This window comes from Muntiacus reevesi, chromosome 11 (genome assembly GCF_963930625.1).
Source record: "Muntiacus reevesi chromosome 11, mMunRee1.1, whole genome shotgun sequence".
Classification (NCBI taxonomy): domain Eukaryota; kingdom Metazoa; phylum Chordata; class Mammalia; order Artiodactyla; family Cervidae; genus Muntiacus; species Muntiacus reevesi.
In genome coordinates, this window is record NC_089259.1 from 14,995,373 (window position 1) to 15,139,551 (window position 144,179).

General features: G+C 41.5%; 2 protein-coding genes and 2 non-coding genes across 5 annotated transcripts; 2 read left to right on the top strand and 2 right to left on the bottom strand.

Moving 5' to 3' along the window:
* Positions 1–642: 642 nt before the first annotated feature.
* LCP1 (lymphocyte cytosolic protein 1) lies at positions 643–94,681 on the bottom strand. 2 transcript variants are annotated; one of them, XM_065902127.1, is made up of 16 exons: positions 94,560–94,681; positions 35,494–35,581; positions 34,227–34,390; positions 33,930–34,059; positions 31,678–31,810; positions 28,801–28,882; positions 26,477–26,642; positions 24,749–24,891; positions 21,747–21,842; positions 20,099–20,294; positions 17,926–18,004; positions 16,575–16,689; positions 15,392–15,525; positions 8,066–8,189; positions 4,833–4,957; positions 643–2,790 (listed from the first exon to the last, which is right to left on the bottom strand). In XM_065902127.1, exons 2-16 carry the CDS (start codon positions 35,555–35,557, stop codon positions 2,658–2,660), a joined length of 1,884 nt encoding a protein of 627 aa, XP_065758199.1. In that variant the 5' UTR covers positions 35,558–35,581; positions 94,560–94,681; the 3' UTR covers positions 643–2,657. The 2 variants fall into 2 exon arrangements, with proteins under 2 accessions (XP_065758199.1, XP_065758198.1); XM_065902126.1 differs by lacking the exon at positions 94,560–94,681 and adding an exon at positions 59,703–59,831.
* Positions 75,391–75,462, bottom strand: TRNAG-CCC (transfer RNA glycine (anticodon CCC)). Its single transcript has one exon. It is a non-coding gene; the product is annotated as a tRNA-Gly (tRNA).
* A 1,023-nt stretch (positions 94,682–95,704) lies between the features above and the next one.
* Positions 95,705–131,229, top strand: LRRC63 (leucine rich repeat containing 63). The gene is made up of 10 exons (XM_065902412.1): positions 95,705–95,919; positions 104,464–104,679; positions 110,856–111,533; positions 112,013–112,081; positions 115,948–116,108; positions 120,580–120,678; positions 123,304–123,440; positions 128,538–128,621; positions 129,546–129,785; positions 130,986–131,229. Exons 1-10 carry the CDS (start codon positions 95,835–95,837, stop codon positions 131,227–131,229), a joined length of 2,013 nt encoding a protein of 670 aa, XP_065758484.1. The 5' UTR covers positions 95,705–95,834.
* A 10,678-nt stretch (positions 131,230–141,907) lies between these two features.
* Positions 141,908–141,980, top strand: TRNAG-CCC (transfer RNA glycine (anticodon CCC)). Its single transcript has one exon. It is a non-coding gene; the product is annotated as a tRNA-Gly (tRNA).
* The last annotated feature ends 2,199 nt before the right edge of the window (positions 141,981–144,179 follow it).

The following is a 144,179-nucleotide window of genomic DNA, read 5'->3' on the forward strand; positions in this document are numbered from 1 at the left end:
AAGCCGGGACACACAGCTTAAGCACAAGAGCCCAATTTTCCAGCAGCTGTGTGGGTGAGGGACACCTCGGGAAGTCAGGATGTAACCAGGCCAAACAGCAGACTACCCGAGGGAGCCAGTTACAGCAGAATTCTTCAGCCCTCTGAGCATCCTCTGCATGTATCCTTCTTCAGCATCACCCCCGCCAGCCAGTGTGAGGCCCAGACTAGGGAGCAGAAGTCAGGGACCACCAGCCCCAAAGATTCCTCCTCAAATCTCTTAGAAGCCCATTCACACCAATCCCCAAGTCTGGCTTTTGGGCCCAAGTGGGTTCCACGTGTTCCTGAGAATTTGTTTCTTACCTTTCATTTCAGCCTCCTCTTGGTCCAACTCCCGCCAACTTACTCTTCAACTTTCAGCTAAAATATTTCTCCTTCGGCGGTTTCCTCCGGGTAAGCCCGTCTCACCCTGCCCTCATCAATAACTCATGGCACCTGTCCGTGGATTTGTTTTTCCTGATCAGTCTCTCTCGATCAGCTGAGCTTGAGGCCTGCCTCATTTATGGGCATATTTCCAAAACCTGGCACACACAGGCCCTCAGTGCATGTCGGCTGAATGAATAAGTTATAGTACACGCTCACGAAACCTTCAGAAGACGTCTGATAAGGGGAACATTTTATTTGGAGAGATCTTGATTGAGCATTATTTTATCTTCATTTTCCTTTAAGGCAGTAACATTCCTCCTGGAGGCAGATGGGGGGAGAATCATCTGGGGGCTACATTAAGTGCAGATTAAGACAAAGCCAACCACTTTGCAATCAGATGCAGCAGAAATACAGATTATGGGCTGGGAGAAGCCATATCTCGGCTTCCTGAGCCCACTGATAAGGAGCAGACCAGGGCAATGCATTTCAGTCACTTTGAAAAATGACCAAGTTCCACTACACACCACCCCTAAAGCAGATACCTCCTCCATGAGCCCTTCCACCATGACAGAAGGGGTCTGGCATTGGTGCCCAATGCTCTGTTGATACTTAGCCTTTGGTAAGTTTTCAAGGAAATTGCAGTCTATTAGAACTGCTCAAGAGCACTGAGTTCCTTGGGTTTTGTTTAGGAATTCTTTAAATATCCAGTAAATTAACTCTTCATAAAGTGACTGTGCCAGTTCCTAGCCAGCTTGATACCCAGCTAGGTATGTGTGTATGTGAGTGTGTTGGTGGGGGTCAGGTTTGGGGTTGAGGTGGGGGCACTGTTCATTGGCACATATGACCCCTGGGAATTTGGGGGTACCAAAAAAGGAAACATTGATCCTATGGCCCGGCAGACATCACATGCACTATGATCTAAGAGCAAATGAAATCAGAGCAAGGCAGTTCCCAGTCACCAGATATTTAGCCACAGTGTAATAACTAGATCTAATGAAAGCATTAGTCACTGAGTCATGTCCAACTCTTTGTGACCCCATGGACTGTAGCCCGCCAGGCTCCTCTGTCCACGGAATTCTCCAGGCAAGAATACTGGACTGGGCTGCCATTTCCTTCTCCAAGACCTAATGCTGCTAAGTCACTTCAGTTGGTTCCGACTCTATGCGACCCCAAAGATGGCAGCCCTCCAGGCTCCCCCGTCCCTGGGATTCTCCAGGCAAGAACACTGGAGTGGGTTGCCATTTCCTTCTCCAAGACCTAAAACACAGGGCTAAATACACAAGAGAGGCAGCACCTGAGATCAGAAACTTTGTTGTGACTCCACACTACCCTCTAGTGGTTTGCTGCTCAATGACACCCTCCTTGAACATAACCCTAAACCAACAGTAAGAATCTATTTGAAGGCACGCTATTTAAGATAGTAGATCTGGTCAGAGCCCAGATCCTAGAGTTAAAAACAGAGGGCTTCTCATTGACTGCAAAAATAAAATCTGATGACATCTGGGACCCTCGTTTTGAGAAAATGCTCTGATGATAAGTCTTAGTTCTGGAGGTTAGCAGACACAGTTCTGAGAAAATGCTCTGATGATTAATGGTCTTAGGTCTGGAGGTTACCAGACACTCTTGGGGACCCCAATACAGCCTGATTTGTCAGATGACCCAGAAGGCCCAGAGAGGAGGGTGGCCAGCAGAGGTGAGCCACAGAGAGGGCAGGTTCTGCAGGGGTGGAGAGCAAAGTCACAACAGGTAGACACAGGTGGAAGGGCGGCAGGAAGGAGGCTTGTAACAGAGCAAATGCTGGCCTCCAGAAGCCAGTTTTAGGGCTGGTTTCACGATTCTCCCCTCTGATGATTCTCCCCTCCTAGTTCTCACCCTGAACAAGAAGGCAGACAATGTAAGCTGGTTTGAAAGATTATGTTAAAATGAACTACATTTGAGGCTTCTATACCTGACTACATAGCAAAGGCAGGAAAGGTGCCTGGGAAGTAAGATCTCTTTTTCTCTACATTTTCAAAGAAGCAATCAATTCAATGATAAAAAAATACTTGTAAGAGACTGGGTCTTTTGCAAAGAATAAAGCACTTTTTGTTAAATATACGAAGGCTACTTGGCTGAACAGACATACATTTTTTTTTGGAACCGTGTATAATGTCATCAAGTTGAAACTTTGGAATGGCTGACTCCCCCCGTGTTTCCTGGAGCACCCGGCCCTGAGCGGCCAGAGACCCGCGCCCCCCGGCCCGCCCCTGGGCCTTACACCCTCTTCATCCCTTTCCCCATGAGGCACGCGAACACAGTCATGACCATCTTGGGGTTCACTTCCACCAAATCTTCTGGAAGCGCATACACTCTCGCTCCAATTTTTCGTGCCATAGAGATGGCATACCTAAAAGAGAAGAGAGGAGGGATGAGGGGACCCTGAGCACGTATGAAGGGGCGCCCACAGGGTCAGAGTTACTCTCATTCTATTTAATATATACTATACACTCTATGAAAGAAAGAGAGAGTGTTGGTCACTCAGTCACGTCTGACTCTTTGCAACCCTATGGACCGTAGCCCGCCAGGCTCCTCTGTCCCTGGAATTCTCCAGGCAAGAATTCTGGAATGGGTTGCCATTCCCTTCTCCAGGGGATCTTCCCGGACCCAGGGATCAAACCCAGGTTTTCCGCATTTCAGGCAGATTCCTTACCATCTGAGCCACCAGTGAAGCCTTCTATACTGTAAACTATCCACTATGCCGAGGTCACTCCTGGTACGGCTGGAGCCAATGAATCACTGGCTTCCTCTCGAGGTCTGTGGGCAGGTCTTAACTTGACAAAGCTCCCAACTCCACCAAACTTGCTGTCCAGCCTCGTGATAATTACCAAATGTCTTATTTGTCCTTAAAGAGCTTCCTGGCTCCCACCACTTTTGGTGCCTATTTGCTTGGGCTCTACTGTGGCAGAAAAAGTCACAGACCTGAACAAGAGTGTGTGCTAGGGAAAGACTCCAGACTCCACTTCGGCTACAGAACATTGTTTACAAGGCAGAAAAAAAAGAGGAAGGGCATCTGTAATACCATGATCCTACGCATCAATTCTTTCTTTATTTTTTAATCTTTTTTGGCTGCAAGGAATATGGGATCTTAGTTCCCTGACTAAGATCAAACCCATGAATCAAACCCATGCCCCCTGCTTTGGAAGCTCAGAGTCTTAACCACTGGACCTCCAGGGAATTTCACCCTACTCCCCCATCCATTCTTTTCTTCCTTCTTCCATTCCAATTCTCGCCCACATGCATGTGTATTTATTTATGCTACTATAATCGTAGAATAACCAGAGTTTTATATTACACATTTTTCACATACGATTACCATAGCTGCATCAGAATATTTTTGCTCTGTTTATAGTTACAGGAAGATAGTTTTATTAGTTATAGTCTACTTGCAAATGAGCCCACACTATTATTATCTGGCAGTTCTTTTATTCTGCTCGTTCGTTATCCAGCAACCTCTTACAATGGCTGCTCCAGAGATTCTTCATTCCACCTGAGGCCCCGTGACTCCCTCCACTCTTCTGAAATAACTTTACTTGTACTTTAGTGATCACATTAATTTAAGAGCTCCAGGCAAGAGTACCCCATTCTTTCTCCTTGTCCATCTCTCAGTCACTTCCTCTATATTAATGATTAATGAAGTACAATTAATTTTCCATTATAAAATATAGAGGAAAAGTTGTTCAAAAATAAGAAAACAGAACTTAAAAAAATGCATGATCTTGCCACCATAGCCATTTTTAGGATCCTATATTTTGGGCTTCCCTGGCTTCTCAGACATCTGCCTGCGATGCAGGAGAACCGGATTCCACCCCTGGGTGGGAAAGATCCCCTGGAGATGGGAATGGATACCCACTCCAGTAAGAATACTGGAGAATTCCACGGGCAGAGGAACCTGGGGGCTACAGTCCATGGTGTTGCAGAAGAGTTAGTGACTACACAACCACCACCCTCACACTGTGTGTAATAAGCAGCAGCTGCTCTCAAACCAGTGAAGACTCTGGCCTTGAACCCCACCGCTGCCCAGGCACATCCATGGATATGCACAAATAGGGTGTTTAACTCCGCATCCACCATGTACAAACTCTACTCAGGAAACCTCCTATAGATTATGATAAGGAAATTAGTCTTATGAAATTGTAGGCTTGCTTATCAGTTGGCAGTCAATTGTTTTCCATTTCAATTGTTATCAGTTGTTTTTTTGTCATATTCCCTCTTACACCTGGAGCCTTAATCTGTCATTGCACAGTAGCAAATATAAAGGTGATGGGACACAACAAGTCATGAGAAGAAAAAGCATCAGTAGTGAAACGAAATTGTCTGCATGGCGGCATGGGCACTAGACCTCGCAGCTACCCGCTCCTTCCCTCCCTGACCTCGGCCTTGTTTACGTACTTTGCGTTGTTGAGTTTCTCTTCTTCGTCCAGGTTCTCCGTCTTCAGAAGGTCATAGTTAATGGAACCTGGCTGAATGGCATCGATGAGGTCAAGGACTGGCAGGCTGGTGCTGATCTTCGGGTCCTGCACGGAGAGAAAGCGTGGGCTTCATCAGTATGCTCCCAAGTTACTCCTGTTTGGCCCAAGGAGAGTGGGTGGCTCTTTTCATTTCTTGGTTGCTCCATGTGGCATGTTCCCTCATAGCTCAGTGGGTAAAGAATCCGCCTGCAATGCAGGAGACTCCAGTTTGATTCCTGGGTCAGGAAGATCTGCTGGAGAAGGGATAGGCTACCCACTCAAGTATTCTGGCCTGCAGAATTCCATGGACTGTATAGTCATGGGGTCGCAGAGAGTCAGACAAGACTGAGCGACCTTCACTTTCACCTTCCATGTGCCATGTGGGAACTTAGTTCCCTGACCAGGGATTGAACTCCTCTTAAATACGAAATATATACGTCCTGGTCTGGGCAATGCCACAGTGTGGCACACGGCGTTTCAAACCAAGTGCTGTTTCTCTAGGGGGCGTCAGTATCCTGGTTGGTCACTATGCAGAGGAAACCCATTGTCTGCCAACAGGCAGGCAGTCGTTCACTCAGAGCTGTGAATGCACAAAACTCTGCTCTCTCTCGGGTACCTGCGAGTACAGACAGGGAGAGGCAACTGCATGTCCCATCTGAGCACAGTCAAGTCTAAACACCTCATACCTCGAGGGTCCAAATCAGAACCAATTCTAACCAAGAAACAAGATGCGGGACCCCTGCAAGAGGCCAAGTCTCCAGCACAGGCCCTCTGCAGAGGTACAAAAATATTTTAAAAAAAAAGACAGGAAGGGTAGGGACTTCCTTGGTCATGGTACAGTGGTTAAAACTCTTCCAATGCAGGGGGTATGGGTTTGATTGCTGGTCGGGGAACTAAGATCCCACAAGCTGTGCAGCATGGCCAAGAAATTAAAATGAATGAAATAATAATAATAAGATAACATAAAAAATAGGATGGGTCCCTTTTTACTTATTTCTGGATAATATAAGTGAAAGTCGCTCAGTCGTGTCCAACTCCTTGCAACCCGGTGGACTATAGCCCGCCAGGCTCCTCTGGCCATGAAATTCTCCAGGCAAGAATACTGGAGTGGGTTGCCATTTCCTTCTCCAGGGGATCTTCCCAACCCAGGGATCGAACCCAGGTCTCCTGCACTGCAGGCGGACTCGTCACTGTCTGAGCCACCAGGGAAGCCCAGGTAATAGGAGTCCTAATACAAAATTAAAATCAGTACATATAACCATACTCTAGTTTCCATTATTAGCCAGAGCTTCTATCTCCACAGAACTTTTTGGTGAAGAAGCACAAGGAAAGCAAAATGGAGGGACTGGAGTTTCAGCCTCTTCCCTACTTTCTTCCCACAGTCTTGGGGGGCTGATGGCAGCGAGATGGTGAGCAGTCAGCAGCATTCATAGGTGAGGGGGAACCAGGACTGTTTCCACAGTGGCTAATGAGGGGTGGGCTATGCTCATTTTTTGAAAGGTTTCACTTAAAATCCCAGTCTGGTGCTCTGTGATGACCTAGAGGGGTAGGACAGGGGGAGGGGAGGGAGGCTCAAGAGGGAGGTGATATATGTGTAAGTATGGCTCATTCACATTGTTGAACAGCAGAAACCAACATAACATTGTAAAAAATAAAAAACAACAAAAATAAATCAAGAAAAAAAAAAAGCGATGTGGGGCTAATTTGACATTTTCCTTTTGGGTATTTTCCCTCTTTTTTGACCTATTCTGTAATGACTTGATGAGAAGACAGGAGAAAATTCACCCTGGGCATCACAAGGAGAAAAGAATTGTCAAGCATTCCTAAGAGGAACACCCCAGAAACTGCCGGGTATTGCAGTGGGCTGTGTTCCTGTAAAGTGGCAGCTGTTCTACCAAGAGACCACTCCCAGGACTGTTTAACCATCGGGCACAGCCATGGTCACGTGACCCACAGACACCCCGCTCCAGAACCCCACCGTGCAGGGAAAGGCGCTTCCCCCCTAGTGGCCACCACCTGCAATTACTAGCTGTGACTTCAGGAGTTAAACGAGCCCCCGATTCCTCACTATACACTCAGGAAAATGGTGGGACTTCCCTCCTGGATCAGTGGTTAAGACTGCGCTTCCGTCACAGGGGGCACAGGTTCGATTCCTGGTCGGGAAACTAAGATCCCACATGCCACACAAAATGGTAAAAAAAAAAAAAAAAAAAAAAAAAAAATCAAGAAAATGGTAAAGCTATCTTCACGATATCTGTGAACAAGAAGGCCCTGGTCCTCAGAGTGCAGCCCATCCTGGGAGCGCCCTTCCTCACCGCCTTCCCTGGTCTCTTTCTGGAAAGATTTGCTCATGTCGATCACCAGTCTCCGCTCAGCTCTTCAGACCAGACGAACGGTAAGTGGAGGGCAGGCTCTTTCCTGTGCTGAGCTCAGAGTCCAGGCACCCCTGGTAGAGCCCAACCCAGATACACCCCCTGCCCTTTCTGGGGGGGAGAGACTTTCACTCTTCTCTTGATTTTGAAGCAGAGGATCGACATTATGACAAACGGCCTCACTCACCCTGTTAATATAACTCCGAAGGGGTCCCTCCCCCAATCTTGACCTTTAAATCAAGAAAATGTAGTTACGATGGGATGGGCCGACACTATACTGTGGATCAAGTGCTCAGGGCCCCTGAGGAAGAATCCAGCTAATGTTTAAAACATGAGATAAGAAATGTAATAAAATATAATGCTGTTATTAATAAAAACGGGATTTGGATACAAGCACACAACTGCTTTTTTTCCTCAAAAAAAAAAGAAAAAAGAAAATACCCCATGGGAGATCTTCTGGCATTTTACATTTCACCCTCATCATGTTAACAATCTGAACCATGGAGCTGTGCACACTTAAAAAAATACTATATTTTACATTACTTTGGAAGAACAATGCCTAAAAATCCCTTACAAAAAATGACTGGATTTTTAAAATTAATTTTAGGGAGGAAAATGACAAGAAATTTGTCAATGAAACGGCCTATGAACATCAAAACAATAATGGGTCATTCAAGCAAAATCAAAATGGGAGGGGTTCCTCAAAGACCTCATACTGAAGGTCACTCTTAAAGATAGAGTGAAAGCAATAAAGATAAGCATAACGCTCAGGTGGCCGCGAGCAGGAGACAAAGCACATTACCTTGAAACTAGAGATGGATGAATTCTTCTCTGCTTCCTTCAATGTTTCATTCACCCAGTTGACAATAGTGTCATCATTGACCTTCTGCCCACCTCCAATTTCTTCAAGAATATTCAATGTGTACCTAAACAAAACCAAGCATGATTTCTGGAGAAAATTCACTAAAGAATTCACAATTTTATAGCACAGGGAACTCTTCTCAATACTCTGCTGCTGCTGCTGCTAAGTCGCTTCAGTCGTGTCTGACTCTCTGCGACCCCACAGACGGCAGCCCACCAGGCTCCCCCATCCCTGGGATTCTCCAGGCAAGAACACTGGAGTGGGTTGCCATTTCCTTCTCCAATGCATGAAAGTGAAAAGTGAAAGTGAAGTTGCTCAGTCACGTCCGACTCTTCGCGACCCCATGGGCTGCAGCCTACCAGGCTCCTCCGTCCATGGGATTTTCCAGGCAAGAGTACTGGAGTGGGGTGCCATTGCCTTCTCCATCTCAATACTCTATAATGACCTAAATGGGAAAAGAATCTAAAAGAGCCTGGATATATATGTTTGTATAACTGAATCACTTTGTTGTTCAGCAGAAAGTAACACAACATTGTAAGTCAACTATACTCCAATAAAAATTTTAAAAAATAAGAAAAAGAATTCACTATTCACAGAGTTGCCAGTGTAGAAGTTTTTATTTTTTATTTTTCCCTGTCGCAAAAGATGGCCTGGATACCATCACATTTGAGGAAAAAAGGATATGTAATAACACTAGTTCCTTTTAGAATAACAAAATAGACCTTTATATGTAGAGTGTGATGCAGAGCAAATACCACCGTCATTGTGGGAAGGGAAAGCGGAAGGGAAGCAGGGAAAGAAAAATGAAGCAAAGGTTTTGAACCAGTGGTGCTTTTCTTTTCTTTCTTTTTTTTTTTTTTAGTTTTCTGAATGCTGGGCTTTATTTATTTATTTTTTATTATTATTATTTTTTTTCAGTGGGTTTTGTCATACATTGATATGAATCAGCCATAGCCAGTGGTGCTTTTCTTAAAGGCATCATGAAAATCAAGGAACAATTCAATGTTAGGCAAGCCCAAGCACATATATTCAGACATGACTATCATTCAAAAAGACATGTGCACCCCTATGTTCAGAGAAGCACCATTCACAATAGCCAAGACATGGAAACAATCTAAACGTCCACTGATAACGGACAAAGAAGACACACACACACACACTGGAATACTGCTTGACACAAAAAGCATGAAATCACACCATTTACAGCAACATGGATGAAACTAGAGGTGATCGAGCTAAGTGAAGTAAGCCAGAAAGAGAAAGACAAACACCATATGATATCACTTATATGTGGAATCTAAAATATGACGCGAATGGACCTATCTACAAGACAGAAACAGACTCACAGACACAGAGAATAGACTTCCGTCTGCCAAGGGGGCAAGGCGTGGGGAAGGGATGTATTGGAAGGATTTGGAGTTAGCAGATACAAACTGTTAATTATAGAATGGATAAACAACAAGGTCCTACTGTATAGCACAGAGAACTGTATTCAACATCCTGTGACAAACCATAACGGAAAAAATATGACAAAGAATGTATAAATATACATATATATGCATATGCATGTATACCTGAATCACTTTGCTGTACGGTAGAAATTAACACAACGTTGTAAATCAGCTATAGGTCAATAAAAAAAGCAAAGGCCAACCAGTTAACATAACAAAGAAAAAACATAAAAGTCTCCTTGGTATAATACAGAAGTAGAAATTAATCTCTAGTTAATCTCTAGTTTGAGAGTAAGAACTGCCTTTGAGACACATGATTATGAGAAGTGTGGTGGTGAGGAACGTTACAATGGTTCAAGCTCTTAAAATTCCAGGGAGCAGAGAAAACTCACCATTCCCCAAGCTGATCCCTCTCAAAAGGGAAAGAGAGAGGCAAGCAGTGAGTGGGCAGGTCGGCTGGCCTCATGGTTCATTCTTGTTAAGTGTGAGGGGGAGGTGGTCAAATTACCAACGAAAGACTAGGGTTTCAGCGTGCGTTGTCCAAACTTGAAATTCAAGTCTCCAGCCTGTCTGGAGGGCCTCCCTAAATGAGGTCACCCTCCGCCCGGGGTTTTGCTTGCATAACCCATCGGGTATCTCCCTCCAGTTACTGCTTCTGTGGAAAACACCATGCTTCATGATCTCCGCACGGTTTTCAAGTGCTATCTCTGAAAAAGGAGTAATGACCCACTTTCTTCAGATGAAAGCACTTCCCCATCATTGGCGATGGGGAGGAAAAGAGCTTCTGCAACTTTTCTTCACCAAAAAATATAATTGGGGGGGGGGTGCTTCCTTGGTGGCACAGTGGTAAAGAATCTGCCTGCCAATGCAGAAGACATAAGAGATGTGGGTTCAAATCTCTGGGTTGGGAAGATCCTTGGGAGGAGGAAATGGCAACCCACCCCAGTATTCTTGCCTGGAAAATCCCATGGACAGAGGAGCCTGGAAGGCTACAGTCCATGCGGTTGCAAAAAGTCAAACTCAACTTGAGAGATTGAGCACGTATGCATGTACACGTATTGTTGATTCACTTTGTTGTATAGTAGAAACTAATACAACTGTAAAGCAATTATACTCCAATAAAGATTAACAAAATGAAATGGCCCCATGAGCCCCACCTGGGCCTCATCCAACAGCAGGGGATTGATGGGATGTGGGCCTGAAGGGGCTGTGATTATGACTTTTGTGCTTTCCTGCCATCAAACTCGTGGTTTTATTTATATAACATGTGACCCTGAGGGGCCCTGAGTGACCCTAGCTGCTCTGCTTTTCACAGACCTATCCCCAGTTCACGGTCCACAGCCTATTTGATTTGGAGAGAATTCCCTCCTTTGCCTGCCGCAGACTCGCCTTCCTTTGCTGGAGTCTACTGTTGCTGTCTGCTGGCAGTCTTCTTGCCTCAGGCTTTTGTCTCCAAATTTATACACATGCAATCTGCCAGCTTTCCAATCTGAGACCAATTTCCAAGCTACCGAGGGGGAAAGGGAGGTTTAGGCTCTCATTTGTTTTTAGGGGGAAAAATGACATGCCATTTATTGTCCAGATAAATGACCAAATTAACACATCTGTGCAAACCAGTGAAATAAATTTCAGCTAGAACTGGCTCTAAATTTATTAGATCTGTTAATATGTGGCACACAGAGAAAGAAAAAAATTCCCTTCTGCTGGAATTTACATAATTATCAGTCATTTCATCACCTTCAACAGTAAGGAATTTCTCTATTTTCTTATAGGAAATTATTATTATTTTTTAATCTTTGGCCATGCCACACAGCATGTGGGATCTTAGTTTCCTGACAGGGATCAAATCGTGTCCCAAGCATTGGCAGCTTGGAGTCTTAACCACTGAACCACCAGGGAAGTCCCCTCAATTCTTGTACCGTAAAGAATGAGAAATAGGACTTATTAACCAAGAAGAGATTCAGCTCAAACTAGCCCTTGTTAAATATATACCAGCCTTAAACTGTGATGTTGGATCACATTTTTATAAAACTTTCAGAACAAAGATCATATTACAAGGTGATTTTCAAATATTATGAAATTCAAAATAGAATAGAGTTGGTCTGAGTATTTTTTAAAGTCACTAGAACAAAATATCAAAGATTCTTTCATCTTCAGACCCAACAGTCAATTTAACTGTGACAACTAGAAAGACTTTGGTTTTGGTTTTCAAAGCAATCAGTACCAAAAGCCATTCTGTTAAGAATTAAACACATGTGGGAAATAAAATAGTGGGGAGTTCAGAAGGCTTTTCTGAAAATACACTGGTAAGAACAGCTCTTAGGAATTTTCAGCAATGTTCTAGATACAGGCAGTGTAACAGGAACTAGAGTTAAAGCTGCTTTAGCTCTGGTGTTCTCTGTGCCAGAGAAGCCTATGACATCCGCCTTTGATCATTAAAGAGATCCCAGTTGAGAAGAGGGTAATGGAACATCATACTTGATAAAGCAAATGTAAATCGGGTAGTGATTATAATCACTTCTGATCACCCTCCATCACCTGGGAACACTGACATAAGTACTCTGAGGACCATTATAGATATTAGGACCTGCAGACAGTGACCTGGGAATAGAGCTTCTGTGCTTCAGGAAATGACAAACCTTGTCTCTGCCATTACCTTGTTAGATATAATGTAATGTGACATATGGTTTCTGGGGCTTCCTTCCAGGTAGAAAAATGAATTAAGTCACTCTAACATAGGTTCTAATTAAGGAATGGAAGACTTCTGCCTGCTCAGGGCTATCAGTATAGGAGGCAAAGAGCAAAGCATGTAAAAGTGAACTAGTTAATGCTTACAGCTTTGCTATCTAGAATTCTCCCCAGGCTCATGCTTTTGTACCAAAAATTGTTTACTTTTCTCATCATTTATCTTCCATTTGTGTATCTTATTATATTCTACTATTGATTAAATAATTTATCCAAAGAACTCTCACATTAATCAAATTTATATTTGGCTCTAAAAGGTATGCACACGAGTTTGAGTGAACTCCGGGAGAGAGTGAAGGACAGGGGAGCCGGCGTGCTGCAGTCCATGGGGTTGCAAAGACATGACTGAGCAACTGAACAACAAACTAAAAGGTATCTAAAGCTCTCTGTTATAGAAATAGCAGGAAATTCTGCTTCTGGTCATGATGGAATAACAGGAACCAGACTGACCCTTCTGCCTTAAACACATAAAACAGAATGAAAAAATATAAAATGGTGTTGTCTAGACTTTGGACAATGGGAAGCACAAAACAGGGGTCCCTGAGAGAAGGAAAACGAATGTGGTGAGCCCTAAGATTGTCCCAGCTTATTGCACAGAGAATTCCCAGGCTGCAGTGCAGGGCAAGGGAGCTCAAACAGAGCATGGCAGTTTCGATGAGCTGACGGGACAGGGTTGAGAACTCAAGGAAGCCATGGTGCTAGAATATTTGTGGTGGAACAGCAGAGAGAAGAGAGCTGCCTAGAGAGCAGAGTCATCGAGAACAAAAGCTCCAGAGATCTTCAGAAGGTCTACCTCGAGTGCTTAGCAGAGTGCTACTTGGTGCATGCATTTGAGCAAATTACACTGAGGCTGGGAAAAGAACTTGCAGAAATGAATGCGCAGAGCAATCCTTGGAGTTCACACAAGCGTGGGATACATCTGGCTACCACCAGTCAGAGTAGACAAATCTCACGATATATGGAGCATCAAGTAAAGTACTCAGATGAGATTATCTCAGTATTGAGAGGCAAAATTAGTTCGAGATTAATTAAGATTTTAAGTAAGCCCCCAAAGGATCAAATTGTGTATAAGTAATGTAGCTGCATCCCACCAGTCCATCCTAAAGGAGATCAGTCCTGGGTGTTCATTGGAAGGACTGGTGTTGAAGCTGAAACTCCAATACTTTGGCCACCTGATGTGAAGAGCTGACTCATTTGAAAAGACCCTGATGCTGGGAAAGATTGAGGGCAGGAGGAGAAGAAGACGACAGAGGATGAGATGGTTGGATGGCATCACTGACTCAATGGGCATGGGTTTGGGTAAACTCTAGTTGTTGGTGATGGACAGGGAGGCCTGGCATGCTGCAGTTCACGGGGTCGCAAAGAGTTGAACACGACTGAGCAACTGAACTGAACTGAACTGAACTGAACTGCAACCCAGGACAAAATTCCAAGAATATTTAAAGGAATACAGAAATATCTAGCAAACAGCAAGGTAAAATTCACAATGCCTTACATACTGTGAAAAATCAGTAGGCATTCCAGGAAGCAAGGAAGTATGACCCATAGTGAGGTTAAAAATCAATTAATAGAAACAGAAATAGCAGTTATTGTACTTATATTCTATATGCTCAAGAAGGTCAGGGAAAGAGATATATGAGATGTCAAAAAGACCTAAATCAAATTTCTATACATGAACACTATAAAGTCTGAGATGAAAAATATATACACCAAATGGAATTAATGGTAGACATTGTAGAAGAGAGTAGTGAATTTAAGACAAGGCAATAGAAATTATCCCAAGTGAAAGAGAGAAGAAAAATGAAACATAAAGGAAAAAGATGATCTGAGCATCAATGAATTCTGGAACAACTTCAATGATCAAATACTTAAAGGTCCTGAAAAAGGAGGGTGGGTGGGTACAGGAGTCAAATTTGAATAAATAAAGGCCAACGTTTTTCCAAATTTGATGAAAATTGTAAACCCACAGATGCAAGAAGCTCAACAGACCTCAAGTGCAAGAAACACCAAAGGACATCGTAATCAAACTACTTAAAACCAGTGATTAAGAGAAAATCTTGAAAGAAGCCAGAAAAGAAAAGACATGACCTACAGAGGAACAATGGAGAAGTTAATGGCAACCCATTCCAGTGTTCTTGCCTGGAGACTCCCATGGCCAGAGGAGCCTGGCAGGCCATGGTCCCCAGGGCTGAAAGCAGGCAGACACACCTGAAGCGACAAAGGACTGAGGAACAAAGGTGAGAAATACAATAGATTTACCACTGGAAACAATGCAAGCTAGAAGACAGTGAACACTACCTTCAAAATAATGAAAGGAAAAACTATCAACCTAGAATTCTACACTCAGATAAAATGCCTTGCAAAAATGAAATAAAGACTTTATCAGACATATAGAAGCTGAAATAATTCCTTGCCAACAGATCTGCACCACTAGAAATATTTCAAGTAGAAATCAAATGGTATCAGATAGAAATCAGGATTTATACCAGGAAAAGAAAAGCACCCAAAATGACAGATATATAGGTAAATATAGCATATTTCCCCCTCTTATTTTGAAAGTCCCTTTAAAGGATAAGGGACTGTATTTACATCACTCAGTTAAAAGAGGATGGGGGAAAAATGTATCATGTTAAAACTAATCAAGAAGCTGTACTACTATCTGGAAAAATAGCTTTTAGAGAAAAAGAGTATCATCAAGCATAGAGGGTCACTCCACATGAAAAAGGGTGATTCATTAAGAAAACGTAGCAACCTAAAATACTGATGAACTTGACAACAGAATTTCAAAGTACCTGAAACAAAACTGATAGAAATGAAAGAGAAAACAAACAAAAAAATAGGACACGCCCAGCCCCCCCACAACATTCCTTTGGGTTTAAGCTTATCTTAAAATATAGTTTTACTGGATTAAATCACATTCCTGAAATTTGCTGGTACTTTTCCATATTAAAAAATACATTCAATCAAACCAATACTGTAAAGCAATCATCAATTAATAAAAAATAAATAAATATAATTTTAAAAATAAAGAATATGTTCAATAAAATGCCATTACCCTGAGCTGTATTACCTTCTCATTAACTGCCAGACCAAGGCCAAAGTTAGGGTGCGGTTTCCTTCATTGAGATCTTGTCCACCAATGCCAACCAGGGAGAACTTTGCTTGATTCTTCCCCAGTTCCACTGCATAGTTACAATTCTCAAGCTGTTAATGAGCAGGAAAGGAAACAATCTAATGTCATCATCTCTTTGATGATAAATACCAGAGGCAGTAAGATGATAAAAATAGACACAAAATGAAATAATAAGGTCAGATTGAATAATCTCTCAAGTCTCTAGTTCTGCAATTCTAGGATTCTAAATTAGTCAAATAATTTTCCATCTTTTAGAAAAAATTTATTTGGCTGCACCGGGTCTCAGTTGCAGCATGCAGGATCTGGTTTCCCAACCAGGATTGAAACCCCAGACTCCCTGCAATGGGAGCTTGGGGTCTTAACCACTGGACCAGCAGGGAAGTCTTATTTATTTATTTCCACCTTTTCTTAAACAGAACCCCTCACTTTCATCAAAAGAAAAAAAAATACTCATAGTGTACCAGGTGTAAAGCCAAAATGAGTTATTAATGATGACCATTTTCATGGCTCTATCCCATGACATAACTAGAAAGCCATAGTAAATAACCTGTCTATAATATCCCTAGGATAGTTGAATTTGTAGAGATTGACCTAGAAAATCCAGATCCTGTAAGCACACAGTGGACAGACATATGGGATGGGTGTTCCCGTGGTTACAATTCACGGATTACTGGGTCACAGGGAAGATAAATGGTGGGAAGTGTTCGTGCCACTCCCGTGGTTGTGGCTGCTTTTACAAAACAATGTGTTCTCACTAGACATACTATTTGTACATGTCAAACTGTTAGCACAGGTTTCGATCCTTTAGAAAATTAGAATGAGGATCTTGCTGGAGGGAAAGGCACCCTGCAGCTCTGCTTGCTCTAATTATCTTAATTAGAATTTTTACATCATGACGCTTAAAGACATCCAACACAGAATTATAAATAAGCAATCAACTGAAATAATGAACTCCCTTTAATAAAAACCACTCAGGTTTCTGATTGCCGTACTCTTAAGTTAATCCCCGGATAAGCATTTCTGATCTGAGCTTGCCTTCCTGATAAAAGCATTCACACGGTGCTCTTGTGGGCCTAGGACTTCACCTGACGTCCAGAACCTCACAAGAGTCATCATTTACCTTCTTCATGTTACCCCCCAGTTTGGGGTATGGTGGTTTGTTTACTCTGTTCCAATCAACAGGGACTTTAATCTTTTCATAGAGCTGGAAGATGACCAGGGCATCTGATAAGTCACTGAATGAAGACAAACACAAAAGAATTCTCAGATACCCAACATTCATGAAGGGCCTGGAGCGGGCCAGGCAGTTCTTCATACGTGAGTTCCAGGAACATTCCCGGCAACTTGGCCACATTGGTATCAGTCACTTCGTCTTTAGAGGGGAAGAAATTTCTGACTCAGAGAAAGGGAGGGAGCTTCCTAGAAGTGTCCTCCAGATGTGACCACGAATGCCTCTTCAGCAGAAACATACATTCTCCAGAAAAATAAACAGCTCCAACAAAGGGCATTGGAGACACGCCCACAGACTGAACATTTACTGTTTGGCCTGCTTGTGAGCAGATCTTGGGTACACCATAAAGTCGATTTGTTCTTTTGCTGCTGGATTATGAGTTTTGTACAGTAAGTCCCCAACATATAAGCCTTCAAGTTGCAAACTTTCAAAGACGCGAATGTATGTTTGCACGTCCAATCACATAAGTCCGGGCACACATCTGGCATACAATGCATGTGCCTGCACCCTCTTTCCTTCACAGGTTTCCCTGGTGGCTCAGTGGTAAAGAATCCACCCGCCAACGCAGGAGATGTGGGTTCAATCCCTGGGCTGGGAAGATCCTCTGGAGAAGGAAATGGCAACCCACTCCAGTATTCTTGCCTGCGAAATGCCATGGACAGAGGAGCCTGGTGGGCTACAGTCCATGGGGTAACAAAGAGTCAGACACGACTGAGCGACTGAACATGCAGGCAGGATGAGCATATAGAGTACAGTATCTTTATTTTTTGCCTGTCCACTTGATGCCAGCCCCTGTGTGCCAGCTTTTGCACTGTACCACAATACTTTCCAAGGTACTGTAAGATTTAAAATGTTTTTCTTTATTTTTGTGTTTGTTTTTAATGTACTATTTGTGTGGAAAGTATTATAAACCTATTACAATACCGTACCATATAGCTATTGCGTTAGTTGGTCACCTAGGCTAACTTTGTTGGACTTTTGAACAAAATGGACTTACGAACACCCTCTCTGAACGGAACTCATTTGTATGTAGGGGACTTACTGTACTAAATACATAGCAAGGTTGGTGTATGGAAGTGAGTTTTTCAATACCTGCTGCTCAATTTGGCGTCTCCCCCCTTCTCACTGAGGTGCCCACATTTTTTGAAGAGAACTGCACACGAGAGTGATACTTGAAACCTTGGGCTTCTTCAAAGGTCTTGGTACCTCATATTCAGGAAGAGACCCTCAGCATTCTTACCTGTACAAGTGATTGACTCGCGGGTTTACGCCCAAGGAGTTCATCCAGTTCCTAAATGTCCGCTCTTCTCTCGTCTCACCTAAATGAATGAAGACTAGTTATCTTTCAGGCACCAAGAAAATATGCTTTTTTATGATCAAAGTTTAACTAAAGCAGTGGTCACAAACACTGAAAGTAGAATTAAAAAAAAAACCCTAAAGGATTTGAATGAGGGTTGTTGTTCTGCATTAATTGTCTTTCCATTTCAATTCAATGAGAACAGCATCTATGAGTATTAACAGCGTCCAAGAGCCCATGCGGGGAAACTGTTCAGGGTTGTCCCTCAAAGACTTACATTCTTTCTGGAAGAATATGTGTTTTGAGAATCAAAGAGGGATCATGCAAGCTAGAGGGCTACCATATGAGGTGGATATTTATATTTGAGTTGAGATAAAGGAGAGAATTGTACAGGCTACATTTGGAGGCAGTGCAATTTGATCTTTACCTTAGAGCTAGGCTAGTAAAATCTGGATGGTAAAGAGGAAATAGGAGAGGATTTGGGGGGACAAGTAAGGAGGGCGGGGTAGGAGATTATGTAAATATGAACACAAAGGGAATGACAGTCAAGGTCTGTATTAAGACCGCTAGAAACTGACTTTTCAGATATCTGTGCAGTACAGTCCACGCCGATAAGGCTGTCTAGTGGCTGGAACCAGAATCGGGGATCTTTGGATGCCAGGTAGCAGATTTTGGTTGACATCTTAGACAATGACAGTCATTATGGGTTCTTTTTTAATTACTATAATAAATTCTTGAGCAAGGCAGAGTCATAATGAAAGCAGTACTATGTTGTGTTTGGCACAGTGCACAGAATTACCGAAAGGCAATATGCATTTAAATTAAACACGGAGGGGAGAGTGTTTGACACCAGCACATGGGCGCATTCAAGTGCTTGATGGATGGAGGGCTAGGCCCCTAAGACCTATTGAAACAGTTGGTGTATGATTTAGTAAGAGTCTGGAAGAGCAGAAAGGAAAAATAACAATCTAAAAGTCATTCTGTGGGAAGAATTATTAGTATTTGCTGATTCAAGAAGATTTAGGGGTGAAGGAGAGGAAGATATCAAAGTGGAACCCAGGGTTTTGGTGACTGAAGAGAGAAAAATGTGGTATGATTCATGGAAATGGAGAATTTCTAAAGGAGAGTGGATGGGATGGGAGTTTGGTGGTGGGTAGAGAGGCAATACAGGAGGGGGGAAATGATCGATCCTGCTTTTCATATTGATCAATTCTGATCAATATGCTGAATTTCAAGCGACAGTGACAGACCCAAATGTAGATGAACTAGAAGCAGCTGGAAATGGGTGATGAGAGGGCTTGACATACAGACTTGGTAGTCAACAGAATGCACGGACCCTTGACCACCATACATCAAAATCATACAAATGCAGTGTTGGAACATGGATTGACTCAGCACTTCCAGCTAGGGTAAAGCATTGTAGAAAAGGATTAGCCAATTCTTTAAAATGTAGATTTCCTTTCTCTGAGGATATTCACTTATTATTATTCTTGTATTGATTTTTCTATCTCAATATTAGGACTCATTCACAATGGGAAAAAAAGAAAAAAACATCTCTGGCAACTTCACCTCTTAGAACCTGACTAAAAGCTATGTGACTTTTGCCTAGGTTTAGGGCATTAACCCCCTAAATATAACTGTCATGGATTTTGCCTCAAAATATTATTCCATGACCTCCAAATCAGAGACAAAACAAAAGCCTCAGTAAGTACCTCTTAGCATAAGTTAAATATCATTTTTAGATGATAAGTGGCTGCAATTTCTTGCCTCTAGGAATTAACACTCAGGCCATTAAGTACATAAATTAGGCTTTTGGAACTCAGGATTTATTTCATCCGATAATTAAATGCACTGTCTTCCCTAAAACATTTAATTCTGATAATGGATGAAGCCTATGTATAATGGATGCGATAGAATGGTAGTTGATTATTCCTCCTTGGCTGTAATTGATTTGATTAATCTATTTATTCTCTTTGTTAGGTACCAGAGAATTGATGACCTGTTTGCAAATCTCCCACATGAGGGGCTTATGTTTGCTTAGGAGGTGAATCTGAATTACTCTTGAATTAGAACTGTGACTGCTTCTCAGAACATTTACGCAACTGGTTCCAGTTACCTTCAAGAGCCCCCCAGTCGATGTCCTGGTTCTCAGGCTTGTGCAGGGCAGGGTACTTGTTAAAGAGGTTGGCAATAAAGGCCAAGTTCAGCTTGGGGTTCCCTCGGACAACATCTGTGGCCGTGACAAACTGGCGGCAGCCCAGCCTCTCCGCCTGCTGCAACATGCATTCGGCCCTCTGGATGTCGTCCTTCTCCTGCGATGGGAAAGGACAACCATCTCAAGGCTGGGTCAGAGCTCCTCCGGACAGCAAAGACAGAGACTGTTTGCCTGGACCCAAATCAGAAGAGGGCTTCGCTGGTGGCTCAGACAGTAAATAATCTGCCTGCAATGTGGGAGACCCAGGCTTTATCCTGGGTCAGGAAGATCCCCTGGAGAAGGGACTGGCTACACACTCCAGTATCCTCCCGTGGACAGAGGAGCCTGCTGGGCTACAGTTCATGGGGTCACAAAGATTCAGACATGACTGAGTGACTAAGACACACACACACACACAAATCAGAGTTTCAAGTAAGAGGCATATCGACTTAATTAATCGAGTCCTCCTATCTTTATACAGAGCAGGACAATTTCAGATGAATGGTTGATTGTCTCGTTTTTAAAGAGATGCAGTAGATTCTACAATTTTATCATTTAAGTTGATCTTAATTATTTTCAACCACTAGGCTCTCTTTTTATTATCTTCTGGCATAGCAGCAGCAGCAGTAGTACTAGTCACTCAGTCGTGTCTGACTCTTTGAGACCCCATGCACTGTAGCCCATCAGGCTCCTCTGTCCATGGGATTCTCCAGGCAAGAATACTGGAGTGGGTAGCCACTCCCTTCTCCAGGCAATCTTCTTGCACAGACTTCACAAAAAGTTCATTTATTAAATAATAAATCACACTTATTTTTAGTTCATTAAAAATATTTACATCTGCAAACAAGAGCTTCTGATTAGTTTAACTTCTTTACCCACATTCAGCTGGTGTACCTGCAACTCTGACAAGATAAAATTTAACCTACATAGTGTCACTGATAAATATATAATACCAATTTGGCTTTGCAGACTTCAAATTGAACATCACTCCTTAACCTTTTAAAAGTCTATTCAAATAGGACTAGAGAATTTCTAGTCACTTATAAGCAGACTCTTAATAGAAGACTTAAGTTTTGTGGAAATACAGTTCACTGCCATTTAACGCTCTTAAAAAATCTATGAAAGTACTAATTTTCAGACAACTAGAACTTAGTAAGACTGGGATTATCTCTTACTATGATGCTTTACTAGTTAATACTATAGATTATATATTTCAGATGCTTTACTTCTCATTCAGGAATGAGTTTTTTTTCTTTCAAATTTCTTTTTTAAAAATGCTTATTTTTTGGCCTAGTTGGGTCCTGGTTGCGGTGTGTAAGAACCACACTGTGGGATTCAGGACCTTTTGTTGCAATTCATGGACTCCACTCCTCTCTGTGCTTAATGTTTATTTCCAGATTCAATTTTCCACAATTACTACCCCAAACTGTTAACAGTTTTTAAAAATTTAACAGGGCTCTAAGCAGAGATGTCCACTCATGGACCTCTGGAGCCAGCATCATGCAGGGTAATGGAACCGCCAATGCAGAGGAATAATGGCATCGAAACACGACTTGGGGTGTGGACTTACCCTCAGTCCTGACATGTCAATAACAACAGCAGGAATACCTTCTTCATCTCCTTTTGGAGCCACCTGTTCAAGCAGGTGGTAATAAGCTTTCGAGTCCTGTGAGAAATGAGGAAATCACAATTTCAAGATGGCATAGCTAATTACACACTTAGCACAACAATAATTTCCCCAAAGCAAATATATTTCATTTCTTACCCAACTATCATTCAAGAATGCAACTTAATTAACAAAACAGGGAACATCCACCAATTTTAATTTTCCACTTGTCCTTTACATATTATATTTAATTGCCTTTCTTTTTAAAAGAAGTATAACAGTTGAAAATACAGGACACACATAAAAGGCAACCCAAGGAAGCAAATACTATTCTGCTGCCCTCAGGGGAGAAAATAATCTATTTACATGTATTAAATTGTATACAGGAAAATATATATACCTTTATATTGCTGTAGAAGTCAGTCAGCTAAGGTTTAATTTAAAAAAAAAAGTGACAGAAAAAGGAAGCAGAAGTTTAAAGCAGAGTTTAAAAATACATTTAAATGGACAATCAGCAAAAGAAAAAGATTTCAAAGACAAAAAATTGAAGCATTCACAAGCAGTCTTTATGCCAAAGGAGAAATATTAAGTGCATTTAATATTGATCAAGAAGCTAGAAAAAGTGATTAAATTTAGTTATCTCAGAGAGGATATAGATATTGAATTCTCATGTTTTCTTAGATTCTGGAAATAGGTTTATTGACAAGAAATTTTCTGAATCACAGTCAAAGTTTGTCATTCAATGAAAGCATGCAAATTTTCAGGTAATTTATTATTTAAATCGCTGAAAGACACCTCAATTTCTCCTAACGGTCAAACACTCAGCTGTTTCTCTGTTTGCTTTTTAGACCTGGGTAGAGCCAGTTTTAGACCAGCGGTACGCTCACCCTTGTGGCCTTAGAAAGATGAGAAGAGACAGTGGTAGGCACAGATGCTGCATCCAGGAACCAGACTTGCATCTCTCCTTTCTACCCTCCCCTTCTCTCACTTTCTGCTATAGCTATTTCAAAGTCAGTGAAAGTTCCATGCATCTGTTTTGTTGTTTAGTCCTTAAGTCGTGTTCTACCCTTGCAACGCCATGGACTGTAGCCCACCAGGCTCCTCTGTCCTTGGGATTTTCCAGGCAAGAATATTGGAGTGGGTTGCCATTTCCTTCTCCAGGGGAATCTTCCCGACCCAGGGATCAAACCCAGGTCTCCTGCATTGGCAGGCGGGTTCTTTACCATCTGAGCCACCAGGGACGCTCTCCATGCAGATGTTAGGCATGAATAAAATCTGCATGTCACATGTCACATATGTTGAGCTTTCCTACGAGTCATCTCATTGCACGGGACCCTAAGAAACCTGTTTCACTCTGTAGTGGGTGTTTTCCCCTCCTTTGCTGACTTGGTGTGATTTAAAGGCATCCCCTCAAGTTGCCAGATGCTGACTTATATGTCTCAGCACTGACTTCAGTGGTGATGCAGCTGCTCCCGGGGAACAGGCACAACCCCGTATCTGTGCTCAGCCTGCCAGCTCCTATCTCATGTTCTAAAGAACACAGCCTTTCAGTCACAGGGAATCAGGTACATTTATGGCTCAGACTAAGCATCCTAATTTTGTCTGAAAAGTGTGGCTGAAATAATGGCCAAGTCTAACTGTTGAGTGTGGAGGGAGATGAGGCCGTCCAACTCCTGTTAAATTCTAGGCTGGCTGCTCGTGCCAGAAGAATGTGAATAACCAATGAAAAAACAACTGGCATCACTAGCCGATGTCCTAAGGAATGGGGGACTTTCCATCTAGAAGCTTTGCTCTAACTGGTACTGTGCCTGGCAGACCTTGAATTCTAAAAGCCAGAGAAAGAGGGAAGCTGTCACTCAAGAATTAAAAGCTGGAGTTGACTCTCAGTGGGTCATGTGACCTTTCCTCTGACTCTTCCTCTTTGGAGAAAATGTCTTTTTTTAACTTTTGAGAAAGTGGAAGACTGAATTATTTTCCTCACGTTGCACACCAGCATCTCATACCATTTCCTACTGGGGAATGACATTCCTTCCTGCTCCTTAAGCTCTTTCTATTTGGATATATCTGTCATCAGTGCCAACAACCCTGACATGGAACTTTTCACAAACTTGCAAACCACGAGGTGTGTCTCCTTAGCTTTTCAACTTTTGGGTCCCTGTTGTAGGACTACTTGTGTCTTCTACATTTTCTGGGGTTAATTCTCATTGCAGATGGTTTCCAGAATCATTATCTTTACAGTATCACTCTGGTTTCTACAAATGCAAAGCTTTCCAGAAGTTTACAAATCGTTTTTAGAGGAGCCCTGTGTATGGTGGTCAAGGACCATGGAGATCAACTGCTCAACTGGAGCCCGGGCCCCATTCTCCAGCTCTGTGAACTTGAACAAGTTCCTTATATTCTCTTTACCTTGGTTTCCTTACCTGCAAAATGAGCAAAGAATAACCCTTATCTCAAAGATGTGTCATGAGGATTAGAGGAGTCGATACATGCATAAGGCAGTTAGAACGGTACCTGGCATGCAGTCTTTGCTATGATTAAATGTAATTAGAAAAGTAATCCTGGTTTGATTTTCTTTGGAAAGGAATCCCCATCTGATGCTCCCGTTGACAAAATCAGAAAGACATTAGAACCCTATGGAGACTCTCTTCACCTGAAAATCAGTCTTTTCTCTTGCCCTTTGTCTGTTTCACCCTCATCCCTCTGTATCGGGATGTTGAAACTCTAGGGAACACCCATCACGTTTGGTGCCATGCAGCTACTAGGGCCTTGGACAGATCTGTACGTGGCCCAGAGCTGGGGCTGCGCACAGCCCTGAGGACAGCACAGGCTCCAAAGCAGCGCCGGCCACTCCCGCGAGCCCTAGGACTCCTGAAGAGATGAAGCCCGTGACTTCATCTGTCTCCATGAACGCCCACACCCCCTCCACTGCTGTGGCTTTAGTCACGTTCCAACTCCAGTCCTCCTACCTTGATGTCGCTGCTGAAGTTGTTGATTTTGTTGCAGCCTGCATTTTCCAGGTGGTAGTTAGCCCATCTCAGCAGGAGCTCCTCAGGAGAGAGTTTCATCAGGTCCTCCAGGCTCTCCCCTTCTCTCAGAAGAGCAGCCAGCGCTGAAGAAAGACAAAGAGCGAAGAAACATGAATGCAGGGGATACTTGGGGGGGATCAGTGACAAATAAATGCAGGGGATTGGGGGTGGGGGATTAGTGACAACTTAAACAGAGCCCTGCTGGGAAGGCAAAGGTATCAAGCTATCTCCCTGGGATCAAGGGCTGTATGGCCTTGCCCATGGAATAAACATCTTAGTATTATTCCCAAAAAGAGGTATAAGGTATTATGAGCCTATTTATTACCCCCATTTTGGGGGTGGAGAAGAAAGTGAAACTGTCAATTGCTCAGTCATGTCTGACTCTTTGCGATATCATGGACTGTCCATGGAATACTCCAGGCAAGACTACTGGAATGGGTAGTCATTCCCTTCTCCAGAGGATCTTCCCGACCCATGGCTCGAACCTGGGTCTCCTGCAGAATTGCAGACAGATTCTTTACCATCTGAGCCACCAGGGAAGCCTCTATGGGTGGAGAAGGCATGACACCAGTGAATGTCAGCACTATGCCTAAGAAAACGGGCAGAACTGCGGAAATAATCAAGCCTATCGACTCGGAATACTCTGCTGGGTCTGTTAGAACACATTTCATGATAGGACAACATTTTTACTTTTAAGAGATCAATTTTGTGATAACGACAATGTCCTCTTGTTTATTTTCATAGGTGTTTTATATTTCCAATGCTTACCTGCATAATGACAGCAAGTCAAAAAGTGCAATTAACTGTTTCCTCTGTGTTTCCCGGAAGAATTAAACCACTTTTGTTCAGCGAGAAGGTCTAAATTTAGCTGAGGTCATTATTTGCGAATCAATATTATTTCTAATGTGTTCTAAGTTTCCCTATTTGCTTTTTTATTCTTTATATTCTGTTTACTATAATACACTGGTTTTCAAATGGTACCCCAGAAGTCTTCCCTGGGTATTTTGATTTGGACATGTTAATAAAATGTATGTATAACTAAAGGGCAGAATCTGGCTACAGATTTCATATAAGTAGGGTCTACCCAGGAAAAATGAAAGGTAACAGTGTGCTGAGTATTGATATTTGTCAAGGTCTACTACTACTGTCCAAGGGACAGGCTGAATTGTTGAAACACTTAGGATGCTGACAGCAGATGGAGTAAGACTGACAGCTACAATATTTGGTTGAGAACTCTAAAACCCTAAATGTAATTTCCTATAATCTTGGTAAAAAAAAAGATATGGCATTTCCCCTAATCTGGTACTATCACTGCAGTATATGAATGCAAATATCTTTGTAAAATCCAAGTTTAAAATAGCCTAATTTGTTACAAAGTATCTAAAGGCAAAGTGAACTCAGAAAAGCTCTTGAGGTTGGAGTCCCAGACAGCTAGACAGAGCTACAGGTTCTAAACAAGCCTCCTTATTAGTCTGTGGTCTTTAAAAGGCATTTGCTCTGGGCAGTGTGGACAGAATGTGTCATAGTAAAATGGACTGGATTATAACTATAGTTTCAAAAACTGAAGATTCCGCGCTTGACAACTCATGACATCTTCCTCGTACAGCCTTCAACATCGGCATTAACAAAAAGTCAGGCCATTATTCACATTGGAGGCTTTGCTCGTACCTTCGTTTCTGCTGAGCTCAATGTCGGCAAATAACCCAATCTTGATGACCTGCCACAACAGTCCCAGGACCAGGTAAGGCTTCCCCTCCTTTAAGTCCTCAGCGCCGATATTAACCACGTGGCACCCGATGGCTGAGGCAGAGTTCAGAGCCAGGTTCAAATTTTCCTGAAGGAGAAAAAATAATGCAAGTTTTGTTTTTGACTTTGCAGATGCCAAATGATCATTACTGATTGGCAAAGCAAGAGTGTTTCGCTTCTGGAAAGTTCACAGGTCTAGGGGCATTGTCTTCACTAGGCTTAAATATTGGAAAAAAGCAGGAATATCTGAAAGAGAAAATCTAGCAACCTAGATACTAAGATCAGGCAGCTCACCCTGGTCAGGATGAAACTAACGAGTCTTATTTTTCACACTGCTCTGTGATGGAGCCTCCACACTCAGCATCTCCATCAGCCAGCAGTAAAGCGGCACCTTTGAGGACAGCCACTGTCTTGTCACCAGTTATTATCAATAACCCAGCTGCTGATGTAAATTGAGGTCATAAAAGAGAACACCAAAATAGCTTTTGACCTGCAGACTGGATATTGAAGGAATGAAAAAGATACAAATCAACTTCCTGGAAAAGACATGGTGGTTTTTCCAAGGATAATTTACTGAGTATCCATAATATCTAGGGTCCTTGAGTACACACAACATATATACAAATACACATATGCCTATCCACATACATACAGATTATATGTTCTTATAAACTAATAACAATCTATGTAAGGTGACACATATACAGTTGGAATAGGATCAATGGAGTTTTCAATCCAGGGTTTTCATATAGCTGACCTTGAAAGCCATGGGTCTGAGCTGCTCAGACCCACATAAGTGTATGGACCCACTGTGTATAAATATTGTGTTCATCACTCAGTCATGTCCGACTCTTTGCAACCCCGTGGACTAGGGCCCACCAGGCTCCTCAGCCCGTGGATTTCTCCAGGCAAGAATGCTGGAATGGGTTGCCATTTCCTTCTCCAATGTATAAATATAGTGAATACTATAGTACTACATGACCCATGGCTGGTCGAATCCACAGATGAAGAACCATGGTCATGGAAGAACCAAGTACAGGAAACACAGACTGTAAATAACATTCAGATTTCAGATGGAGCAGAGGGTGGACACCCCAACCCTTATGCTGTTCATGGGTCAACCGTACTATTATTCTGGGTCTGCAAAGCAGGATTTAGCAGAGGCAAGGACCTATAGAACTTGTTTTCATGAGAAATTAAAAACAAAACACAACACAGACCACCAGGGAATTTGGAAGAGCACTATCAGAAGAAAGGGCTTCCCAGGTGGCTCTGTGGTAAAGAATCTGCCTGCCAATGCAGGAGACGCAGGAGATGTGGGTTCGATCCCTGGGTGGAGAAGATCTCCTACAGTAGGCAACGGCAACCCATTCCAGTATTCTTGCCTGGGAAATCCCATGGACAGAGGAGCCTGGTGGGCTATGGTCCATGGGGTCACAAAGATTCGGGCACAACAGAATGACTAAGCACACACACACAGAACTCAAATGATAAGTAAAAAAATATGGGGTCCAGTTACGGCAAAGACTAAAATGTAACAGCAAGATTAAATATGACGTTAAGTGCCTTCATATACATTTAATCATAGTTCTTGCTTTGATCACGGCTTCCATTTTTTAAAAACACAGGGTTGCTTAAATCCAAACAGGACATAATTTATTGTTCATGATTTAAGAAGTGAGACGTGGCTTCCGAGCGAGAAGATTACAATAATGTTAAAATGCTGGAACACAGCACAGAAATGCAGCTTACTTACTCCCAGTCACTGTTCCAGTTAATCAACAAATCGAAGGCATAAAAACAAGTTATATTTATCACACTGGTGGCTGTGGCCGACACGACTGTGGAGGCTGCCGGAGCACTTCCCGTGTTCACCCCCTCACTTCTTAGAAAGGCTAATCTTTTCAGATAAAATGCTGTGTATCTGGCATCAGCTCAAAGATAAATTGCCAGGGGAAGTCTGAGTTAAAACTTCAGCCAGTGTGAATTTTATTCATAAGTGGCCAAAAAAAGTCTACCCCCAACGACTAACACTCACCAACTCCACCTACCCCCACTATATTAATAGAAGATGAAGTAAAAATGTTTTCCCCTGTGCCCACTGGTCATGACAGATGACCGACCCAAGAGCCTGGGTTGGAGGAATAATGTTTGAACATCTGAAAAGGCCCAGCTTGGCAGTGATGATGACTCATTCCTTCTAAGCACAACACTATATTAATTAAGGTAACACAGGGAAGATGTACCTGAATGGTGAAAGGGGTGAGTTTCTTTTTGTTGATTGTCCTCTCATCAATTGTGTCCGGCACTGACAGATTGATCATTTTACTGAAAGAGAAACAATGAAAGAAAGCAGGCTTCTAAATAAAAGAGCCTAATGACATGGAATTTAAATTCTAGTGATGCCGTAAGCAGATAAGACAGCACCATAATCTGCGCTACTCAATGTTCAAATATAAAATCAGTTATGCAATTTTAACTAGATTCAAACTATCTGTGGAAAAGGTTCATCCTCCTTGAAGTCCTACTAACACAGTGAAGCAAGAAATAAGGATCCTATTTCATCCATTCACCAAAAAGCTGAAAAAATATTCTGGTTCCTTTAATTAGGAAATTCTGGAGAATAGTCAAAGCAAATTCTCCATGAGTTCTTCTCTTTCTCAGTCATGAGACTTGCCCCCACCATATAAAAGATTATCCATACACAATCTGAGTGTATATAATGTCTAAATTTCTATTTGAGATCTGGTCAAACTCTATACCTTCAACATCCCAGGGACGGCAGAGCCTGGTGGGCTGCCATCTATGGGGTCGCACAGAGTTGGACACGACTGAAGTGACTTAGCAGCAGCAGCATACCTTCAACTAACCACATGATGAAATGTTTTATTATCTCCTATAATCATTAGAGTATCCCAACGTTAGAAATGTCTGCCACTTAAGTATCTAGTATATTGACCAGACATTCAAAATAAGCAATTATTAATTATGAAAAACTGATTTTATCCACTTTGCATTGGTTTAATCTACATGAGGTTATTAAAAATAAAAATTCTTTGGCCACTTCCATCTTATTTAGAGAAGTTGGGGGAAAAAAATCCAAAGGAACAACAACAAAATCAAAGAATAATAGACTTGAATGTGACTATTCCTTTTTTTTTAATAAAAGAAATCAGCATTGACATCTTTCCTAACAATTTTTAAGCAACTACCTTTTCTTGTGGTTGTTCTTTAAATATGTATTTCTACAACTTTGCCGTGTGTGTGTGTGTGTATTTTATTTATATAAAAAGCACTTTAATGAAATTTAGGCAAAACAAACCCCTAAATCATTATTTGAAAAATATGAAACTAATAGTGAACTAGAAGCTATGGGAGATGGTAGCAGAGCAGTGTGGCTTAGAAAAGAAAAAGATATCCCTGCCTTTGAAAAGCTTATAGTTGAGGCACTCTCCTGATGGTCCAGGGGCTAAGACTCCACACTCCCAATGGAGAGGGCCAGGGCTTGATCCCTGGTCAGGGAACTAGATACTGCATGCCTCAAATAAAAAGACCCTGCGTGCCCCAACTAAGATTGAAGATCCTGTGTTCTTCAACTAAGACCCAGTGTAGCCAAGTAAATAAATTTATTCTATTATAGATAAAAGTTATTGTATTTATTATTTTATTATTTAAAAATAAATAAAATTTATTTATTAAAAAGAAAAGCTTATAGTCAAATTTCAGACAAAAGATATGGGTATCAAAAGTTACGTTAACTGTCCAAAGCAGAACACTATAATGGCTCCCAGAGGACTACAAACTATATGTGCTTTAAGAATTCAGTGAAGGGAGAAATCACTAGGAGTTGGAACAGACTAGAAACCTTGGATTCATGTAGGAATCACGTAGTAAATGGATTCATGTAGGAGGAGAGGGTGGGGAAGGGCATTCTTAAAAAAGAAAATAAAAGGCAAAGCCGGAGTTGCAAGATATAAGCAGGCTGTGTATGCAGAAGAGTGTGCATGGCTGCTGGTGCAGCCAGTCACTCGTGGAACCCTTCACTGGTACCCTGGACGGGGGGCCTGAGCCATGCAGGCCTTGGGAGGTAGGACTAGGAGACTGAGGGAAGACCAGGCGATGCCTGCGGCACCCATGGAAAGAGTCAGGACCTGATCCTGTGCACTAGGTTTTTGATGTCTTTTTAACAGTTGAACTTTATAAAAATGAAATCTCACAGTGCACTCTAATAATTAAAATGCAATTGCTCTGGTCAGAGCAGAGGAAGGATGGGGGGTGGGCGGTTAAAGTCCTGCCCACTCATCCTTTCCTTCAACTCCTGAGCCCACCTGAGATGAGGCATTTCAAGCCTCCTCAATTACACCACGCCTCACGAAGACAGAGAGGCTGCCAAAGCAACAGCCACAGCGGCTCTTTCAAAGTCACCATCCTGAACTGACCGGCGGCGCTGAGAGCCTCCCGTGGAGAGAACACAGCTCTCCTCTTCCAGGCGCCCTCAGCATGTGTGCACCAAGCAGTAGCCCCTCTGCCTGAGGACTGGCGTTGGACGCTCCGATCATCATGCTGCTCTTTCCTATTCAGTTCTATGCACTCTTACGACGGGCCGTGCTCAGATGAAGAAAAATAGCATAGAACCCAAAAGTAATTGCCATTGACCTTGTGTTCCTATGGCCCTACGTTCACGTTTCTCTCTGATCTATGCCTCCCTCTCCTCCACCCGAGTGAGAGTAGTTTTATATTTCTCATTATTAGTTGCTTTTAAGAAAGAATGTGGACCATTTTTAAGTTTTTATTGAATTTGCTACAGTATTGCCTCTACTTTACATTTTGGTTTTTTGACTGAGAGGCATGTAGGATTTTAGCTCCCTGACCAGGGATTGAACCTGCACCCCCTGCACTGGAAGGGGAAGTTCTAATTGCTGGACCACCAGGGAAGTCCCATAAATTGCTTCTGAAATCAGTTTGCTCTCCTGGACCTTCCACATGAAAATCCAGAAAAGCATCAGGTCCAGCTAAGCATCAAAAGAAGTGAGCCTAAAAGGATCAACACAGCGAGTGGTGGGTATTCCAGAAAATTCTAGGGAAACTTTAGGAAGCCAAGACCAGGAGGGAGTGTTTTTTACCAAAGCACAATGCCATCTCCAACAGCACTGAAGAGATCATTGGTGTTAGGATCCATTGGGATGACGTGCCGACAATCGGGGTCATTTTCCAGGGCTTTGTTTATCCAGTTGACAAAGGCATACTTCTCTTCCTCTGCAAGTAAATGATTAAAGTGACTTATTTACAAAGTGAAAATCTGGTACAAGCAAAATCGTATACACACATGGCTGTTAGATTCTCATGCCCAGAAGAGACATTGTGAGGTTCATCTGGTCCATTATCCTATCATCTCACATTTATTGACAATAAAAAATCTCAGATGATTTGGGAAATAGGCACAGAATCTGTTTTATGTCCAGGTCATAAAACATACATATAGTAAGCAAATTTAGAAGCTATAGATATGCAAATATATGTATAAGTAAATGCAAAAATGAAGTGAAGTGAAAGTCACCCAGTCATATTCGATTCTTTGCAACTCCATGGACTGTAGCCCGCCAGGCTCCTCTGTCCATGGAATTTCCCAGGCAAGAACACTGAGGTGGGTTGCCATTTCCTATGCCCCTGTGCAGGGAATCTTCCCAACCCAGGGTTCAAACCCAGGTCTCCTGCATTGCAGGCAGATTCTTTGCTGTCTGAGCCACTATCTATTTATATATATATATGTAAATATATAAATAATTAAATGTTTATTTATATTTCTATACAATCCAAATATGAATATGGTCCAATGCTTACATGATAAAACTCAGGGTTCCGCCTCTCGCCCTGCTGCTTTCAGTGTGGGGTGATCACAGGCAATCTTTGCAATGTCTCTGAGATTCTTTATACAATTACAGGCATCTCTGCTTTCCAAAAGTTCACTTTATGCCACCTTGTTTTTGCAAAAGAGCTACATCAGTACCTGTTTTTGCTCACCACAAGAAATCCGCAGGGGATTTTTGCTTTTATGAAAAAAGGTGAAAAGTAAAAATAGTGCTCAGTATTTGTTTTGCAGAGGCAGCGGGTATCCCAGCAAGCAGAGTACCACCGCCCAGCTCCTTTCCTGGGACTATACACAGCATCCCAGCATCAAGCTGCCATCGTTCTGAACTGAGTCTGTGAGCCTCTGCCTCATCTCTGTATTCCGTGCATCCATCAGCAAGATACGACCTAAGGTAACTGCTTCTTCACTTTGCACCACTTTGGTTTACAGAAAGTTTCATAGAAACGCTGTCCTTTCAGATAGTGGGGGGAAACTGTATAATGAAAATGCTATGAAATGAAATCACTTGTGATATGATATTTCTTTCCTATCAGTAAAGCTGCCAGAAGTTACTTTAGAAATTTTAATAAAGCCTCAAGTTATGCCTTATAACCCAGCAACGTGTTTCCCAAATTGTGTGTTACTGAAAGCAGGAATGTCCCTCAGAAGAACTCTGAGTCACAGCAGTTTGGGAAACATCACACAGCATATTATTGTCTTGAAGATTCCTAATGCACATTTACAAAGCAAAAGCCTGTAAAATTTGCTGTATTTAAAAATAAAAGTCTGAACTTGGTCTTTGCCATTAAGAATGATACTTAAGTATGAGCTGATCTTTAAGATCAAACAGTGTTTTGAAGACCACAGGAATTACTGGAATTATCAGATTACTGTACTGTTTGGGCTAAAGTTTCCATGAAGGCTGATGGATGGCAGCCTTCAGAATAAATATACAATTTTCCTCCAAATCAATGAAAACACAATTATTTTTTTGGACTGCTCATCAAGAATTAAGAACCATCATGAATTCTGGAGGTAGAAGCCTTTTTGTTCCAAAGATTTACAAAGGAGTTTTGGCAGTCTTTAATATGCTTTTTAAAGTTTTTTTTTTTTTTAATTCATTTATTTATTCGGCTGCACTGAGTCTCAGTTGTGGTAGGTGGGATCTAGTTCCCTGACCAGGGATTGAACCCAGGCCCCCTGTATTAGGAATGCAGAGTCATAGCCACTGGACCACCAGGGAAGTCCTTATAATACACTTTTTAAATGCTGATGAGATTATTTGGCATTGGACCCTATCTAGAGCCAGAACTGTGGGCCCACCTATACACAGGAAGATACGCAGTAGTTAATAAACACAGGTTAACTTCTGTCTTTCTTTGCACCCTTTAGGTTTGAATGCTGAGTTTGGAATCTGTAATCACAAAAGACGTGGATCCTTTCCACATGGTTCCCTCTCCCTTTGCCCTCAGTTCATCCCAACCGTCTCTCCACCTTGCTTCCCAGCTCCCGGGCTGGGACACCTACCTGAGTACGAGTGTTGAGTGCCAACACTAGACTGCTCGGAAGTACCCCCGATCGCACAAATCCCTTCCTTCTTGTTGATAGCTTTTCTAAAGGTCTTGGCAACCTCTGTGCTTTTCAGGCCATGAAAAACCTGCAAACACATAACGTATCTTTAGAAACCTAATCTGTGATGTAGAAAACCATAAAGGAAAGAGTAAACAATACTGAAGTACGAAAGATGGGAATGTATTGCTGGTATTTCTCAAATTGAACTTCCATGTTTCAAACGCATCTCCTTGGCTTCTGCATCACACTCACCTTGATAAACTCATCAAAGCTGATCTTCCCATCCTGGTCCAGGTCACCCGTGGCCATCAGGTTTTCTGTAATTTCTCTCACCCTGTACCCAGGCAGAGGCAAGCAGGCAGCCTTGAACAAGTCATTCAGTTCACTGCAGCTGATGTACCCGTTGCCATCGGTGTCTGTAAGGCAAACGAGGAGCTGACGGCTCAGGGCAATCTGGGCTACAACACGAAGAGAGGTGAGAGAGGGCCGGATGGGAGGACGGCGGGTGGCAGAGGCAGTCGTTCAGGGGCTGTGAGCTGATCCCATGCAAAGTCAGAATCTCACAAGAGACCTGCTGCTATTATAAACGGGTATTAGCATCATTTCCAGCATCCAAGAGTCAAAATTTCATCAAAGAGGTTCTGACAACAAGCTGAAGAGACACTTACAGAAACAGATGGGAAAATAAATCACAGACTTGGAGCTACAGATTAAGAAAAAATATTCGTTGTTGTTTAGTCACTAAGTTGGAGAAGGCAATGGCTCCCCACTCCAGTACTCTTGCCTGGAAAATCCCATGGACGGAGGAGCCTGGTGGGGTGCAGTCCATGGGGTCGCTAAGAGTTGGACACGACTGGGTGACTTCACTTTCACTTTTCACTTTCACACATTGGAGAAGGAAATGGCAACCCACTCCAGTGTTCTTGCCTGGAGAATCCCAGGGACAGGGGAGCCTGGTGGGCTGCCGTCTATGGGGTCGCACAGAATCGGACACGACTGAAGCGACTTGGCAGCAGCAGCAGTCACTAAGTTATATCTGACTCTACAGAGATCCCATGAACTACAGCCTGCCAGGCTCCTCTGTCCATGGGATTCTCCAGGCAAGAATACTGGAGCGGGTTGCCATTTCCTTCTCCAGGGGATCTTCTTGACCCAGGGATCAAATCCGAATCTCTTGCATTGGTAGATGGATTCTTTACCACGGAGTCATCTGGGAAGTAAGGAATACTATAAAAACAAAGGAAATCAAAAAAAGCAGACAAGCCATAAAAGCTGAGACTTAGTGGCCACTTCCAGGAAAAGCTACAGGTGTAAAAGGACTCGTATGCCATGCTTTGATAGAGAAAGAAGTAATTTTCTTGAAGAATAGCTTTCAAAAATATTTCCCTAGCTCCTATAATCAATACCACTATATTCTTGCCCTTTCTACTATTTTGCTCATGTTACCAGTCATTGATTCTGTCCTGAAGCTACTAAAAAAGTAGAGAATTGTGTGACTTGAGGTATCAGGTTCACTTACCAACTTTGGCAAAAGCTTCTCTGAGCTCCATCATTTCTTCATCAGATACTGATCCTCTGGCCATTTTTTACTGCTTTAGGTAACAGTTCTGCAGAGAGGGGACAACACAGGGAGTGAATGATGTGCATCTTCTTAAAATATCACATCGAGAAGCAATTCTTATTTATTAAGTAAAGAAATATTTCTTTGTACCCCTTATGACTTATAATTATCTTCCCAAAAGGTAAGAAATGGACTTTTTCTTATTTTATCTTCTTCAAATTTTTAAATTTTTTATTTTATATTAGAGTTTAGTCAATTAACAACATTGTAATAGCTTCAGGTGGACAGCAAAGGAACTCAACCACACACACATATGAGTGAGTGAGGGAAAGTCGCTCAGTCACGTCCGACTCTTTGCGACCCCATGGACTGAAGCCCACCAGGCTCCTCTGTCCACGGGATTCTTCAGGCAAGGATCCTGGAGTGGGTTACCGTTCCCTTCTCCAGGGGATCTTCCCGACCCATTCTCCCCTGAAATCCCCTCCCATCCAGGCTGCCACATAGCACTGAGCAGGGCTTCCTGTGCGCCACAGGAGGTCCTTGTTGATTATCAAAGAAACAGCCTTCTTCTTAACTGGACTCCACTTTTTGGTCTCCAGAGATGGTCCTCAACATTCAGAAAACTAAGATCATGGCATCCGGTCTCATCACTTCATGGCAAATAGACGGGAAAACAATGGAAACACTAACAGACTTTATTACTTTGGGCTCCAAAATCACTGTGAATGGTGACTGCAGTCATGAAATTAAAAGACGCTTGCTCCCTGGAAGAAAAGCTATGACCAACCTAGAAAGCATATTAAAAAGCAGAGACATTACTTTGCCAACAAAGATCCATCTAGTCAAAGCTATGGTTTTTCTAGTAATCATGTATGGATGTGAGAGTTGGACTATAAAGAAGGCTGAGTGCTGAAGAATTGATGCTTTTGAACTGTGGTGTTGGAGAAGACTCTTGAGAGTCCCTTGGACTGCAAGGAGATCAAAACAGTAAAACCTGAAGGAAATCAGTCCTGAATATTCATTGGAAGGACTGATACTGAAGCTGAAACTCCAATACTTTGGCCACCTGATGCGAAGAACTGAACTCCTTGGAAAAGACCCTGATGCTGGGAAAGATTGAAGGCAGGAGGAGAAGGGGGCAACAGAGGATGAGATGGTTGGATGGCATCACCGACTCATTGGACATGAGTTTGAGTAAACTCCGGAAGTTGGTGATGGACAGGGAGGCCTGCAGTTCATGGGGTCGCAAAGAGTCGGACACGACTGAGCGACTGAACTGAACCGAACTGAAAGATGGTCCACACTATTTCTCTCCTCCCTGTGATCAGGCTGCTCCTCACGTCAGGAGATGGAGCTTATTTCCTTTCCTTGAGTCTAGGCTGACTCTGTGACTGCTGTTAGTATTTAGAGGGCTAGAGAAGCCATGTCTGGGCTGGAAACTTCTGCTTCCTGCCTTTGGGAATGCTCCCTCCTTCTGGGATGCTCATCCTTGGGATGGTCCCTCTTGGAAACCAGCTGCCATGCTCTGAGATGTCTAAGCCACAGGAAGAATGATAATTGGATGCTCTGGTTAGTGGTCCCTGCTGAGTTCCCAGGCAGCAACCAGCATCAACTGCCAACCAGCAGAGCAGGCCAGTTTGGACATTCCAGCCCATTTGAGCCCCTGGATGAACACAGTCCCAGACAACATCACAGGAAGCAGAATTGCCCAGAATTCTGATACCAAGAGAACTGAGAGATGGGTTTTAAATCCCAACATTTTGGAGTAGTTTGAACCACAGAAATATATGACAAAAACACATTTTTCACATAAATGTCATTTTTAGAGATATGTTCATTTTCATATTTCAAATGAGTATGTTTGGCCAAGTCAACAGATAACTTCAAAGTCAGTTATCAAATTTCTCTGATTATTTTAGAAAAGAGGAAGGGAATCTGATCGTCTAATAAGTCTAAAGGGAATTTGGGGGACTTTTTAGGTGTTCTCAGAAAGACTAGCGTTGGCTAAGAAACTATCCTAGTGCTGGAGTAATTTCCCTTTCCCTGGGCATGATTGCTGCCCTCTAGTGGGTAGAAAGAGAATGCAACAGAAAAAGGATTACACGCTTGTCTAGCTAACCCACTGCAGTATTCTTGCCTGGAGAATTCCACGGACAGAGGAGCCTGGCAGGCTCCATGGGGTAGCAAAGAGTCGAAACGACTAAGGGACTAACACACTAGCTAATTCACAGGCCCATGTTTCAAACAGGAGTTCCGTTAAAGCTTATGGAATTTCCCAATGGGGAGGCAATAAGCGGGGTGAGAGTGTGGAAGAAGAAGAGTTTCTATTTACATTTGGGGCATTTTAGTGAAGTTACTGATTTTAAAAAAGATTTAAAATTTGTGACAGAATGTTGCTTTAAATGGATTTCCTTTTTTATATTTGCACTTCATTTCCGCTGTACTTTTTTCTCAGTGACAACGAGCCACACAAGACAGTGAACGGTTTTAACACAAACCTGTTGGCCAAAAAAAATGCACTAGGCTAAACTTTGCAAATACACATCCCTTATTCACCAACTCTCTATACTGCCACATACATTTATCACATGCATTAGTAGTTTCGAACTTTCATTTTCCTAAGCAAACCTCTGTCAATAGAATCCTTACATGTAAACAACAATAACAAAAATAACTCTGGGGAGGGATAAATTAAGAGTATGGGATTAACAGATACACAGTACTATATATAAAATACGTACACAACAAGGATTTACTGAATAGCATGGGGAACTGTATTTAATACCTTGTAACAACCTAAAATGCAAAAGAATCTGAAAAAGAACAGACATTTATACATGTATAAAGGAATCACTGTGCCGTATGCCTGAAACTAATATAATATTGTAAATTATTATATAAAATAAATATCACCAAAATATAAATATAAAATTAAACATAAAATAATTATTATATTAAAATATAATATTGTAAATCCAAAAAAAAAAAAAAAACTCTGAAAGACTTCAGTTGAAAAAAACCCAAATGCCCCCCCCCCCTCCACTGTCCCATCTTCTTGTCACCTTACACACTGGTGGGAACTCCAAAGAGCATGATTTTAAAACTGTGGAATTATATATATTGTTATTATTTCGATTCCTTTAAATTGTGGGATTCTATATATGGTTATTATTATTATTTCCATTTTCAATATATATATATAATTGTGGAATTATATATATTGCTATTATTTCAATCTTTTATTATCAAAAGCACCTATGGTATTATTATTTACCTTATATCTACAAAGGTATTGGCCCGTTAGGTTCTCGGACAGAAGACAGAAACTGCTGAGAGCTTAACTGTGTAAGGAAATGCAATCTCAGCCACCAAAATAACTTCAGAGCCCGGCGGCACCGGTTACCTGACTTTCTTGCCTTCACTTCTCTTTCTTCCTTTTGGGCTTGTCTGTTTCTCTGTCTCCCTCCCTCCCTTCCTCCCTCCCTCCCTCCCTCCCTTCTTTTCTTTCTTCCCTTGAGGTTTGTTGTTATTGTTAGTTTCCTTTTAAAAAATCAAGCCAGGAAATCTAAGAGACATGGCTTCGATCCCTGGGTCAGGAATATTCCCCCAGAGAAGGAAGTGGCAACCCACTCCAGCACTCTTGCCTGTGGAATCCCAGGGACAGAGCAGTCTGGCGGGCTACAGTCCACGGGGTTGCAAAGAGTCGGTCATGACTGAGCGCACATGCGTATACCATGCACTTGTTCCAAACCAATCTGAGCCCAGTTATAAGGATAGACCCAAACCTAAGACCTAAACCCAATAAAATGTGATCAAGCAGAAGGAGTAATAAGCACGGGTGAAATAAGACAACGGCGAGGGAGAGCCTTAATACTTCAAACCCTGCACATTGTGAAAATCTAGTTCCAAGTTCTCTAGAGGTTAAATGCTAAAAAGGAGCTATCACTTCCATAATTCATTCTATCTACGTGAGAAAAGTCAGTTTTCTTAGGGCAGCAGAACGAAGCCCAAGAGCAGTAGCTTCACGCAAACTGAGTGAGAGGACGTTCCTGGGGTGTAGTAAACGCAAGTTCTGTGTTTCTTATAATGTCCCACAGTGAAGACTGACAGCTCAGCTACATGCATTCACACTTCGTAGAGCAGGAACCAGGAGCTCAGAGAAGTTAAGATTCATGTCTCAGACCACACAGCCAGGGAGAGGAGCATCAGGATTCCAGTGCTCCAGTCTCCTCTCCTCTCCCATGCTGTCTGTCCAGGCTGCTGTGCATTTCTCTTAGACGCTCACTTCATCCACCCATTCACTCATCCAGCAATTACTCATTAAGTATTGGCTTGGCCAAAAAGTTCGTTTGAGTTTTTCCATCTTAAAAAAAAACAGAATATGAAGTGGGTATCCAGGTGTTCTAGCTTAGGAAGCTTTTGCTTTCCTGTGTTAAGAAATCAAGGCTTCTGCTGGAAGATACCAGTGTGTAATTTTGCATACTTCACTAAATTCTTATGACTAATTTGGTTTGATTCTTCTTTATACTCTCTACCAAGAAGAGAAGGCTCTCCTCCATTATATTTTAGCAAAGTCTTTGGTAAAGGCTGGCCCTTCTTGTTTTGGGGGTGTCTTATTTCTTGGTTCACAGATGTTCACAGGGTTACTAGATAAACCGATTCACTTACAAATATTTGCGAAAGCCTACTACAAGGCAGACACTGCTCTTCATTTCAGGTGAGGGTGCTGCCCTAGCTACTCTGAAAACATGAACCAATGTTAAAGGTCAAGAGAATGAATGGGGTCTCTGAGTCTAAACTTGGCCTATCCTTTGACAGAGACTTTTAGATTTTAGAGCACGTGAGTGATTGGTGAGAAAGACGTGTAAAGAGGCAGGGAATGAGATTGCCTTTTAAGGATCAAGGGCAGGGTTGAGGAAAAACGAAAGAATTACAGCGTTGGGTGACAAAGAACATCTAAAGATCATGGTTCAGAGGACTTCCTTGGTGGTCCAGGGGTTAAGAATCCACCTTCCAACGGAGGGGATGTGGATTCCACCCCTGGTTGGAGCTCAGTTCCCATGTGCCTCACGGCCAAAAAACCAAAACACAACATAGAAACAATATTATAGCAAATTCAATAAAGACTTTAAAAATGATTCACATCAAAAAATAAAAAATAAAGATCATGGTATAGTGAAAAAAGAAAAAATACTTTAGCATAAAAATTGCAGGGCCCATTCAAATAAAAGATATAGGGAAGGAAACAGGGTTATTTTAAAACCTTCTAAAAGATTTATATAAATGGGGAGGATTAACTCAGAGAGAGGATCTCAGGGGAGGATCTCTCAGAGAGAAATCAGTCCTGAATATTCATTGGAAGGACTGATGCTGAACTGCAACTCCAATACTTTGGCCATCTGATGTGAAGAACTGACCCATTTGAAAAGACCCTGATGCTGGGAAAGATTGAAGGCAGGAGGAGAAGGGGATGACAGAGAACGAGATGGTTGGATGGCATCACCGACTCAGTGGACATGGGTCTGGGTGGACTTTGGGAGTTGTTGATAGACTGGGAGGCCTGGCGTGCTGCAGTCCATGGGGTTGCAAAGAGTCGGACATGACTGAGCGACTGAACTGAAATGAACTCAGAGACACCAAATGGTGAGACAGCCTTCCAATGAAAAAAATTCAAAACCCTCCCTGGTGGCTTAGACGGTAAAGAATCTGCCAGCAATGCAGGAGACCGGGGTTCCATCCCTGGGTCAGGAAGATCTCCTAGAGAATAAATGGTAACCCACTCTGGTATTCTTGCCTGGAGAATTCCATGGACAGAAGAGCCTGGTGGGCTACAGTTCATGTTATGGGTCTCAAAGAGTTGGACACGACTGAGCGACTAACACTTCCACTTTTCAGTGATTTAAAAGCTAACGGGAAAGAGAATAGATTGAATTCATTTGAGAGGAAACGTGGAGAAGAAGTAGTCACCAACCTAAATTACTACGATACTGTTTGTGGTTTGTTGAGCCCAAACACGAATAGATGTTGAGGGAGGATCTCTTTTACCATCAGAGTGAGCTGTAAATCCTGGAAACACAATCCAACTTGTAGAGACAGAGGAATCTAAGAAATCATTTAGCACAACTCCCTCATTTTATAGATAGAGAGATTGAAGTTCCAATGAGATGAAGTGCTTTGCTTACAAGTCTTCAAAGCACTCCCAGGCTAGGGTCTGTAACAGAAGGAGCAGAGCAGCAAAAGGCCGGAGTGACCATTAATCAGGCCATTAAGGCCCACAACTGCAAACAGATCCTTTAATTTAACAGCATTTCACAAGGCAGAACAGGAAGAAGAGGTAATTAATGGAAAAACATGCAGAGCGGACCATTTCTAAGAAGGATATGGCTGGGGTTAGAATCAAGGATTAGGTACTTCACACAGTCTATTAATATGAAAAAAATATTTGCCCATGTTAATTCATGTGTGTTTGATGGCTTGTATTATAATTGTGTGAGTTAGTTTCCAAAGATAATTGATGGGGGTCTGTTTGTAAATTACTGGCACCATATTGGCAGCTGACTCTAGAGAGGTCACTGCAGCAATGAGACTGGCTGTGGTCATTTGGAAGCTCCCATTTGGAGCTTAGCAGAAGTGGTTGAGGAAGGCGTGTCCCTTCCAGGGCGTGAACGAGCTCTTTCTCGGGCTCTGCTCTGCTGCTTCTGCACTAAGTGGGCTCCTTTTAAATGACTACATCATCTAACTATGACTTTGCCAAGAACCACTTTAAGGTCTTTTGCAAATCAGTGGTGAGTTCTGGAACCCCATTTCTGAACCACTGCCCAAATCATAAATCTAAGAAGAGAAATCTCACATCATTTATCTAAGTCACGTCTGGCCGCTCATTTTTCTGCAAGCACTTAAATTTATTAAATCAATGATTACAGAATCCCAGGACATTTGGCCAAAGAAGGAACCAGTCGTTCTTCTCAGAAGGTTAATTTTAAAGCCTCAAGAAAATCAAATTACTGCCCCTACCCCGCCCCCTCCAAACTTCAAAAGCCACAAAACCTGTTCCTTCTTTTAGGTCATCGAGTTCTAAGTCTCTGTTTAAAGGAGGCTGGTATTTTCCAGATGGGTAGTGAAAGATAATTTCTCAGAATGACTTCTTACACTAAAAGCATTTCACTCAAGTTCCCTGAAATCTGAATGTAGGAACTAATTGTAGGAGTTCACTACAGAACACAGTGCTGGAGAATTTAGAGAAGGAAATGCATGCTGTAAAATGAACGTTAAAATGGAAGCTAAATTTTCTCTGAGGAGTTTCCTAACTGACAATGAAAAGAAGCAGAAAGGCTGGTAACACGTGATCTGTGCCGAGTGGAACGGCTCCTGGGCTGGCATCATTGTTGAAAGCAGGTAATGCTGTGTGGGTCAGTACTTTGATTCGATAGATTGATACCCAGTTACATAACTGCTGGGATCAGAGCCCTATCTGTAACCTGGCATCACATTGCCAAGGACTGTTTTGAATGTGCCCTACTTTTTCTGCAACTTGACACAGTGGGGAGAGCACAACAGGAAACTCGGGACCCAGGTTCCCAGCTTTCCCTCTGATTCAGTATGCATCCAGGAGGAAACTGTACAACTTCCGAACCCCTCACTGAGCAATAAGTAAACCCCAAACAACGCGACGTCCAGAACATCATCAATCTGCCCTCTTTAGCCTTACACTCTGATGATGAAAGAAGGGAAACATACAATACTCAGGATTCCAAAGCCAAATAAAATCCCCGTAAATTTTTGAAAAAGCAATCATGCTACAGCTATATCAGATAAGGACCGAATTTTGCTTTCCCTTAATCCTGTTTCCTTTCCTTTCCAAAGTAGAACACTGTGTGTGGTTGGCGGGGGCGCACGGGAGATAATTTTCTATGTAAGCTATGTAAGATATTTTCTCTGTGGATACAGATATTCCAAACTTTCACAGAAAGGATGATTCTCAACATATATATGTCAAATGCCTTTGTTTTTAAGAACCCCATAACTATGCGTGTGTGCCAAGCTGCTTGGTCGTGCCTGACTCTTAGGGACCCCCAGGACTGTAGCCCGCCAGGCTCCTCTCTCCGTGGGATTCTCCAGGCAGGAATGCTGGAGTGGGTTGCCACGCCCTCCTCCAGGGGATCTTCCCAACCCAGGAATCGAACCCGGGTCTCTTATGTCTCCTGCACTGGCAGGTAGGCCCTTTACCACGAGTGCCACCTGGGAAGCCCCCAAATAACTATAACTGTCCTCAAATACAGACGACCACTTAAAGGGGCCCTTGTGAATTCTGTGGTCAAGTCAGAATCTCTTTTAGATTGACCTTTCTCTCCCTGCAGACACACGGGTTCTCCCAAGGCTCTGCAGGGGGCAGGACTCTTCTCTGCAAGTGTCGGAGGGAAACACGGCAGTGGTCAGTGAGGCACGGGAAGCTACTCCCAGCACAGGCTCAGTGGTTCTCTATCTCAGGTGATGAAAACACCCCCAGGGAGCCAGCAGCCCCAATTACTCCAAAGCTGATGGACCTGACCTTGCTCTGGGGGTCTCTGTGATCTGATCAACCTCAGAAGCTGAGGGGCTTCTGAAGCTGCATTAGCAGTGGGACATGGAGCCCCGCTCTGGCCCCAACTCAGGAGTGCCCAGCTGCCCACCTCCCCCCCCAGCACACCCTGATGCCTGTTTTCTACCAAGCTGCCCCCTCCACTAAGGATGCGACGCGGGGTAGGCCTCTGGCAAGCAAAAGGGATGCTCCAAGCTGGGGTTGCCAGGCCCTCCTTGCCTTGGCTTCTGTCTCCTTCCCGGGGCTGCAGACAGTGATAGTCTTGGTATTCACGTCTAGAAAGACCACAGCTACCCTTCATTCTACATCCAACCACAAGGACTTAAGATCCAGACTTTCACCTATTGGAAGCTCAGCGAACCCCAAACACGTCTTTTCAAAAAGCTGAATATTATTATGGGCTAGTTGACAAGCCACTATGACAGCCTTGTCTCAATATCAGACGTCATTCATTTCCTTCAGTCATTCACTCCACCTATGAGTCTGCGTGCAAAGCACTGCCCTGGTTACTAGGTACAAGCAAGGGACTCCCTGGGACGTCATGGAGCCCACAGTTAAAGGTCAAGTTTCAGATCCAACACAGAGATGACAGCTCATTACTGCCAAATGGTTAACAGAATGAAAAGAGTTCTGAAGATCAAAAATGAACAAGTGAAAAGCCTAAACACAGGGCTGCAAGGGTGGAGGGGGGTCAGATGAGATAAGAGTAAGAAATTAGCACAGAAGCTTGTCAAAAAATAAAAACATCAAACATCTCAATCAGCCCATGCAATACATCTACAGGTAAGCAGATAATTTCGACATGTGGCCATCTCCAAGGAAACCACAATAACCAGCGGGGAGTGGAAAAGAGAGCTTGGGGATCAGAAGACCCAGGCTGCTACCAGTCTATGCAACATCAGCCTCTCTGGGTCTCAGTTTCCTCATCTGTAAATTGGGAGAGGAAGTCCCTTCCATGTTAAAAGTTCCAAAAGTCTGTTCACTAGCTGACAAGTGTAAGGTACAAGTTAGAGCCAGGGTGAGGTGCGTTTCAAGTGAGCCTAGGAAAAGGGCCAGGGGCCATGAGGAGCTGTGGCCGTGGCCCTGCAGCATCTCTGGGGAGAAGAACCTTCTCTAAAGTGGACCCAGCCTCTCCCAGCCCCACCTGGTTCCTGCTCTTACCTCAGCATCGGGAAAAGCTCTGTCCTCATGCATTCTCTTCACTGACCCAGGCAGATGCCCACAGCTCAGCGGCTCCCCTGCTCAGTCCAGAGCAGGGAAGCTTCCAGAACGGCACGTGAGCTCCGCTTTCTGGGAGGTCGGTGCGTACAGCTTAAGTCCGGCTGCTCCAGTTCATTTCTGGTTTCTAGGCAAGACTGCACAAGCACTGTCCCAGAAAGAGAGCCATCTACTATTTTCTCAAAAATACCAAATAAGGCAACCCGACAAACTCTCCGGTGTCTCACATGCCTACCCTGTAACCTAAATCTTGGCTGATATGATGAAAGCGCCCTCTCTTGGGCTATTCTCAGAGGGAATTACAGAAGCGGCTCGATTCATAAAAATTCCGTCACATGCCTTGGTGAGAGCCACTGGACCTTCAAAAAAAAAATTCTTTAGACCTGTTTTTGGAGGCTCTCTTTCTCTAAATAGTTTTCTTTGCTATCTTCTGGATCTATGCCAAGTTCCTTAAATGAGAATACAAGAATAACAACAGTCATAGGATGTAGAGATAAAAGAACCAGATTTCCTATCTGGTCAGTCCCCTAACACAGAGGAATGAAATGACACCCACATTAAAAGATGTGCCCAATGTCACAGAGCTCACTGGGACTGTCGTCCAGGGCTCCTTACTTCTCTGTTTCCTTGATAGTAAGTTTTCAAACCTAGGAGGGAATGTTATTCTTTAAGTAAGACCAGCTCAACGTAATGGTCAAGTACAAATGCCCCATGATTTCAAATATCTTATGAATATAATTTCACGTATGTTTCTTGCACCTGAAGGAGAACCTAATCTAGGTAACGAGAAGGCAGTGTCCAGGTCCCGAGTACAAACAACATATGCCCATGCCAACATGTAACATTTGTTACAATGTACAAATCCTACTGGCATCTTCAGGGTTACAAAGACTGAGGCAGGATGAACGCCCTGTGTATTCATCTGTACCTTCATTTTTGACTTCACAGGAAGGACCTCTGATAGTTTTTAGCAACCCCAAAGCAAACCACAGTAAGATTAACTCACACTGAGGCATAAAGTTCTAAAAACAAAACGCCAAATTCATAGGGGAACATGAAAATGACACCCTCAGACATCTGAGATTAGCAAGACATCCTGTCCTTCCGGCTGCTGGGTGGGGCTCTGTGGTCCTTCCTTCTCTGAGCTCTGGTTCAGACCTCTATGGCTCAGCCCGCATGTCCACACCTCCATTTCTCCTGGCAGATTCTGAGATCACAAAATGTAAGTCATCTCACAGCACTGCCTCGTGGCTGGGCGTAGTAGGTACGCAGGAAATCAGTTGTAAGCGTGAAGAAGCAAACCCATAAACTAATGGTACCCAGGGCTTGAGCAGGCTTCTTCTCACCTTCTTTGAGGAGCTAAATACTAACATTCTCATGTGAAATTTAAAGTGTTAGTTGCTCAGTCATGTCTGACTCTTTATGACCCCATGGACGGTAACCTCTGTCCATGGGATTCTCCAGGCAAGAATCTGGAGTGGGTTACCATTTCCTCCTCCAGGGGACCTTTCTGACCCAGGGAGTGAACCTGGGTCTCCTGCATTGCAGGCAGATTCTTTACCATCTGAGCCACTGAGGAGGCCATTCTTGTGTTCACACTTATCATATCCCTCCCACTGAAAGACACAAATGTCAGAAAAGGCAAGCGGATGCGTCAAGTTTATATGAGGCCACTTGGCGGGAAAAGCGACTCTGCAAGTGTCTCTCGGCCGTCTTTGAACCAGGCTGCGGGTGCTCCCGGGCCCCAGCCTCCAGCCGCGGGAGAGAGCAGGGCCTGGGGCTGGGCCGTTTCTGTAAACCCTGCTGGCCGCCGCTGACGCTGTGGCCTCTACCTCGGGGTACAGTGTCTCACCTGGAGCCGAGTCCTGCTGCGGGGAAAGGGACTGTGGTGTGGCAACAGATCAGGACAAAAAGGAGGGGAAAATCAGCCTGGATGCACAAACTCAATGTATCAGGAACACACGCAGGAAAGAACTTGGAATGGGTGCCAGAGTTCACCTGAGTATAATTTGCACATCACTATCTGGACTATGAAATTGCTCCTCTGGCAATCCTACATGTCCATGACTAAGTTGTTTTAGTTGGGACCCCATGGACTCTAGCCCGCCAGGCTCTTCTGTTCATGGGATTTTCCAGGCCAGAACATTGGAGTGGGTTGCCATTTCCTTCTCCAGGAGATCTTCCTGACCCAGGGGTCGAACCCACGTCGCCTGCATTGGCAAGCGGGTTCTTTACCACTGAGCCACCTGGGAAGCCTCCTCGAAGGGTGAATAAATTGGCTTATTACATGCAGTAGAACAGGCAACAAACCAAACCAACTGAAGAACAAATTCTTGAATAGGGCCCTCTGAATTGTCATCCCTGCTAAGTCAGTAAATAGTAGCTATATGATATATGGCATTTTGCAGTTTTTACGAACTTGTTTTTAGAGTAATACATGTTTATCTTAGAGTAATGTATGTTTATCTTAGAAAATGTACATGAGTAAAAAGAATAAAATATAAACCACCTGTAACTCCAACACCTAGTGACAACTGATCTATTTTGGTGTATATGCTTTTACATGTTTTATAAATATACATACCATCTATTTATTTGTACATTTCTTCTTTCAATCAACATCTGCCAAGTACCTATTCTATTCTAGGTCATGGTTGGATGCTGGTGATGCAAATATAAGATGCGACCCTGGCCTGTTAGGTAAGAGAGAAAGACACCAGTCACTAGAAAACAGGACTTTTTAGATTCTTGGGAAGGGGGAACACAGCTCCCCCCAGGGGAGACATGCATGGTGCGCCGGAAGTACTAAGATGTGACCTGAGTTTCCACAGATGGGAGGAACCTGTTTAACGATCAGTCAGTCTTTTCCTTATTCATATAGAGTGACGAAGCCATATGCTCTCCTTAGAAAGGTTATCTATGTTGGGCCAGAGAAAACAACAGCTAAAGGACAAATGGAAGACGAGCTAATGTTCCCTTAGTGGTTACTCAACACTAAATATTTTCTAAGCATTATCAAGCTGAATTCCACCACAACTCTATGTGGCATTACGATTATTTCCTCTTTATAGATGAGGGAACTGAGATTTAAGTAACTGGCCCAGGGTTACATTGCTCTGAACCAGGGAAATCTCAGGCAGTATGGCCCTGCAGCGTGAGAAAATGGGAAAATGGGGGCCCTGAAAAGGGAGGTTGCTCCCCGAAGTCTCAAAGTGAGTCACTGACTCATCAGAGAAGAGGAGAAGAGCCTCCAAGAATCCTACTTTGGTCTAGAAAGTATCAGAAAAACAAGCCAACAACGGGCTTCCCTGGTGGCTCAGAGGGTAAAGTATCTACCTGCAACATGGGAGACCCAAGTTCGATCGCTAAGTCAGGAAGATCCCCTGGAGCAGAAAATGGCAACCCACTCCAGTATTCTTGGCTGGAGAATCTCATGGACAGAGGATCCTGGTGACTACAGTTCATGGGGTCCTGAAGTTGGATACGACTGAGCAACTATCAAAGTCAAAGAGGTTGTAAAAAAAAATACCCTGAGATGCACAGTCCATGAAATGTAAGATGGACTTACATCTTCTGTACTCCATATATGGATGGAGAGGAGGATAATGGGAGGAGTTTCTTCCACTTGTTTCAAGAACAGCACACATTTAGTTTACAGCTTCACTGAGGCTATAACAAGACCATTTCTCCCAATCTAAGCGAGTGTGGGGGCATGACGGGTTTCTTACAAACTTAATCCAACCACTGATGATCTTATCTTTCTTTATGAAATTAAGCTTGCTACATACATAAAAAAGAGTGAACTAGGAAATTACATCATAAAGCAAAAAGATGGTGGATTTTCTGATGCAGCGGCTTCTTTCTGCATACTTGCATACACATTACTTAAATTCTATGAGTCTCAGTTTCTTTATATATAAAATGGGGATATTGATAACAGTACAGAGGTTCCTTCAAAAACCAAAACCAGAACTACCATATGAACAACTTACTAGAGGAAGAAATGGAAAACCGCTCCAGCATTCTTGCTGGGAAAATCCCATGAACAGAGGGGCCTGGTAGGCTACACTCTGTGGGGTTGCAAAGAGTCTGATATGACTGAGCACTCACGCACACACATATACACACACATGAACAACCTAAGTGTCCATCGGCAGGTGAATGGATAAAGATGATGTGGTACATATATACAACGGAACATTACTCAACCAGGTAGAGGAACAAACCTGGGTCACTTGTAGAGATGTGAATGGACCTACAGTCTGTCATACAGAGTGAAGTGAGTCAGAAAGAAAAAAGCAATTATCATATATTGATGCACATATATGGAAACTAGAAAAATGATACAAATGAACCTAGTTTCAGGGCAGGAACAGAGATGCAGATGTAGAGAACAGACGTGTGGACATAGGGCAGGGGTGGAGGGTGGGATGAGCTGGGAGATGAGGGTTCACAGACTATCGTGTGTTAAATAGACAGCTAGTGGGAACCTGTGGTATAGCACAGGAAGCTCAGGGTAGTACTCTGTGACGACCAAGATGGGCAGGCTGAGGTGGTGGTAGAATGGAGGTTCAGGAGGGAGAGGATGTGTATATACATGTAGCTGATTCTTTAGCTTATATGCAGAGGACATCATGACAAACGCTGGGCTGGAGGAAGCACAAGCTGGAATCAAGATTGCCGGGAGAAATATCAATGACCTCAGATATGCAGGTGAACACCACACTTATGGCAAAAAGCGAAGAAGAACTAAAGAGCCTCTTGATGAAAGTGAAAGAGGAGAATGGAAAAGTTGGCTTAAAGCTCAACATTCAGAAAACTAAGATCACGGCATCTGGTCCCATCACTTCATGGCAAACAGATGGGGAAACAATGCAAACAGGGACAGACTTTCTTTTCTTGGGCTCCAAAATCACTGCAGATGGTGACCGCAGCCATTAAATTAAAAGACGCTTGCTTCTTGGAAGATAAACTATGAGCAACATAGACAGCATATTAAAAAGCAGAGACACAATAAGTCTGTCTAGTCAAAGCTATGGTTTTTCCAGTAGTCATGTATGGATGTGAGAGTTGGACTATAAAGAAAGCTGAGTGCTGAAGAATTGATGCCTTTGAACTGTGGTGTTGGAGAAGACTCTTGAGAGTCCCTTGGAGTGCAAGGAGATCCTACCAGTCCATCCCAAAGGAAATAAGTCCTAAATATTCGTTTAAGGACTGATGCTGAAGCTGAAACTCCAATACTTTGGCCACCTGACGCAAAGAACTGACTCATCTGAAAAGACCCTGATGCTGGGAAAGATTGAAGGCGGGAGGAGAAGGGGATGAGAGAGGATGAGATGGTTGGATGGCATCACCAACTCAATGGACATGAGTCTGAGTAAACTCTGGGAGTTGGTGATGGACAGGGAGGCCTGGGCATGCTGCAGTCTATGGATTGCAAAGAGTTGGATACAACTGAGCGACTGAACTAACTAAATAACTATAGCTGATTCACTCTATTGTACAGAACAGGCTAACACAACATTTGTAAAGCAATTACATTACCATAAAAATAATAATGTAGTCACAGTGTTCATCCACAGAGCTGTGTTAGAATAAAAGAAGAAAAAGTGTTTCAACTGTATACAACTGTGTTTGGTGAAGGAGGAAGAAAGGAAGGGAGGAAAGGGAGGGAGAGAAGATGGAGAAAAATAAAAAAGGACCAGAACTTCTGTTACAAAATTATCTTGGGGAACAAACCCAATTTCCATTATAAATTGTATGAAATATTATGTGGAGTCACTGTCTAAAATTCACACTTAATTGTTATGTGTGTGTGTGGGTGTAAATCTAGATTTCACACATGCATTATCTTCAAATGATCTTAGCTTGGCTTCTGGCTCCTGTACCACTTCTCTCCTCCCAAGTCCTTGAAGTCAGTTTCAAAAGCAACCGTGGAATTAGTAGCTGATACCAGCCAGAAGCCAACAGCAATAGTATTGGCTGATCTCATGTTGAGTGGTCAAGGGGCTCTGGGCTCAGTCTTGCCCAAGATACTTACTGTGGAAAGTACCTTCTAACAGTTGAGGAAGTGTGGCCAGAGTGGGAAAATGTACAGCAATATTAAGAAAAGCCTGACCACAACCATTGTGAGTCACAAAACGAGAAGAGATCTGAGTATCTGTGATGAAGCCCACTGGCCTACGACTCCTCACTCTCAGGCATATCGATGCTTGGGTGCTGATTCTGCTGGCCTTTTTTCTGCCTCTATCTCTTATCTACTCCTGAATTCTCCAGGCACTTTTTGGAAAAACACTGAAACAACATGCAGTTGACAATCATGTACTAGAGCCAACAACCGAAGCTTCTATTTATTCTCAATAAGGCAACCCCATTTTCTATGGGCTCCTTGGAGTAGTTCTTTCGGAATCTCTAATGACAAGCTCATTCTCATAAAAAAACAAAATGAGGAGTTACAGGTAAATTGAGACAGAAATTTGTATTTCTTTTGATGGACTATACTTATCTTCACTTTGTTGGAAGCCACAGTTCAGGGGGCAAATATTTACCAATTCCAGTTTACTCATGGGATATACTGTAACATTTCTTTTGTCAAAATTTTAAATAACTACATAGCCTAGTTGAATCCCTTCCCAACTCTTATTTTAAGGACTTTGTACCATCGAATCCGCAAGCATTTATTTATTTGTTTGTCAATTATGTTTGGTATACCAGGAGACCCATCAAAAGCAGAGTTGGGATCTCTGTCTGATAGAAAATTAGGAATAATCATTGAATATTCAATCACAGAAAGGAAAACCTAGACTTATTAGAAAGCAGCCAGTGGATCATGTTAGAAAATACAATGCAAAGAAAACAGACGAGGTTTACACATTTAAGAAGCTATGCATATTAAAATGGGAAAGAGGCAAGGTGTCAATCTGGGCTCTGACTAGCTCTGTGACCTTGAACGTAACTCTCCCCAAACCTCAGTTGGTCATCTATCATAAGATGATGATAACATCGATCTTAGGCAGTTTTTGTTTAGAAATACAAAAGCAAATACTTGTCAAGTGCTTAGCATGATGCCCCACAAATAATAAGGGCTCAACAAGTCAGTGGGGCTTCCCAGGGGCCTCAGTGGTAAGGAATCTGCCTGCCAATGCAAGAGATGCAGGTGTGATCCCCGGGTGAAGATCCCCTGGCACTTTTTGGAGTGCCCTGGAGGAGGAAATGGCAACTACTCCAGTATTCTTGCCTGGAAAATCCCATAGACGAAGGAGCCTGACGGACTACAGTCCTTGGAGTTGCAAAGGGTCAGCCATGACAGAGCACGCACACACACAAGCTGGCATCGACGGTGAGTATGGCAGAGTGAGATGTGAGCACAGACTGACCAACGGGGGAAATGGAAGAGGAAGTGGACCCAAGAGCAGAGCCAGGGAATAGACAGTACTTGCCTCTAGTTTGTAGATGAGGAAACCAAGCTGGAGACCTGCTGGGGTTCCATATTTAGTGAAAAACTAGAAAAGGGAATCCAAATTTGCCTGCAAATTTGCTTGCTTTTTATACCATGCTTATTTGTCTCAGGCACAGAAACTGTACATCCTGAGACTCACAAGCTTTAAAAAAACCCTGACATTATATATGATATTTAATCCATTTCTATTACATACATCATATGCAATCACTAGCCAGATTAAGTGTCCCAGCTGTCTACCTCCATGGTCACAGGAAAGAAACAGGGACTCAGGGATATTTCGGTGAAAAATCTCAAAAGACAATGAAGGAAGGGAAAAATCTGAAAAAAGTCCTCAAAGGTGCCCATTATAGTCCATCTTGTCAAAGGGAAATTTTCTTAAATGTTATAAAGCATGGGAAATGAGGGGAAAGTTCATTCATGTCTTTGAAATGAAGAAAAGGGGGCCCAATATGCAAAACTGCATACATGTTCCTCATTTTCTTCTCACTTTCTCTTTGCTTCCATGATGCAGCTTTCTCTATAAGGAGTGTATATTTCACTCTTCTTTCTGATCAGGCCCTCCTGGTGAAGGTAATGTGAGCAGATGATATCGAGGACATGCAAAGGATCCACATTTTAAAATGTGACACCTGAAGTTAACAAAGATGCAATTCTAGTCCAAAATTTTGCCTGAGGAATGGCAAAAGTGAAGAGGATGCAGATATTATACAAATGCATTTGTGCACCTCTTCTCTTCATTCATTTGGATCTTCAGTTTGGATAAATACTGGTGACAACTACCAGACTGAGGGATCCAACTGCAGGCTATTATTGAATTGTAAAGTAATTAGTTCAATCATTTACTTCCCTCTCGAAAGTACAACCAGAAAAGAAAAAAAAGGAACATAAATTATTTGGGAGGTTGCAATTCACACGCAGTGTTAATTTGTCTGTCAAATTTGATGTCTTGGCTTGGCTGCCTGTGGAGAACGTAATCCATAATCTCTTTTCCATTTTAGCTCAGCCAGTCAAGAGGGAGGGAGGGTGTGTGTGTGTGTGTGTGTGTGTGTGTGTGAGAGAGAGAGAGAGAGAGAGAGACAGGTATTGGGGGTGGGGGAAAGGGAGAGGGAGATAATACAGACAGACAGAGAGAGAGCATGAGAGTGTGTCCATCTGTCCATGGAACTGGTGCTAGACTAAAACAAGAACCAATGGTGCAGCCACAAAACTGTGGCTTTCTTTGCAGGTTCCTCAATTTAACATCTTAGCTTTTCCTTCCGCCAGAAAAAACAACCGACCGTACTGGAGAAACAAGCCTCCTTACGACTTAAAGTGGGGCTGAGGCAGGCGTGGCTCTGAAGTTGAGCAAAACTCATTTTAACTCAGTAAGTGGGTCACTTTTTACCTCTATTCTACAGCTCACAATTAAAACAATCTTTCATTCTTTTGCAGTTTTAGGACACCTATATTTGGCCATTACTACATAATTATAGATATGTGTGCTTGGTATATCTATAATTATATAGTTATGGCCAAATATAGGTGTCCTAAAACTGTGAAAGATTGTGCTTGGGTATAAATACAAACTTGTTTAATTTATTCATGTCTATCAATCACAATAGTTAGAAAATGGGAATGCCACTTGGCTAAAGTATTCTAACCTTCTCTGACTGAGAACTTTTCAAAGCTTTAGGGGTAGAGATATTTTGTGACCTAGGCTCTGGTCTATAAGTTGGTAAAAAAAAAAAAAAAAAAAAAAAGTCAAGAGCAAAGAGGGACTGAGTAAATACTGATGAAGTTGACAAAGTCTTTAAAAAAAACAATTAATAACACAGACACATTTATCTGGGATACATTATTATTACTTGAGTGCAACTCAAGGGTCTAGGCACAAATAACCATCATGGTCTGCTACCTGTTTATTCTAGGAGGTTTTCCCTGGAATTTAGCAGTTAATACATAATTGATTCAATTGTAGAAAAGTAAAGTAATACCAAATATTTGAGGCATTAACCTGCTTTCATACATGAAGCTAACACCAGTACCTACCTCACAGGATTGCTGGGATGACTAAATGCATTAATATGTTCAAAACAATTCAAAATAGTGCTACGGAAGACTTAGCAGTTACTATGAGGGTAATGAACTGATATTCTTTGTTCCCTATCTGCTGTTGGCAGTATCTTATAAGACAGAGCGATTATGAAATTACTGGGAAGACTGATGTAATGACTGAAATTGACAAACAAAACAAGAGGAACAGTCAATAGCATAAGGAAGTTGAATCAGGAGGGAACTGAGGGATGCAAGGGGGAATGGCCATCCGGGGAACTCAGGGTTCGTAGCAACTGGAGGGAGATGCCCTAGAAGATGAATATCTGATCAAGTGGTAACTTCTTAGAACTTCAAAATGAGAACAAGGAGAAACATGAAATCTTTTGATTTAAGAAGTGCGTTGCCATCTGGCAAAATAGGGAAACTTGAAACTCTTGGAACCTGCAGACACTGCTTAGTTTTATATTTTGGTGGACTCATTCTAATTTTTATTTTTTCAGGATTCAACAGGCAGATGGAATAGAATCATTGGATGGTATCTGTGAGTTGGAAAGCTAGCAAACAAACAAACAAATCCTAAGAAGGCAATTAGATGAATCTAAATGTCACTTTGGCAGCCTGGGTGGGAGGGGACTTTGGGGGAGAATGGATACATGTGTGTGTGTGGCTGAGTCCCTTTGCTGTCCATTGTTAACTGGCTGTACCCCAATATAAAATAAAAAGGTTTTTTTGAAAGTAGCCAAATTTAAAACCAAGGAAGGATAAAACATATGATTTTTCTCAAATATTAATATTTATTGAAAAGTACACTAAATAAATAATGTCATTTTGCTATAAAATCTATTAATCATAAAGTCATTAGGCTTTATAATCTTCAGACTTTTGACTCTTCATACATATAATCTTATGAGAAAATTTCTTAGTTTTATCTTACCAAACTTGATTTTTTTTAAATATTCATTTGCCATCTCTCCTATATACACAGAGAGGCCTTTGCGCTTTTGGTAACAAGGAGAAGTTGACAAGAGAATTTTCTGAGAAGAGTGCAAAGTGAATAAGGAAAAGTCAATGATGTCTGTTCCTGTGTTCTTGGTCATCAAATATGCTTACGATCAGGTACTTAATTTTGGTATGGGTAGCTAAGTTTTAGCTCGGTTAATGTATTTAAACTAAAATAATGAGATTGATTTTGCCTGTTGGCTACAGTCATCAGACAGTTTCTTCAATTCCTTGAAGTCAATGTTCATTTAATGCTCTAAAATGAAGAATAGTGCTTTGACAAAAAGGAAGCATGTTAGAATGTAAAATACTATACTGTTGTTATATCTTCTTGCATAGTAGTCACTAGGGGAACTCAGAAAATATTAAATTAACAAGTGAAATGTAAAAAAAGACTTCCATGCATTTCTAAGGAACTGAGAAAAACTGAATAAAGATCATGAGCACCTACTATGTGCCAGGAAGCACAGAGCAGGAAGGAGCTCAGACTGTCAGCAAATTAAGGACTTGAAAACAATATGATTACTGCCTTGCTTTGAGTAGGCAAAGCATTACGCACACACACACAGAAGAAACAATGGAGGCAAGGAAGGTGGGGGCAGGAACCAGGAGGAAAGACCTGCAAAAGGACACGTTTCTTGAAATAAGCCTTAAAAAACGAACAGAAGTTTTTACATAAAGAAGAAAGCACCTGGAAAAACAGCTGGAGTGAAAAGAAGTGAAAAGAGCATGGAATTTTTTGGTGGTTTGTGGTCTTGGGCACTTAGAAAGTGGGTGAGTGTCGGGGGAGTAAGAAGATGGTGGGCGGCAGCTAGAGCAGAAGGAAGTGACAAAGAAATGAGGCTGGGGAAGTGGTTGAGGCAGGTCGGTGGAGGCACACAACTCTTGAGTAAAATTATGCATTCATTAAAAGAGAACACTTCTTCATTCTATTATTATATGAAAGCCACAGTGCTATCTCTTACTTATGAAAATGCTTCTGGGTTTACGGCAATTTTTTTCTTTTCTTCTTTCTCTCTCTCTTCAAATCATGAATGCCAAGATCTCTTCAGTCAGCTTCAGAACTAAAAACCCATCGCAATCTACATCTGGGGAAAAGATGCTGGTGTGGAAGAGAGGACCTGGAATACACAGATGCTTCCAGGGAGGCAGGATGAAGCCTGAAATCCTGGCTTCTCATAGCCCCTCCCCACCTCCAACTGCCCAGTGACCTTGGGCCACTTCCTTTAACAACTAAGCCCACTCCTCAGCTCTAAAGGTAGTTGGGTGTGGGGGTGGGGGAGAAGGGGGGGAATTAAATGAGATCAGGCATAAAGAGTGGCTTACACAGTAAGTACTTATCAATAGTAAGTGTCATTACTACTTTCTTTGTCCTCTCTAATTTAAACAAATATATTTAAATGAGAACATTGCTTTTTGGTCTCCCATCCCCCAAAGGGTTCAGCAAAAGAATTAGCTTGTTATTTAGTCACTGAATCATGTCTGACTCTTTTGTGACCCTGTGGACTACAGCCCACCAGACTCCTCTGTCCATGGGATTCTGGACAGAACACTGGAGTGGGTTACCATTCCCTCCTCCAGGGGTTCTTCCCCACCCAAAGATTGAACCTGCGTCTCCTGCATTGGCAGGCGGGTTCTTTCCCACTGAGCCACCTGGGAAACAGAAATGGTGTTAAAATACTGAAATTGTTTCCCAAATTACAGATTGTTTCAAGGCATAATCTATGAAGGAGACAAACTTTAAAATGTGACAAGAGAAAGAATCTTTGGGATAGCTAATAAAATGTCCCGCCTCAGCAGTGTTGTTCAAAGGGCAAGATCTAGAACATTCTTCCGTGATATTACTGGGGGTGAATGAGAATGAAGAGAAATGGTATTTTATAACATATCAGATTGATGCTTTAACAATCTAAACTTGATTCCATTTTCATTTCCTCCCAATGTAAAGAAAATACTGACATAATTTTGCATCCTAATTCATTTTTTTCTCATCAATATTTTTACTTAAAACATAACACAGTATATTTTTAATCTGTTCTTTTTGGGGGTTCAATCCTTCTCCCTCAACTCCACATTTCTGCTAGTTTAAAACTATTCAAGTGAGATGTGTCAAACAATATTGATGATCACATTTCACAACTTCAGAAATTTACATTAAGTCGTTAATTCCATTCAAATTTGTCTGTGCAAAGATGTTCTTTAAACCATTTTATTTACTAGAAACCAATTATGATAAATTTATGCAAATTCAAAATCAAGATGTGTGTGGATAAACCACCTTTGTTTTAATGACAGTTTTTTAAGTTGTTCTGAGGAGATAAGTTTAGAAAACAAGTTGCTGTGCTTAATTGGGCTTCCCAAGTGGCTCTAGTGGTAAAGACCCCGCCTGCCAATGCAGGAGACGTAATAGACATGGGTGTGATCCCTGGGTCGGGAAGATCCCCTGGAGGAGGGCATGGCAACCCACTCCAGTATCCTTGCCTGGAGAATCCCACGGACAGAGGAGCCTGGTGGGCTACAGTCCACGGAGTCGCGAAGAGTCGGACACGACTGAAGCAACTTAGCACATACTTAATTAAGAAAAACTAGGTTTTGGTAAGTATGCTGATAAATGAATCCATTTGCAATCTGAATGGCTTTTATGTTTATCATTTGTCAGTGGTTCTTAATATTGTTGAATAATGATAATTAATCAAGGCTGATGTTACAAGTTTCAAAGACTGAGTTTCAACAAAGTTTCTGGAATAAATATCCCACAGCAACTTTATAAGAATTGCTATTGCAGACAGAAGCCCTTCCTCCATAATTTAACGGTCATTTGTATGGTTATAAGGACATCAAGTAGTTCAGACGATTCTACAAAGCAGTATAATTAAGCAACACAAATTGCTTTTATTTTTAGAGAATAAATGGAGAAGAGACAGCCTCTAGTTCCATGAGGCTAGTAAGCACACCCATTAAAAACCACTGGCGCCAAAAATCAGTCAAATCACCAGTGACACACTCGGTAACATAGGACTCAAGATGTTAATATATCCACTAAAGTACCATAAAGAAGTTTTTTCGTTTTTAGAAAAACAGAACCACAGGAGCTAAAATTAAACTATCCCCATCAGGCCAATGAGCAGTACCATCTAAATGATCAATATCCACTTTCCTGAGAACATTTGAAAGTAGGTAAAATCACAGTAAACAGCCTCCCTAAAATAAAGCAACAGAAGTAAATCAGAACATGGTTTGGTTTTAAAATGGAAAAAAAAAAAAAATCATATGCTATACAATATAGCATTGGGAATTCTGCTCCGTGTTAGGCGGCAGCCTCAATGGGGGGAGGCCGGGGGGAGGATGGGTCCATGTATATGTAAGCCTGAGTCCCTCCCTTGGTCACCGGAAACCACCACAAGTGTTAAATGGCTACACCTCAACACAGTATGAGCAAGCACCGGGACGTGAGTCTGCAGAGCTCGGGGAGATGGTGAGGGGCAGCGAGGCCGGGCGCGCCGCAGTCCACGGGGTCGCAGACGGAGCCAGGACTGCGCAACTGAACGACAACACACAAAACAAAAAGTTTTTAAAAAGGAGAAGAAAAAAAAACAAACAAACATGGCTTTCGGGGCGGAGTGATAACTGCGGATAGCTGGAGAAGTCACCCCGAGCGCAGAGGCAGAGGGGTGCCCCTCCGGGCGGCCACACGGGGCGGCCGCAGCTTCGCTGAGCACTTCAGCCGGGGCGGGGGCAGAGCGCACGCGGACAAGGGTGACAGGTGCTCGGATCTCCAGTCCCCTGAAAGCAGAGTCCACGATCCACGGAGCCAGAACCGCCCGACAAGCAGACCATCGTAAGCACTCAGAAAAGGCACGAAAAGAGAAAATTTACCTGGTAGCCAAACTGCTCTCAGTGGCGCTGGCGTGTGACCAGAAAACCCCTTCTTTCTGATCTGGAGAACAACTTTGTTAACCCCGGGTGTGTGGTCACAAGGCAGGAAGTGACTAGAATGACAAATCATCAGCCAGGAAAGAAATAGATTTTGTCTTTATAAGGACATTTTACTTAACGTGTTTTTTTTTTTTTTTTTTCCCTCATGTCCCCTCCCCCGCAAAAATCACCTGACAGGTCACACTGAAATTCAGAAGCCTCTTACCACTTCCTCTTTATAAGCATTTTTCTCTCTCCTTCCCTTTCTTTCTCCTCTAGCTGGCTTGTAGACGCTGGGCTACTGAAACCTGTCTGATTTCAGATAACTACCTTGACTTTTCGCTCTGACCCTAATTGAGAATGCAATGCTCTGGTGCTGAGCTTCTGACAGCAGAGGTAAACAAATTATTCATTTTTAATGAAGGAGCCAAAGGAAGAGGTGGCGGTGTCCCCAAAACCAGCTGAAAGGGATTTCCTTAGGAAAGCCCCGCCCCAGGCGAAACTGAACCCCTCTTAAGAGTCCTGAACAATGATCTCATTGGTGCAAACAAAACAAAAAGATCTCTTTAAGGGGAAGGGCTCGAAAAGAAAGATATATTATTTACTCATTCTTTTATTTATAGAACACCTATGTACTAGGGATCTCTTTAACCCAGTTAAAGATTTCAATTATTTAGACGTTTCCTACCAAGAACACCTGCAGCAGTGACTAGGTTCAGTGGGTTGGCTAAATTCCTTCCTAGGTTTCCCAAGTAGCTCAGCAGTAGAGAATCCACCTGTCAATGCAGGATGATGCAAGAGATGCAGATTTGATCCCTGAGTCAGGGAAGAAGCCCTGGAGGAAGAAATGACAACCTGATCCAGTATTCTTGCCTGGAAAATTCCATGGACGGAGGAGCCTGGTGAGGCTACAGTCCATGGGGTCACAAAAATTCCAACATGACTGAGCCCACAAATTCATCCAACAGACCAGGTTTATTTTCCGAATACACATTTTATAAGATTAGCAAAAGAATAAAAAAACTCAACTCTTATGCCAAAACCCTGACCGCCTGTCCTGAGGGCTAATTCTTATCTTCAAAGGGAAGTGCTCAATGCTCAAGAAGCCTAAAGACTGCTTGTGAAGGTTGTGTAGCATCTTGAGTCATGTATGACGGAACATTACTCATAGCCTGTCTCCATGCTGCCTGGAGTCTGTGTAGCTCCAGCGACCAGCCTGCCTTGGAGGAATGAGAATCTGAGGCTCTGCTCCAGCTGATAGTGAGTTGAAGATGTTTTGATCTTTCAATAAGTTTCTGTATTTGCAAGGGGTCTGGGACTCCCACCAGTGGGTACTCTGGTTGGTGGGCAGGGTAGGGGGGGAGGCTGCCCTTATACTTCTTTTGCTTCTTTGGTTTCTCCTCTAGAAAGTTCTTGCTTCTGACCTCAAATGTCAGATCAAGCCCTTCTGGTATCTCCATCTACTTCATTCACCAGAGCGGTGTGACAATGTCTTGGTCAGAACCCTACAGGGGCCATCTCTGGGGAGAGGGTGGGCAGAAGAACAGGAAGAGATGGTGGAAATTCAGCCCGTTCTAGAATGGTTCACCTCACAGAGAACTGTCAACCCTCTTGTGACTCCCGAGGGAAGACTGAGGGGGTGAACTGGACCTCATTCTCTCCATTGCATCCTTACTTCCAAGTAATACAGTGCGGGGATTGGGGAATTCAAGAGGCACCTAAATTCTTTGAGGACACCAGAGACACATCCATGCATCACTGTGACAGGACCGATCACCCTACGAAGCAGTCAAATGCTGGTGGTTTCCACTCTGGTGGGTCAATCATCAGCACAGATAATGTCTGGATGGTCCTCAAGGGTGAAAGTATGTGAGATCGCTGTGGATCTCCCTAGTCTGCGTCCCTTGAGGTTTCAGGATGGAATGGAGGGGTGACAGTAACATTTCACAAAGAAGAACAGAGACTCATCTAATTCCCCAGGGAGGCAAGCAGCCCTCTGCTCTCCTGTGTCTCCTGGAGCCTGGCCATCAGACCTCAGAGGGAGCTAAAGGAAGAGACACATACACTGGGGCATGGCTTGGTGGGTGTGTGAGTGCCTGGCTGGCAGCACCGGTGATTCAGCAATGAGTAAGACACAACCGCAGCTCTCAAGGAGCACATAGTCTGGAGGAGAAAAACATGTAAGTCAGTAAATGCCATGAGTGAAAGAGGAGAAAAGGGAATGGAACACTGAGGCAGAGGCAAATGTCAGCAGAGATGATGCTGGAAGAGGGTGAAACGTATGGTTATGCCTAGCAGCTGATTCAGGTCAAAAAAAAAAAAAAAAAAACCCACATCGGATTCCAGGCGACATCTAGATTCTAGGAGATGAAAGCCACTGAATTGTGCTGCTTGCAACCACCCACCTGCAGGAACCCTCCACACGAGCACTGACTCGGCCCTGGGCCCACCTCAGCCAACCGCCACCGCTTCACCCACATCCTGGGCCACCCCTTCAGTCGTAATCCCGCCATCTGCCTCCCAGCAGCACCAGGCTACCCAGTGGAGGCAGGCAACTGTTTAGGTGTTAGACCAAAGCTTTTTCAGAGACGTATTTTACCTCTGTCAGTGTTTAGAATTGCTTGTGCAGCATGCTAATGAGCAGTAGACCCATCTGGGTTTCATTATTCTTAGGGGCTTCCCTGATAGTTCAGTTGGTAAAGAATCCACCTGCAATGCAGGAGACCCTAGTTCAATTCCTGAGTCGGGAAGATCCCCTGGAGAAGGAATAGGCTACCCACTCCAGTATTCTTGGGCTTCCCTTGTGGCTTAGCTGGTAAAGAATCCACCCGTAATGCGGGAGACCTAGGTTCGATCCCGGGGTTGGGAAGATCTCCTGGAGAAGGGAAAGGCTACCTACTCCAGTATTTTGGCAAGGAGAATTCCATGGACTATATAGTCCATGGGGTCGAAAAGAGTTGGACACGACTGAGTGACTTTCACTTTCTATAGATCATGCCCCACTGATGGTTTGCGCTGGAATAGGACTCCTCCCACCTCCTACCCACCATCCACACGCCTGTCCTGCCACCTCCGCCACTCCCCTGCCTGCGCTTTGCCTTCCATCTACTCCTGCTGCCCTCCCTCCTATATCCCACCCCCGGATGCTCACAGCCTCAGTCCCTAAAACATCAGGGGCTCTGCTCCGGCCACTGAGTGCTGCTGTAGAAAGTTCCAGAAACACAGAGTTGAAATGCTATAAATTCAAGCTGCTTGCTTCGGATTACTTCTTAGATATACTTTTGTTCAATATTATTCCTTCTGGACAGCAAGCATCCTCAACCTGGGGCTCACAGACTCCAAGCATTTTATGTGTGATTTTGTGTACATGGGTTTTTTTCTGGCTTCACCATACTGCTTACCATAGTATCAAAGAGATCACAGAACCCCAAAGTTAGATCAAAGAGATTCTCATCTCTTGCCTCAATCTCTCATTCTACCCTCTTGCATCCTTTCCTGACCCAAGATTCCTGCCCCATGTTGACTGAGATGATACCCAAGTCATCAGCGGTGAACTTCTTTCTTCAGACTCCTCGACTCTCACAAGACCCACCTTCTCCTTCTCTTTCATTCTTAGAGGGGGAGGTGTCATCTCTCTTTTCAAGGTAGTTTTGCATTTTGCAGAGTTCCAAAGAATAACCAGGAGAGATAAGAAAGCCTTCCTCAGCGATCAATGCAAAGAAATAGAGGAAAACAACAGAATGGGGAAGACTAGAGATCTCTTCAAGAAAATTAGAGATACCAAGGGAAACTTTCATGCAAAAATGGGTTCAATAAAGGACAGAAATGGTATGCACCTAACAGAAGCAGAAGATATTAAGAAGAGGTGGCAAGAATACATAGAAGAATTGTACAAAAAAAGATCTTCACGACCCAGATAATCACAATGGTGTGATCACTCACCTAGAGCCAGACATCCTGGAATGTGAAGTCAAGTGGGCCTTAGAAAGCATCACTACGAACAAAGCTAGTGGATGTGATGGAATTCTAGTTGAGCTATTTCAAATCCTGAAAGAGGATGCTGTGAAAGTGCTGCACTCAATATGCCAGGAAATTTGGAAGACTCAGCAGTGGCAACAGTACTGGAAAATGTCAGTTTTCATTCCAATCCCTAAGAAAGGCAATCCCAAAGAATGCTCAAACTACCGCACAATTGCACTCAGCTCACACACTAGTAAAGTAATGCTCAAAATTCTCCAAGCCAGGCTTCAGCAATATGTGAACCGAGAACTTCCAGATGTACAAGCTGGTTTTAGAAAAGGCAGAGGAACCAGAGATCAAATTGCCAATATCCATTGGATCATCAAAAAAGCAAGGAGTTCCAGAAAAACATCTATTTCTGCTTTATTGACTACACCAAAGCCTTCGACTGTGTGGATCACAAAAAACTGTGGAAAATTCTGAAGGAGATGGGAATACCAGACCACCTGACCTGCCTCTTGAGAAACCTGTATGTAGGTCAGGAAGCAACAGTTTGAACTGGACATGGAAAAACAGACTGCTTCCAAATAGGAAAAGGAGTACGTCAAGGCTGTATATTGTCACCCTGCTTTTTTAACTTATATGCAGAGTACATCATGAGAAACGCTGGTCTGGAAGAAGCACAAGCTGGAATCAGGACTGCTGGGAGAAATATCAATAACCTCAGATATGCAGATGACAGCACCCTTATGGCAGAAAGTGAAGAGGAACTAAAAAGCCTCCTGATGAAAGTGAAAGAGGAGAGTGAAAAAGCTGGCTTAAAGCTTAACATTCAGAAAACTAAGATCATGGCATCTGGTCTCATCACCTCATGGGAAATAGATGCGCAGACAGTGGAAACAGTGTCAGACGTTATTTTTTTGGGGGATCACTGGAGATGGTGACTGCAGTCATGAAATTAAAAGACACTTACTCCTTGGAAGGAAAGTTATGACCAACCTAGACAGCATATTTTAAAGCAGAGACATTGCTTTGTCAACAAAGTCCATCTGGTCAAGGCTATGGTTTTTCCAGTGGTCATGTATGGATGTGAGAGTTGGACTGTGAAGAAAGCTGAATGCCGAAAAATTGATGTTTTTGAACTGTGGTGTTGGAGAAGACTCCTGAGAGTCCCTTGGACTGCAAGGAGATCCAACCAGTCCATCCTGAAGGAGATCAGTCCTGGGTGTTCATTGGAAGGACTGATGCTGAAGCTGAAACTCCAATACTTTGGCCACCTCATGCGAAGAGTTGAGTCACTGGAAAAGACCCTGATGCTGGGAGGGACTGGGGGCAGGAGGAGAAGGGGACAACAGAGGATGAGATGGCTGGATGGCATCACCAACTCGATGGGCATGAGTTTGAGTAAACTCTGTGAGTTTGTGGTGGACAGGGAGGCCTGGTGTGCTGCGATTCATGGGGTCCCAAAGAGTCAGACATGGCTGAGCGACTGAACTGTACTGAACTGAACTGTTGCATTTTAATCTTAATCTTGTATCTTCTGTTTAGATACATTGCTCCATCAATTATCTCATGCTTTTCCAGCATCTTTAACTGCTTTTGATCTCCCCACTTGCCCTTCACCCACTGTGGGAATTGATCAAAGGACAAAACACCTCTACCTCACCCTACTGCCCCTCCCCTGCACCTGATATTTGATGCACAGGTCATAAGAGCAACTAAGATGAACATGATCCCCATCTCTACAGAATGTCCACTGCAAGGATGCTGGGACAATGGATGCTGGGTGCCTGTGGGAATACAGAGCACTAACCCAGACTCAGGGTCTGGGAGGCATGCAGAATAAAGACTAAGAGTAAAGATGCTGGGCCACTTCTCTGGTTGTCAAACCTCAGCTCTACTGCTGTCCTGGAGAAGGAAGTGGCAACCCACTCCAGTATTCTTGTCTTGAAAAATCCCAAGGACACAGGAACCTGGCGAGTTACAGCTCTTGGGGTCACAAAGAGTCGGACATGACATAGCAACTGAGCAGGCACTGCTGTATTAGTTGTGTGACCTTGGGCAAATTATTTACTGTTTTTCATCTAGAAGGTGGGGATGAGAATAGTGTCTGTTTGGTACGTTGCTGTGAGGGTGAGGTCAACTGATGCTATGTAAGTGTTAACTAGCCTTTTACTGTTTAGACCAGGCTCTGGACTTGGATTCCCTGGTGGCTCAGATGGTAAAAAAAAAAAAAAAATCTGCCTGCAAAGTGGGAGACCTGGGTTAATTCCCTGGGTCAGGAAGATTCCCTGGAGAAGAGAATGGCTACCCACTCCACTATTCTTTCCTGGGGAATTCCATGGACAGGGAAGCCTGGTGGGCTACAGTCCATGGATGGAGATGCAAAGAGTCGGAGATGACTCAACGACTAACGCTTTCACTTTCTGGACTAGATAGTTCACATACATTATTTTATTTATTCCTCACAAAAATCCTATGAATTAGGTATTATTTTAAATTTTCCTTCAATCTTTTAAAATTACAGTTTCCAAATCTATACTACCTCTCCACTGTAGAATTATACACTGACATCTTTGCTCTGAGATGACTCAGGACCTCCCACCCAGGCTGGTACAGCATGCTCTCCTCCTACCTAGGCTTGTTGCATGCAACGTGTTTGAGCTTTTGATTGTTAGCAGAAAAAAACACAGAGGTCTTGAATATGCTTCCATGGTTTGACTTGGTCTCCTGTACTTCTGAGTCCACTGACCATGAGAAAACCACGAGCCTGCATGCGTGCTCAGTCATTTCAGCCATGTCCGACTTTTTGCATCCCCACGGACTGTAGCCCACCAGGCTCCTCTGTCCATGGGATTCCCCAGGCAAGAATACTGGAGTGGGTTGCCATGCCCTTCTCCAGGGGATCTTCCTGATCCAGGATTCGAACCCCACGTCTCCTGCATTGCAGGCAGGTTCTTTATGACCGAGCCACCAGGGAAGTCTCGAGAAAACCACATCTTTGTTCAAAAGGAAGGAAGAGATGCTTGAAGTGAACCTGAACCCAATGCAGAGCCCAAGCCAATTCCAGCTGACACGTGTTCTGAAACAGAGTCATCCCAGCTGACCCAGGAACCTAGGTTCCTTGCTGTAAACAATTGAGATTTGGAGGTTGTTTACTAGGCAGCCTTAACACAGAAATGGATAATGTGGGAGCTTCCCTGTAAGTCCAGTGTCTGAGACTCCACGCACCCAATGCAGGGGGCCTGAGTTCGATCCCTGGTCTGGAAACTAGAACCCACATGTTGCAACTAAAGATCCCGCAGGCGGCAATGAAGATCCCATCTGAGGCTACTAAGACCTGGTATAGCCAAATAAATATTTAAATTAACAAATATTTTAAAAAACAGATGACTTGGACTTCTTCCCCAACTATTTAAATTTGTAGTCCTACTCTTGTCATTTTCAATCACCCACACTCTTCTCTATAGCTTCTACAGATTTAATACCTTCTAAAATATAATTTTTTAAATTAAGCTTATTGTCTCCTTCCAAACATAAGCTCAGTGGCACTAGAAGTAAAGAACCCACCTGTCAGTGCAGGAGATGCAAGAGACGCGGGTTTGATCCTCGGGTTGGGAAGATTCCCTGGAGACGGGAATGGCAACCCACTCCAGTCTTCTTGCCTGGAGAATCCCATGGACAGAGAAGCCTGGAGAGCTACAGTCCACAGGGTTAGAGAGTTGGACATGACTGAAGCGATGAAGCGACTTAGTGTGCATGCAAACATAAGCTTAATTACAGGCAGGTCTTTACTGGCTTAGTTATGGAGTGACATGAAGAAGTGAACGAATGCTTATTGCACTTTTGCTTGACAGCAAAAATATGAAAGTAACAGGAGAGTGAATAAATTGTGGTTCAGTATAATGTCTAGCATGGAAAATGGGTAAAGTAGAACTAGATTGCCAAAGCAAGAGAAAATATTGAAAATAAAAAGTGGGTGGAAAGCAAAACTGTAGAATAATGCCAACATATTTCTATACATTTTAAAGAACTATTACAGTATGGTTTTTGGATGTCTCTCTATATGTGGGTGTTCATAATAAAAATATGTCTAAGGAATGACAGATACCAGTTCAAGAACACAGCTACCTCTGGCAACTTAGAAAGACAGTGGGAAGGTAGGCAGAAGAATCCAACTATGTCCACAGTAAAATGTTGTGACTTGGCAAAAGTAAGTGTTGAATACACGAGTGATTAGGATACTGTCTTTCATCATGTTTTAAATACTATTCACTTAAATTTAAAAATTACTTTCTTGATTAATAAGATCTTCACAGGGCTCAAAATAAAAAAGATGCAATAAACTATTTAGTAAAAATATTATCTTTCAACTCTATCCTCATGCAACCCAATTCTTCTTTATTAATAATGGATCTTTTGAGATATGATTCACATACCATAAAACTCATCTTTTAAAAGAGAAATTCAGGACTTTTTAGTATACTGACAGAGTTGGGCAACATCACACTATGTGCTTCCAGAACATTTTCATCACCCCCAAAAGACACCTTGTACCATCAGCAGTTACTCTGAATTTAACCCCACCTCCCAAATTGCCACCTACTACTGTTATTTGCACCAACAGATTTCTCTGTTATGGACATATCATATGAATGGAATCATACATGTGGTCTTTAGCGACTTGCTTCTTTTACTTAGTAGAATGTTTTTAAGGTTCATCCATGTTTATATGGATACTTCATTCCTTCCTACGGGATAATAATACCCACTGTATGGATATGTTGTGTCAGTCATTCAGTCTTGTCTGACTCTTCGAAACCCTATGGGCTGTATGTAGCCCACCAGGCTCCTCTGTCCATGGAATTCTCCAGGCAAGGATACTGTAGAGGGTAGCCATTCCTTCTCCAGGGGGCTCTTCCTGACCCAGAGATTGAACCTGGGTCTCCTGCATTGCAGGTGGATTCGTTACTTTCTGAGCCACCAGGGAAGCCCATAAGGAGATACCACATTTTATTTATTCATTCATTAACTGATAGACATTTGAATTGCTTCCATGTTTTGGATATTATGAATAATGTTGCTATGGACATTTGTGTACATGTCTTTTGTGTGGACATAAGTTTCCATTTTTTAATACAATAATACATGTACGTAGTTTTAGAAGTCAAATATTAACTCCCGGTTTATAATGAAACATTGGTCTCCTGACACACTTCTCTACCTCTGACTCCCATTCCACTGAAACAATTATTTTCAACAGTTTGGCTATCTCTCTGCCACTTCATACTTCTTGATGCTTTGCTTATACTATGCCTTGCTTGTTCAGGTTCGATATATTATTTTAACTTCTTACTAGGGAGGTGAAGATTTAACCCTCACACTGTGTGTACACATCAGCCCTCTCATCATTCTCTACAACAAGATCTTAAAGGTTATGACACCTTCAAACCAACATGCAGTTTTCACAACACCTATGTAAATATTCATAGCTGAGTTCTGTAGAGCAAAATCTTTACACTTCCTTTCTTACATCTTTTCTTTTCCATCTGTTTGGCTTCCGTATGCCTATTATTAATTCTGTGCCAAACTTTCTCCAACAGAGCTAAAACACAATATGAAAAACCAAAAAATGGATCCAGTCCTCTTTTTCTTCCTCCTGGAGAGGCCCTTCCGGGAGTCTTCTGTTTTGCTGTCTGGTCCTGCTGTCCAGCTACCGTCTAGAAGCTTCCATTCGCCATCATCTTGGGAATCCCCTTCTTCCTCTGCATTGGATCTTCTGCTTCTGGAGCGCAGACCTTCCACTTTCTCAGTCTACTTCCTTCTCTTCGTTAGCACATCCTTCAGTTAGATTCCCGAGGGAGACCGCATGGGACAGAAACTTCTTGAGATGTTTTATAGCTGAAAACACACACAATCTACCTTCATTCTTGGAAGTCCACACAATCATTTTCTTTCAAAATTCTGAAGAAACTGTTCCATTGCTGGCTGTTGAGAGGTCTGCCAACCTATGGTCCTGGCTTAGGACCATACCCACAAGGACATGACCCTTGTATATGATTTTTTTTTCTTTCTTTCTGGAAATATTTAAGGGTTTTACTATATGTCTGACATTGCAACACTTTATGATATGTCTTAAAGTGGGTCCATTTCCATCCACTGTGCTAGGGACTCAGTGGTCTCTTGATGTGGAAATTCAAGTATTTCACTTCTGGGAAGTTTTTCTATCCCTCTTTCTCTCTTATTTCCTTTCCTTACTTTTTTGATGTTCTTTTTCTTTGGGATGAGTTTTACTTGGGTGTTGGGCTTCCTGAATTGATCCTCTAATTTTCTGCCCCTTGGTCTTTCTGTTCTACAATCAGGGAAGTTTTTAACCTTTTCTTCAAAACTTCTATTGAACATTTTACTTCTTTTATCATTTTTAAAAATAACCCAAAGCTCTTTCTTTGCATCTCCCTTTTTTAATAGCAAGGTAGGGGTCAGGATGGGGTGAGGAGTGTCTTGCTGATCCTTATATAAGCTTTCTACCAGCCCTCCTGTCTGACAGCTCTTTCCTGCACCCCTGCCTTCAAAGACACATGGCACCTCAGAGGCCTGAGCTTTGCTGAGAGCCTACAGCAGGCTTTGGATTCCTTCGTGTTCTCTCTCAATACAAACTTGGGGTCCAACTGTGTCACATGTGCTCAGGCACTTTCCACAATCCATCTGTTTAATGCCTTCAACATTCTGCTGATGTTGCCCGTCCACTGTTGCCTCATTTGATATTGGTCTCTCCCACTAGACTGGGAATCCCATGAGGCCAAGGACTGGGTTTGTCTTATTGACTTCTAAACACTACCCCTGGATTTTCAAAAGTATTTGTTGAATACATAAAGTGAAGAGGGCTAAGCTGAGCTTTACAGGATGAGATGGAAAGGAGAGGCAGAAATGTACTCTGATCACAAGGGGCTGGCATGTGCAGGAGATCGTAGGTGGCAGAAGGCAAGGAACATCTAGAGCCTGACACAGCTGAGCATTCCCGCAGTGACGAGTGCAAGGTAGGGACTTCCCTGGGGGTCTAGTGGCTAAGACTCTGCTCTCCCAGAGCAGGGGGCCCAGATTTGATCCCTGATTGGGGAACTAGATTCCATAGGCAGCAACTAAGAGTTCGTTCACATGGCGCAACTAAATATCTTGCAACTAAGATCTTGGTGCAGCCAAAAATATATATATATATATATATATATATATATATAAATTTTTAAGTCATTTATATTAAAAAAAAATGCAAGGCAGCTAGGGGTGGGGTGGGGGAGGGTGCAAAGAAAGAGGAAAGGCTGGACAGTGTAGCAGAGACCAGATGGTGGTATGTCAAGATAGCAGCAAGGCTGGTTCCTCCTGAGGGCTGTGAGGGACCATCCATTCCATGTCCCTCTCCCAGCCTCTGGTGACTGCTGGCAGTCTTTGGTTTCCTTGGTTTGCAGAGGCATCACCCACATGCCAGCCATGTCTGAACTTCCCCTTTTTATGAGGAGACAGTCACACTGGATCAGGGCCCGCTCCAGTGACCTCATATCAACGTGATCATCTGCAAACAGCCTGTTGCTAAATAAAGTGACATTCATGGGCACTGGGGATTAGGACTTCAACATCTTCTGTGTGTGTGTTGGGCAGTGGCGGTGGGGGGGACACACTTCATAAGGGTCTTAGAAAGTGTCACAATCAGACCTGTATTTCAAACAAATAACGGTACCTCCAATGAGAAGAAGGAGATATTGAGGGCTAGAGTTGGGGAAAGGAGGATAAAGATCAGACCATTGCATGTGGCTTGCTTCTACACAGTATAAGGAGATGACAAGTGGTGGGTAGATTCAAGGGACATGTGTTCAGCAGAAACGACAAGAAAGGGCTGAGTGGACATATAGGATGAGAGAGTAAATAAGGGGTAGGAGGGATCAAGGATGCCCCCATTTCTGGATAGGATCCTGGGTGTGGAGAATGGTACCATTCGATGAGACAGGAGGTGGCTCAGTGATAAAAAATTTGCAGACGAGGGTTCACTCTCTGAGTCAGGAAGATCCCCTGGAGAAGGAAATGGCAATCCACTCCAGTATTCTTACCTGGAGAATCCCATGGACAGAGCAGCCTGGAGGGCTATAGTCCATGGGGTCACAGAGAGACACAACTGAGCGACTAGGCAGGCACACACACACACACACACACACACACACACACACACACACACACACACACACACACACACAAAATGAGACAGGAATTCAGGAGGAGTGCATTTGGAAAAGAGGATTCTGAATTTAGGAAATGCTACCTTATTTCCTCAATTTTCTCACAGGTGTTATAGGTATAGCTCTTCTAAAACTGATCTGAAGGACTTTACTCAGTCTTAATGTCCTTGCAATATTCGACCCTGTTACTCATTTTTTCTTTTTGCAAACTCTCTTCTCCATGAAAGATTATTTACATGTAATTGCAAAATGAATAATTCCATTTTGAAATCCTGCTGTCACCTCAAATACCTAAAACTGAACTCATCATTCTTCTGACAAAAAAGCTCACCCACACCCCATCCCTCACCTCAGTCCAGCCAGTGGTCTACCGTTAGCCCCGGACAGACCCGAGTATTCTCAACCCATATTTTTTTTCTCATTCTCACACGTGGTCAAAGTTGCATCTATTTTTCCAACAAGCATGCATGTATGCTCAGTCACTTCAGTCATGTCCAACTCCCTCAGTCCATGGGATTCTTCAGGCAAGAATACTGGAGTAGGTTGCCATGCCTGCCTCCAGGGGATCTTCCCAACCTAGGGATCGAACCTGCATTTCCTGCATTGCAGGCAGATTCCTTAACTGCTGAGCCACCAGGGAAGTCCCTTTTTCCCTCATAGTCTTTCCCAATCTTGTGCTCTCTGTGCCTCTTCTACTTTATTTACGCCCTTGCTACCATAACCCTTGGGCCTTGCATCAGCTTCCTAATTCACAATTTCCTGCCTGGCTGCTCCTTAACCCACCCTGCCTCTCACCACTGCATTACTCTTCATACAGCTACACTGTCCTGCTCATGAATCAGCTGACAGCACTCATCACTCCCAGGACAGTGTCCAAACTCAGCCTCCATCCATCTTTCAAGCCTCATACTGACACCATAAACCCTCTGGTGCGCTTCAACTGGTCTGTCAATCCTCCGACATGCCTGGCACACCTCTCACTGCATCTATCAGACTCCTGTGCCCTCTTTCTGCCTGGTCTCCCCACTTCCTGTATCTATAAATCTCAGTTGTTTTCCTAGAATCAACAATAAGACTAGCTACATAATTTATGAACCCCAGTGCAAAGTGAAAACATGGTCTTTCTGTTCAAAAATGATTAAGAATTTTCAGACCCTGACAGCAGAGCATGGAGCCCTTCTGAGCACAGGGCCATGTGACATGGGCCACACACTCATGAAGCAACCCCGATCCAAGAATCCTTCCTTGACCATCGAACTATTCTTTCTTCCCTTCCTAAAATCTATATTGTTTGCTTATAACCCTCTCTTTATATTGACAGCATACCACTTTTGTCAATTAATCCCTGTGACTCTCTATGTGTTTGCAGCATCTTTGTTGGCTCATCAAGCTCTTCTTGTTGTTGTTGCTGTGTGTTATGCTGTGCTCAGATGCACAGTTGTGTCTGACTCTTTGTGATCCCATGCTGCTGTGGCCTGTCAGGCTCCTCTGTCCCTGAGATTCTTCTGGCAAGAATACTAGAGTGGGTTGCAGTTTCCTACTCCAGGGGATCTTCCTGACTCAGGGATTGAACCCACGTCTCTTGCTTGGCAAGCAGATTCTTTTACCACTGCGCCACCTGGGAAGCCTCCCAGCTGTTATTAGGAAATTACTATGTGCCAAGCCCTCAGAAAACAAGATCGAAAGACTCAGTCTCACAAACTGGAGGAGTTTACAATCTGGAAGGTTACCAAACACAATGACAATTATCATCCCCCGAGACAAACACCGTGCCATGGGCGTGGAGAAGCAGGCGGGAAGGCATCTTAGAAGATGTGAAGCTGAACTTCCAAAAGTGCATAGGAGCTGGTCAGGCAAAGGAGGGAAAAGAGAGTGACGAAGGGCATTTCAGAAAGAGGGACCAGCATAGACAGATAGTGCAGAGAATGTTACGTGCCTCTCCCAACTGAAACATCAGCTTCCAGAGGACAGGAATTGCACCTTCTCCTAGCACCCAACATGATTCATTGCTCATAGTACAAATACAATAAATATTTGGTTCGGTGAGAAGGTAAGTCGATTCTATAAACAATATGGCATTTCAAAGTTAAATCAAAGATCAAAAATAATTAGATGTTTCAAATATACCTCTAAAATCTACACTCTCTAAGCATGAGAGTACTTCCAGAGAATTTATATATGTAGCTGCCATATAAAGACTGATTCTTACACCTGTTTAATGCTAATTTTACTATCCCTTTTTGATAACAGTTCACTGAAAGCTGATGAGAGCTCTTATCGCCAGGTAGATTATAAAAGGAAGAGGGTGCTCATAGCTGCAAATTTTATTTTCACAAAATGTTAAGTACATAAAAATGTTATCTCTGCAATATTTCTAAGTGTTAAAAAGCTGAATCTAGCACACTACATGGGCTATGACCATTTCAAAAGCAGACGGTTTGTGCATCTTTAGTTTATAACAACGCCCTAGATACTCACTGACATTTAATAACCCATTGGCACCAACAGAGTCATTAAAACGGATGCAGGCTGAAATGTATGCCACCTAAGTTCAACTTCTCATGCAGGAAATACATGATATTTTCTCAACTTTTGTAAACGGGTATGCTGCTACTGCAGCTGAGACCATGTTTGACATGTTCCCAACCACCAAGAATAGAAGTACAAGGACAAGAATGTTTAAATAAGCACATACAAAACAATCTGGAGTAGGGAATGGCAACCCACTCCAGTATTCTTGCCTGGAAAATCCCATGGACAGAGGAGCCTGGCAGGCTACAGTTCACGGGGCCACAAAGAGTCAGACATAACTGAGTGCCTGAGCACGCACATAGAAAACAATAAAAGAAAAAGTGTGAAGTAAGTATTCAGATAGAACGCCAAGAGCCTTTAACAATGCAAACCAAAAAATAATCAAAATTTTAAAACAAACAAGAAAAATATTTGAGGATGGTAGACAGGAAAAGCAAAAGGACTGAAATTTAAAATTTTAGAGAAAAATTCTGACTCCATTGTACACTAGCAGATCTTGAGTCAGGCATTTCCTCTTTCCTTAGCTGAACTTACATGTACATTGGAGAAAAATAGGGTAACTTCAAAAATTAAATCAGTTGACACACACTAACTGTGGTCTTTGTTAGTGCCAAATTTTACTTGAATCTGAATTCATCAATTGTTATTTATATGAAAATAACTAAATATTTCACTATATTGATTCAAATTCATTCAATTAATCAATCTTTAAAATTAAAATTCAACTGGAATTGATTTTGTATCTACTCTTGCTCCGTGCTGGGTACCATAACACATCTTATTGAATACTTTCAACAAACTCAAGTGGCATTTTCTTTATTTTACCTATTTATTTACTATTTTTTATTTGCCTGTGCCAGGTCTTAGCTGTGGCAAGCAGGATCACTGTTGCCACTTGCCAGGATCTCTAGTTGTAGGCATGTGGGATCTAGTGCCCTGACCAGGGATTGAACCTGGGCCCCTGCATTGGGAACGCAAAGTCTTAACCACTGGACCACCAGGGAAGTCCTTACTCTATGCTAAAGTAAAGAAACTGAGGCCCAGATGAAAAGTTCTTGTGCTTTCACTTATCTGCACTGTAACATGAAAATATTTCTAATCAAGTTCTCCATTCTTTAAATAGTATGAAACAGCCGCTGATTCTCTGCATCCCAGGCCAAAGGAAAGTCAGCACAGCTTCAGTGAATTCATACGACACAGTTTCCGGATTTCAATGACTCACTCATTAAGCAAGTGTTTACAACGATATGCCAAGGAAGAAAGCAAAACAAATCACCTAGGTAAAGAGAATCTTAGGAAACTTGTGCGGTAGAAAGTTAAAACCATGAAACAGATGATTTTAGGTTAGTCTGGTGGCAGACAAAAGGAATAGATGGGAAGTGACTGGAAACAGAAGAATTAGAAAAACAGGGCTATGGATAAGGTATGAGGCAGCAACTGCCAGGCCTGGATGGTAGCGGTGGGCACGGAAGCAAGAGAGATTTCTGAGGCTGACTACAGAAGACAAATGAGAAGATGACTCAAGGACGACTGAGGTCAGTCAGCTAAAGAATTCAGGAAAGAGGGATCTCTTGGATAGAAATGTGGCATTCAGGGAGGGCAAGGATGAAATCCACTGGGCCACGAGGCGATTAGGGCCACACTGAAAACGGTCAAGGGAGCTCACCCGTGCAAAATGCAAGCTGCGTAACTGGAGAGTGAGGCTGGGTGAAGGCAGAACATACAGACTGCAGCCTCACCACCATAGAGCTAACTAAAACCGTGAGATGGCATCAACCTTCCAGCAGGAAGAAGCACTTAGAAGTACATGAGCAGAAGTCCCAGGCCTGACATCTAACATTAAGAGGGAGAATCTAGAAAGATGGTACTGTTGAACCTATTGGCAGGCAGCAAGGGAGACGCAGACATAGAGAACAGATGTGTGGACACAGCTGGGGAAGGACAGGGTGGGGCAAATGGACAGAGTAGTGTGGAAACAGATACACTGCTATATGTGAAATAGATAGCCAGCAGGAATTTGCTCTGTGACTCAGGGAACTCAAACCCAGGCTCTGTGACAACCTAGAGGTAGGGGATGGGCTGGGAGGTGGGAGGGAGGCTAAAGAGGGAGGGGACATATGTATGCCTACGACTGATTCATGTTGGTGTGTGGCAGAAACCAACACAATCTCGTAAAGCAATTAAAAATAAATCAAGCAATTAAAAATAAATTAAATAAAAAATAAAGCAATTAAAAATAAATAAAATTTTTTAAAAGGGAGAAAAGAGCCAATTCGATCAATTTTTTAGCATGTATGGGACTATATTTAAATAAGACTATTTATTATTTCTATTACTTTATAGATTAGATAATAAAGGACTATATTTTATTTTTCTGTACCCAGTAAAGGTTAAATATCAATGAGAGAGAAAGCATGTACACTTTAAGTTCTGCCCATTTTGAGAAGAACTGTACTCAGGGAAAGGAAATCACAGCTGAACATGAAGTCTCTTGAACCAAAAAGGAATATTAAGAATCCATTTCCATTTACACCAATGTGTAAGATCTGTTTCCATCAGCACGTCCCTGGAAGTACTCAGCAAGTCTGAAAACGTGCTTCTGCCTGCACTGATCCCAACAAATTCATCCATTATTTTCCTCATTCACCCTCCTTACTGCAAGGCGCTCAGCTGGACACTGAGAGGTCAGTGGTGGATAAGATGGACACACTGCTCTTGTGGAGTTCACAGTCTAGTCCATGACGGCTCATAGCCTCCCTCTTTGCTTCCAATCCAAGGCAATCAGGACTGACCCTCAGTGACATTTCTACTGTCCCTTGGTCACGTACTTCCTTTTATTTCTGACTATGCTAGGTCCTCACTGTGGCACGTGGGCTTTCCCTGAGCGCACCAGGCAGGCTCTCCAGTCCAGGGCACAGCCTTAGTTGCCCCGCGGTATGCAGCATCTTAGTTCCCCAACCAGGGATCGAGCTCATATCCCCTGCATTGGAAAGTGGATTCTTAACCACTGGACCAGCAGGGAAGTCCCTTGTACTTGTGAAGGCTGAATGCGTGTTAACCAGTAAGTGGAAGTCTTCTTTTAGATGAAGTAGTCAGAAAATGGGACAAACATATGCCCCAGTGGTTATACATTTAAACCTGAGTAGTTCTGTGGTTCCTGCTACCACTCCAGAGGGCTGTGCTGGTTGCTTACACAGTGAGGTTCTGGGCCTTCCTTGTTCACTCGCTCAGTCGTGTTCGACTCTTTGAGAGTCCACAGACAGAAGCATGCCAGGCTTCCCTGTCCTTCACCATCTCCTGGAGTTTGCTCAAACTCATGTCCACTGAGTCGGTGATGTCAACCAACCATCTCATCTCTGTCGCCCCCTTCTCCTCCTTGCTCAATCTTTCCCAGCATCAGGGTCTTTTCCAGTGAGTCAGCTCTTTGCATCAGGTGGTCAAAGTATTAGAGCTTCAGCTTCAGCATTAGTGCTTCCAGTGAATATTAGGGTTGATTTCCTTTAGAAAGGACTAGGAAGCCTCTGTTCTTGCTCTCCAAGGGACTCTCAAAGAGAACAGAGGCTTCCTAGTCCTTTATAACCAGTAAGAGGAATAAGAACATGAGAGGGAGAAGAATCCTTTGTCACCTCATCTCCTTTCTCATCACATTGCTCCTTCCCAAGTAAATCAAGAGAAATGAAGGATAAATGAAAGATAAACAGGAACTTCCCTGGCAGTCCAGTGGTTAAGACCTTGCCCTCCAGTGCAGGGGTTACAGGTTCGATCCCTGGTCAAGAAGTTAAGACCCCACATGCCTCTCAGCCAAAAAACCAAAACATGAAACAGAAGCAATATTGAAACAAATTCAATATAGACTTTAAAAATGGTTCACACACACACAAAAATCTTTAAAAAGATAAACAAAAATACATATTTTAAAAATTAAGAATAAAAACAGAAACAGGCCCCGGAAGAATTAACTTCTCCAAAACTATTTCCAGGGGTGGGGTAGATTCACTGAAGCTACTGAATTTATAAAATTTCATTTCATAAGTATTCAGAAGGAAGAAGCAAACTTCAGAGGAAGTGTGTACCAACTCCGCTTACTCTAGCAAGGTGGCAGCAGCAGGCATCAGTGAGCACACAGGATTGTTCTCATCTCTAAGCCATTTCCCTGTGTATGGTTTGAGTCATTCTCAAATACCTCCCCGGACCCGGGAGGTAACTAAACAGAGTTAAATGTGCCAAGTATAAGTGACAGGGACCAACACACTCTGGAAAATGTATGTCTTACCCAAAATAGTAGAAGGAGGAATGAAAATTGTTCAAGAGAAACCAATAATCTGGATTCTTCCAGGAAATCATCTGATGTTTTTTAAATATCAGCAATGGATTTTAAAAAACTTAAATGTCATCTTGGTTAATCTGTGATTCATCCAGAGGTCATTAATTTACAACTGCTGGTCTGTGGCAACTTTGCTGTGTTTGCACGGAAACATGGAACTCATCACAGGTTTAGAAACATGATTCACCTTATTGCTGGAAATCAGTGCAAGATACATAAGAACACTAAAATGACCCAAAGGAAGCAGCATACAGTTATAATTGAAATGAAAAAAGAGAAAAATTTAAAACTTCAGAAAGATGAAAAAATAATGACCATTACTGGTGTACATACTGGATGAAGACTGACAGTAAAAATGATACTAAAAGGTTGATAACAAATCATGCAAAATGTTGAAACAGGCTTGACCTATGTATTAATTATCACCACCACCATCATCATCATCATCTGCTAGAATCTAGGAGAAAGTCTTTAGTGTGATACATATTGTATATCTAATGTTAATTCAGAGGAGGAAAGCTAAGTATTTTGAGTAATAACATTCCATGGCAAATGACTGCTGAAAGTTGTGGCAAAGTATGGGTAAGTCCATTGGTTCAAAGCCTGTTTCACAAAAGCTTGTGTTGAGGTTCTAGTACAGATTCATGCATCCATCCATTCATTTCACAAATATTTATTGAGCAAGTACTATGTGCCAAATATCATCAGAGGCACTGGAGATACTATACTGCATGAATTAGACAAAAAGTTCCTGACCTTTTCAAGTTGGTATTCCAGTTGAGGCAGATAATATATTAATACAAGACACACTGGTTTATTCTATATTAGATGATATGTGATACATCTTAGGGAGAAAAAAAAATCAGTCAGGGAAGGAGAATAGAAATTTGTGTGTAGAATGTGTGCATCCTTTTGCAGGGAGAAGCATGAAGTGGATTTGAGAATGGATTTGAGGTGGATTTGGTCCCCCTTCCAAACAAGGGGAGCAGGAAAGGCCTCACTGAGAAAGTGCCATCTGCATAGACACATGAGGGAGGTGAGGGCTGACGGTGAGGGAGCAGAAGTGGACCAAGGCTTGAGGTAGGGTCAGAAAAGTCCAGGCAGAAGGCACAAGTGCAAACGCCCCGAGGGAAAGGCATGTGTCACTTTCAATAGCAACACGACGAAGCCAAGAACTAGGAAGGGGCAGAGCAGCAGCTGAGGTCAGAGAGGCCTGATCACACAGAGGGTTGGCTTTTTACCAGAATTGGCTTTTCCCTGCAGGAAGTCACTACAGGGAAGGCAGTCTAATAAAAGGAGTTACGGGATTTGACATATGTTTTATTTTTACTTATTTTTTTGGCCATGTCAAACAGCTTGCAGGATCTTAGTTCCCCAATCATGGATCAAACCCAGGTCCCCTGCAGTAGAAGCATGGAGTCCTAACCACTGGACTGCCAGGGAAATCCCTGACATGTTTTCAAAGAATCCTTTTGACTGCTGTCTTGACTGAACTAAAATAGAGCAAAAGCAGGGGCAGTGAGACCCGCCGGGAGCTGCTGCAGTAATCTAGGCGAGAGACAACAGTGGTCTGGACTAAGGTCTTGGCAGCGGAGATGGCAAGAAGGAATCAGAGTCTGCGTAGATTTTGACATCAGCGCTGGAAAGATTTGCTGACATGCTCTGTAGCACATGAGAAAATGAAGTCAAGGATGACTCCAAGGGCTCAGGCCTGAGTCATCGGAAAGATGGAGCTGGCATTAACAGACATGGGGAAGACCAGATGAAGAGCAGGTTTGAGGGGGTGGGGGAGAACAGCAAGAATTCAGTTTGAGACCCGTTAAGCCTACTGGGGATCCAATCAAGAGATGCTGAGTAGGCACTTGGATACAGTGTCTGGAGGTCCACACTAGTTTTAAATTTGAAGTCATCAGCATATATTTGGTACTTAAGGCTGTGAGGTATGAGATCACCTACAGGGTAAATACAGATAAAGAAGAAAACAGATCAAGCTCTGAGCTTTGGGGCACTCCAACATAAAAGGTTAGGAAAATGAAGAGGACTGGTAAAGCATACTAAGGAACTCGAAGAGAGGTAGGAGATAAATCAGGTGGCTGTGATGACTTAAGGCCTAGGGAAGATAGATCTCAAGTTGAGAAGATTCAACCTTTGGAAAGTTGCTGATGGTCATATGAGGACAGACAACAGCTGACCACTGGATATAGAAACATGGAGGCCGTTAGTAACCATGTGAGAGCAGTCTGATGGAAGAGAGGGACTAAAGTCCCATGGGAGAACGTCTCCGAAAGAATGGAGGGAAGAATTTGGAGACAGCAACTATCAACAGATTTCAAAAGGTTTATTGTAACGGGAAGAAGAGAAATGTTGCGGAAGCTGATTCAAGGGGGAAGTGGGCTAAAGAGATTTTTTTTTTAAAAAAAAGACAGGAGTAATAACAGTTTGTTCCTGTGATTCCAGGAATTACCCAGCAGTGAGAAAGATAAAAATAATGCAAGAGACAGAGGGGAGATCTGTTGGAGCAATTTTCTTGAATAGATAAGAGAAGATGAGCTCCAGTGGACAAATGGTGGGGTTGGCCTTGGTTAGGAGTGGGGACAACTCATCCACAAAGACAGAGTGAATGGTCACAGGGACTGAGAGCTGTGGAAATTCTGATTGCCTTTTTTTTTTTTAAGGATCAATTATGGTGCTTTTTTTTTTTAAGGATTTTTTTTTTCTAGGATCATTTTTAAAAGTCTTCCCAATATTGTTTCTGCTTTATGTTTTGATGTTCAGGCTGAGAGGCACATGGGATCTTAGCTCCCAGACCAGAGATTGAACCCTTGCCCTCTGCATTGGAAGGCGAAGTCTTAACCACTGGACGGCGAAGTCTTAACCACTGGACTACCAGGGAAGTTCCGATTGCCTCTATTTTCACAGTGAAGGATTTGGGGAAAGGAGCTGTAGAAGGGTTGTAGAAAACTATTTAATACAAATAATTGTCTAGGAGTTTGGAAGAGTGAATGCTTTACGAGCAGAGGGTATGATGGCTGAGCAATATCCAAGGCTAGGGATTACATTTTTAAAAATATTTTTCTTTTAATTTCTTAAACTTTCATCTTTGAAGTCATTTCAGAATTACAAAAAAGCCACAAAAATAGTTCAAAAGAATTTCCATATGCACCTCATTCAACTCCCCTAAATGTTAACATCTTGTTTAATCACAGTATAAGTGACCATATCAGAAAGTTATCACAGATCCCCCGTCACTAAACTACAGACTGAAACTACTGAAATGTTAAAAAAACTTTCAAATTTAGCAAACTGTCATATGAATGTTCTTTTTCTAGACTAGGATTCAATCCACAATCCCATATTCTATTTAGTTGTTTTTTCAGTCTCCTCTAATCTGGGGCAATTCTTCAATCTGTCTTTCATCACCTTGACACCGTTAAAAAAGCTAGTCACAGAAGATCCCTCCGTTTGGGCTTGTCTGTTTCCTCACAATTTAAATCAGATCTGTATTTTGACAAAACTGAGGTGTCCTTTTCACTTCATTGCATCATGGGGCACATGACCTCTGCCAGGGTCCTCCACTGTAAAGGTACTGTTTTCTTTGTAATTAATAGTGACAATTAGGTGATCATGGATTTTAAAATATAAAGCAGTCTGCATGGTTTTTCCCCCACCCTACACATCTCCACTGGAATAGGCACTGAGCAGGTGGAGGGCTGATTTTAAAACGTAGTTTATTAAGTGAGGACCTCAATCAAGTTATAACCTAGAACAGTTGCAGATGCCATCAAAGAGAAGAGTTAACACCCTCAATAGATTTTCAATGTAAATCAAGACAATCAATTACAGAAAAGGATGTTTGAACGATTGATTATCATAGCAGACAAACTGTCCTGATTTTAAAGTTTCCCAGGACTGGTTGATTTATACCCATCTTTACAGGAAATACTTCTGGGAAATACTTCTGAAATCCATTTTTGTCATAACAGACTTAAATAAGCATACTTGCTGATGTGTGGCAGGGGCCACCACAGTCTTGTGAAGTGATTGTCCTACAATTAAAATAAATTAATTAATTAAGAAAAAATAATATTTTTTTAAAATAAGCATATCTGAAAACAGCCTTCTGAAATCTAACCTGTTCATAAGTAGAAAAGATGTTCTAGACTTTCATTCATCCATCTAACATATTTATTGGACCAATTTGTAGTTCAGTCGCTAAGCTGTGTCCGACTCTTTGCAACTGCAGCACGCCAGGCTTCCCTGACCAATATTAGGCCCCAAACTTGAATACCTGATTTGTACTTCAGGTCATAGAAAAAATAGATGTGCCAAATACCTAATTAAAACATTCCAGGGGCTCCATGAAAAGTCAAGTGAAAGTGACAGTGAAAGTCAATTCAGTCATGTCCCGCTCTTTGCGACCCCAGGTCCATGGAATTCTCCAGGCCAGAATACTGGAGTGGGTAGCCTTTCCCTTCTCCAGGGGATCTTCCCAACCCAGGGATTGAACCTAGGTCTCCCACATTGCAGGTGGATTCTTTACCAGCTGAGCCCCCAGGGAAGCCCCCATGAATAGTCAAGTTTTCCCAAATGAAACTGAAAATATGATGAAATATTCTGAACTTCTGATAAAGAAGATGTACCTAATTACACATTTTTCTTGCAATAGGATCTGGAGCTACTCTATGGCATCAGCTGTATACTTTCAAAGAAATGGAGGCCAGGGGCAAGATGAAAAACATACCAGACCACAAGTCAAGAGATCCTGGATCTGACTTTGACTGAGTTTCAACCTGTGAGGCCGATGAAGTCTGCAGAGCAAGGAGATTAAGAGCGCATGTTCTGGAGTTAAAAAAGTTTGGGTTCCTAACCTAATTACTAGAGTTATCGTCTTTGTGCCTTTGGACAAACTTCTTAATCCCTCTAAGTCCTTCATCACAACAGGAAAAGTAAACAACACTCACAACCTAGCATAGTTACAAGGTACACAGAAGAGATGCACAGAGCGCATTTAGTAAAATGAACAATACACAGCATACACACCAAACAGAAGTCATATCTAACCATCTTTATTATAGTTACTATTATTATTAGTCACCATTCTGCACTTCATTCTACACAACTGTAAAATGAGTGGCATCAACTAGACCAGAATTTCTCTAACGTGAATAAAAACCTGGGAAAATGAGCCCAAACTTCGAGAGTTGTCTTTATTTTTATGAAAAAGCACACATAAAACTTGGCATAAACTGCTCATGCCATTAGATTCCTAAAATACAAATCCAAAATCAGGTTAAAATTAAACTCAAAACAATAAGAACCAAATCAAATTAAGTATTTTAATGAGGCTAGCGGTGATTTTCTGGAATCACATCGCCTCATGAACATGGTGCTGATCCCCTGTGGTGCGGCTCCTTTTGTGTTCACCACCCACATTGTCTTCTGTGTTCTCCTCATTTTTCCCGCTTCACTTTCTTTGAACTACTGCAGCCTTCAATGGCATCGCTTGGCCTTCACTTTACATAAACTCATTGGAGCTGGTTCTTTCTCATTAGCTCTTGAAAATTATGGGAGGAAGCTGGCCTCAATTCCAGATGCATCTCTTAATGCAGATCCCATGCGTTCCCAGCTCCAAGTCTTTTAGTCACTCTCTACTGCCTGTCAGGATCCTAATATTTAAGTCTCTCCCAGACTTACATTTTCAGCCTTACCTACCCAACTTCTCTCCAGCCAAACTAGGAGAACTGAGTCATAAATTGAATTTCTTTGTGCCTTCAAAACTTATGTGCTGAAACCTAACCCCCGGGGTGATGGTTCTGGAGGTGAGGTCTCTGAGTGGTACCCTCATGAATGGGATTAGTGCCCTTACAGAAGAAACCCGGAGGGCTCCCTGGCCTCTTCCATCATGTAAGGGCACAGCAAGAAGACAGTTACTTATGGAACAGAAAATGGGCTTCACCAGACGCCGAATCTGCTGGTACCTAGATCTTAGACTTTCCCACTTCCAGAACTATGAAAAATAGATGTTTACTAAGCACCCAGTCTGTGGTATTTTTGCTATAGCAGCCAGAACTGACTAAGACACTTGCAAAATATTCTTTTAGAACTTGCTGAAATCTTCTTTATGGCCAAGTAGGCATCAATCTTGGTCAATATTTCTTGTGTACTGGAGACCCTGTGTGTTTTCTGATTACTGGATACAGCTATCTTATAAATGCCTGTCAGATCAAACACCAGTTGGGTTATTCAATTCGTTTGCTCAATCTCTTAGTTACTGAGAAACGTGTTTTTTAAAAATCCCCATTTTAGAAGTGAAATTTTTTTTTTTAGAAGTGAATTTATCAATAACCTCTCCTTGTAATTTTGTCGATATTTAGAAGTTGTGTTGTTAGGTACAGACAGTCTGATGTTGACATATCATCTTGATGAATCATTTCCTTGCATCCTTAAAAAATAAGTCCATGAGAGCCTACTTTGTGCAATATTTGTATATTTCTTGCCCAGCATAATAGTCAACTTTCTTGATGCTTCATTGATTAAGGTGTAGATTTTCTAGGTCTGGAGAATGGGTATCAGTTTTGAGGACATTCTCATTTAATTTTCACAATAACCCCACGTAGGGAAGGGACGGTTACGGTCTCAGTTTTACAGATGTGGACATTAACAGTCAGATGGTTGAGAAACTTGATCAAACTTATACAACTAGTAAATGGTGGAGATGGTACTCAAACCATGCTTGTTTGGCTTTGGGGCTCAAATATATTATGTCTCAGTTTAAATAGCTGAGGTAGGTAAACTGGGTATACTAGGTTTACCCACACACACACACATACACACAAAGATCCCTTCAAAATCACCAGGAGGAACAATAAATACTAAAATATAAAAGTAGGCAAGACACTAGAAAAAGTATTTTATAATAGAAAACATTCAGTAATAAACAGAGAAAAAGATGTTTAAGCTCATTAATGATCATATGCTAATTAAAATAAGATGTTACTTCCCACCTATTAGAGTAGCAAATTGAGATTATTAAAATCTATTAGAGATTAACATTGATGAATTTCCAGGGTCAGTTAGACTGAAGGAAAATAAGTATTCTTACACACAGTTGGTGGGTGCTTAAATCAAGACTTCTAGAAGACAAATAGGGAATATGCAACGTGGAAAAAAATTCTCACATTTTTGAGAGAACAGTAAGGTTATAAAATAGCAATGGGGCAGAATATTTTAAAATTTAACCCATGGCTGATTCATGTCAATGTATGGCAAAAACCACTACAATATTGTAAAGTAATTAGCCTCCAATTAAAAAAAAAAGATAAAATTAAAAATATATGCATGTACATGTATATAAAATACTTTTAATTATATATGTCATATTAAACTGTTAACAGTAGTTACCTCTATTTGAAAGAATTACAAGAAATTTTTCTTTTCTCATTTTTTAAGCTGTATAATTGATTTTTCAACAATAAGCATACATTAATTTCATAACTCATAAGCCTGCAAAATCAAAGGCTGGGATTAGAAAGAGTAAAGTAGGTCTGTACTGTCCCATAAGATGGCTGAGATAAAATATCAGGTGAAAAAAATTAAGTTACCAAATGCCATAGATAATATAACCTCCTTACATAAAAGTTATATATTATATACATCATACACATATATAAATTCTAGACTATTACACACCAAACATTAAGGATTGGGGAGAAGACAGAGAAGACATTTATTTTCTATCCTTCTGTATTATTTTTTCCCAATAAGCATTAATCAGTTTGTAATTAAAACATTCAATTAAAAATATGAAAGTTGGAGGAGCCACTGCTCAAAATCCATAAAGCAGGCACATACTTTTGTTCATTAAATCACAGAAATATCAAACTCAAGTGCTTCCACCCACCAAAGCTTAACAGATGTTATTTAATAGCAAATAAAATTACCCAGTCTAATACTTGAAAATCAAATAGATTATAGACATTCTTACTCTAGTATATGGAAATATACCAATATTGGTATAACTGAATTGAATTTGGAAAATACTGGTCAATGCTGTAAAGCATTAACATATTCAATAATTATTTAGCTACACATGCTAACTGGGGATTCCCCGGAGGCTCAGAGGTAAATAATTCGCCTGTGATGCAGAAGACACAGGACACTCAGGTTCAATCCCTGGGTCGGGAAGATTCCCTGGAGGAGGGCATGGCAACCAACTCCAGTGTTCTTGCCTGGAGAATCCTATGGACAGAGGAGCCTGGTGGGGTACAGTCCATGGGGTTGCAAACAGTCGGACACAACTCAAGTGGCTAAGCATGCACGCACACACTGATTGATTAATTGATCAATAACAGCTCATGAATGTAAATTAGTCATAGAACCTCAGAGCACGAATATGGAAGGAGGCTTATAGGTGAGGAAACAGGGTCTCAGAAGAAGACCATGGGAGGCAGTAATAGTCTTAGAAACTTTCTAGATGGATAATAACACAGATGACAACCATCCCAACAGGTCTTATGGCTCCTCCTTTGGAGACTGAGGATGGAGCTCTCCTAGAGTGACCCATAAAGGTATTTCTTATGTAAATTTCACCATCGATCGTGCATTCAGCAAACATACCCATTCTTTAAAAAACAATGTATAAAAAACCCTATAAAGGGCAATTTACTGTTTTAGGAGACAGGATCTTGATCTTTTCTCTGATTGGGGCTGCAGTACCTCCAGCTTCCTGTACTTCACCCAGACCCCATCAAAAGCCTGCCCTTTCTAAGACAGGTACTATGAGGCACCAGGCAGAGAGGTGCCTGTTCATCTTTGTGTGGATGTTCCTGAAGGGCAGAGGTCACCTGGAGGAGGCCAAGAGGTCAAGCAGGAGACACAGTCCTCACTTGCATTTCAACCAAAGTCCTTCCCCTCTGGGGCTGCTTCATCCTCCAGCCACAAACGGTTAACTCAAAAATTCTGACCTCTTCATAGACATACCTTTCACCATGAGAGCAAGTTCTTGAAGCATTCAGTGTTCTAATACTTCCACATGTTATAGAGAACACTTCTCTTTGAAAATGACTTTTTCCTCTTGAAAATAATAAGTAAGTAAAGTACATATTTTTTTTTTTTTTTTGCCAGACTACATGTCTTGTGGAATCTTAGTTCCCTGACCAGGGATTGAACTTCTATCCCCTGCAGTGAAAGCGTAGAGTTTTAACCACTGGATCACTATGGAATTCCCAAAATACATGTATTAAAAACACTTTGGACCAAGTCTAGTCCTCAGCTGTGGGTCTAAAAAATCACAGCTGCCCTAATTCATTACAGCTCCTCTTACAGCTCACAGGACAAGATTAGCAAAACCGGTCCTTCTTGTTCCTAACTAAATAATTCCTACTATGCAATTGGTGGCAAGCCGGATTTGTTACACACGTGGTTCCACTTTCAATCACTGTGGTCTATCACCTTAGCTCCTCACCAACCCCATCTCCCTTCACTGGGACATCAAGTGCCTCACAACTATGTGCTAAGAAAAAGCAGAGACTGAAAGTGCGATGTTTTTTCCTCTTCCTCAAAGGGATCACTTGAGCAAAGTGAGACGCAAACGTACAAATCCCCAGGAAGCAGTCCTTTTCAGTGTAGGGAGTCTGGGTTTGGTAAGTGGGGCTTGGGGCAGAAGGGGATGGTCTGGTTTCCTTAGATGTTGCTGGAAGAAGTGGTGACTAAAAGTATCTCCAGATGCGTCTGATGCAGGTGGTCTGGGGAGTGATGGGGGGGTGCCGGGTTCCTGGGTGCAAGCAAAGTACCCCACCAGCAATGGCATGCAAGGTCTCCATGACTCAGGACAAGGTTCCCTCTAAGGAGAAGCAGGCGCACAGACCTCCTCTCATGCTATTTGGTGGTTTGCTGAAAATCTCTTGTAGTTACTGAACCTCTTCTCTAAAGCAAGTCTTAAGCAGAGCCGTATGTCAAACAGATTAAAAGGGTGGTTTCTTTGCTTGGAATAGAAGTGGAGGGAAGAATAAAGCCCCATAATCTGTCTTCCCTAAAGCCCCTGAACAGAGCTGGACACCATCTCTCTCCCATTAGAGGGTGTTGGTTCACCTGGAATATCTGGCAGAGGAAATGAAGAACGGGGTGAGGAAAGCAGCAGCGTCCTGGGACTCAAGGATTTCAATCCTGATATAACGTTTGACATCAAAACACCTGGAAGCTAAGATCCCATGTGCCTTACTGCCGACAAACCAAAGCATAGAAGCAATATTATAACAAATTCAACAGAGATTTTGAAAACAGTCAACATTAAAAAAAAAAAAAAATCTTTAAAAGAAAGCCTAAGGCTGGGGTGATTGAGACTGTTGTAAATCTTGAACTGTCAAAAGCAAACTAAACTTGCTGTGTGGTCCTGAAACAAAACGGATGGTGCTGTGAGTCCAGTTGTGGTGTAACAAGTGAAAAGCTCTTCACCAACACGGAGCAGATCAAGCACCGAGACAGGTCCAGGCAACCAGCGCTCTTCCCTACCACGGTCCCCACACACAGTTTAAGCCACACGACACTTAGGACAGACGGCATAATGTGTCTTCGCTTGTGGCTCAGTGGTAAAGAATCCTCCTGCCAATGCAAGAGACATGAGTATGATCCCTGGGTCAGGAAGATCCCTTGGAGAAGGAAATGGCAACCCACTCCAGTATTCTTGCCTGGAGAATTCCACAGGCGGAGGAACCTGGCGGGCTGCAATCCATGGGATTGCAAAAGAGTCTGATACAACTTAGCGACTAAACACCACCACCACTTAGGAACAAGGGCATAAGACAGAACGAAAGGTTTGAAAAACCAATCCACCATATTTACTGTTTAAGATCATAAATTGCTACTTGGCTTAGAATGAAGAATAAGTTCATTACAAAGCATTTTTGCTCACCTATGGCTCTAAATGCTAGAGGTCTATTTTGAGGACTGAACCAGGAGCAAGGAACTTCTACACCTCATGGGAACTGCATGTGCCTTTTGAAATTTGGTACTAAACCCTAGAAGGTCCCAAGGATTCAGTAGATTATTCTACCAAAGTCCAGAGTGCAGATTAGAAAAAAAAAAAAAAAACAGAAAAATAATGCTTTCAGAACATCTTTCCCTCTAGTAATTCCAAAGAGGGTCACTCTGCAGCTCTTTGGGCTTTTCCACTTTTGTTTGGCTCACCAGCTGGCCTGGAGGACACCGAGAACAAGGCAGCTTTCATCTCTGGGTCACTGGTTGACACTCATCACGGACTAGGAGCAGTTCCATCAACACTGATGGCGACTCACGGACTCAACTCACCTGAACGACACGGGTCAAGGCAGACCACTGCACTAGGACGTTGTCAGGCACGAGCTGTCCCATGGTTGCTCCGCAGCCCAGAGGTGTATACAGACCAATGGCAGAACAGAGGGCCGTGCCTGCAGCATTTGTTAACAATCTGAGAACTGCATACCTCTTTCACCAACATATCAGAGATGTTAGCACACCAAGTGTGATATTTTATGGATAAATGCCCAGGAGTCACCCTTGAACCCTCCAAATTTAACTTCAGTTAACATCAACTATAATCACATAAAGCAGGGACAACACAGACGGGAAACCTGAGCCATTTGTTTTTAACCACTAGCATCTAATGAGAACTCAACTCTACCCTGCAAGAACTTAAGTCCTTGACCCAGTTCTCTCTTTAAATCCTCACAATATGCTAAGTCAGGCACCATTTTATTCCAGTATTACAGGTGAAGAAACCACAGGAGCTTAGAAGGGTTGAGTAGCTGAATCAAGGGCACAGAATTATCAAGCGGCAGCCAGGGATCTGAACCCAGCAGAGCTGAGCTATGCTGCTTTTGGTTGACACTTGATGCCGATAACAGAATTTTCAATTAACATGAGAACTCTGGGGTAAGATACAACATAAAATCAACACTCAGACGAGTCCCTTCCACGTGGTAAGAAACCACCATCGACATTTCATCACTCACAGAATAACAGACAATGCTTGGTCAACTTAACATTAAGGAAACAAATATTATTTATCTTTTTCTGGTGAAGGACACAATAATACAACATACGGATACCTAGTTATCATCTGAAGGGCTTCCCAGGTGGCTCAGCGGTAAAGAATCTGCATGCCAATACCGGAACCGTAGGAGACACGGGTTCACTCCCTGGGTCAGGAAGATCCCCTGGAGAAGGAAATGGCAACCCACTCCAGTATTCTTGCCTGGGGAATCCCATGGACAGAGGAGCCTCACAGGCTACAGTCCCTGGGGTTGCCAAAAGTCAGGCACGACCGAGCATGCGTGCAACACATGCACGCACGCACAGTATCAGCAGGTCACAGATAGTCTAAAACAATCACTGAAACTAAGGAAATACAGAACCATTTCTGAGTATTCCAGGTAGTGTCAATAAATAACATTATTCTACCTGAGCACTGTAATAAAAAATGTTTAAAAACTTAAAACCTTCAAGTTGTCATAACTATATATAAATAAAGCCTTTGAAAAGATTTAAAATATCATTTTAATGTCTAAAATTATAAAGCTTCCCAATGAATCACCTGTTGTTTTCATAAAGTTTAAAGTTGAGCACCTAGCAAAGAGCTTTACACATAACTTCCAATAAATCATTCTGGAATGAATGGCTGAATTCATGACTGTGCTTTTAAAACAGATAGACATTGTTCTTTCATTATGTTTGGGATTTTTTTTTTTAATTCTGTAACGCAGATTGTATGACCTTCCCTTATTAATAATTTTTTTGAAAAAAAAAATCCCAGGACTATCATCCTAAAAGACAACAAGGAAAAACTAAATAACTGGTTTAAAATTAAGAACAGAAATGAAGTTTTTGCTTGTGCAATGAGATGTGTTTGTGTTAGTGTGTGTTAGTCGTTCAGTCACGTCCAACTCTTTGCAACCCCATGGACTGACTGCAGCCCACCAGTCTCCTCCGTCCATGGGATTTTCTGGAAAAAAATATTGGAGTGGATTGCCATTTCCTTCTTCAAGGGTTCTTCCCCATTCAGGAATTGAACCCAGGTCTCCCACATTGCAAGCAGACTCTTTACCATGAGATAGGAGAGATTTTAAAAAAAGAAGCTACTTTAAAATATCTTTATTAACATTTAAGAAAACACAAAATTGTTCTGTATGAAGCAGAATGAAAGAACATGAAACAAAAGTATATGTTTAAGCCACTGTGACTGATAAAAGAGTAAAGACATTGTTTAGTATATATATAAAACTCAGGTCAAGAAAATACCTCTTTCTCAAAAGCATTTTTGAGCCTTGGCGACTTAATTTTTGAGCCTTGGAGACTTAATGGTTTACCCAATGTGCCCTCAAAATTAACTATTCATTTTTCAAAAGAACTTCTAAGAATTAACATGAGCATGAACATAAAAAAAATCACTGCAGTTATTTCCATAAAGTAAAATACTAAATTAAATTTATGCTGACCAAACTATTTCATAAACCTCCATTCCTTTTTAAAAGGAAAACAAATTAACAGAGCCTTATACAGAAAACAGTGAAAATTTCTACCAACAGTTTCTACACCATTCCAACAAAGCTGAGTCTTTTCACCAATAGCAAATCTGAGATCCCCCGAATATCCCCCACTCATTAGAAAAATCAATAGTACTACCTGCAGGGTGCACAGGGTTGCTTGTGCATAAGGCTTTTATCTCATTTTTAGCAACATTTTTAAAAAATGCAGGATATACACAGCCTTGGCACTCACCATTACCTTGGCCTCCTGAATACAATGTTAAAAGTGTTGTGGTTCGCTTTGACAAGCTTCATTGCACAGTTCTGCCAAATTGCAAAGCTAATGGGACAATCAAAAGGCTGCCTGTACTCTACATCAGGTAAACGAAGCCTTTAAAATCAAAGAGGGAGTTGTATTATTTAAAGAGACATGATTATTTAAACAAAAACAAGGAGAAACGGAGATTGAGGTAGCAATACTCTCCAAAAAATTTTTTTAATTAGTAAATTAAGTAAAAATAATAAAAGAACCCAAATTGAATGTAATGTGTGCTTTCTAAATCTGGCCTGCACTTGTACATCATTTCCATAGATAAAGCATATAATTTGTGTTAGAAAAACTGATATAGATATGTATATATATATACACACACACATATAACACCAAGCCATGAATTTAAATTTCATAATCACAATCTCATTTGCCTAAACGTTCCATGCTAAGTAACAGAAGTAGGAAGCAGTGGAAGACAAAATATTCACACCTCTGGAGGTTACATGTTAATCAGTCCTAATTTCTGCCTGGTATTTGCTAGAAGAAATCTGCAGGCAATGAAGCCTGATCCCTGATTGCATGTGTGACGAAGCGTTTTTTAAAAAACTATTGATGAGCATATCGCTTTGATTTTTGACTATTGCAATCCTAAGCATAAAATTCAAAGGCCAAGCACTGGTGGGTAAAACTTAATCTCAGTAGTTCTTGCAGTTGAAACAACTTTTATGAGGACAGAGTGGGGAAAGAGTGAAAGTCTCTCAGTCAAGTCCAACTCTTTGGGACCCCATGGACTCGAGCCCACCAGCTCATTTGCCAATGGGATTCTCCAGGCAAGAACACTGGAGTGGGTAGCCATTCCCTTCTCCAGGGGATCTTCCTGACTGAGGGATGGAACCCATGTCTCCTGCATTGCAGGCAGATTCTTCATATCTGAACCACCAGGGAAGCCCCAAGAGGATAGGAACCCGACTCTATCTATTGGAACATAAACCTTTTTTATGGGTAAAAATATAAACATCTTTCACACTTACAAAATATGCACAACACATATTACTTGAGGTAAAATCTAGCAAATCAGATTTGCTTGCTGTCAACTCTCTTATCTTTCTGAGAAGCTAACTGATCTATGCAGTGGACACAGACAAAAATGGAATAAATTCATGGTCTAGGGCAGCAGTGTAATTGGGACATAGCTATTTTAAAAGAAACCACATGCAAAGGAAAACAAAGTGCAGAATATTTCCCAGAATCTGATTAAACACTTTTTTCCTTTTCCACTTTTTTTTTATTGACTGTTTAAAAATATATGCTTGTTCCTACGGAGAAAAAGGAAGACTTGGTTAGGGAGTAAATCTTGAAAGATCCCTAAAGTTACGAAGATTTACAAACAAGTCTCATCTTCCCACAACTGTTACTAAAGTTCCTACACTTATAAAATAAAGCACAACAAAACACAAGACTGGAAGGAAGCTCCATCTACTTTACTTTCTGAGTCGGGATTCACACACCTAGCTAATGAATTTTCTCTCTCACACTTTCTCCCTCAAATCTCCAAAGAGACGTATCCACATACATGCAAACACACACGATGTATCGATCACTATACATACAGGTTCATCAACACCACGACACAGGACACAAATCACGATATGAATCAGGATAAAAAACGAGAGCAGTGAGAAATGGGTTTCTTTCAAAGCCGGCTCGATCCTTTATACCCTATTTCTTTCTACACGTTTCGTCTTCAGCGAAGAACTTTAAAGGATCAGGAAGACAAAACAGGTTGCATTAAAAGAAGAGAAACAGAATGCTCGCTATTCGGGAGCCCTGCAAAATCAGCCAGGCGACTAAAGCTGCGCCCAAGTGCAGGACGAAAGAACACCAGCCCGGACCCTAGATACCCGAGTTAAACATCTTGCAAGTGAGAAAAGTAAATACATGATAGTGGTCACTGTCATTAAGAATAAAAGCAGTAATAACGATTGTCACCACGGGGTTCCGTACAGCAGGTGCACGTGGAGCGGGCTTCCCCTGCAGCCCCGCACAGCGGCCGACGAAGGCGAGAGGGCTCCGCGCGCCGCCTGGTGGGGCGGGACCAGCTGCGCGGGGCTCCGCGGGCGGGTGCGCGCCCCGCCCGGCCCCGCCCTCCCCTCCTGCGCCTGCGCGCCCGGCAGACGGGCCGTGGGTATTGGCTTCTGGTTGCTAGGAGACGTGTCCGCTTGGCCCCACCTGGCCCGCGGGTGAAGGTGACCTGGGTGCTTTCTTTCGGGACAGCATCCCGCCGGAAGACCTGCGACCTCACTTCACCTTAACCTGCCTCCGTTCCCAGGAAGAGGAGATTAAAAAACGAAAAGCTGGTTGTTTTGAAAAGCATCTGATTGCCCGAAAGGATAGCATAGGGGTCCAACGTTTCCAAGCACCTCTTCCAAAAATAAGAACGGGAAATTACCAGCATCAAGTGGGACGTACTACCAGGAAACAGATCGTGAGTGCTTGCGTGCCAAGTCATCTTTGGAAGGATATAAAGCAGGCCATGTGAGCTCCGGAGCGTACCCGTCTAGACTGTCAACGGAATAGCCATGTGCCAGGCTCTTTGATACTGTCCCGACGAAGCACACAGTATTTGGCTCGATCTTAAGGCATCATTTCTAAACAGTACTAATCGGGACTGGGACTGTAGAAAATCTCATTATGCTGAAGGCATTTTATTTGGGGGTTAAATAGTTATGGCCCAACTAGTGATTGAATTTAAAGTAAGTCATTATTACAGAAAGAAAACAACTTTTTGGTGAAGAGTTAGATATTGTGGATTTTCAGAGGCCATGGAGGGACTTCCTCACCTTTTTTGACCAAAAACTCTTCCCAAATTTATAAATTTATAACATTTTGAAGGTAGGAGAAAAAATGAATGTTGTTTCTACCATTCTGGAAAAGCAGTATTTACTAGCTGAAGTTAACACTGCCAGATTGAATTTTTGGTTAACACATGAAATTTTAAGATGGTCCTGATTGGTAATAGTCTATGTATTTTTAAATTTTGTGTTAATTATAAGCCAGAATTTTATCTAGATTCTTTCTAGAAGACTTAAGGATTTGTTTTTCTTACCCTCTTTTTCTTTTATAGGAATTCTGCTTGGACTCAGTATAGTATTAGCACAGAATGATTTTCATTAGGATTTAATCTGGATTCGAATGAATTTTTCAGCAACAATTGAAACATATTCAAAAACTTTTTAAGTTCTTCACCCATAGCTGTGACAAATAGTGCTTATTATTAAAATGCAAAAACACCCACAACTTCTTCGAAGACCTTTACCTCCAAATCTCCCTAAACTGTCTTTATGTCAGAAGAAAGTCCATGCAGGTATGTATGTTAATCAGATATGTTGCTAGCTTTTTTTGTTTGTTTTTCATAGAATTTTCTCAACCTGCACAGTTCAGCATCACAGTAAAGACACTCATTGGGGACTTCCCTGGTGGTCTAGTAGCTAAGACTCCAAGTTGATAATGCAGGGCCTCCAGGGTTTGATGCCTGGTCTGGGAACTAGATCCCACATGTTGCAGCAGCCAAATAAATAAATATAAATATAAAGACACTCACTAATGACTACAACTTACAGATTTTTGTGTAGTATGGTAACATCTAATTCATTCTACAAATACAGTTGATTCTCATTTTTTTGTGGATTCTGTAGAAGTGAATTTACCTAACTGCTAAAATTCATTTGTAATCCCCAACCCAGAACATTGTACTATGCTTTGTTTTTTTAACTCCAAAATATATCATGAAGAACACTTTGGAGCAGTATATGGAGCTCTTTCTCTCTCCCTTTTATAATAGTGAGACTGTGTGCAGCAAGAGGGCGTATATGGTAATTCTTGGATACATCCAGGGCAGTGAAAGCATACATATTCCCAAAAGTGGTGGGAAAAGGATACTGCTCTGCCTTCTTGTTTTAGCTCCTATAAACAACTGCCACCTTTCCAGTCTAAATAGTGCCATAATTTCTGAATTCTGTACTTTTGGTTGGTGATTTAATTGTCCAAAATAGCCCCCAAGTATAGTACAAGAAGGCTATGTTGTACCTTCCAGAGAGAACATATGCTTTAGATAATCTTCCTTTAGGCCCGAGTTACAGTGTTGTTGGCTGAGAGTTCAATGTTGATGAATCAACAATCTAAAGTGTCTTTAAATAGGAACATATATAAAACAAGGTTGTGTGTATTGATTGGTTGCTGATAATGTTGAGATCAGAGGCTTGCAAGAACCTGACCCTGTATTTTCCCAAGAAGTAATAGCTCAGTGTTGGATAATTCAGTGCTCACTGAGACTGGAGAACAGAACTGCCCTGAATCATGAGAATTGACTGTATTTATAAGCACAGTGCTAAGAACTGGAGATATAATAGTGAGTAAAACGAGCTCTGCCAATTCTCTTTATTAGTTACCCTTTGGTGAGATCCAACAATCATATAATTAAATGTGAAACTACCCTGTGATAAATGCTATGAAGTAAAGGAGAGCCACTTATGATTATAACTTTATATAATACTCTTAATCCTCTATTTCTGTGTATGGTATATACTGACTCCTTACTTATAAGCAATGATAAAATTAGCATACATCCTTTTCTTCCCCCTTTTCATTCTCTTCTATCACCTGATTTTAGTTGATTATATTATTTCAGTGTCAATATTTATAAGCATATTAAAATATGCTTAGTCTGTAACTTGATGTACAGTGCTAAATCCTGTTGCATGGCCATAAAAGATGTGTGAATCAATACACCTATGTTATATACAATTTTCTTTCCCACATTTCCTACCTACTTTTGTTATATCATTTCTATATATTTCTACAGTGTTTTATATTTATGCATTTACAATCTGTTCTATAATAATAATACCCAGTTATATAGATATACTGCTCACTACCAGTTCTTTGGCTATAGGTTTCCATTTATTTTTCTGTTGAAGTTCATAATCGAGCACAGATTTTCTCACTATTGCCATTTTGAGCTGGATAATTCTTTTTGTGGTGGGGATGGGGGTTGGTTGGGGTAGAGCAGGGATGGACCATCTTGCTTTGGCAACTTGGATAGTTAATGACCTTGACATTATTAATCTTATGTCCCCAAAGGCTCTTGGCAGAGTGCTTTGCATGTAATAGGTGTTCAAAATACTTGTTGAATGAGTGAATGAATAAATACCTAAAATGTCTGAAGTACAATTTATAAAAATGAGTAGTCAAGTATTGAAATAAAATTGAAATAAATATGTATGATTTGCATACAACACTAAATGCTATAGAGAATTAATTATATCAATCTGGTCCCTGTCTTTCAGGACTTTTCAAGACCTTTAGTTAAACTCTATTGTATGTATTGATATGCACACAATGAGAACCTAAAATAACAATACAAAGCAGCATAGAATTTATGTCCAATTAATGGTACAGACAGCAGCAGTTCAGAAATGTGAGAAACCCTGGGGCAGCAATGGGGTATGAGCTAAGGCTTGAGAAATTCGTAAAAGTGAAGTGAAATATGTTTAATTATACAGGAGATTGGTATAGTTTTTGATGGCAGAGGAGTCTATTGGAAAAGTAGAATTTTAACATTCTAAAAGAAAAAAAAAAAAGAAATCATGGGGAAATGTATCCAGAAATAGGGAAGTCTGAATTGAGAAGACAGATATCCTCTTCACTGGGGAGATTTCCCTAAGCAACTCTTCTCGTTGCATCCAGTCAGAGTCCTTTCCTTTATGGTCCTAGAGTATCCCCGACCGACCCGCTACTGACCTCTTACTCTCTAATATAACTGTTCACCTGCCTAGTAGCATTGTTGCTCAGTTGTGTCCGACTCTGTGCAACCCCACGGACCATAGCCCGCCAGCCTCCTCTGTCCATGGGATTCTCCAGGCAAGAATATTGGAGTGGGTAACCATTCCCTTTTCCAGGGTATCTTCCAGACCCAGGGATCAAACCCACGTGTCCTACCTTGCAGGTGGATTCTTTACTGTCTGAGGAGGGGTTAAATGTTTGTTGAATTAATTAATGAGAACAATAAGTATGGGTTGTGTTAATCAAGAAAGATGGATTGTATTGGGTTGGTAATATCTTATAGAAAAACCCTGAATTTTAGCCATCCAATATACGGTTTAAGGTAGACTTTGAAAGAAGAAAATGATTTATTTTTTTTTCCATTTATTTTTTATTAGTTGGAGGCTAATTACTTTATAATACTGTAGTGGTTTTTGTCATACATTGACATGAATCAGCCATGGATTTACATGTGTTCCCCATCCCGATCCCTCCTCCCACCTCCCTCCCCACCCGATCCCTCTGGGTCTTCCCAGTGCACAAGGCCCGAGCATTTGTCTCATGCATCCAACTTAGGCTGGTGATCTGTTTCACCCTAGATAATATACATGTTTTGATGCTGTTCTTTCGAAACGTCCCACCCTCGCCTTCTCCCACAGAGTCCAAAAGTCTGTTCTGTACATCTCTGTCTCTTTTTCTGTTTTGCATATTGGGTTATCACTACCATCTTTCTAAATTCCATATATATGCGTTAGTATACTGTAATGGTCTTTAACTTTCTGGCTTACTTCACTCTGTATAATGGGCTCCAGTTTCATCCATCTCATTAGAACTGATTCCAATGAATTCTTTTTAATGACTGAGTAATATTCCATGGTGTATATGTACCACAGCTTCCTTATCCATTCATCTGCTGATGGGCATCTAGGTTGCTTCCATGTCCTGGCTATTATAAACAGTGCTGTGATGAACATTGGGGTGCACGTGTCTCTTTCAGATCTGGTTTCCTCAGGGTGTATGCCCAGAAGTGGGATTGCTGGGTCATATGGCAGTTCTATTTCCAGTTTTTTAAGAAATCTCCACACTGTTTTCCATAGTGGCTGTACTAGTTTGCATTCCCACCAATAGTGTAAGAGGGTTCCCTTTTGTCCACACCCTCTCCAGCATTTATTGTTTGTAGACTTTTGGATAGCAGCCATTCTGACTGGCGTTAATGGTACCTCATTGTGGTTTTGATTTGCATTTCTCTGATAATGAGTGATGTTGAGCATCTTTTCATATGTTTGTAAGCCATCTGAATCTCTTCTTTGGAGAAATGTCTGTTTAGTTCTTTGGTCCATTTTTTGATTGGGTCATTTATTTTTCTGGAATTGTTTGGGACTCTCTGGGTTTCTTGGACCTGTGTAACTATTTCCTTCCCCATTTTAGGGAAGTTTTCAGCTATTATCTCCTCGAGTATTTTCTCATGGCCTTTCTTTTTGTCTTCTTCTTCTGGGACTCCTATGATTCGAATGTTGGGGCGTTTCACATTGTCCCAGAGGTCCCTGAGGTTGTCCTCATTTCTTTTGATTCTTTTTGCTCTCTGCTTCATTTATTTCCACCATTTTATCTTCTACCTCACTTATCCTATCTTCTGTCTCTGTTATTCTACTCTTGGTTCCCTCCAGAGTGTTTTTGATCTCATTTATTGCATTATTCATTTTTAATTGACTCTTTTATTTCTTCGAGGTCCTTATTAAACATTTCTTGCATCTTCTTAATCTTTGTCTCCAGGCTGTTTATCTGTAACTCCATTTTGTTTTCAAGATTTTGGATCATTTTTATTATCATTATTCTAAATTCTTTTTCAGGTAGGTTCCCTATCTCCTCCTCTTTTGTTTGACTTGGTGGGCATTTTTCATGCTCCTTTACCTGTTGGGTGTTTCTCTGCCTTTTCATCTTGTTTAGATGGCTGTGTGTGGAGTGGGCTTTCTGTATTCTGGTGGTCTGTGGTTCCTTTTTATTGTGGAGGTTTCACCCAGTGGGTGGGGTTGGACCATTGACTTGTCAAGGTTTCCTGGTTAGGGAAGCTTGCATCGGTGTTCTGGTGTGTGGAACTGGATTTCTTCTCTCTGGAGTGCAATGGAGTGCCCAGTAATGAGTTTTGAGATGGGTCTATGTGTTAGGTGTGACCTTGGGCAGCCTGTATGTTGACGCTCAGGGCTATGTTCCTGCATTGCTGGAGAATTTGGGTGGTATGTCTTGCTCTGGAACTTATTGGCTCTTGGGTGGTGGTTGGTTTCAGTGTAGGTATGGAGGCTTTTGGATGGTCTCTTATTACTTAATGTTCCATGTAGTCAGGAGATTTCTGGTGTTCTCAGGTTTTGGGCTTAAGTCTCCTGCCTCTGGATTTCAGTCTTTTTCTTCCAGTAGTCTCAAGACTTCTCCAACCATACAGCACTGATAATAAAACTAGGTTAATGGTGAAAAGATTCTCCACTGTGAGGGACACCCAGGGAGGTTCACAGAGTTACATGAAGAAGAGGAGAGGAAGGGAGATAGAGATGAGCAGGAGGAGAAAAGGGGGGAACTCAAGAAGAGAGAGACAGATCTACACTGTTCTCTTTTCCCAAAGTGTTCTCTGTAGCCCAGACACCCACAAAGATTCACAGAATTGGATTGGGAAGAGAAGGGGAAAGGAGGAAATAGAGGTGATCTGAGAGAGAAAACAGAGAGTCAAAAGTGGGAGAGAGTAATGAACACACTCCTGAGTAAAAATGGGTACTGAATATTGGATTCTTAAATGTCCGATATTGATATCACATACTGAAAAACAAAGATTAAAAATCTAGAGTAGAGGTTAGACTCTTAAAAATACAATATTAAAAACAAAAACACAAAAAATTTTAAAAATATATATGAAGTTCAGTTTAAAAATAGGGCCTCTTCTTTTTTTTTTTTTTTTGCAAGGTTATAGGGAAATGAAAATGAAAATTAAGGAGTAATAGAGGAGTAATAGAGGACTTTAAAAGAAAATAAGAGGAAAAAAATTTTTTTCTAATAAAAAAAATAGTAAAAACATATGAAAATGAAAGTTAAGGAGTAATGGAGGAGTAATAGGGAATTTTAAAAGAAAAGAAAAAATTCAAAAAAAAGAAAAGAAAAATAATTTTTTTTTTAATTAAAAAAAAAAGTAAAAATATATCTAGGAATTTTTCTGGAGCTGTTGTGGTCAATATGGGTTTGGTTCAGTTTCAGATAGCTCCTCATTCCAGCTTACACTTCTCAATATCTATAGGTCCCTTCCGGTGTAGTCGGTGTTACCTACAGGGATTTTAATCTGTTGCACCGGTCCCTTCTGAAGCGGTTCCCTTTGTTTATTTAGCTTCTGTTTGCCGGTTTCTTCAGTGTCTAATTTCTGCCCTGACACAGGCGGGCGAAGGTGGTCTCCTGTTCAGGTTCGCTGGTTTAGTCGTGCTTCGTGGAGGGAGGGGTGCTGCAGGCAAATATCGCTGTGTGGGGGGAGCACTCGCAGTGTTCCGGCCACACTGGTTTGCCCCGCTCACGGGTGTGTGCTCTCCCCGTCTGCTCTATATGGAGCGGGCCCTGTGTTGCGTGCGGTTCCAGTTTTCGGGTACTCCACAAAAGTGCGGACTCGGTTGGGCCTGCGTTTTGTGCCTTCCCCGGCCCAGCAGCTGAGGCCGCCAGGAGCTTGCCGGGAGCACTCTCCCCGGGTGCAGTGCGCCTTCTCCCCTCCGCGGTCCCAGCCTCAGTTTCTGCGTGCGCCAGTCGGCTGCATGCGCCTTATGTCTATTCTCGGGAGCTGGCCTCTAGCTGCGACCTTCCTGGCGGATGTCGACCGTCCAGAATCTCAGGAAGTCTTTGGCTAGAAACTGGGAGCCTGTTTGCAGTTTGGTAGGGGGTGCCATCTCTGGGGCCGAGTTTGCCCCTTTCCCCTCCCCCCTGCCTCCTGCCTCTGGCGGGGATGGGCCGGTCTGCGGCCGGCTAGCTCTTCTCTGGGATTGCTCAAGCCTTTTGTTCTGAGAACGGCTGGCAGTGTGTTCGGGCTGGTTAATTTTCTCTCTCTCTTGCCATCTCACAGTTTAAGTTGCTATCTCAGTCAGCTCCCTCCGATTGCCTTCAGGGCATTCAGGCCTGGTCCTTACCCTAAGCAATGCCGCCCGCTCCTCTCCGTTCAGCCCCCACTTGCTGGTGGCGGATGCGAGCATCTGGGGTACTTTTCTGCTGGGAGTTGCTTTTAGGCATGTAATCTGTGGGTTTTATTTATTTTTCCTCCCAGTTAGGTTGCCCTCCGAGATTCGAAATCTTCCCCCAGACCCGCCAGTGAGAGGGTTTCCTGGTGTTTGGAAACTTCCTCTATTACGACTCCCTTCCCAGGACGGATCTCCATCCCTAGCTCTTTTATCTCTCTTTTTATCTTTTATATTTTGTCCTACCTCCTTTCCAAGACGATGTGCTGCTTTTCTGGGCGCCTGATGACTTCTGTGAGCGGTCAGAAATTGTTTTGTGAAGTTTGCTCAGCGTTCAAATGTACTTTCAATGAATTTGTAAGGGAGAAAGTGGTCTCCCTGTCCTATTCCTCCGCCATCTTAGCTCCTCCAGAAGAAAATGATTTAAACTGGTTAGTAAGAGAAGGTGTTATACACTGTTTGATCAACAACAACAAAAAACTCAGGTCTGCCTAAAAAAAAAAACTGTCAGAAAGGGAAAAGTGATCTCACTCAATCTAACAGGTAACTATTCTGCTGCTGCTGCTGCTAAGTCATTTCAGTCATGTCCGACTCTGTGTGACCCCATAGATGTCAGCCCACCAGGCTCCACAGTCCCTGGGATTCTCCAGGCAAGAACACTGGAGTGGGTTGCCGTTTCCTTCTCCAATGCCTAAAAGTGAAAAGGGAAAATGAAGTTGCTCAGTTGTGTCCTAAGCAATAATAATAACAATGTATTGGGTGAGTATAGTACAGAGATAAATGGGATGGATGACAGCAATTTTATATGGAATGGAGGGAAGAATTGGGACTACACTGCTAAAAGATACTAACCATCGCCAATAAGCAATGTAGTGTTCATTGAAAGTAGACTTAGATTCATTGTAAATATATACTGCAAGCTCTAGGGCAAGCATTTAAAATAATTTTATAAGTGTAATTGATTGCTAACAGAGGAATGAAACTGAAGGATAGAAACTGACTCATAAAATTCTCAACTAAAACCAGAAAAGAGAGAAGAAGAACAGAAGATTTTTAAAGAGATGGCAAAGTAAAACAGCTGCAACAAATATAAAACTTTACAAATGTGGCAGATGTTAAGTCAACAATGTCAATCATTTGTTAAAATGTGAATGGTCTAAGTATGCCATTTAAATGATAGAAACTGTCACAGGAGATAAGAGACAAGAGCTAATTACATATTGTCTGCAAGAAACTCCCTTTAAATATAAAAATGAGTCCGTCAGTTCAGTCACTCAGTCATGACCGACTCTTTACAATCCCATGAACTGCAGCACGCCAGGCCTCCCTGTCCATCACCAACTCCCGGAGTTTGCTCAGATTCATGTCCACTGAGTCGGTGATGCCATCCAACCATATCATCCTCTGTCGTCCCCTTCTCCTCCCGCCTTCAATCTTTCCCAGCATCAGAATTTTCTCCAGTGAGTCAGGTTTTCCCATCAGGTGGCCAAAGTATTGGAGTTTCAGCTTCAGCATCAGCCCTTCCAATGAATATTCAGGACTGATTTCCTTCAGGATGGACTGGTTGGATCTCCTTGCAGTCCAAGGGACTCTCAAGAGTCCTCTCCAACACCACAATTCAAAAGTATCAATTATTCAGTGCTCAACTTTCTTTATAGTCCAACTCTCACATCTATACATGACCACTGGAAAAACCATAGCCTTGAGTAAATGGACCTTTGTTGCCAAAGTAATGTCTCTGCTTTTTAATATGCTGTCTAGGTTGGCTATAACTTTTCTTCCAAGGAGTAAGTGTCTTTTAATTTCATGGCTGCAGTCACCCTCTGCAGTGATTTTGGAGCCCCCAAAAATAAAGTCTGACACTATTTCCACTGTTTCTCTATCTATTTTCCATGAAGTGATGGAGCAGCGGCTGCATGGCACAAGAGTGGCCAAGAGGAGCTACCCCACGTCCAAGATCAGGAGCGGCCAAGAGGAGCTACCCCATGTCCAAAGTCAGGAGTGGTGGCTGAGAGGAGTTACCCTACGTTCAAGGTCAGGAGCAGTGGCCAAGAGGAGATACCCCACATCCAAGGTCAGGAGCATCAGCCATGAGGAGCTACCCCATATCCAAGGTAAGGAGCAGCAGCTGCACTTTGCTGGAACAGCCGTGAAGAGATACCCCACGTCCAGGGTAAGAGAAACCCAACTAAGAGGGCAGGCGCTGAGAGAGGGCATCAGAGGGCAGACACACTAAAACCATAATCACAGAAAACTGGCCAGTCTGATCACAGGACCAACCACAGTCTTGTCTAACTCAATGAAACTAAGCCATGCCATGTGGGGCCACCCAAGACGGTCAGGTCATGGTGGAGAGGTCCAACAGAATGTGGTCCACTGGAGAAGGGAATGGCAAAACACTCCAGTATTCTTGCCTTGACAGCCCCATGAACAGTATGAAAAGGCAGAAAGACAGGACACTGAAAGAGGAACTCCCCAGGTTGGTAGGTGCCCAATATGCCACTGGAGATCAGTGGAGAAATAACTCCAGAAAGAATGAAGGGATGGAGCCAAAGCAAAAACAACACCCAGTTGTGGATGGGACTGGAGAGAGAAGCAAGGTCCGATGCTGTAAAGGGCAATATTGCATAGGAACCTGGAATGTTAGGTCCATGAATCAAGGCAAATTTGAAGTGGCGAAACAGGAGATGGCAAGAGTGAACATCAACATTCTAGAAATCAGCGAACTAAAATGGCCTGGAATGGGTGGATTTAACTCAGATGACCATTATATCTACTACTGTGGGAAAGAATCCCTTAGAAGAAATGGAATAGCCATCATAGTCAACAAAAGAGTCTGAAATGCAGTACTTGGATGCAATCTGAAAAATGACAAAATGATCTCTATTCATTTCCAAGGCAAACCATTCAATATCACGGTAATCCAAGTCTATGCCCCAACCAGTAACCCTGAAGAAGCTGAAGTTGAATGGGTATGTGAAGACCTACAAGACCTTTTAGAATTATTACCCAAAAAAGATGTCCTTTTCATTATAGGGGTCTGGAATGCAAAAGTAGGAAGTCAAGAAACACCTGGAATAACAGGCAAATTTGGCCTTGGAGAACAGAATGAAGCAGGGCAAGTAGAGTTTTGCCAAGAGAATGCACTGGTCATAGCAAACACCCTTTTCCAACAACACAAGAGAAGACTCTACATGTGGACATCACCAGATGATCAACACTGAAATCAGATTGATTATATTTTTTGCAGCCAAAGATGGAGAAGCTCTATACAGTCAGCAAAAACAAGACCAGGAGCTAACTGTGGCTCAGATCATGAACTCCTTATTGCCAAATTCAGACTTAAATTGAAGAAAGTGGAGAAAACCATTAGACCATTCAGGTATGACCTAAATCAAAGCCTTTATGATTATACAGTGGATATGAGAAATAGATTTAAGGGACTAGATCTGATAGACAGAGTGCCTGAAGAACTATGGACGGAGGTTTGTGACATTGTAACAGGGATCAAGACCATCCCCAAGAAAAAGAAATGCAAAAAGGAAAAATGGCTGCCTGAGGAGGCCTTATAAATATCTGTGAGAAGAAGAGAAGCAAAAAGCAAAGGAGAAAAGGAAAGATATACCCATTTGAATGCAGAGTTCCAAAGAATAGCAAGGAGAGATAAGAAAGCCTTCCTTAGTGATCAGTGGAAAGAAATAGAGGAAAATAATAGAATGAGAAAGACTAGAGATCTTTTCAAGAAAATTAGAGATACCAAGGGAATATTTCTGGCAAAGATGGGCTCAATAAAGGACAGAAATGGTATGGACCTAACAGAAGCAGAACATATTGAGAAGAGGTGGCAAGAATACATGAAAGAACTGTACAAAAAAGATCTTCGCAACCCAGATAATCATGATGGTGTGATCACTCACCTGGAGTCAGACATCCTGGAACGTGAAGTCAAGTGGGCCTTAGAAAGCATCACTACCAACAAAGCCAGTGGAGATGATAGAATTCCAGTTGAGCTCTTTCAATCCTAAAAGATGATGCTGTGAAAGTGCTGCACTCAATATGCCAGCAAATTTGGAAAACTCAGCAGTGGTCACAGGACTGGAAAAGGTCAGTTTTCATTTCAATCCCAAAGAAAGGCAATGCCAAAGAATGCTCAAACTACCACACAACTGCACTCATCTCACACGCTAGTAAAGTAATGCTCAAAATTCTCCAAGCCAGGCTTCAACAGTACATGAACCATGAACTGCCAGATGTTCAAGCTGCTTTTAGAAAAGGTAGGGGAACCAGAGATCAAATTGCCAGCATCTGCTGGATCATCGAAAAAGCAAAAGAGTTCCAGAAAAGCATCTATCTCTGTTTTATTGACTATACCAAAGCCTTTGACTGTGTGGATCACAATAAACTGTGGAGAATTCTGAAAGAGATGGGAATCCAGGCCACCTGACCTGCCTCTTGAGAAACCTGTATGCACGTCAGGAAGCAACAGTTAGAACTAGACATGGAACAACAGACTGGTTCCAAATAAGAAAAGGAGTACGTCAAGGCTGTATATTGTCACCCTGCTTATTTAACTTATATGCAGAGTCCATCATGAGAAATGCTGGTCTGGAGGAAGCACAAGTTGGGATCAAGATTGCCGGGAGAAATATCAATAACCCCAAATATGCAGATGATATCACCCTTATGGCAGAAAGTGAAGAAGAACCAAAGAGCCTCTTGATGAAAGTGAAAGAGGAAAGTGAAAAAGTTGGCTTGAAGCTCAACATTCAGAAAACTAAGGTCATGGCATCCGGTCCCATTACTTCATGGCAAATAGATGGGGAAACAATGGAAATGGTGGCTGACTTTATTTTCTGGGGCTCCAAAATCAAACTGCAGATGGTGATTTGCAGCCATGAAATTAAAAGACGCTTACTTCTTGGAAGGAAAGTTATGACCAACCTAGACAGCATATTAAAAAGCAGAGACATTACTTTGTCAACAAAGGTCCATCTAGTCAAGGCTATGGTTTTTCCAGTAGTCATGTATGGATGTGATAGTCAGACTGTAAAGAAAGCTGAGTGCAGAAGAATTGATGCTTTTGAACTGTGGTGTTGGAGAAGACTCTTGAGAGTCCCTTGGACTTCAAGGAGATTCAGCCAGTCCATCCTAAAGGAGATCAGTCCTGGGTATTCATTGGAAGGACTGATGCTGAAGCTGAAACTCCAATACTTTGGCCACCTCATGTGAAGAGTTGACTCATTGGAAAAGACCCTGATGCTGGGACGAAATGGGGGCGGGAGGAGATGGGGACGACAGAGGATGAGATGGTTGGATGGCATCACCGACTCAATGGACATGGGTTTGGGTGAACTCCAGGAGTTAGTGACGGAGAGGGGGGCCTTGTATGCTGAAGTTCACGGGGTCGTAAGAGTCAGACGCGACTGAGTGACTGAATGGAACTGATGGGACCGGATGCCATGATTTAGTTTTCTGAATGTTGAGCTTTAAGCCAACTTTTTCACTCTCGTCTTTCACTTTCATCAAGAGGCTCTTTAGTTCTTCTTCACTTTCTGCCATAATGGTGGTGTCATCTGCATATCTGAGGTTACTGATATTTCTCCCGGCAATCTTGATCCCAACTTATACTTCCTCCAGCCCAGCATTTCTCATGATGGACTCTGCATATAAGTTAAATAAGCAAGGTGGCAATATACTGCCTTGACGTACTCCTTTTCCTATTTGGAACCAGTCTGTTGTTCCATGTCCTGTTCTAACTGTTGCTTCCTTACCTGCATACAAGTTTCTCAAGAGGCAGGTCAGGTGGTCTGGGATTCCTATCTCCTTCATAATTTTCCACAGTTTATTGTGATCCACACAGTCAAAGGCTTTGGCATAGTCAATAAAACAGAAATAGATGTTTTTCTGGAACTCTCTTGCTTTTTCAACTATCCAACAGATGTTGGCAATTTGATCTCTGGTTCCTCTGCCTTTCCTAAAACCTGCTTGAACATCTGGAATTTCATGGTTCATGTACTGTTGAAGTCTGACTTGGAGAATTTTGAGTATTACTAGCGTGTGAGATGAGTGCAGTTGTGTGGTAATTTGAGCATTCTTTGGCATTGCTTTTCTTTGGGATTGAAATGAAAACTGACCTTTTCCAGTCCTGTGGCCACTGCTGAGTTTTCCAAATTTGCTGACATATTGAGTGCAGCACTTTCACAGCATCATCCTTTAGGATTTGAAATAGCTCACCTGGAATTCTATCATCTCCACTAGCTTTGTTGATAGTGATGCTTCCTAAGGCCCACTTGACTTCACATTCCAGAATGACTGACTCCAGGTGAGTGATCATACCATTGTGATTATCTGGGTAGTGAAGATCTTTTTTGTACAGTTCTTCTGTGTATTCTTGCCACCTCTTCCTAATATGTTCTGCTTCTGTTAGGTCCATACCATTTCTGTCCTTTATTGTGCCATCTTTGCTTGAAATGTTCCCTTGGTATCTTTAATTTTCTTGAAAGATCTCTAGCCTTTCCCATTCTGTTGTTTTCCTCTATTTCTTTGTGCTGATCACTGAGGAAGGCTTTCTTATCTCTCCTTGCTATTCTTTGGAACTCTGCATTCAAATGAGTATATCTTAGGGATAGAGAAAGATACTCGTACTAACACTAATCAGTGCTGTATTAGCTATGTTCATTGACTTAAAAAAAATTAAAAAAGTATTTATTCATTTGTCTGCAAGTTGCAGAGTGCAGGATGTAGCTCCGTGACCAGGGATCAGACCTGGTCCTCCTACCTTGAGAGCCCAGAGTCCAAGCCACTGAACCACCAGGGAAGTCCTAGCTTGTTTTCTCATCTGTTGAGTTTAAGAGCTTTGTCAGATGTGACATCTCTCTCCCAAGGCTTTTCTGGTCATTTTCATCTATTATGCTTGTCTCATTTTTAGATATTAAACCACAAGTCCAATCTAAATTGATTCTTTCATCTAGCATGCAGTTAAACCTTGCCCTTTCACCCAACTCAGACTAGATCTGCTAATTTTTAGACAAGCCCAGAGAAATACCTTGTTCTTTCGCTTCTCTTGCCTCACTCATAAGTTCTGGTATTTTCATAGGTGGGGGCTATGGGTGAGGATGAGTTAAGGAGTTAAGAGTGAAGATGACCATCAGTCATGAGTCTCTGCACTGCTTCCCCTTCCCCCACCAAATGCCAGGAGGTAGAGGTCAAGTAGATTGAAGAATTCTCTTGTCTTGCTGCAGTTGGGACACAACACTGGAAAAGCCAATATATTTCTGTTACTCTGTAGGTGTTGCGGGTGGGGAAACCATGGTAGGGAGTGGTGAGATACTATTTTCTCCTTGTGGCATACACTTCTGTTCTCTATAGATGATTTAGACCCTAACTTGGTTGGAAGTGGGGATAAATGCTTCTTTCACCCACCATAAGGAGAGGAAGATCAGGGAAACAGAAAGTACTCCAAGAACTCTATTCAGAGAAAATCGTCTCTGCAAATACAGATCAGCCTTTTGCCATGTCTCATGTATGGACAACAGGTGAGAGTTGGACTTGCTTTGGCCATCTCTTTGCAAATCTTGCCTTAACGAATCTATTATCTCCTCATTAGACGTGCTGAAGTCCTCATCATTTATTGTGCTCAACTGAGACAATAGACACAAATGTCATTTAACATTCTATCACATCAGAAAGAGAAAGCATAAGAGAGGATGCAGTGAAGTCCCTAAGAAGGCAGGCACATTGCATTTTCTGGACCTAAGAGAGAAAAGAATACTTCTGGTTGTAACCTGGATGAACGTGTGGTACCTTGTCGCCAGTATCAGAATGCTATCATGCTCAAAAGACACCCTGGTTTGACATTTGGTTTTGCAAAGAAATGTAAATCCTTGCTCAGAGAAGTTTCAAATGAGGAAGAGAAAATGATAAATAATAAACAGCCCAACTTCAAGTCATTTTAACCTTCTATATTGCCAGAGATTTTAGTGGCAACTGCTCAAAAATCTTCCTTTATGTCATGCTTTTCTCCATCCATTCTATTCTTCCAAGAATAGCTCCCTACTCTCTCTAACACAGTTTAGCCTTTTCAGTTCGCCAGTTGTTCACTCAAACTTTTTCCCTGTTAGCTAAACAAAAGTCCTGATAATTGAGTGAGTATATTCAGAAACATTTTAAGAAGGTGAGGGAGCGTGAGTGCATTAAAAAAGCTATGAATGCTAATACATTAATAGTTTTGCTCCTGACACCTTGATAAACGTAATCTAATTCTGCTTTATTTTTTCTTTTCCTGGTTTAGTCGGGACTGGTGAAACCAGGCTACCACATGTACACTTCGTTCAAGAAGAAACCACTTCAGTTGAAAGAGATAAAACTAGTTTTCCTGTCGTTCCAAGGGATCAAGCACAAACCTCTGTCAGTATTCAAAACCTCTTCCTTGATCATCATGTACAACGAAGAGTGATGACTATTTCAACAACTACAAAATCTTCTAAGCAAGTCTATTGGCACATTCCGGAGAATGCTACTGGTTCCATATTTTTCCCTAGGTGTCGTTCAGCTTCAGCTCGGGTTTTTGGTAAAGAAATGAGCAAAATGGAAGGTCCAGAGAGATCAGAAGGGCCATTAAAAATACAAAACATTTACACCCGCATTTTAAAAGACATTCTGGTCCTCTCTTCGGAGTTCTGCAGAGTTCCAAGTGCAACTCCTTCAGTGCCTAGGCCCAAGCTCAAGGAGGTTCACTCTGAGCACTTTTTACAAGAGAGCAACATCTGTACCTTTAAGCAGCCCCTGTTTCGTTTAAGTGCAACAGTGCCAGTCCCCGTACCGAGGACCACGCCTGTTAAAGCCGCAACTCAGCGCTCTGACCGTGTACAAAGCCGGACAGTGACTCTCAGTATTGCTGATTTCCCAGGTCCCATGCTTATACCGTCACCAGTTTCACCGAGGAAACCTCTAAGGCAGTCTGTGATAGGTAAATCCAGCCTGGAGATGGTCTGTAATGATGGGGTCCAGTAGAGCAAGGGGAGAGGTGCATCCCAGTGCATGGCGGTCCCCCCTGGGGTTTGCAGGATAGAATGGTGGGATTCCTTTTCGCCTGTATGTTTAATAGATGGGGCAGAATGCAGTGACAGAAATCCTGACCTTGCAGGTCTGCCAAGGACAGACTGGACACTCCACCCCTGATGGTGGTGATGGGAACCAGATAAAGCCTTTCAAAGAATCAGAGAAGCTCATAAAAAGGAGCAGTAGGAATGAATGGCCCTCCGTAAGGTGGTTTTGATGAACTCTAGAAGCAGAATGCCAGTGCAGATGGATGCCTTCCTGGGTGCATTTTTTTCTGTGGATAACCTCAATTCATTAAAAGATGAACAATTATAATAATGTCCTAACATCCTCAACATGAAATTTCACACAAATCTAACCATGGTCCTATTTTAATTTTTTTTCTAGAAAGCCGTGTAACAGAACATGAACATATAGAAACTGTCCCAAAGCAAAGCATGCTGAGCCTACATGAAGGTAAATAGAAGGTTTCTATTATTCTTTAAAAAATTATATATATGATTCTCTTGCCTTGGAAGTATTTGTGATTTTGTGCATTTGTGTATATGTGTGTGATTCACACATATGTCACACCTCATTATCATTTCCTTAAACTATTTACTCAGCAACTATTTTTTTTTTTAATTTATTTGGCTGCACCAAGTCTTGGGGTTCCACATGCAGGATCTTCAGTTACAGCATGTGGAATCTAGTCTCCTGACCAGGGATCAAATCAGGCCCTCTGTATTTGGAACACAGTCTTTACCGCTGGACCACTAGGGAAGTCCCCAGCTACTGTTTTTAAAGTGCTGACTATAAACCCAACTTCGTACTGATGTTGGGATCATAAAAGCTAGAGTATTCCTAATCTGAGTGGAGAAGACTGATGTGGCATCATGACAGCTGCTCGCCATGTGCCAGCACTGTTTTAAGTGCTTTGACTTTACTTACTGAGAGAAACAAATGAAAAGCCATGGTTAACGAAAGATGACTTCATCCCACACCTCACATTATTTCTATAAACAATTTCACAAATAGTGTGTAGTTAACAGTTCGCAGTTTTCAGGTACAAAGGAAGACAAAATGAATGGGAAGTAGCAGGAAGAGTAAGCAGTGGAAACAGACCCACAGGTGTCAAGGCTGTTTCTAAACTGGGTGTGCGCTGGATGAAGCACCAAGGAACAGCAGGAAACATCAGCTGAGATGCTAAACTAAGTGAGCGTGAATTTTAACATTGCACAGGAGACAATTATTAAAATTTTCAAGCTCTGTTGAAGTGGAGGGGGTTTGGTAAGCTTTCAGTTGAAGACCCAGAGAACCCATGGCTTGGGAATAAGAATGGTGTTTGAGGAGAAAGGACAAAACTAAAATAGGTTATCGCCTACAAAACCCAAAACCAATCCTTGATAAATCACAGTGATATTTCCTGTCCAGTCAAAGAAAACCTAACACTTATTAGAGACAGATGATATTATCCAGACCCTTTAAAATTGTTATCCAGAATGTCCAGCTTTAAATTGAAAAATCACAATTTTTTTTTCAACATCCTAAAAGCAGGATAAGATGTCTGAAAACCAGTAGAAACAAACAGGCAATAGGATGAGAATCGCACATTCAGATACTGGAGTTTTCAAACAAGTATTTTAAAATAATTGTGATTACTATGTTGAAAAAAAATAGTTGGAGAATTTTATCAGAGAACTGAAATTTTTGTTTTTAAAAATAATCACATAAAATTTTAGAACAGGAAGTATAATATAACAAATCAGTGATTCAATGGATGTGTTTAGTAGGAGATGGTGGCTCAGAGAGTAGAGAATCTGCCTGTAATGTAGGAGACCCAGGTCCAATCCCTGGGTTGGGAAGATCCCCTGGAGAAGGGAATGGCTACCCAGTCCTGTATTCTTGCCTGGGAAATCCCATGGACAGTGGAACCTGGAAGGCTGTAGTCCTTGAGATAAAGAGTCGGACATGACTGAGTGACTAACACTTTTCAATCTCACACCATACACAGAAGAACACTCCAACCATAAAACTTTCTTTTTTCCTCAGTTGTATTGAGATATAATTCACATGTAACTCTGTATACATTTAAAGTATGCAGCACACTGATTTGATACATGAATATATGGTAAAATGATTACCACAATAAATTTAGTTAATATCCATCATTTCACAATTTTTTCTTGTCACGAAAATTTTAAGCTTTACCCTCTCAGCAACTCTCAGATATACTTTCAAATATATGTGTGTAATATCGTTAACTGTAGCAACCACAGGGCTTTCTGAGCACACTATCCTTCTAGCTGTTCCCTGTCCCCGTCTGTGACATAAATTAACTTCTGGTGTCCTCCATGTCATCTGCATGTGTGTGCTTAGTCGCTAAGTCATGTCCGACTCTTTGTAACCTCATGGACTGTAGCCCACCAGGCTCCTCTGTCTATGGGATTCTGCAGGCAAGAATACTGGAGTGGGTTTCAATTCCCTTCTCCAGGGGTTCTTTCTGACTCAGGAACTGAACCCTCATCTCCTGTGTCTCCTGCATTGCAGGCAAATTCTTTACCACTGAACCACTGAGAAGCCCCTCCATGTCATAGGCCTGAACAAATCAGGTTAGCATCTCTAACTTACAGAGTTTATTCCTCTCTGATGTTTCCCTCTTTGAAACTTCCAGGTGAGTTTTAGCATCCTCAGATCCTTCAGAGATCTGTCAGGGAATTTCTAACCACCTCTGCCACCTCCATCTCCCTGCCTTTCAATCAGAAACCAGCTGTGTGAGCTTAGCCATGAGCATGGGTGGACAGGAAGCAGGCCACAGACTTATGTCTTCACTCATTCTCCATTCCTGTCACTCTATTCCCTCCCACAAGACAAGGAATCTCTGTATCACGTCTTTATTTTGTGGCTAACTTTCACATCTGTTGACCTGAAATGGGTCTATTTTAGAAACTAACAACTGAACATCGTTTTCTCTGGTCTAGCACGCCCCATTTCTTTTCACTGAAGCATAGTATAAGAGCTACTGAGATGATAAAATTTGTTGGACAAGTAATACAGCAAGAATGGCTGGGAACGTAAAATATATTTCAAAATATCTTCCTGCCACTCCTGGGTGTCTGCTTAAACAGGCCTTTTTTTTTTTTTCAAGATAGTTTTATTTATTTATTTTTGGTCAAGCTGCATGTGGGATCTTAGTTTCCCAGCCAAGGACTGAACCTGCACTCCCTCACCCCCTGAATTTGAAGTTCAGAGTCTTAAACACTGGGCCGCCAGGCAAATCCCTTGAGTAGACCGTTCTTGAGGAAAGGTGAAACCCACAAGGGTCACGATAGAGTCAATGCAGATGGTTGCTGTTGGCTACTCCTGAGTTGTTTCACTTTTTATTTTCCTTTTCCTGTGTGAGGTCTTCAAACCGAGTTACATAGGGTATTGGAATCATGTGTCAAGGTGATATTAAGGGAAAAAGCAAGATTGATCCTTGGGATGTGATCTCTATCTGAGATATGTTTATAGGATGCCCTTTCTTCATTTTGTGAAGCAAGAAGTTGTTCATGTAATTCATTGTAAAATCAGATATTTTTATATATAGTACAAAAGTCTGATGGAATCTACATTATTGAGGTAGAAATCTATTAGCTTATGGTTTTCTTTTTGAAAGACAACTGTGCTATCTAATATTAAAAAGTTTGACCAACCGAACCAACTGAGGTTGGGTGGATCAAGGTTGTAGGGAATCTCCAACACGAGGCTGAGTGGGTGAAGGTTATAAGGAATCTCTTCCAAAGGATGTATCTAGGTGACCTACTTCTGTTGACTTACTGGGCTTTTCCGGTGACTCACATGGTAAAGAATCTACCTGCAATGCAGGAGACCTAGGTTTGATCCCTGGGTCAAGAAGATCCCCTGGAAAAGGGAATGGCTACTTGTTCCAGTATGCTTGCCTGGAGAACTCCATGGACTGAGGAACCTGGCAGGCTACAGTCCATGGGGTTCCTAAGAGTCAGACACAACTGAGTGACTAACACCTTCACTTTTCCCTTCTATCATAGAAGCTTCCCTGGTGGCTCAGTGTTAAAGAATCTACCTGCAATGCAAGAGACGCAGGAGATGCCTGCAATCCCTGGGTTGGGAAGATCCTCTGGAGAAGGAAATGGCAACCCACTCCAGTATTTTTGCCTGGGAAATCCCATGGACTGAGGAGCCTGGCGGTCACAAACAAGTCTGACATGATTTAGTGACTAAACAACAACAGCAACAATTGTTACAATACAAATACCTTTTAAGTTTCACTCTAAGTGATGACACGTTTATGTTTCATGTTTTGTTTTGTTTTGTTTATTTAGGTAGCCTTAAATCTAAAAAAATAGAACCTACAGTGGCACCTGTCATACAAGGTGAAGGTTTCAAGACTGTTGTGGCAACACGCTATGAAACGATACTAGCCATGACCAACCTGGCCATAGTAAACTGCCAAATTCATGGAAGAAATGCACTCACTCTTAAGGTATGCTAGATACTTTTAACGGCAATTTCCTGTTGTATTGTCAGGTATTTCTTCTTTAGGTTTCCTGACTTAGGTTACTCTCCATGACATCGAAGGAACAACATGAAGTGGTGGGGGCGACGGAGTTGTGTAGTAAGAACAGTTTTGTGTTCTCTTGAAGTTAACTTGGTATCTATCCAAATCCAAAGTAGATGATTTAAATTTAGGATAGCGATTTAATTTTCATGGTAACCATTCCTAAGAAGCTGTCTATAAAATATACACAAAAGAGAATGAGAAAGGAATCAACATGACAGATTACAAAAAATTAATTGAATGCCAAGGAGCTAGTAATGGAGTGAACAAGGAATAGCAACAACAACAAAATTCTAGAAAGGCAAAGCCATGGTGACAGCAACTCTATCAATGCTTGTGATGGTTTTGGGGGGAGGGAGGGAAGCATGAACAGCAGGAGCAAAGGGGTTTTTTAGGGAAGTGAAATTATCCTATATGATTTAATATTATCATAATAGACACATTTCATTATACATCTGTCAAGACCCATAGAATATATGACACAAAGTTTGAACTCTGACATAAATTTTGGATTTAGGCTGATAATGATGTGCTAATGTTAGTAATGTTCAAAATTCTTCAAGCTAGGCTTCAACAGTACGTAAACCGAGAACTTCCAGATGAACAAGCTGGATTTAGAAAAAATTGAGGAACCAGAGGTCAAACTGTTGGAACATAGAAAAAGCAAGGGAATTCCAAGAAAACACTTCTACTTCATTGACTATGCTAAAGCCTTTGACTGTGTGGATCACAACAAATTGGAAAATTCTTCAAGAGATGGGAATACCAGACCACCTAACCTGCCTCCTGAGAAACCTGTATGCAGCACAAGAAGCAACAGTTAGAACCAGACATGCAACAAAGAACTAGTTCAAAATTGGGAAAGGAGTATGTCAAGGCTCCTTGTATATTGTCACCTTACTTATTTAACTTCTCTGCAGAGTACATCATGCAAAATGCTGGACTGGATGAATCACAAGCTGGAATCAAGATTGCCAAGAGAAATATCAACAATCTGCAGATGATACCACCCTAATAGCAGAGGGCGAAGAGGAAATAAAGAGCCTCTTGATGAGGGTGAAAAGGGAGAGTGAAAAAACTGGCTTAAAACATAACATTCAAAAAACAAAGACCATGGCATCTGGTCCCATCACTTCATGGCAAATAGAAGGGGAAGAAGTGGAAACAGTGACAGATTTCATTTTCTTGACTTCTCCAAAATCACTGTAGACTGTGACTGCAGCCACAAAATTAAAATATGCTTGCCCTTGAAAAACAAGCTGTGACTAACCCATATAGTGTATTAAAAGAAGAGACAATACTTTACTGCCAAAGATCTGTACAGTCAAAGCTATGATTTTTCCAGTAGTCATATATGGATTTGAGAGGTGAACGATAAAGAAAGCTGAGAGCTGAAGAATGGATGCTTTCAAACTGTGATGCTGGAGAAGACTCTTGAGAGTCCCTTGAACTGCTAGGAGATCAAACCAGTCAGCCCTAAAAGAAATCAACCCTAAATATTCATTGGAAGGGCTGATGCTGAAGCTGAAGCTCTAATACTTTGGTCACCTGATGCAAAGAGCTGACTCATTGGAAAAGACCCTGATGCTGGGAAAGATTGAGGACAGGAGAAGAGGAAAAAAGAGGATGAGATGGTTGGATGGCATCACCGACTCAATGGACATGAGTTTGAGCAAAATCCCGGAGATAGTGAAGGAAAGGGAAGCCTGGCATGCTGTAGTCCGTACAGTTACAAAGAGTTAGACACAACTTAGCTACAGAACAATAGCAACATTAGTCCATTGATTATAACAAAACATACTGGTGTGTGAGATGTTGATGTTGGGAGATACACTGGTATGTGTGGGGAATAAATATGTGGAAGAGAAAGATCTCAAATCAATAACCTAACTTTGTACTTTAAGGAACTTGAATAAAAGAGCAAACTAAACCCAAAATTAGCAGAGAAAAGGGAATAACAAAGATTAGAATGGAGATAAATCAAACAGGATAGGAAAGCAAGAGATTCAAAGAAACCAAAAGTTAGTTCTTTGAAAAGATCAACAAAGTTGACCTTTAGCTAGACTAAAAAAGAAAGACAAAAGGGACAAATAAATAAAATCAAAAATGAAAATGGAAAAGTTACTCCTAGCTTCAGTAAATGGGATTATAAGTAAATACAGAAGTAAATGGTATTATAAGAGAAGAGTAGGAACAATTAAATGCCTGCAAATTAAATATCCTGGATGAAATGAAACATTTTCTAGAAAATCACAAATTAACAAAACTGACTCAACAACAACTCGAAATTTGAGCAGACCCCTAAAAAGTAAATAGATTTAATAAATAATCAAAACTTCCGAACAAAGAAGAATGCAGGACTGAATGGCTTCATGGGTGAATTCTGCTAATTGTTTAAAGGAAAATGAACATCTATATTTCTCTAAAACTTCCAGAAAATAAAAGAGGTAGAAACACAACCCAATTCCACTGCTGAATAGGGGAATCCCACACCACAAAACAATTCGTGGACACCAGCTGGGTGTTCTACAATTCAACTCAGTTCTGACAGTATCTATCTAGAGAAAACACTGGGTTCCACAGGGAAAGTGCTCAGTCCCACAAGACCGCCCTCCACTTCGGACACCAATCACAAGCCCAGGATGTACCTGCAATTCTGACCGACCAGCTACAGATTGGAGGCTCCAAGGACCCCCTCCAACTCAGGATGCCAATCATAAGTTGTTACCTATACTGCTGATCACGTCCATGCTAAATCACTTCAGTCATGTTGGACTTTATGCGGCCCCATGGACTGTAGCCTACCAGACTCCTCTGTCCATGGGATTTTCCAGGCAATAATTTGGGAGTGAGTTGCCATTTCCTCCTCAAGGGGATCTTCCCAACCCAGGGACTGAACCTGCGGCCCTTCTGTCTCCTGCACTGGCAGGTGGATTTTTTACCTCTCGTGCCACTGGGAAGCCCCATACTTCTGACTGGCCATAAATCAGAAATTCTCACAACCCGCTTCTCGGCTTCCATTAATTTCCTAGAGTGGCTCACAGAACTCAGAAAAGCTATTTACTTACTTGATTACTGGTTTATTACAAAGGATATTAAGGGATATGAATCAACAGCCAGAGGAAGAGATACATAGGTATGAAGAAAGGATTCAGAGGTTCCACACCCTCTCCAGGTGCCTCTCTCCCCGAATCTCCATGTGTTCACCAGCCTGGAACGCTCCAAACCCTGCTCTTCGGGTTTTTATGGAGGCTTCATTAATGGGTATAATTGATTAAATTTTGACCATTGGTGATTGAGCTTAGCCTTTAATCGTCCCCCTCTTCAGAGGTGAGGGGATTGAAAGTTCTAAACTCCTGATCACATGGTGGGTTCCTCTGATAACCAGTCTCCATCCTTAGGAGCTTTTCAAAAGTTACTGCATTTACATAAAGACAGTTGTGCTACAAAGGGGTTTGTTATGAATAACAAGACACCCATTTTGCCTTTATGGCTCTGAAGCAACTTCAGGAGCTGAAGGTAAGGAAATAACTATTATGGCAAAAAATTTTCCCATTGCACTTATTGTCTAGGAAATTCCAAGGGTTCTGGGAGCTGGTAGCCAGGAACCATGGATGAAGTCCAGCTATTTATAAGAAATATATTTTGGTCTTTCAGATGACCAAATATACTTTTTACCATGCTATGAGTATAACCCAGATATCAAAGGAAGATGAAGACACCACAGGAAAACTATGGGTCAATACCCTTTGTTAATTAATTAATAAAATTGCTAAATCCATGATATGATTAAGAAAAAAAAAACCTCTAAACACCAAATTCAAAACTTAAAAAGGAGAAATCACCACATTTTCTCAAATATTAAAATAGAAAATAATGAAATAATAAGAACAATATTTTCCCAATAAATACAACAACTGTGATAAAATGGAAAATTTTTAGTCCCTAATAAGGCATACATTTTCCTAAATCAGAAATTGGCATATTTAGGCAGTTAAAAATCTTAGATAGTGTTAGATTAATACAAAGATAACAAAGAAATAGAAGTAGAGACATGAAAAATAGGGGGTAAAGTGAATTAAATATAAAATATATTTATTTATTTCAGCATGTAGTGGACAGTCAGTAAGTGTTTGCTTGTTATTAATTAATGCCTGTCACACATATAACACTGTATTTATTACATGCATAAATACTTGGTTGTTTTTCTATTTTGTTTATTTACATATTTAAGAAATTATTATCATGAAAGGCTAAAGTAAATGGAAGGTTATTATAGACTTGCTATTATGTCAAACAATGTTGTTTAGATTATGTGCTCATCTTTTTAAACTATTGTATAAAATATTTTGTGCATGGTAAATAATTAACTTTTTCTCTTGTCACTTTCTTTTAGGGCTTTTTTCTCCTAAATTGTCCAGACCTAACACCTTTGGCTTTCCAGTTGATATATCTTAATTTATCATATAATAGCATCTGTTACTTTCCCACAGAAGTAAGTCCATTTTATTATTGTATAGATTGTCATAATTTCTTACTATTTATAATAATTGTTACTTTAAAATAGACACTTATGGTACCCTGGAGTAATGTAAATGTATTTTGGATTGCATCCCAAAAGGCTTACTTTCAAAAGTACCAAAAGCATAGTACATTTTTCTTAGGAAGTCCTAATGACACAATCCTCAAAGACTGTGTTATAGTCAGGTTCTCAAATATGTTCTCATAATTAAACAATGCATGTAAAATTTTTTTTCCTGATTCTGAATAAAATCTAAGATACACCTTATCTATGTTAATTGGAATCTTTAAAGACAATCTTTAGTGACCAGGTAATATGATGTTTTACAAGTATTAATTATTATAGGCTCAAATAGGATATTCTGCTCAGTAAAACATATCAAGGATAATCAGATATGGGAAGAGGTAATTCAGCATCAATGGACATGGGTTTGGGTGGACTCCGGGAGCTGGCGATGGACAGGGAGGCCTGGCGTGCTGCAGTTCATGGGGTCGCAAAGAGTCGGACACAACTGAGTGACTGAACTGAACTGAGCAAAATTCAGTGTCATTTTATATAAATAAGTCATTATGACTAATGAGGACAATTATAGCCATTCCTTTCACCAGGGGTTCTTCCTGATCCAGGGATCAAACTCAGGTCTCCTGCACTGCAGGCAGATTCTTCACCATCTGAGCCACCAGGGAAACTCAGGACAGATTATGTTTTCTGTGTCTTCAGTCATTGTTTAATTGGTCATGGGGTGTTTTGTTGTTTTGTGACTTGATTTCCAGAATATTGACTTTTAAAGCGAATTGATTTCCAGCAAACTGACTTGCTTTTTTTTTTGTTTGTTTCAAATATGCAGTATTGAAAACATACATTTTCATAATTTCTCTGCAATATTGTGTTTTGCCTTTTCATCCTGTTCATGGGGTTCTCATGGCAAGAATACTGGAGTGGTCTGCCATTCCCTCCTCCAGGAGACCACGTTTTGTCAGAACTCTTCACTATGTCCCATGGATGAGATGGTTAGGTAGCATCATCAACTCAATGGACATGAGTTTGAGCAAACTCCGGGAGAAAGTGAAGGACAGGGAAGAAATCTGGCTTGCTGCAGTCCATGGGGGTTGCAAAGAGTTGGACAGGACTTAGCTACTCAACAGCAACAACTGTGTTTTTATTTTTACTAGAAGAGTTACTTTTTCTTTTTGAGTATGTTACACTAGTTTTCTTAATTTGACTAAGACAAATTGACAAGAATTCCTGAGGAGTATAGGGATCTTAGTTCTTCATGTTAATTTTAACCTTTCTTTTAAACAGTCATATGTGAGATGTATAGATCTGTCAAAGAATACTTTAACCACTAAAATGTATAACTCTATGGGAGATTTTCTGTTGTAAAATATAAAGTGCTCATTTTTAAAGTGATAGAAATAAGTAGAACTTGCCATTAAAATGCAGATCAGTGTTGTATAGCTATAGATAAAATATTCCAATGAAAATGGCAATATCCAGACTTGGAAGTGCTTTACCAAGGCACTTATGCTAAGTTATTATCTTAGTGTAAAAGAAATGAATAGAAGACCAGAGGCTGGTATAAATGTGGTGACTGGATTTATTACAAGTTTCATGGAAAATTCAAGGTGGTAGATGCTGGCAGAGGACAGAGCCTACTGAAATAGTTTAGGATAGAAAAAAGTAAAAGCAAAAATGATAAATGTAACAAAACATATAAATATTTACTTGGTCTCCTTTCTTCTCTTAGCCACAAAATCACATACAGTGGTAATTAAATAATGTATTGTTAGGTCTGTAACATATATGAATGTAGTTGTATAACAATTATAGTACAGAAAAGGAAGAGGGAATAGAGCTATTTAGTAACATTTCCATATCTCACTGGAATTAAGTTAGTGTAAATCTGAAGTAGACTCTGATGAGTCAAGGTGTATATTACAAGCCTTAGAGTAATCACTAATAACTAGGGAGAATATAGTGGGGAAAAAATAATTAAAGTAATTAAAATGCTATACTATAAATATTCAGCTGATGCAGACAAAGACAGCAGAGGAGGAACAAAAATGACAAGACATATAGAACACTGTATGTTCAACTGTGATGTAAACCCAACCATGTCAATAATAACATTAAATGTGAATTCACTGAAACACCCCAATCAAAAACTGCAGTGTGCCAGACTGGATTAAAAAAAAACAAGCCCCAGTGATACTCTGTCTAAAGGAGATACACTTAAGAGTGAAAGAGACAAAGAGGTTAAAAGTAAAAGTATAGGAGAAGATATATCACACAATTATCTCTCACATTCCTCATTCTTTGCATAGTTGCTTCTTACGAAACCACGAGATTGATTAAACAGGATGATTTCCCCATTTAGAAAAGGAACATCCTTGAGTCAAGGATATATAAGTATAGTAGCTACACTATCTTACCAGATCATACATATGAATGAGGGTTAGTTATTTTGAAGACTTACCAAAGGTACTTACTGAGATATGTGATATATTGAGAAAAATGAGTATAAACTACTGATTTTTCTGCTTTAGTTCAAAGGGTTTATTGTCCTACTCATGTTTATTTCTCTTTTCTATTCCTTAGATATATTGTCTTAAAAATTTACAAATACTGAATCTGAGAAATAATCCTATCAAAGAAATCCCTTCTACAATTCAACAACTTAAGCTCCTTAAATCTTTGAATGTTGCTTTTAATTTGATTACCACTCTTCCACCTGGGTAAGGTTGATAGTCTGAGATTATAACCACAGAAAATAAAGAATTTATAATTTAGAAAAGGATCAATCTCCCTTTTGAAAGCAGCTAGCTACTTTTGAGCCATTTGATAATTCTTTTTTTTTTTTTTTTTTTTTAATTTTTTTTATTTTTCAGTGGGTTTTGTTATACGTTGATGTGAATCAGCCATAGAGTTACACGAATTCCCCATCCCGGCCTCCCATCCCACCTCCCTCTCCACCCGATTCCTCTGGATCTTCCCAGCCCAACAGGCCCGAGTACTTGACTCATGCCTCCCACCTGGGCTGGTGGTCTGTTTCACCACAGAAAATATACATGCTGTTCTTTCGAAACATCCCACCCTCCCCTTCTCCCACAGAGTTCAAAAGTCTGTTCTGTACTTCTGCGTCTCTTCTTCTGCCCTGCATATAGGGCCATCGTTACCATCTTTCTAAATTCCATATATATGTGTTAGTATGCTGTGATGTTCTTTATCTTTCTGGCTCACCTCACTCTGTATAATGGGCTCCAGTTTCATCCATCTCATTAGAACTGATTCAAATGAATTCTTTTTAACGGCTGAGTAATAATTCTTCTTCTGCTCCCATTAGCTAACTTGATTCTTTTTATTGTGTTAAAAAAAAAAAAAACAACAACCTACAAGCTATATTGATGGCAGTTAATGTGGGGGTGGTAAATGTACATATAGACATGCACTATCTGAGTTTGGATGAAGTCATCTAAAGAAGCTCAGGTAAGACCTTGTACCTATCCCTGGGGAGTTGCTTTGGATATGGAAAGAACTCTGAACTTGCAATTGAGAATTCTAGCATTTTAACGTCAAAATTGGGAATTCTCTATTTGACCTGGAGAAAGTTACTTAACCATTCTAGACCTCAATTTCCTAATCTATAAACTAAGAATCTACCTGTATGATATCTCAGATTCTTTAAACTCCAATAAGAATGTTGACATATGGATATAAAAGAGATGGATTTTTTTTTTCCCCACGTATGGACTGGTAACTGTTTGACTCCTAACGAAAGTTTTGAACCAGAACCCTAACCAAATGCCAAAACAAGGTATTTCTTCTAGTTAGATTTTAACAAACTGAATGTAAGTTAAGGGCAAAAAGTTAAGAGCACAGGGACTCTTAAAGAGTTGAATAATGTTTTGCAAAAGAGGGTTCTTATAGTAATTAAGAATGTACATCAAAATTTGTTTATAAAATTGTTCATCTGGCATTGTTTGCAATTAACAACCCAACAAGATCTATATTCATACATTGTAAAACTATTCATTAAAAAAATTAAAAAGTATGTAAAAATTATATCATTGCTTTGTAAAAATGCTTGTATACATATAAAATGTATTAAACACACATAAAACATATTAAAAAAGAATCAATTCTAAGGGAGTAAAAATATTGCATTATGGGTTTTATTTTTGTTTGACTCCTCTATATCTCCACAATAACATAAATTGTACTGCCTTACCCTGCCTTAATATGAGAATCAGACTTTTCTCTTAGGAAATCCTGTTTCCCTTTTAATTGGAGGATGGTATTTAAAAAGCAAGATCTGAGTACTGGGTAGTCCCATTGCTACTGGAATATTGCTTGTAGACACTCTCAGTGGACAGAGATAAGTAACTGTGAAGTATATTAATCTGTGTGTACACACATGTCTATAATTGTTGTGTGTACATACACACATATGTACACACAGCTCATCCTCTGAAGTTATGCAGGCATGACTGTAACAAAGGTTAAAAAAAATCTTAATTTTTTTCTCAGTGGATAACCGGAGAAAAATGACATAGAAAATTACCACTTTTAGCTGACAGACTGAAAGTTTTGCCTTGCTTTTTTGATACAGTTTGATTTGATTAGCCAGCATGTTCTCTGGGAGAAAGAGGCTGTTTGAAATAAAGAACCTAAGAACATACTTGTGAGCATACTTACTTCATACCTGAAGTAAGAGCTGATTCTGGAAATGCACAAATTTATTTTCACATATTGCTATTGATTAAAGATAGGGATTGAATTACTTTATGCCCATATATCTGAAGAACAGGGAGTGGTATGTTTGATTTCATACTAACTTGGATAAACTATTAATATTCTTATAACTTCCATTTTAAAAAAATCTCTAAATAATATTAATAGTAATGCAGTGGTCCAGTGAAAGATCATCCTAAATTGCCACGAACACATGGTAGGCTCTCAATAAATAACATTTATATTTCTGTGGTGGTGTGATGTTATTACATGCAATTATTAATGCTGACACAATCTTCCAAGTCATCCCCAGGGCTCTAGTTGAAGTAACTCATTGCTCAATGATGTGCTGATAAATAAAACAATGAAATAAATGTAAAACATTCTATACATCCTAAAAATTGTGGTAGATTTGTTACTAGTGGGGTATAGATTGTCAGACCAAACAGGATTTTTAAACAGATTGCTCTCTAAAATCCTATATAAATGAGATAATTTCATCTCTAGAGCCTATGAAGTTTCTTAATTAGCTTTCTCAGTGTTGCCTACAAGCCCAATTAAACATCACAATCAACAGGAATATATCATCAAAGATGAAAGCCTGGAATCAGACTAGTTTGCCTGTACTAAAGAAATAAAGGAAGATAAAATAATTTTAGAAACTTCCTGAGGTAAAAAAGTGAAATAACATAATTTTAAATAAATAAAAAACTGGAACAGATGGTATTAATATTTTCTTTCCAGAGGTGAAGAAAGTCTAAGATGAACATTGAACTGAAAAGGGTTGTTTGTCTTCTTGTTTTTTTTTTTTTTTTTTTTTTTTTGCTTTTCTATTTGATCTCATTCATTTCTCAGAGCAAATGATTTAAAATTAACCAGGATCACCACACCTTTCAAACTGTGATGCTGGAGAAAACTCTTGAGAGTCCCTTGGACTGCAAGGAGATCAAACCAGTCAATCCTAAAGGAAATCAATCCAGAATATTCATTGGATGGACTGATGCTGAGGCTGAAGCTCTGATACTTTGGCCACCTGATGTGAAGAGTCAACTCACTGGAAAAGACCCTGATGCTGGGAAAGATTGAGGGCAGGCGGAGAAGGAGGCGACAGAGGATGAGATGGTTGGATGGCATCACCGACCATGATGGTTGGATGGCAAACTCAATGGACATGAGTTTCAGCAAACTCTGGGAGACAGTGATTGGTGTCTGCAGTCCATGGAGTCACAACTGAACAACCACCACCATGCCTTTCATTCAGTTGTGATTTCCTAAGTACTTTTGATGTGCTTGGCACCATGCAAAGCCTTAGATATATGGAAATGTAAAATTGCATCCTTGGCCTCCCGAATGTCACTGTTTAGGAGACAGACTTTTATCACACAGCATGACAAATTCTCTGATAGAGGTAAAGAGAGAGGCACAGAAGAGGCTGCTCACCTAGTCTGAAAAATTCAGGAAGAGTACCTAGGAAGAGTTGACTTCCAAGTCAAGACCTAAAAAAAGGAAGCTATTTATCAAAGAGTCAAATTTGGGGGAACTGGCGATATGTGAGAACTGGGCTAATTCAGGGAATTCTAGCAAATAAATCCTGGCCTATATGTGAATATAGGGTGGTGTGAGAGGTGAGCTGGATGAGCAGCCTGGGGACAGATCAAGAGGACCATTACAATCTACACAAAAATAGTAGGAAGTTATGAAATATTTTGCTCGTGGTGCTTTAGTTAATAACCATGCAAGTAACTTTTTATCTTTATGGAAAACAGGAAGGTATTTGATAAGAGCATTGACAGAGAGGGGATAATTACTGGGGATTTTGGTGAATGTCATATTCAGTCTTTCCATTTCAGTCTTCAAGAAGCAACTCCCACTTCCACCCTCCAGACAGGGCTCTCTGCCTTAATTTTGTGTTCTTTGGTTCTTACTTTTAAGTACTTCACTTAATTGGAGAAGAAAATGGCAATCCACTCTTATTCTTGCCTGAGAAATCCCATGGACAGAGGAGCCTGGTGGTTTACAGTCCGTGGGGTTTCAAGACTCGGAAACAACTGAAGCGACTGAGCACCATACTTTGCTTAATGGAAGGAAAAATCAAGGATATTTCACTAGGAAAGTCTTAATGAGACCACACTGGGTTGAAAAGTGTCCCTCAAAAGTTCATGTCCAAAAAAAAAAAAAAAGTTCATGTCCATGCAGAACCTTAGAATGAGACCTTATATGGAAATAGGATCTTTGCAGATGTAACTGGTTAACAAGAAGTCATACTTGATTAGTGTGGGATTTGAGGGGGCTCTAAATCCAATAAATGGGTGTCCTCATAAGAAGCCCACATGAAGACAGAGATGGAGATTGGAGTTATGCTTCACAAACCAAGCAACACCAAGGATGGCTGGCAGCCCCCAGAAGCTAGGAGAGGGGCAAGGACAGCTGCTTCCTCAGAGCCTCCAGAGGAACCCACTCTGCTGATACCATGATTTCGGACTTCTGGCCTCCTGTACTATGAGAGAATAAATTTCTGTTGTTTTAAACCCACCCAGACTGTGAGAATTTGTTCCGTCAGTCCTAGGAAACTGATATAGCAACCAATAAAATATATATATTTAAATATTGTTAAGAATTTCTCAGGGTATTCCCAGGTGGCGCAGTGGTGAAGAATCTGCTTGCCAATGGGGGAGATGCCGGGGACAGGGCGTTTGATCCCTGGTCAGGAAGATCCCTTGGAAATGGCAACCCACTCCAGTATTGTTGTCTGGAGAATCCTATGGACAGAGGAGCCTGGCAGGCTACAGTCCATGAGGTCTCAAAGAGTCAGACACCGCTGAGCACAAGGAATTTCTCAGGTGGTTTTTTCCTAGATGGGGCTTTATCCACTCCAAACATTTCTAATCAGTCTTAAGGGATAGATGAATTATTTTAGGAAAATTATTGTAATTATACCATCTATAATGGAAACAAAAGTCTATTTGTATAAGTTTCAAGATCTTAAAAATATATGATTTCTCTCTGTACTTGTACCTGCTAATTGAGGAATGAAATGATTTATATCCAGTAATGATAAGCATATAAACATTTTTACAATTCATTTTCTCTTTCTATTAAAGGCTATTTTGCTTGCATAATCTTGAGGAACTTGATATTTCCTACAATAGTATTGCTTTTATTCCAAATGATATCCAGAAACTCAGGTATTTTGCAAGTAGTAAGTACCCACAAGACATATGCCCCTTAAGGATAGAGCAAAATAAAGCTATTTACTTCTTTACATTCATTTAAAATTAAACTATGTAAACATTATCTTATCTCTGAACGCCTTTTACTAGATTTTATTTGGTTTCTAAGGAGCATTATCTTTAGTAAAATTTGATCATTTTATTTCTGCTTTTCTAATATTTTGACCAATTATTTAATTTCCTGTGTAACAATCTTTGTATTTTCATAGAGGAATTCAGTATGTTCATATTTGTTATGGCTGATATATTTAACTTTTTGCCTTCTGTTTAACATTGTATTTACTGTCTCTTCGCTTTCTCCTTTTCATATTTTTTTTTTGAGTTTTTTTTTTTTAAGATGCTATTTGTTCTCTTTTTTTCCTCCCTTGTTAATTTTGGAACTCCACTGAATTTTCCAAGTCTATTACTGGCTATCTTTCCTTCTCTAAAGTTCATAAACACATTTTTTCCTTAATATTTTATAAAAGCTTCACCTAACACAATGGTCTGTCTTCCCCCATTGCTGCCTCAACTAATAGTTGAGACTTTTCACCTGAATGAAACAAAATATATGTGTTGATGTTTAATTTGTCTATGAAAATAAATTTTCTTTGTATCACTATTATACTTTATATAGTATAACATTCACTCGTCTATGTTTGTGATTATTTCTTTTTCCATAGTGATGACCTATTGCACAAAATATGTGCTTTACCTCTACCATTTACACAAATGCACTTATTTGCATAATATATTGGTTAATTGCTTTTTAAGTTAAATCTATGGATTTTAAGGAAATACTTGACATTCTTATTACTACTAAGTTTTATACCAATTTTAGGGCACATGGGGACAGATGTCTACTTTTTTCTTTTAAAATATGATTTCCTTTGTTTGCAGATCACTTGAAAAATTGATCGTTGATGGGAATGAACTGACTAGTTTTCCACATGGACTTTTAAAGCTTAATTTGAAAAAAATCCTATTTCAGAATAATTTCACTAGTCCTATTTTTTGGAAAGAGAATTCTATGAATAATCCACAACATCTTACTCAAATTACAGCTTTGTTCTTTTTAAAGAATAATCTACATAAATATTATAATGTGATCCCAGTGGAAATCCAAAATTTACTAAAATGGTGAGCAAATTCTGAAGTCCTTTTTACCAAGACACACATTTAAGCTTTTAAAATATAGTTGATTATAGGGCCAGATGATAGTTTTATAGTTAAAACACACACACCTCACACCACACTACACATGCAATTCTTTAGATTGTTCCTTCTGGCTTTTCTGGCATAATAATATAGTTTGAATTCAGCCTATCTTCTAATATTCTCGAGCTATTACTTAAATCTAAGGTGAGGTACAGATTGCCGAGATGTAGCTGGCAACTTCTATAGTTTTAGTTAAGTCTTTTCTGTGAACCACTAGAGGCTTTCCTGGTGGCTCGGTAGTAAAGAATCCACCTACCAATGCAGGAGACTTGAGTTCGATCCCTGGGTTGGGAAGATCCCTTGGAGGAGGAAATGGCAACCTGCTCCATATCCTTGTCTGGGAAAGTCCATGGATAGAGGAGTCTGGTGGGCTACAGTCCATGGGGTCACAAGACTCAGACACGACTGAACACATTCCTTTATTATTTTGTTTTGTATTCCCCCATTACTAATGAAATTGAGAATCTTTATTTTTCTGGAGGTTCACGGATGTTCAAATTTCTTCTTCTGTGAATAGTCTGTTCATGTGCTACTGTTAAAAGTGCTAATGAGCCGATGTCTTTTTTTAACTGACTTGTGAACCTTTAAAAATATGCCTGCGTACATGTGTGCTCAGTCATGTCTGACTCTTTGTGACTCCATGGACTGTGGAATATATATGGACCCCATAGACGTGGGATATATACATGTGGATACTAATCCTATGCTAGGTTATAATAGTCCCTTTATCTTTAAAATTATATATATATTTATTTTGAGTGATAAATATGTATTTATTATAAAAAATTTGAAAAATACAGAAAAATTCCCTGTGGGTCACATATTAAATAGGACCAGCTATATTTTCCTGTTATAGAAAATTAGGATTATTTTATACACATTTTGTGGGAATTGTCCTTAGGGTGTCTTCTTACTCTAAAGCTATTCTTTCCTGTTCTAGAAAACTAGGATTATTTTGTGCAAGTTTTTTTAGCATTTAATTTTTCACTTGTGTATGTCAGATCCTCAGAGACAGGGTAAGATCAATAATGAGAAAGGCCATGTTTCACACTGCTTTGAGTCTGACATAGCCTCAACAAAATGTCTTTCCTCTAGTAGACGGTGATGTTTCCTTCATTGCAGCACATCCCAGTGTGAGTGGTGTCATGGTCCAATGTTCGGTGAAGGTTTTCGCATCATCCGATCCTGCGATGTTTTTGGAGTAACACAGCTTCCTGTTATATTTTATGTCTGCTCCTCTTCCTGCTATAGGAAAGTAAAGGAAGGCAACTTTGTTTTCGATCGTGTTCCTGAAAAAAGAATATCTCTAAATCCTCAACTGATGACTCATACAGTGATTTATGAATCCCACTTTAAAAACCATTAAAGTTGATGTATACAATCATTCATGTCTTTACGAGCACAGATTCTGGGTGAAAATGTCTACTCACATGAATCCTCTTTGTAATCCTAGTTCCTTACGAAAGTTTGTGATTGTTAGGGAATCCTTTCAGAATATTTTTTGAGAAGGATTAGTAAAAAAGTCTAGGAGGATTTCGAAAAAGATCTAGAAAGTTTCTTTCAGAGCATGTTTAGTATAAAAAGAAAAATGTTAAAATCCTATGCAAAAAGGATTCATCTTACAGTTGATCTTTGTATGCATCCATTTTCAGGGATACAACAGTAATTCAGAGTCATCGGTGGGGTTTGAGCCTATATGGATTCACAGTCATGCAACCAGGTTCTCAATATTCCTGCATTTCAGTGGAAATTTGTCCAGTGCCAACTGTCTTAATTGTGGATTGCTTTGGGGAATAAAGGATTGACTCCAATACTATATTTAGTTGTTTGAATTCATTACCCAGGCTCTTAGAAAATTGGTACCATCTTTCAATTATCTTGACCACTGTCTCATAAAGCCTGAATCCACAGGCCCATGTCAGCATTCATTAGGCTTTCAGTAATGGTCCGGCAAGAAAATAAAGTATAAGTGCAAAATTGCAAAGCAACATATGCATACAGTAGAACTTGAGGATTTAGAAATTAGTATTTGGTAAGAGGAGGGTTAAAGGGCATTTTGATATAACAATGTTAGAAAGGCATAGAATTGTTTCATGTATGGCATAACTTTAAAGTGCAGTTAAAACTAAAATGTTATTTCTAATGAAAACTGATGAGATGAAATGATTTTAATATATACAACTATACGGCACACAGGCTTAGTTGTGGGATCTTCACAGCATGTGGGATGTTCCCAGATCAGAGATGAAACCCATGTCTCCTGCATTGGCAGGCGGATTCTTCACCACTGAACTACCAGGGAAGTCCTCTGCTTAAAATTTAAGGAGTGTGTGACATCTGGCCAGAGGTGACTCACTGGTGTCACTGTTTAACCAGTTTAACCATAACCTGCCCACGGAGGCAGTGGTTTGGGTTTCAGACACCTGCCGTCCTACATCCTGAGCCTGGACTCTTGATAATCTGAGTCGCATATACTGCCCTTCTTACAACACCCCATGAATGACATCTGAAGGTTCTCCATTGGGTCACTCACTGTCACTGACATAGCAGAGGTGGGGGCAGGGAGGCTTCACCTTCCAGGGCCTTCTCCAGCCCTGGCTGGGGCAGTTGCAATGAGCATTCCAGGTGGTCCCCACCCCGAGGGCTCTGCCGCCTGCAGACTGGGGGCCCAGATCCCTCCTGGCTCGCTCACAAAGGGCAGACACGTGTCCTGTGGTGAGCAGGTGCTCCAGAGCCCAACCACCTCCTCTGGTAATGATTCACCCCTCCCCAACCTCTCTCTCCTCCCACTTTCTTGCACTGAGGGCTGATACTTGGTTGGAAAGCCACATATGTGTGCAGAGTTGTTCTAGCCAACAGACACCACCACTTGGGCAGCTGCTATGTGGCAGGGAGTTGATTCTTTCCCCTCCCAAAGCCGAGATTCAGAGTCCATCCTTCCAAAAAGGCCAGGAAAAGGTGCGAGGCCCAAAGCTTCGCCACTCAGTACAGGACTGCTAAGGTCCGTAATATCAGACCTGGCACAGAGTGGGGGCTCAGAAAAGGGTAGCTCTTAATTTTAACATCAGAATGTGGGTCCTCACCCCCAGCCCAGCCCTCACTTCTGTACCATGATGTCTGCCTTCATAAGAGCTATGTTTTGGATTTTTGTTTTTTCAAGATTTTTTTTGACTTGAGTCACTTTTAAAGTCTTTGTTGAATTTAACACTTGCTTCTGCTATTTATGTTTTGGTTTTATGGATATTCCCATATGAATGCAGAGTTCCAAAGAATAGCCAGAAGAGATAAGAAAGCCTTCCTCAGCGATCAATGCAAAGAAATAGAGGAAAACAACAGAATGGGAAAGACTAGAGATCTCTTCAAGAAAATTAGAGATACCAAGGGAACATTTCAGGCGAAGATGGGTTTGATAAAGGACAGAAATGGTATGAACCTAACAGAAGCAGAAGATATTAAGAAGAGGTGGCAAGAATACACAGAAGAACTGTACAAAAAAGATCTTCATGAACCAGATAACCACAATGGTGTGATCACTGACCTAGAGCCAGACATCCTGGAATGTGAAGTCAAGTGGGCCTTAGAAAACATCACTATGAACAAAGCTAGTGGATGTGATGGAATTCTAGTTGAGCTATTTCAAATCCTGAAAGATGATGCTGTGAAAGTGCTGCACTCAATATGCCAGGAAATTTGGAAGACTCAGCAGTGGCCACAGTACTGGAAAAGGTCAGTTTTCATCCCAATCCCTAAGAAAAGCAATGCCAAACAATGCTCAAACTACAGCACAATTGCACTTAGCTCACACGCTAGTAAAGTAATGCTCAAAATTCTCCAAGTCAGGCTTCAGCAATACGTGAACCGAGAACTTCCAGATGTTCAAGCTGGTTTTAGAAAAGGCAGAGGAACCAGAGATCAAATTGCCAATATCCATTGGATCATCCAAAAAGCAAGAGAGTTCCAGAAAAACATCTATTTTTGCTTTATTGACTACACCAAAGCCTTCGACTGTGTGGATCACAAGAAACTGTGGAAAATTCTGAAGGAGATGGGAATACCAGACCACCTGACCTGCCTCTTGAGAAACCTGTATGCAGGTCAGGAAGCAACAGTTAGTTATACCTGGACATGGAACAACAGACCAGTTCCAAATAGGAAAAGGAGTACATCAAGGCTGTATATTGTCCCCCTGCTTATTTAACTTATATGCAGAGTACATCCTGAGAAACACTGGGTTGGAAGAAGCACAAGCTGGAATTAAGATTGCCGGGAGAAATATCAATAACCTCAGATATGCAGATGACACCACTCTTATGGCAGAGAGTGAAGAGGAACTAAAAAGCCTCTTGATGAAAGTGAAAGAGGAGAGTGAAAAAGCTGGCTTAAAGCTTAACATTCAAAAAACTAAGATCATGGCATCTGGTGCCATCACTTCATGGGAAATAGATGGGGAGACAGTGGAAACAGTGTCAGACTTTATTTTTTTTGGGATCCAAAATCACTGCAGATGGTGACTGCAGCCATGAAATTAAAAGACGCTTATTCCTTGGAAGGAAAGTTATGACCAACCTAGATAGCATATTAAAAAGCAGAGACATTACTTTGCCAACAAAGGTCCATCTGGCCAAGTCTATGATTTTTCCAGTGGTCATGTATGGATGTGAGAGTTGGACTGTGAAGAAAGCTGAGCACCGAAAAATTGATGCTTTTGAACTGTGGTGTTGGAGAAGACGCTTGAGAGTCCCTTGGACTGCAAGGAGATCCGACCAGTCCATCCTGAAGGAGATCAGTCCTGGGTGTTCATTGGAAGGGCTGATGCTGAAGCTGAAGCTCCAGAACTTTGGCTACCTCATGCGAAGAGTTGACTCATTGGAAAAGACCCTGATGCTTGGAGGGATTGGGGGCAGGAGGAGAAGGGGACAACAGAGGATGAGATGGCTGGATGGCATCACCGACTCGATGGGCATGAGTTTGAGTAAACTCTGGGAGTTGGTGATGGACAGGGAGGCCTGGTGTGCTGCAATTCATGGGGTTGCAAAGAGTCAGACATGACTGAGCGACTGAACTGAACTTTATGTTCACAAGTTATGCAGGATCTTTGCTCCCCAGCCAGGGATGGAGCCCCCGCTGCCTGCAAAGGACTGCTCGCACTTCACGCATGCGTGCTCCGTTGTGTCTGACTGCGACCCCATGGACTATAGCCCACAGCCTCCTCTCTCCATGGAATTTTCCAGGCAAGAATACTGGAGCGGGTTGCTCCTCCTTACTTCAGGGAATCTTCCTGACCCAGAGATGGAATCCGAGTCTCTTGCACCTCCTTCCTTAGCAGGGGGATTCTTCACCACTAATGCCACCTGGGAGGAAAAGTCAGCCCCTGGACCACCAGGGGAGTCCTATAGTTTGGTTTTTTTTTAACAGATTTTAAACACATATTTTCCAACTTCTCTTTTAAAATTCTTGACACAGTGATGCTTCCTGTTGATTGAATGTCAGTTGAGGATCTCTGATTATTTTTATTTGTTGTTTTCATTACATTGAATGGGGGGAGATGATGTAAAGATTAATGACAGAAAATTGATTCTTCTTTCTATTTTCTCCAAGATGTGCTTTGTTAAGCACTTCTAATCTTTAAATAGGATTCCTCTGGCTAGGCCAGCAAAGCAAATGTTCCCAGTGCAATTAATCTCGGATATCCATACCTCCACAAATCAAGAGTGTCAGCCCATTTTGACTACCTAACCACTTTTTCTAACATGTTTTGGAAATTTCTATTTTTCCACCAGTAAGAATTGCTATGTATTTGACCAGAAAATGGTGGTTGGGGAACATATATATGTGGGTGGTCAAAGGATTCAACAGGTCTTGCTCATACTTCCAGTGAGACCTGAAGATTAGTGTTTGGTTTTTTTTGTTTGTTTGTTTTTGTTTTTTGGTAAGGGAGGAAGAAAATAAATAATAGTCACATTCACTATTATTTAAATGAGAGTTTCAAACTAATTTTTTTCAGCTGAGTTCAAGTGATCAGTGGTTTATTGAGCACCTACTAGATAATGAGCACCATGTGCTTCATGTGCGATGCTCTAGAGACTTTTCTGGTGGTGGAAGTGGCTAAGACTACTCACTCCCAATGCAGGGGACCTAGGTTCGATCTCTGGTCAGGGAACTAGCTCTCATATGCTGCAACTAAGAGTTCACATGCCACAACTAAAAATCCTGCATGCTGCAACTGGCACAGATTAATAAATGAATGAATAGTAAAAAGTTAAAAAAAAAAAGAACCAGTCCTTAGATGTGGATATAAAGGGTTGTGCAGAGAAAGGGTCGAGCTAATCCACAGCCACTGCTTTCACCTTTGCTGGGTCACACTTGCTCAAAAAAGCAGCTGCAGTGCCTTGACCATTGGACCCCCATGGCCCATGGACCGTGCATGAGTGCAGGGTCCCTTTTGAGAGAATTTCCACCCCGGCTGCTTCTGAAAATTGGACAGGATATTTCCTGGCACCCAGAGTGTGAGATGAATAAAGGATAAGACTCCTCAAAATGTCTTATCAGTTTTGAAATGTTTGACCCTCCTTAACAGTTGCTGAATATATTTGTATGCATGCTAACTCGCTCCAGTCATGTTCAATTCTTTGTGACACTCTCGACTGTAGCCCGCCAGGCTCCTCTGTCCATGGAATTCTCCAGGCAAGAATACTGGAGTGGGTTGCCATGCCCTCCTCCAGGGGATCTTCCCGACCCAGGGATTGAACCTGTGTCTCTTACGTTTCTGCATTGGCAGCCTAGCTCTTTACCACTAGAGCCAACTGGGAAGCCTGAATATGTTGATCTCTTGGAAAAGCTGAACCAATTATATTTTTACTGTTTCAAAGACAGAAAGCTGACATTAGGAAATTCTGCAGAAGCCAGAGTTGGAACTTTCTGGGGACAACTGGCATATTTCTCAGGAACTCAGGCCACTTAGCATAATTTTTAAAAGTTCGGTAAGAACCATGGGCTAATTTAAAACTGTACAGATAATCATCAGCTTGATTTTCTTCCTTTCTTTTTTTAGCTCAATCCATATAGTTTTTAAGTTGTAGAAGGGTTTTTTTTTTGGTACTAAAAAGAGATGCACACTAATTGCATTTTTTGACCCCTGAGTCACTCTTGCTTCTGTCATAAACTTTTAATTTAAGGAATGAGGCACTAAAAAGTAAGAATTACCCAAGTAATTTATAGTAATGCAAAACTTGGCCCAGCACACAGATCAATAGTCTCCATAAGGCTTAGGGCAGATACAGAGACAGTTACAAAAAGTCATTATGTAATTGGGAAATATATGCTCAGACACCAGATTTTCAGTTGACCTTAACTGAAAATTCTCTTGGCCCAAAAAGCACAATAATAGACAGTCCTTGAAACAGCATGCAGACAAGGGCACTTTTTTGTAACATCATGTGTCATAGAAAGAATTGCCTTAACTGGAACTTTCCAATTTCATTTTCCCTTTCCACTTGGCAAGAACACTGAGAAAGAGACCCCAAATGATTTCCAGTAGGCCTTTCGGCAACTTCTCAAAGAACCCTCAAACGACCCTGAATTTAGATCGCAGCTGCTTCCATTCCATTATAATAACAGAGGCTGTTTGTTATCGTGATCACTGGATCCGTCTCTTTGACCCCCTTTGCACAGTGCAAATGGAACTACAGCCATTTGTAGTTCCCAGTGGATGCAACCAGAGAGCACGTCCTGTGTAAAAGACAAATAGGTTTTTAAAACTAAGAAAACCATATTACCTTATATATGGACTTGAACTTGAGCAAACTCTGGGAGCGAGTGGAGGACAGAGGAACCTGGTGTGCATGCAGTCACAAAGAATCAGACACGACTTAGCAACTGAACAACAACAAATCACCTTATGATGGTAATGGGGATACCATTAGGCACCGTCCCAGCCTGAGGATCTAATCTTTCAGTTGACAAAGCAGAGGACAGGTGAAGCCCAGGTTTACCCTATACCCAGCTCAGAGGTGGAGGGGACAGAAGTCTCCAAGTGTGTGAAGGCTTGAGGGCCCGTGACTGAAGACACCATTCAAGGTGGCTTCTAGGTGCATAAGAAGTTCCCTAAGATGGACCCAGGACACATCAATTAGTCTACCCTCCTCTCGCTTTTCAGGCAGCCCTTCCCCATTCTTGTCAGGAATCCTCTGGCCCTTATTAATTCCTGAATATTCAGGAATTAAGAGGAGAGGCACACCTTTCCCAGGGCTGAGGAATCCAGGCATTTCCTTTGTTCGTTTCTCATTATGGCGATAAGTACCCTCTTCTCTCTTTAATAGGGATCGCCTTGTGTTTTGTATATCTGGAATTTTAATCTTTATCTTTGCTGAGAATAACTACCTTGTAAGATGGTATATACACCCACACCATGTTGATTAAAATACCTTTGCTCCATCAGAGCTTTGGTCCCCGTGTCTGTCTTTCTTTCTCTTCCTCTCTTTCTCTTTATCTCTCTATTTCTGGCTGATTCCCTGGAACAAGAAAGCTTGGCTGTGTAACCCAGGGAATAGTAACCTCTTTCCTTCTTTCACTTTCTCATCGTCGACTCCAGACCACCAGTTTCTGGTCCATTAAAGGACCAACAAGTGGCGCCCAGAAACAGGGACTCTGGTACACGTGGCGAAATTCGGACGGAGTGACCCCCAGGGCCTATTGAGGCCGGTAAGTACTAAGACACAGGTCAACCGGCTGGAAAGCCCCCTCGCTTTTCTACTTCACTTTAGCACTTATTTAAAGTTCAGGGATTTTCGGTTTCACGCCAGCAAATAGAGGCTTGCCTCAGACAGTGGTTGAATGTAACCCTTGGTTCCCTATTGAAGGTAGTTGTGATAGATTTCTGGCCCCTGTGGGCTCTCACTGAGGCTGTGATTCTGCCATTTCAAGGTAATTCTAGTCCTCCTGATATTCGGCAACAGGCAGAACACTTATTACATGGATATGAATTAGACGATGATACCTTACAAAAGGCCCAATTAGAACAACATAAGATATTTCAGAATTTTCCTACTAACCCTGCTCCGGTTGCTCCAAGCACTCCTCCCCTGCCAGCAGGCACAAATCCCAAAGTCTCTCCCTTGATAGAACCTAATGATTTTGGCAAAAACTCCCTTAAGTCACCTGTTAACATTAAAACTGACACCACCTTTCTGAATAACAATAATCTACCCCCTTCGCAACAGAGGCTGTCTGAACTGCTGGCTTTGCAATCACAAGTCTCTGAAGCCGATGGTTTTTCTGCCTTTTCAGTTTTAAAAAATGTTGATGCTCAAGGGCAAACAACACCTCAATATGAAGGTATCAACTTTTTTCACATGCAACAATGAAAAAGGCTGTAACTATGTATGGCCCACATTCGCCTTTTACTAGAGAGATTCTAAATGCTACGGCATTTTCTATTGGAACCTTTATTCCCTATGATTGGAAAATTTTAATAAACGCTCTCCTTAAACCAGGAGAGTATCTTCAATGGACAATGTGGTTTCAAGATATAGCCAGAGATCATGCTAACAGAAATGCTTGAGCTGGCGCTCCCCAAAACCAAATTACTTTTGAAATGTTAACTGGCACCAGACAATTTGACGCTATAGAAGTTCAAATACGATGCCCTCCTTTGTTGCATGATCAGTTAAAAACAGTGGCCCTTGAAGCTTGGGATCGAATTCCTGCTCAAGGGGAGCCTACAGGTAGCTACATCAAAATATTGCAGGGACCTAATGAAACGTATGCTGATTTCTTAGCTAGATTAGAAACTGCTATTTCCCGTACAGTAATTGGAGAAGAAGCTAAAAGGCAACTAGAGAAATTACTTGCTTATGATAATGCAAATCAGGGATGTCAAAGAGCTATAGCCCCAATTCGTGAGATTTGGGGACTATTTTTGATTATTTGAAGGCTTGTCACAATATAAGATCAGAAACTCAAAAGATGCAAATGCTAGCCAAAACAATGGTTGCTGCCTTAAGAAAAGGAAAATGAAGGATGCTTTACATGTAAAGATAAGAACCATTTAAAAAGAGACTGCCCTAAGAAAGCTAACAACAACAACAAACAAACAAAAAAACCTCCAAAAATCTGCCCTCACTGCCTTAGAGAAATGCATTGAGCCAAAGAGTGTAAATCTAAATTTGATATTGAAGGGAAACCAATTCCGGGCAACTCCAAGCAGGAGAGCCCCCCCAGGTCCCCTTCAACAAAAACCAGGGGAAAATTCCACCTTTTCCCTCAAACCCTCAACATCCAGCAGTGCTGCCATCGATATACCAGCCCTAAATGACTTTCTCCTTTATCCTCAAGCAGTCCCCTCTAGACTACCTACTGGACTTTTTGGGCTCCTGCCCTCACAAACCTTCGGTCTTTCACTTGGCCAATCTAGTTTGACTTAACAGGCAGGAAGGCCAGGGGTCTCCAAACAGAGAAAATAGGCTGCAAGTGTCAGACATTTTAATCTCTCTTAAGCAGCAGGAGGAAACAAACTAGTGATATTTCTTTTTTTTTTTTTTTTCCTTCTCTATACAAATTTTAAAAGAGGTTTCTCTTAAAATACTGTGTCGCCATAATCACACCTGGTTTCACTTGAAGTTAACTATTCTCAAACCCTGAGTTAACCAATGCATTTTTCTTATGGAAATGTTTGTCTTAAGCTATGTTAATGTGCTACTCATGCAAATGTTCTCTGAAGCTGTGTTGATGAAACTGTATTTGCTTAGAAACCTGCCCTTCTTAAAGATTCATGTCAATCATTTTGTGGCCCAGGACAACTCACCTGGCGCCAAGGTTATCTCAAAATGCATGTTGTGGGTGAGGGGCCTGGTGCTATTCTCTTCAGTTTTGAGACATTTCCTTTCTCTAATTAACAGACTGCTGGTAGTTTTATGACACCTGGCTAAAGACTAGCAGGGGGGCACCCTTTCTGCCCCCTTCTGATGCCTATGTCAGAGGCTTTCTCTATCTCCTTTATACTTTAATAAAACTTTATTACAAATAAATCTCAATTTGAGAACACATTGCAAACTTCTACCGATTTCCAATTAGCTTTTCTAAACTATTTTGGAGAAATACCATTTCATTATCCTTCTGGTAAGCTGTGGAATTTCTTCAAAAACACTGAATTTATTATTTCCCGCATTTCTTTTATATAGATGGGACTAAAAACACCAAAGCTTCATTCTGGTCTCTTAAAAAATATCTGCTCAACAAAATGAATTATATGCCCTTATTCAAGTTATTTGCCTACATCATTACCCCAGTAATATAGTCTCTGGTTCTAAATATTCCATTTTTGTATTAAAAAATATAGAAACCTCCACCATAAACTCCTAGTTCTATTAAAACAGATAATGGCCCTGCCTATATTTCTAGACACTTTAAACAATTTTTACAATCTTCTTCTATTAAACATATTACAAGTATTCCTTATAATCCACAGACACAAGACATGGTTGAATGAATACATCACACACTAAAGTTACAACTAAAACATTAAAGAAGCAGGAATACACAGGTACACTACTGTCTTCCTTATCTAAAGCAGACTTTACTAGATTCCAACATAAGATATTTTCTAAACATATAACTATTGCTAATACAGATTTATTTGTTTTAAATTTTTTAAACCTACCACAGGGAAATATTTTAACAAGAGCAGAAAGACATTTCAAGGAATTGAAGGACACTTCTGTTCCTCTGCCCATTTGGTACCAAAACGGGTTCAATAATCAATAGAAATCTGGGAAACTAATCTTATAGGGAAAGGGATATTCTTGTATTTTCCCAAATGGATCCAACAAACTTTTTCCTCGAAAAATTCAACCCACAGGGGACCCCGACATTCAAAATGGAGATGAAACAACAAGAACCCCGGGAGGAAGAAATTCCAATACGGGCCATGGCGACTCTAAAGATCTCCAGAAAGCGCCGCCCCTCAGTGGCATCAACCCTATGACCTCCCCTCTTGGGGACAAATAAAAACCTCACTAATCAAGTTAAAAATCTGATTTCTCAGGACTTCCCTGGTGGTCCAGTGGCTAGGACTCTGCACGCCCAATGCAGGGGGCCCGGGTTCGATCCCTGGTCAGGGAACTAGATCCCACATGCCACAACTGAGAGTTCATATGCGACAACTAAAGATCTTGCATGCCGCAACTAAGACCCAGCATAGCCAAAGGGAAACAAAACAAAACAAAACAAAACTGATTTCTCAACAGGGAATGCCTCAGAGTCCTGAAAACCTTCATATCACTATGTTCTGTTGGCTTACCCGACCCTTGCTCAAGCCGGATTAACTAATTTACTTACGCAACCCCCCTTTATTACAGGTCATTAAATGGATGGAGAAAAGACCGCTGGAATCAACCAATGACTCCACCCATATGCCCCCTCCCTGAAACCCTCACACCCTGGGGAGGCGAGAAAACTATTTAATATTTCTTTAGGCTATGAAGTCCTTCCATTCCCTGGGCCCAGGAAAATTATGCATAAACGTCGGCCCACAAACTTGGGTTTTCCTCCTGCCTCCAAAAGAAGACTTTCGGATATTGCTGCCCCTTTTCTGTCTGTGAACCATGTTTACTACTGAAACTTTAGGGAAAGGGTTAGGGAAAGAACAAAAAGCATTATGTAAAAGGTTACTAGCACTATGTTGAAACATTACCATGACAAAGGACTTCTTGGCTGGTTTGACGGTGGTGGAATGGCATCCCCTCCTCCTCTTCGAATCGTCCTCGATAAACAAATTGGGTCTAAACAATGGGACATTTGGAAACTTGCTACCAGAACCAAAAAACTTGCGACTTAGACTGGACATTTCACCGGGATCAGTCGTGGTCATAGTAACTATTTCTTTCACTATAGTCAGTCATATTTTATACAGGCCTGCGTCCCACTTCCTTTGTTATAGCCATAAGAAATTTACAGTTTAATAAGACTTTACATTCTGTAACTTGTATTAATTGCCAATTTTGTGTTACTCTTGTTCATTTCAATCATAGTACCTACAACTGGGAACAAATAAAATTTCATTTACTTGATAACCCCTCTCTGAATGTACAATTACTACAAAAGGAAATCTTTGAAACTTTTTCTAAACGTCTGCCCTCTTCCACTAATTTGAAAACCTTTAGCTGGACAGCTAGCTGAACAAATAATCTGGGCTAGACCCACGAGTATGGTTTCAAAGTACTCCCCGCAGCAACTGGTCTGGAGCTGTAACTTTGGTGATTGTCTTGATGATTGCATTTGTTGTTTATCGTCGCCTTTCTATACGGTTGGTTAATACTAACCAAACTCATTTGGTCAGCACCTTTTTTACAAATATAATAAAATAGGGGGAATTGTCAGGAATCCTCTGGCCCTTCTTAATTTCTGAATATTCAGGAAATAAGAGGAGAGGCACATCTTTCCCAGGGCTGAGGAATTCAGGCATTTCCTTTTTTCGTTTCTCATTTTGGTGATAAGTACCCTCTTCTCTCTTTAATAGGAATCGCCTTGTGTTTTGTATACCTGGAATTTTAATCTTTATCTTTGCTGAGAATAACTACCTTGTCAGACAATATATATGCCCAAGCCATGTTGATTAAAACAACTTTGGTCCATCAGAGCTTTGGTCCCCGTGTCTGTCTGTCTTTCTTTCTCTTCCTCTCTTTCTCTTTATCTCTCTATTTCTGGCTGACTCCCTGGAACACGAAAGCTGATTGTGTAACCCAGGGAATATTAGCCTCTTTCCTTCTTTCACTTTCTCATTGTCGACTCTGGACCATCAGGTTCCGGTCCATTAAAGGACCGACACATTCTGACCATCCCCTCTTTCTCAAGAGCCAGGTGACTAGCTCTCCATCCCAGAAACACTGCTTGCAGTGTTCTCTCCCCTATTTTCTGTGAGTTCCTGTTGAACACTCACTTTACTGCCGTCCAAAATAGCTGAATTCTCTTTTCTTTCACAACAGGCCTTGACTTGCTCATCCCAACCACAGCCCCATCATTACCAGCCAAGACTAATCTGAACCTCCTTTCCTTGGGGGCCAAGAAGGCTGGTCTTCAAAGACCTTTGAAAACCTTCAGAGAGATCCAGAGCCTGATCCTACAAATCTGCTGCTTAGAAATCCTTATCAGCTCACATGAAACACACAACTTCAGGCACTGAGTGTTCGCTAGAATGCTCCCTCAGAACACGGAAGATCACCCTAAAACAATCCATAAAGCTTATATGTGGTAGTTTCCTGTTGAAGAAATCCTTAACCCTTTTTATGACAACATGTCTGAATTAAATGGAAAGCTCCATTT

Coding starts and splice junctions, on each gene's coding strand:
- LCP1 (XM_065902127.1), bottom strand. CDS start 35,557: ATGGCCAGAGGATCAGTATCTGATGAAGAAATGATGGAGCTCAGAGAA. Junction 24,892..26,476: donor TGAGCTCAGCAGAAACGAAG/GTACGAGCAAAG, acceptor GTCTTTCTTCAG/CGCTGGCTGCTCTTCTGAGA. Junction 18,005..20,098: donor CGACTGGGGGGCTCTTGAAG/GTAACTGGAACC, acceptor TCATTCATTTAG/GTGAGACGAGAGAAGAGCGG.
- LRRC63 (XM_065902412.1), top strand. CDS start 95,835: ATGCAAAAACACCCACAACTTCTTCGAAGACCTTTACCTCCAAATCTC. Junction 104,680..110,855: donor GGAGCTACCCCATATCCAAG/GTAAGGAGCAGC, acceptor TTCCTGGTTTAG/TCGGGACTGGTGAAACCAGG. Junction 116,109..120,579: donor GAAATGCACTCACTCTTAAG/GTATGCTAGATA, acceptor ACTTTCTTTTAG/GGCTTTTTTCTCCTAAATTG.